The following is a 144,179-nucleotide window of genomic DNA, read 5'->3' as shown; positions in this document are numbered from 1 at the left end:
TTTAAATACCGTTTACAGTGTTAGGTGTTCTGAAATATGTTCCATTGTCTCACTTGTGAAATGTTGCACTTGTACACAAGCATTTGCTGCCAGCCAGAGTGCTGACTACTTTCCAGCTAGCTACTTGTAATGGCTTTTACAATACGCAACATTATCCTAAATCAAGCTGCAAGTGCTGCGTCAGGCAGGCCTGCCGATCTTCACGGTCTTTCAGTGCAGGAGAAAAGAGCTCCTGTTACACATCACCTAGTCTCGCATTGCCAGACCTTCCTCCACAGCGCTGTGGCGGATGGTCTGGCTAGTCCACACAGCATTCCGGGATGGGAGAAAAACGTGCTCGGGTTTACAGTATTGGCATTTCTTTAAACCAATCACAATCGTCATGAGCAGCGCTAAGCTCTGCACGGAGCCGCTGCAAAATAGCCTCGGGAAGGAACTTGTTTTGGTGGAACGTGTACGTTCAAAAGTTGTTTGTCGTGCGAGAGAAAACTCAGATTGGACAGATAGTCTAGCTAGCTGTCTGGATTTACCCTGCAGAGATCTGAGGAGCAGTTAAACATAGTCCTCATAAAATCGACCAGTTTAACCCTTGTGTTGTCCTTTGGGTCCCCGTACAGTTTGACGTTTTTGCATTGGCCTGGCGTTGAGCTTCGGGTCCCCCGATGACCCTCACGTACTATGTTATGTCATTTCACGTGAACTGGCACGGGGAGGCCCGTGCTGCGATCAAACACGTTTGGACAGGCTAATACAAAATGTAAATAAACTAACTAAGTCCCCATGACACGAAGGACAATACATGGGTTAAAACTCCAAAACAAAGAAAGCGGAAGGTAACAGACATCCGGCCGTTAAGAGGTGCATCCGGCGGAATTTCCGGCAATCCCGGAAGCGAACATTGTGGATATAGACTACACATCACCCAAACCAACCTCATGATTCTGCAATGCAATTAAATTGATTGTCGACTCGCATGGATTTTAATTTTGAGTTGTCACTGAATCATACATTTATGCCATGGTCCACCAACATTTTTAAAACAAACATACCTGTAGGTGGTAGTTCATCCCAGACCCCACAAACTCTCTGAAGGCATCATATGTCCTCTTTCTGACCCAGCTGTCAATGGTCATACGCTCTGTCCCAAAGCGAATGGTCTCTGACTGGAAGTCAGCCTCCTGGAAGAATATAGTTGAAGATAGGAGGTGAGAAAAACTAACCATTGCCAGAAACAGATTCTTAAATTGACAGCCACAAATCCACCTATAGCCTGTCACTTTATGCGACGCAGGATAAGGAGGAGGAGGAAGCATCTAAAAAGTCAATCAAAACCTAGCAAATCAAGGTGCTGTCAACTGACACTGAACACCCACCTCAACAGCCTTGAGTACGTCTCTAAACACCGACCGCTGCTTCCTCTTGTCGGTCTTGGCTCTGTGCTTGTTACAGTCTGTGGCCAACGCGTTCAGTTTGTCACACAGTTCATCCCAGTCATCAAACTCAAACTCCTGAAAAGGACACAGAAAGAAATGCTGCATTCATGACCAATGAAAAAGTAAAAAAGAGGGATAGATAGAAATAGTCAGGTTATTATGCAATTTTGAGCAAAATAAACATAATACAGTCCCTTTTGCATCCAACATCAGTAATTTAGTCTCAATTTTAGTCCCAATACACTGCACTACAGGAATGACAATGAACTTACAGAGTCCATGTCTCTGGCCAACTCAAAGAGCAGGGCAATGGTCTCTCCTGCAGCAATTCTCATGTTGACATCCTCACTTTCCAGCAATCTTGGTAGTTTAGGCAGGTGTCTGGACAACAAAACACGTACATTGAAAAAATAAAAATAAAAATGTCGTACCTATCTGGGTGGCAGTAAAATAAAATGGTGTGGTTAAGGAAAACTTAAACTTTAAGTAAAGGTGGACAAGAGTTGCTTACTTGCACATGATGTCTTTGAGCTGGCTGGCAGTGCAGATGGTGAGCAGCAGTGCCCAGGACAGCAGGGCGTTGGTGTGGAGCTGGCTTGTCTGGGGATTGATCAAAGGACAAGTACCATCCTTCCTCGTATAGGACCGGGTGAACAGATTCTCAAAGCACTCCATGGTAGAATGCACGTCCTAGAACAGGAAACAGCAGGGATCATATGAAGACTGGGGTTTGCAATGCAAGAATTAAAATGCTGGAAGTGTTCAAAAACACTTCAGAAAAATATACAGTACATCAGTCATTACAAATAACGTGAATGACTTAACTAATTACATGAGGCATGCACAATATCAGCCTCCAGTACGGTTGACATCACGAATGTTAAGACTGAATAAGGCACAATGTCACAGCTGATAATAGAGTACAAATTAACAACTGACAAAACGTTGTAGAGGAAACATAATGGCAGCTTGCCCTCAAGCCCAGAGTTGTCAAGCCACAGAAAAGACACCAAAGGTGATCAAGAACTTACCAAAATGTCATCTTCTGCCACTAAAGTACAGAGGCCCAGACTTGTCGCAACCTATTAGAGAAGCAGAGATGTGTTCAGTCAACTTCACTCCAGTGTATACACTGATTTCCGACAAAAAAATAAAAAAATCACATAATAGCAGCTACAGTGTGGCTGCTGTTCCTCAACCTGTCAACAGTGCATTCTTCCAATGTCATAAAAATACATTGCTCTGCCACCGACAATATTAGGCACTCACAGCCTGTCTGGCTTGTAGGTTGGCTGATCCATCTGCCAGGATGTTTTTGAAGATGGGTTTCAGCGTCTTGAACACCTCCTCGCTCTCGATGCCAGAGCCCAGCTGGATACACAGCAGGCAGGCTAAAGAAGCTGCTGCCCGCTGCTCCTCGCCTTTGCCTGACAGTGAGAGGGGTGGGCATTAACGTGTTCCTCAAATTCAGGGGACATTTGTCATGAGTGAATTTATAATATATAATAACAGATCTTATTAAATTAACCTACATGTACAACTATTACATTTTTTGTTTATTTAAACACAGCATTTCACCACTTTCAGAACCACTGGCGTGATAGAGAGAGATCTATCTATCTATAAAAAGGCAACCCATCTGCTGCACCATTAGAAAACAGGACCAGACTGTTGAAAACATATTTTTATGATCTTTTCTGGTACCTTTCTTGAGGCAGCGTTCAATGCTGTCTGTGATAGTCATCCTTCTCTCTGAGATGAACTCACACAGGATCCGTGTGGCCATTGCCGTCTTAAGCCCATCCAGTGCCCCTTGTCTGGTCTTAGCACTGAGAAAACAGGTACACAAACATTCATTTTGCCATTATACAAATCATTATCTCTCTCCTTTAATATTGACCTGGCTGAAGAGTGATGCATGACAGTGAAATTCTTCATAGAAAAAAAAAAAGTTAGCCAATGTAAGGAGCATGTGCTAAACACCCACTGCTTTGGAAAATAGCTTGGACTAGAGCCCTATGAGTTAAATGATTGAACAACACTTAGCAATTAGATCAATTTCAAATTAATAAGTTTCTATACATATTGTTTTGTGAGCCAATATGTTCATGAATCTCATGTTAAAGTGAAACTCTACACAGACATGTTACCGTCTGCATGCGAAGCTCAGATAACATGTGTATGCACGCTGCTTACCTCTTATCAACCGTGCTGTCTATGAACCCCTTCAGCTTGTACTGGAAATCCTCCTGGGCTGTGTCCTCACTGGCCTCTCCACCTGGCAACACCACAAGATGTAGAAACTTGCCTGATATGCTTCACAGTATCGATACGAGTTACTGGACACAAAACATAGGATGAACTGCACTTTTCATGGTAGGGTTCTGTAACGTTTAGGGGGTCCTTGATTTCAAATAAAACAAAATAACAGTTTCTCATACATTTGCCAAATAAGAAACTTTATGGCAAAATTTAAACGAAGAGGTAAGCTAGGCATCTAGTACATGCCTTTTGATAAGTGCACACTAACTGCAAACACTACACTACAAAGCCAGCATACATACTCAAGTTGAAACGAAGACTGAAGCACATATAAAACCCATAATTGCATACCCAGATGTACACACAAACCTACCTTCATCAGCGACACTGGCAGTGTCACTGAAGCTGCTGCAATGACTGAGGGTCTCAATGGAGGCATCCTCGTCACTGAAAGGCTGCACATTTCCATGCTGCCCCCCTGAAAAAAAGACAGATGTAAGCACAGAAATTGTTATTTAGCCTAATCAAATGCATTAGTACAGTAGGTCTGGTTTAGCCAGTTATGTAAGCCCAGCTGCACACCGGTACTGTAGCAAATACTGCAGTTATCTAATCTGTCCTTTGCACGCCTTATCCTGCTGTACCTTGTATTTTATATGACGATGCAACATGTTGGCAGGGTCAAGGGCAACCCACACTTGTGTTGACGGTTTAAACACAACATTATGTTCAGGTTTGAGGGACATGGGTCAACACAACTGAACTTCTGTGACCACATGACAGAACCTCTGACAATCTGCCACAGTGATCGATTTCAGCTGCAAAACTACTGTTCAGAATAGAAGCATTCAGTTTTGGTACAGTCCAAAAACACAAGAGCAAGCAACTGTGTGTCATGGAGGGCAAGGAGGAAGCAAGTTTTTAATCCAGTGATTATCAGTCCAAAGGGTAACATTCCAAATACTGTTAATTGGAGAGAGAAAAACTGCAGACAACAGGCACCTTAAAACACACAATACTTAAATGGTTGCCAGAGTCTACTCGATAACAAGACGAGTGTCGGAGAGTTGTGAAAATTCACAGCTAAAAAGGTGTAAAAATCATCAGTGTTCATTTTTTTAAAAACTAAAATGATTTGGTTGTATTAGCCTTATTATTAAAACACATACTATGTAGGAAAATTGCTTCCTCGATGTTTGTGAACCGCAACCAGACTCAACAGGCATATTTGGCCTGGATTTACCTCTGGAAGACATGCTACAGAAGCTTATCACTGAAAACACGTTTTAGGAGTCATAATCAAGAAGGAATATGTCAAGCCATGATACATGCTATAGGCAGCACTGTCAGCTGATTTTGAAAGGCCACTTTATCCACCTAACAAGAGGATAGGTCTGTGTTGACGTGGCCTCTTCTCTGTCCCCCACGACAGCTGATTTCTGAGAACCGGGCGCCGCCTCTATTCCACCCCGCTCTCTGGAGTCCAAAATGTCCACCTTCTGTCGCTAGACAATAACCTATTACTAACTAATATACAAAACGGTTATCTGCCATACATGGTTGTGTAGTCAGCCAACGTTAGTCGGAATTAATACTAGTAACGTTAGCCACAAACTCGGCTAAAGATTAATTGAAGTTCATCTTAACACAAGACGATCTCACTTTACAGAGTTCAAGCTGGCTAGCAATAACGTCATGTCTTTGGTTTGCAGACCTACAACAATGTTCATTTCATAGAAATAAAATGGATTTTTATTTCTATGGTTAATGTATTCTTCTACCGAGTCAAGTTGTCACAGCAGTAACGTTATGTTTATTTAAATTAACTTGACCTAGCAACCAAAGCTGCATCTTGCTAGTGGGGAGTTGACAGTAACGTTAGTTAGCTAGCTAGCTGACGTTAGCTTGTAACGTTTAAGTTAATTGAGGGCTCTTGTGAAGTATACATTAGTTTGTGACCATTAAACGAGTGTGTCAATAAATATGAAGCAAACGTATATTGTCGTATGGTGGGACGTTTTTGTAAAAGTAGCTAGCTAATGCTTTGTGTGACCACGGCTAGTTAGCTTTGTGTTTTGACGTAGGCCCGAACTCTGACGTTTGTAGTCCTTACTATAAACACGTCCAACTCCACTCAATGGACTGACAACACGAAAAGAACTACAACTACCGCCAGCATAGAGAAGCCAAATAAGCAAGGCCAGAGCAATGCGGCTGGGTCGCTTACTTACCCCTGCCATTCTTTTTCTTGGTCCTCGGCATTTTCGTGCAGATAAATGTATAATTTGATCCAAAATCAGCCAATACACGACCAGCTTTTATTATATTGTCTCGTAAAATGAAAATATTCCCGTGGCACAGCGGATAAAAAGGAATTGAAGGCGATCTGGGGGATACACTGTTGACCGAGACGATACATTTTCCCTCATAAAACAGGGCTGCGTAAAAAGAAGGCTGCTCCGAGTATTTATACCAGCTAACATGTCAGGAGAATGTTTCCCGGCACCGCCGACCAATCCGGGAATAGGAACAAGCGTCGCGTGTGTTTGCGCGTGATGCAGTGGACAAAAACGTGGGCACAAAAAAAAGCCAAATGGTTATTTTTGGTAAACAGTCTATGGTTTGTTTATGGTCATTACAATTTGAGACGTAGTATAAATCAAAGGAAAAATTAAACTTCTGATAAAGCAACAAAAAACAATTGACAAAAACAGGTGCAAAAAACACAAATTGTAGCATTGTATTTAAAACAGACAGTGGTTGGGGTGGGATGTAAATCTTAATACACTGATGATAGGAATGTATGGTGAAATATAAACAGCGAATGCCTGTGTGATCAGTGGTGGAAACTTAGTAACAATAGTGTTACTTTCTACTTCACTGCATTTCTGAGGCAAATTGGCTATTGTAGATAATACTCCACTACTATGTGAGAGATATGTAACTTTGCAGACTCAGATAAAATATGATGCATTGTTATAGATTGTACAAAAAAAACATTAGGCCTAATTGTAAAGATAAGCTCCAAATGTATCAGCTACATTAAAATGCTGCTTACACATTAGATTAAAACATCATTAACATCAATACTTATGTAAATATTGTAGGCCTATAATGATATAGCATCTCTAAAAAAGACCATTCTGTATAATGAGTAGGCAACTTCTACTTTTGATACTTATACATTTAGCTCATAACACTGATACAACTGTACTTCTACCTATGTAAAAATGCAGTACATTTACAAACCATACTATTTATACTTTGGTATTGCAACTTTTACTTAAGCAAAGGCTCTGAGTACATCTTCTAACTATCTGTAATGTAATTTGCATCTTTATGGAGTAGATGGCATTACAGGGCTCTCTGCCATGATGCTGTGATTGTAATTATGTACCTCTGTCAGTCAATTGACACTGATGACAGGGATCTGTGATGCAGTTGATGCTGTCATTTTATGCATCTGTCATACAATTGATGCTATGATTAGAGGACTGTAATGCAACAGATAGGGCTCTGCTGCAGTTATGTTATTATCTAATGCTTTAGAAACTATGAATACAACCTACTTTGATGACAGTCATCTGAGAAACAATACATAATGTGGATTAATAATAATAATGCATTGTATTATTTATGTTATTAATCCACATTATGCATTGTTTTCTCCGAAACATTAATTTGCCATGCAGAATATGTACACTATAGTCATGCTAAATTAGACAAAATAACTGAAACACATTACAAACAACACCTAGGCCACTCAGCAAATATTATTTTGGTGAAATTCTTAGACAGTTGGAGGTGCACTTAAAGCCCATTTTTAGTCAATTTCCTAATAGTGTTGTTTCTAAAATATGGACATTTAAATATCTTTTTTTAAGTCTTTGCTGGGGTCAGCTTGTGGACACGGTTCCTGTGTGCCTTTTTTGGCAACGAAATCTGTACTTAAGCAGTTACATAAATTTGATAAAATAGCAGTATACAGGGGATGTACACAGTGTCCAATATAATGCAATCCAACGTGAAAACACTTCAGTGCTCATACTCACGGCCCCGAATAAGATGGATTTGAGCTCTGTCCTTCCGGAGAAGAGCAATTGATAGGAACTGTCCATAAATGCTACAAAGTTAAAGTCTGCTTGAAGTTTTCTTATTTTGGCGGGCTGTGAATAAAGGTCAATGCAACCATTAACATGTGTTCATAAGTACAATAGTGTGAAACCGAGTAATTCATATTGATTTATTTCAGAGAAAAGTAATATAAAATATAGTTTTTCACAAACCCAGCACTGCTTTAGTCTTGTTGCGTTATTTACAGAAGTACAAGGAGTGTGGATATTTCCCAGATTAATGTTCCGAAAGAGAATCAATTCCAGCTAGACAACAGTTTCACACACCTACTGCAGTTAGTGGCAATTGCAGTAAACATGAGATCTCAGGAATGAGCTCTAGGACTGAGTTATAGCGTTTACAGATAATGTTAATGTTCAATTGGATTCCCTTAGTCTAAAGTTGAAATGTTATTTCTGCCAATCAGAATCATTCCTGGGCTCCAAAGTAGTTTCACCAACTTGCAGAGTCACTTGTGTCTTGTTCTGTAGGAAGCTTGATTTATTTCACTTCAGTTTTGAAGAGAGATGCCTGCTTATATTAGAATACAATCCTATTTGTATGACTGACTGGAGAAAATATACATAATTGTTCATTTTACATCTTTGCCAGTTCTCTTTAGTGTGCCACTGAAAATAAGGCCAGTTAGTGCCATTGATAATAATTACTGGCGCATTGTAATTCAGCCAGATGGGAAATGGTACATTTCCTCAACTATGTTGGACAATGTGTATCAGTGACACATAAGCTTCCTAGACAGTAAAAGGCAGACACATGTCCAATATCTGTACTCCAGCAGTCGTGTTGGAGTTTCCTGGATTTGAGTCTTTTTGGCATTGTTTTGGAAATTGTTCATGAGATACTGTATTGTAAGGTGGAGCCATTATTCTTTCCACCCCCTATAGGTATATATGTAAATTTAAATTTCACATACATAACTAAAGCGAACTTATACATACAAATTATACATTCTTTGATGCATGTCATCCCCCATCTCTCTCCCACTTTCATGTCTATCCACTGTCTCTTGTAATAAAGGGAAAAAGCCCCAAAAAAAATCTTTAAAAAAAAAATTAAAATCTTGTGTTTGTAGTTCCATCTCTCTACGGTGTAAAGGTAAAATACAGGACAGCAGCTGACAACCACAGTTTTCACTAAATTGTCCTGCTGCCTTATATCCTAATGAACGTTTATCAAATCTTAGCCTAAAAAAAGAGATGAGATTTGATAAACGTTAATGATCTTTTCTGGCTTTTCTTATTTCCGTCACTCTGCATTTTTGCTTGACAGAACAGAAATAGTTCATTCTTTGTTACACAAGTGGAAAATCTCACAGATGCAGTTTCCATGCTGCCGTTCCCACGGCCCAACTGTCAACAGTGTTCTTGCCAGCTCAGACCTGACAAACATCAGAATATAGGCTTGCAGAAATCAAAGCTGACCTTCACTTTTAATGCACCTGGCATTCAACTATTGGGAGGTTTCCAGAGCTGCCTGAACAGTGTTCAGTGAACACACACGTGCACCTACACCCTGATCGGTTTAGATGTTCTTTGGAGAAGCAAGTGCATTGATCCAAGACGGGGGTGGACTCAAAAACACATTCAGCAATTTTTTTTCTGTCTTCACTTCACCAAATGCAAAAGTAGATTTTCCTCGGACATCCTGCCAAGACAGTAACATCAGACAAACATGAATGTTCAACAAGAACAACATATTACCATGTATAAAAATACACATAGAAAGAGCGAATAGTATCTGCTTAATCACTTTAGCAGGCAGTGGCCAATGGCAGCAGGATGTAGCAGTTGAAATCTAAATAAAGCACAGACAGCTCCTTAGTTAGTCCCCCACAAAATCCTTCATTATGGGGTAAAATACAGATAGGAAGATTTTGCGTTCCATAAAACCAGTTTCATGAACTTGAGAACAAGTGCTCAGTAATTGCAAAGGTGAAAGGGTTTGCACAACAATCTCCTCTCCTCTGCAGACAAACCAACTCTGACATCAAATACATAAACAATATAGCAATACTTTATGAGAAGGTTGTTCTTTGTGCCTCACAAGCACTTTTTATTCTCAAGATGGCCTACCGCAAGATTGTACTGCACTCATTTCTAGAAGAACTTAGGGCACAGTGCATGGACAGCACTGCTGCTCTGCTTGCAGCATCAAGCTTAAATAATTCATTGTGTATGAAGCTGGGGTGTTTTAAGTGGACACAGTAACACATAGTGTGAGGTCAAATGGGGAGCATTCCACACAATATAGTATATTTTGTGCTAAATCATTTATATTGTTATATTATAAGATAAATTACTTTATTTTGTAAAGGGGTCTAGTGTACAATTACTCATTGCTGAGTGTTAACAGTTGAGTTTGGGCAATATAGCAAAATCAGAGAGTTGTGAGTTAGTTGGTACAGGTATGGAAAAAGGTTTTGCTTCATTGCATTTGACCATAAAAAAGCTATCAAGTGGTTTTAATGATTAAAATTAGTATCCTGCTATAACATTGCTAGATTCAGACAGACGCACTTACATTGAAAGTTGCCATTTGCTTGATGAGGACTCAACATCCAGACCTTACAACTGTCTTTGCCACTAGGGGGAGCCATTCTGTTTGAAATTCAAAGGACACGCTGCTCTCGCTCCAATATAGCAAGTGGAATTCCAAGAGATGTTTTTTTTGATGCATAATTTATTGAGTCAGTTAACTGTGCTGTGCTGTGTCTTGCTTTAAACTTTTAATGGGCTGGGGCGTGCATTGTATATATCAAATCTCCAAACCCATTAGGACATTTGTAAAAAAGAATTGCATTTCAAAATGTAAACAGAGTAATGAAAAAAGCAGATGTTATTTCGAAGGTAGTGGGAACTGGTTTAGGCAAGCCAAAAGCGATGTGTAGTGGAAAGAGAGAGAAATCACCTGCCAGTAAACCAGTGTAGGAGTAAGGCAAAACAGAACAGCCCAGTGTAACCTCACTCTGCATGCCAGGCACGTTGCATCAGTGGGCACAAGCCCTGACCAACCTAATGCCACAGGAATACAGATCATTACAAAAATAACAGATAGCAGGGAGAGAGAGAGAGAGAGAGAGAGAGAGAGAGAGAGAGAGAGACAGAGAGAGAGAGCTGACAGCAGATAATAGGAAATGTCTGAATATTTATATCATGTGCAATACTACAGTTTTTAAATAATTCATAAATGACATGGCCTGGAGCAATGTGGAGGCTGCATGGGTTAAGCCTGTTGGCAAGGTTGATAGAAACACAACGTCAAAAGCTAAGCAGAGGTTATCTTTCAAAAACCTCCAACACTTTGCTTTGAAATTCAGCAGTGTGCCTTCTCTTCCTTTACTCGTCACTTATTGTAGGCAGGCCTCCATAGACCTCGAGGTGAAGGGGCTCTCACTTGGTACACTTCCTGAACTATCTGGCAAGAGCATTTCAAACAAGCAAGATCTGTATTTAATTTGTAATGTGTTTGTGCAAAGGATTTTTAGGATTCTGACTTTCGTTGCCTTGTCACTATATTTTTCAGAATTCCGTTTCCCTCAGGGATCATGTCATTTTTTATCTTGCCATACCTGCCTTACTGATTTGTGTGAATACCACACTAAACAAACTTGATTTAATGTGACATGTATTAAAACAAATACCACACTGTATTTTTTGGCATCAACTCCTCTTGGGCACCACCTGCCATAATTCCAATTCGTATTATTTACAAAATGTCCAGTTCTGTTCAGGAAAAACAACTGCTGGTTGATAGAGGCATGGTGCTCAAAATTAGAGCATCCAACTCCTAATTACAATCTGTTAGTCACTGGCTGAATCCCATATTCTTTCCCTTCATTTTGTTGTTTTGAGAGGGGTTTAGCAGTTTATCAGACAGCTTAATGTGGCAGTGAGGCTACGCTTCTGTCATTGTGATTACCTCTCCATCCCTGCACACATTTATCTTACTGGCTCATATTTTTCAACTTCAATTGCAATCCATTAACCTCCAGAGAGAGGGAGGCAGAGAGGCCTTTGTTCTGAAGATGGGGTGTGCCGTGCCATTAGGATACCAAACACTGATTTAAATTGATCAAAGATGGTTAAAAAATAAAAAAAATAAAGAGAGAGTTGGAGGAAGGTCGGTCAAAAACACCTCTATTTCCCAACTCTGCTCTGCCTTTTCATCTCAACTTCAAAACTAATCACACTCACAGCAGAAGGTCTGGATAGTCTGGAGGTCAGGATATATTTGAATTTTTAGAGTCAACCACCTTTGACTGGTACTGCTTGTGCTGAGTCCACTGCAATAATAAGTTGCTTCTGTTTACCATAAATGTTATTTTAAGGTGAGCTTTACCTTGTATCTTGCTCAAAACTTGCTATGGAATCTGAATAAGAATCTGCAATGAGAGCATTTTGCACCCCAGATATATTATCTGGGTCCTGGGGAAAATCCATTAAGTCCCACAAGCACATACTCGAGCGAGCACACACACACACACATACACACACACACACACACACACACACACACACACACACACACACACACACACACACACACACACAGATATACATAGACAAAGCTGATAAGATGATGTCATTGTCATCTGGCCATCTGATTAAGTAGATTAAAACACATTTAGTGGCTCGCTGTGGCTCTGATGGCTTTGTGTGGGGCGTAAATGGCACCCTCTGCTCTGTCCTCTGTACCTGCTGCCTTCTCTAGAAGTATGGCCGCCATTTTTCACCTACAGTTGTGCTACAAAACACTGTAGTATGTTGTAAACACTAGCATAACCAAACCAATTACCTAAAGGCCATAACGCCATCACGGGTATCTAGACATATGTTCACCTGTTAGTAAAGTAAAGAATGTTCCTTAAACTTTTTTTTTCTTTGTGTGATATCTCTCATTTGGGCAGGTCCTAGGAACAAACAGAATAGCCACTAGGATGTGAGGTCCATTTTGCAGGTTTTTCAACGAAGAGACAGACCAAGAGCCCTGGGCATTGAATCAATAGAGGGATGAGCTACCAGACAGCTTGTTCAATTCCATTTTCCTCAGAAAAGCCCCTTTCCTATTATAGGAATTTCCTCTGTGTTCTCCCTTCCTCCACTGTGGGAGAGCTTGTGGAAAAGGTTGGAAGGAAAGCACTTAAAAAAGGTTGAGACATAAAGGTTCATGCTCATTTCAAATGAAGTCTTCTTCCCCAGTTTTTAATATTGTACATATTATGTCAGTTTTGTCAGGTTGTCAGCCTCACAGTTCAGTATACAGACAAAAGCAAATAAACAATGCCATAATATACTGTAGGTAATCATGGATGCTGCTGGAGTCTGTGTGTCTGGCCAGGTAGCAGACAATGGAATCCCATCTAAAGAGGACATAATGCCCAAAGGCTATTAAAACAGGCAGACGATCTGTTGGGGAATCTCTAGCGCTTTGGCTCGCCACAGCGGATAACTACACCTCATTGTTATATGCTAGCCTTCTCTTTCCCCCTGTATCTCTCTGCATCTTGTGCATCATTTCTTTTCTTTCTCATGTGCGTGGCGTACTACACACATCTCCCCTACCCAACTCTTCCCTTCTCTTTTTCTCTGCATGTGCATGTGGCACCTATCGAGCCATGTGGTATTATTTGTACCCTCAGAGCTGAAAAAATATCAAACCTCTCTCTGTTTCACCCAGAATAAAAATCCAAGATGAAGATGAAAGGCATATGAGAACAGAAGGCAGGAAGTTTAATCTTTGCAACAAGTCCATGTGTCCCTCCTGTGAAAGTGCCACAGAAGTCCACTCTGCTTACAGTGCGTCATGTAAAATGTTATATAACAAAACATTAATATTTCACAGTCTGCTTCAAGCTAGTATTTAATGTGACATAAGCTTGGCCTGTGTAAATCACTCAGACAGGGTTTGCTGTGTGATTTTGCATCCTTTAAGGGTTGTGAGGGCTGCCTCTGTGTACCATACCACGCAGCGTCAATGCACCTTCACTCGCCATACAGAGGATGTCTAGTGTGAATCCATTTTCGGGCCCATAATAATCCTTTTTAAAGGAAGGATAGTGAATGGATTGTTCAAACATGGAACCCTACAGCCCATCTCAGAGTACAGAAAAGTCATCAGGGTGTAATTACAGTATATCAGTATTGAGATATTTGAAAACTAATCACAGACTGGGTAGTTCATGGCAGTTACAGTCGAAATGGCCAAGCACCACACAGAATTGTATTAAGCTAGGGAAATTATATATTTTGTATCTATTCGTAAGGCACTACATTACTCTGTAAAGGCCAAGATACATCAACATGATTACAAATCACTAAATTGGACTTTGTATTTCAAATCTTTCACAGAAAGCCTGTGGTAGAAACTGGGAGCATGTAGTTTGAAAGACTTTGACATTTACAGGGCATAAAGGGTCTATATATAGACCCTATATATAGACGCTTTATAACTGTTTATAATATAACTGAGTTGTATTATGGGCAATGTACGATCGAGAGTAACTCGGGACTAAAAGTCACGATATGCCAGCCCCTGTTGCTTCGATTTTGACCACTCTTTTTATAAATCTGTCTCTTGTAAGTCCTTGTACTTTATGTGTGTCCATTATTTATGCACAATACTAAATCACATAGAACCTCTTTGACTGACTCACCAAGTTCAGCCTAAGTGCTACTTGATCCTGATGATTCCTTTTTACATTAATCACCAAAGAAAATCTATATTTGTCAAAGTCACGTCTGTCTGACTAAAAGTGACCAGGCACTGGATGGGGAGTCAAAGCTTCCAGCCAATTCTGCACATTCGACAAGATGATGTTGCACATTTGTATCGCTTGTTTCATTTGTTTTGCATTCTTCCTGTCCTGGTGGTTAATTCTATTCTGTTAGCGTCAACAAAATGTTTGGCAGAGGCGAGGAAATGCTACCCCAAAGACGCAAGACTTAAAGAAAACACAAACTTAGACATAGCCTCAATATGGGTCCAAGTTCCTTTGGCCATCTCTGTCCTGGAAGTTAGTTGGGTATCTCCACGCTGTCATCTGGTGTCCAGTGAAGTTTCTGTTCTCTTTTCAGACTTCTCCTTTTGGCAGCATCATTAGTGTGTGTGTGTGTGTGACTGTGAGTGTCGCAAAAGGTTTCAGGGATGTAGCCAGGCAGACGTTCTTGGAGTTGCCTGGCAACCCTGTAGCCACAAAGAGGGGGAAGTGTGAAGCTTGTTATGACGCCTTATATAACTGCAGGGATGAGTTTCAGGACAAAGAATGAGATAATCCATTCCCACAACTTGTTCTTAATATAGTATGGGAAAACAAAATTGAAAGAATGTGTTAAAGATGGCTGGATTAACGCTCTTTTACAAACCTGCCACAAACAACACCAGCATCGCAGAATCAAACATTCACTCAAAGGTCTTATAGATTTTGCTTTATATAAACTCCACAAATGGTTTTATAGTTTCACAATCCAATATAATCAACCTATCCCTCATTCTTGGTGATGTTTTCTTTTCTGTAGGTCAGCACCAACTGTGCGCTGCAGGGTGGCATGCAGTGAAGCCATGAGAACCTCCGGTGAACCTATGGTGAGGTGGGGGGATTATTCTCTCCCCCGCCTGCCAGCCAGGGGAGCCTGGAGCTTGGGATAAACACATCCCTGAGCTAGATTTGCCAGCAGTGTGGAAGTTTATAACACCAGGGTAGAGAGGGAAGAAAAGAGGGGGGGGGGGGAAAGTGGGCAGCAGTGGGAGATGATTACTATTCTCAGGTTGAATCTCTCACCATGCTCCAGTTCCCTCGTTCGATTGTTCACTTGATCACTCATTCACTCACTCACACCTTAACCACTGCAGATGCACATAGCCCTTTCCAAGACACCAAATAAGATATTTATGAAGCAGTGATCAAGTGATACAAACAGCTATCGATAATGTGGAGAGTGAATATTGGACTGAAATGGTGGACACAAAATTACTTTAAAGCTCCATTGTGCAATGTTTTGAGTTGATTCTTAGCAAAACCCCCATTTGTTCTTTCACAAATATGTGCTCATTCATGTGTAATTACTTCCACCAACTAATCAAAGTATTCTCGTACGTGTAGAATCTGCCATTCAGAATCATTCAGAATACATTGGAGCGAGTCGCTCAAATGGCGGCAGCCATGTTGCGCCTCCATCTTTAAAATACATTAGCCAAAAAGGGACATACCTCCGCCTTTTGCGCTTTTAAACTCAGTGCCAGGGATGGGGAGAAGATTACTTGCGACTGCCAGCAGATTTGAAAGCCTGTTGAAAATGGAGGATTGCGCCTATTCTCGAGGATATGTAACAGAGTCGCCAAGGAAGTTAAAAAGAGAATTACAACGATAACGCGACAGGCAAAGCAACAAGACCAAAGTTAATATTGGAGTGGCTTTTCCAAGATGGAAAGAGCTCATAAGGAGCAAGGATTTGAAAAGGGACACCGAAGTTTCCTGCTTTCTTCTCTACAGGTAATTCTGCCTATTTGTGTAAATCCAAAGATTTATAGTTGCTTGGCTAACTATAGCATGGTTGTGCATAACGCTAGAATGACGTCTAGGATACTTTACCTCACATCAATGATGAAAAAGGATTGCCAACCTTGTAACATAAACGTAATCATGTGTCGTAATTTCCCAAGCAGACAACTCACATCATGTACAGTTGTAACACAACTAGCTACAGCTAGAACAGCTGCATGTAAACGATGGAACAGTCCTTCCAGAAAAATGCAGAGTTTTTTTGTGATTGTTGCAGGCAAAAATCCTTGATTATGCGGCACGTTTTCTTAAAAAATATGATGGAATATGCGAGATATTTATGCAATTTTATGCGATGAAATTGCGGGAACGTGCAAAAATTGCGGGAACTTGCAAAAACTGCGGTTTCATCATGGCTTCATCGCGGGGTTTGCAGCTTTTCGATGATGTTCACGTCGCGTAATTACGTCACTTCATAGCGTTCCCATGGCAACAGGGGAAAATGGCTGCTCTTGTGTGAAGTAAACGCAACATTTTTCAACTTTATGCTAAGATGTATGTGACTTTTTTGCAACGAAAATGCGGGGATTATGAAATCATGCAAGCCCCGCATATTTTGCGCAGAAATCTGCAGTTTATGCGACTTTGGCTTTGGCTGATTATGCATTGAATTATGCAATCGCATAATCGCGTTTTTCTGGAGGGACTGGATGGAGATACTAAGAGCTAATTTCAGTTTCATTGACATTGTTCATACTGCTCAGAGAAATATATTAAAAACACAAACCTCTGTTGCTTCTCTCCTACGCTGTAAACATTGCCTTACAATCTCGTACAATATACAGAATAAGGATAGCACTGATACTTTGCTAACATTAGCTTGCATATGTTTGGGAACCTGATAGCTGATGTTAGCAATTTCATAGCAACGTAAAACTATTATTACACTGGAAGGAACACTCACGGAGGAAGTCGTACTTCTTGGAATAATGCGGCCACCGTAGGAGTTAGAACTCGCTCGGAATGGGAGGAGCTAGAAAGTAATATTCAGTTGGTTGTCATATACAATTTCACCGCTAGATGGGAGAAATTCTTACACAATGTAGCTTTAAATGAATGCTAATGATGCTATGTGTCTGCTTGATGTGTAAATAGGCATCTGTTGGCTAACAACACATCAATTTTATAATGTAAAATGTCAATGTTGTGTTTACAGCTTATTTCACTGCCCCCAAGTGATCAAAAATAACATATTGCTTTAATAACCTACAATTGGTGAGAAGTTGTAAGTGAGTTGGTATATATTACTGTCAAAAGTAAATGACAATACTCACAAAATAATTCGGGAAATAAGCAAGCTAAAATGACAGCGTAAAAGTACCAGAGAGTAACATCTTATAAAATAACACTTCTGCAGCTACAGCATAGCATGTGTCAGAAGCATTATTTATTTTAGATTTGCTTCATTCAGCCAGAACAGCATATACACAGAAAGCTATGGATAGAATCTGTGCAGAATATCTCAATATAATATTGTACTGTAGTGACAGATGGTATGAAAACACCTTATAGGTATGAATGAGGAGTGCAAAACTGGACTACATGTGTAGTAGACAGTACATGTCACTCTGCAGGCCTTCATTCGGTATTCAGCCAGTATTTGCATCCATGCATCTTAATGGCATACTCATTTCCTACACTGACACAGGCCTTGCCGTGCTCTTTGTCTGAGTTTCAACATTATTGCCAGGGGCCACAAAGAAAGAGTTTTCTGGCATCCTGGCAACTCACACCCGTGGATTGGGTGAATTGATCAATAGTAAGAATATGAGAGAAGAATATAGGAGAAATGAAAGAAGCTGGGATCGAATAATCATTGGAAAGGTGAAGGAGCGATGCTGTAAATACACAAATGAGAGCTAGCCCAAAAAGAAATAAATGCAGAAGCAGTCATGACCGGAAGCATGGGAGGGTCAAGTGAGAAAGGCAGGGGAGAGATACACATAATGATAGAGACAGAGAAATACAGTAATGGCTGTGGGCAGTATTTAAATGAGTCTGTGTAGCGGTCCAATGCACTGATTGACTGTAAATTATAACCACTGTGTGCTCACTGGAGCTGCTTGCCTACTAGGCCAATGGGCCCTCAGTAATTCAGATAGACAGAAACAAAGAAAGGAGAGCAGGGAATTAGACAACCTTGAAAGATAAGAGTATACTATGTTAAAGTAACAGTTTTCTTAAAGATAACGAATTACTTTGTAACTTGTTACCCCCATGGTGGACTGTCACCAACACTCTCAAATAACAATGAAACCAAACAAAGAGGTCACTAGGAGCTGCAAATGAAGATATGGCAGTTGTGGACCTAAATATGAAATTGTAACAGTTTTACAAAATGCAATAAACTGTCTGTTCTCTTTGGTTTCCTAACCCAGAGAGGGAGAGACACACACACACACACACACAGGGGTAACCATTACGCAACTCTGCCATCCTATTACATTAGAAAAGAAACATTGTGTTTCTTACTGCAACAAACAACATACCTTTTATGGATAGCTTCAAGCATTTTGTATTGCAGCGTTGCCTATGTTATTTGTGTTCCATTGTCCTTCCATTAAAGGCTTGGCAAATTGTGGGGATCAAAATATTAATTCCATTAAATGAATCTATAGAAGCAGATGGAGAGGGATTCAGTTAAGTTGTTTATTACATGTTTTATATTCATCAATCATCTCCATGCACAGCTTCTTTAATTCCACCTATTTAAATTCAACCTTCCCTTTTTCACCACCATGTCATAAAACTGCACTTCCGTAGTCTCTGTATCGTTGTGCAAACCAATGTACTATAGCTAGACTTGGTATTAGTAATAGTATTCATTGTTTATAATGCATCTCAATTTCAAGTCAGTACCATGGAAAAATCCTCCGAAGAGCAGACAGCTTATGTTACTGTTTTCTTTGTGTGTGCAGGCTCTTACTTGTTTTGTGTTTAGGCTGAATAATAGAAGCTGGTTGAGGAGGAAGCTTTGTTTTTTCCCGCCTGGATACTTTGCTAGCTGTCTGGCTGCTAGGAAAAGCCATAATACAGTCAGCATAGCTTCCTTGCAAAAAAGCTTAGTTATGTGTACATCTTTTTTTTCTTTTCTTATCTTTGTCTGTGTCTGCATCTGTGTCTGCCTTTATCTACAGTATGCTTAAATCTATACTGTTTCCTGTCCCGCTCTCACACCACAAGTCTGTTTTCCTTCCTCCACTTATTGATTCTGATTTCGGCACTGACAAAATGTTGAATGGAGTTTTACTTCCAGCTGAGGCAGCTGGGTGTCTGTATGTTTGTCTGCATGTGTTTTACCCTATATGTGTGTGTGGACCCCCCTCTGTCCCTGCAATAGAAAAAAACAAGATATCTCTACTTGTAGCTTGCTGACACTCTTCTGTACTTAATCTTCTTAAACTAAACTAGTATGAGTAGTTCCAAAACATGGCTGGAAAATCTGCCTTTTTAAGCTATACATATTATTCATATATTCATAATTTGTCATACTGTGTCTGTACACTTACAACATATTTCATTACACATAGCACCATGTTGGCATTGACATTGAGGTTTGACTGGAATGATTGATATCCAACTGTTAATATTTTATTTTTTACTGTTAAAATACATCTTTGACAGAAAAATGACCCCCCCCTCCCCCCCACCAACCTGCCTAATAAAGCCCTCAGAGAATTGCCGGAGAATTCATAATTTTCCAGCTTTCTCCTCCTCCAAGGTGCTTTTACCACAAATACACCCTTGTAATGTATGCAGCCAGCACAGAGATCAAAGATTCATAGATCACATTTTGGTGTGTACATTTGAACATGTATGTGAGCTGCTAACAGGCATGCATGCATATCTTCAAAAGCACCATGACTATGCCCTGAGGCAAGTGGGCAAGGAATACGGGTTTTGATGTTGGATACCTCTACAGTATTTGCCGCCTTCATGCAGTCACATTATGTGGCTCCAGCATGAAGGTGAATCACCAAACGTGACACCATAAAGCCTTGCCAATTTCTGAACACTGACCTTAAGTAAATACAATTCTACATCAGCATGTTGTAAGTCCTGCTTACACACAGCTAAGGGCCTCAGGGAGGCAGAGATGAGTGCACGTCTTTATCACATAGGCCTACATGTGTATTTAAAGAAATCCTTTAACATTTTGGAAAATAAGCTTATTCACTTTCTTGCAGAGAGCATGATGAGAAGATACTGCTCTCATGTCTGTACGGTAAATATGAAGCTAAAAAAAAAACTGAAGTGTAAATCAACAATTTGTGGTTTTACAAAGGATCAGGACTATCTTACAGTTTTGTCGTTATTGTCACCAGCAAAGACTTTAGGAAGTCACTGCTACGGGCCAAGAACTAGTTTGGCACATACCCCTTGTGAAACTACAGCTTGTCATCTGTACACGAAATGATGCTTCTTGCTGCACGTAAGGGAACATACATCGGTGTGTGTTTCTTTTATACTTGTACGGATTGGAGATGTAACGTCCACTAGGAAGCAATGTACTGTAACCCACAATACCCCTTTCTGCAGGTAAACCAGATATAAGGTATTTATTAGACAGTGTTGGGCAGATGTTTTACCTTTGGACAAGCTAGCTATTTCCCCAACTTTTAAGCCTACATGATTGCTGTAGCCATATATCTATCAGACAAGTAAAAGAATAGTATCAATCTTCTCATCTAACTCTAAAGAAAAAACATGTATTTTCCAAAATGTCGAACTTTTCCTTAAACACATTGTTTAATATATTATCCAATGATCGTGTAGAAAGATTTCAAAGTATTTACACAAATGCTTGTGTAACTAGGAAGAAAAAAAAAAAGTGCGCAAATTAAACTGTTGCTCTATCTTGTTCCTCACTGCATTACTGTATCACTGTTGGTAGTCTAATACCAGAGACATATTAAGGTGCATTGTACCATTTCCTGGCACTGCACTAATTGTATTGATTTTGTCTTCATTTTAGAGTGCTAGATGTCATGTTCGGTTGATAACAGACTATACTGAGCATTCGGTGAGAAATTGCTGCAATCATGGCAGGTTGCTGTTCAGAAATAGAGCAGACTGATGTAAGAAACCGAGCCTTTAAGGGCTTTTAAAGGTTATGTCATCGCTTGTGACAGTTGGAGGAGAAAAGAATATTGCCAGGACTCAGCTCTGTCTGTCAGGACAGAGATGAAGAGGGAGATAGAGAGACATAGAGAGGAGAAGCAAATGTGTTCGAGGGAAATAAGAAAGTCTAATATAGGCAATGGAAGCAAGAATAAAAGAATTGTAGCTTTTTATCTCCTGGATTAAAGGTTGGACTGTCACCCACAGCCGATTTGCACCAGTGAAGCGGTGTCATTTTGTTTAAGTGGAGAATGGTTTCAATTTCCCTCCAGGGGTCTAAAAAGGTGTTTAATATGAACAACACCAACGCACAGAAATAAACTGAAGCCCTGCTCACTCAACATTGTGGTCAGGCATGTTGGACACAATCTATTTACTTCCCTCGCAAAGGGATTTACGATGGTAAGAACCGAGGGATGATAACTCTGTCTGGATTAAACATACACTACCTGAGGTGATAAATCATAATCATGGGAACACAGCTGCTGTTTCATTCCCGCTGTATATTTCTCCAGGTGCCACTTTGTATGTATTTCTATCACTCACCTAACCTCTCATACATCAGTTCATCCACTGAGGAATGGTCATCTCTGCTATGTCTTTGCCTTGTAGCTGCAGCTGCATCTCTGCTTGCAGAAGACATCTAACAGTCAATGTTTAAGGACAGCAAATCAAACCATGAGGGCCTGACACAGAAGCCCAGGCAGGCCTGTTATCCAGCTGCCCTGACATTTGGAAGAGAAGGCTTTTTGATGTGGAAGGCAGACTGGAGCTGTGTTTTTTCTGTCTCTCTGTTGCTGCAAATCTGTCCAGAGCTGTCTCTCTCTCTCTCTCCGCCTCTCACTGCATGTCTGTCTTGGTGTCCGTTTCATGATGTCACTCCTTTCTTTTTTTCTTGTTTTGCCTATACTCCTATTCTGTGCTTGTATCTGTTATGTTTCTGCATGCTTTAAATAGTGTGTGAGTGTCCGTTGAGGATATCTCTGTATTGCACTCCTATCTGCAGTGAGTAAAGCAGCAGTTCACAGACCCAGCACTGTCAGAGGGTTATCAGAGTAAAGCATGGTGTGTCTCCCACTGAGCCATGAGCCACATATCTTCCCTCCACCAGCTTTCATCTGTGCTTTAATGCACCTGCACTGAAAGCATGCACACACACACACACACACACATATTATTTTTATGCTACTTTGTCACATTCATTTTCAAACCCCTTTTCTCCTACTTGTACCCCGATTTCTAACCATCATTTGGAATCATCTTTGTGTTCTTCCAAGAACATTTGATGCTCAAGAACACACATGTGCAAGACGTATTCTAGCTTTAATGAATGTTGATGTTTCAGTGACAATTATTTGGTATTGAACAGTGTTGATTGGAGTGGTGTTTGTTCACTGATAGTCAATACAGGTCTGGGTTAAGTGTTCTAAATTATCCAAAAAGTGTTCGCTTGACTCTGATGGTGCAGACATTAATGTGCACCGACTAAGTGCTGAATTTACATCCTTAGTTAAATTAGCATTGATTATTGCACTGGGTTAACATGTACACAGAGTAAAATACAGAGTGCTATTGTCAGGGCATTGGGAAACAAAATGCTGAAACATGGGCTTTATTTTGTGTGAAATTTATAAATTCATGATTTCCTCTCACATTATGTTGGTCAATTGTTTATGACAGTGGAGCACAAAGACCTGTAAATGATATATGTATAAAACATGTGAGACAGTATGCCTGATTGAGCTTCCCAAGGCAGTATAACTAAGCAGTTTCATATCCTGCTGTGATTTGTAATTCTGTTGACTTATCTCTCCAGATCAGCCTTTCCTGCTTCTGGTTTTGCTAACAGGGCCAAAGCCACTTCACAGTACTCAACAATGCTCGAACACACACATGCACACATTATAACAGCTTGTGTCATTCTGACCAGTTTGAAGCATGCATGCAGAAGAAAAACAAAAGCAATTAAACTACAAATATGTAAATATTCTTTCTTCAGTAGATGATTTTGAGGCACCGGGGGCTGTCAGACCTTCCCACTAGCATATGAGCTCACCATTATAACAATAACTTAAGATAATCATATAATGTCGGAAATCCCAGATCTTGAGCACCACCAAAATTGAATTAACTGATCCGTTGACCTTGGGTTATCTCTCTGACAAATTTGAGTTAAATAGAATCAAGAACAGCAATGTAAGATTTGTACATTAAAAAAGTAAATAAAAAATATATTTTAGCCAGCAGACACATTCCACGTTCCAACGTTTAGAAGCCCTGATTGCCAATCACACATATTCAGAATATCACATAAATGCCATGCACACATTCACACATTGCCCATGCAAATAAATCATGTTCTCAAACAGCCTTTTCATACACCTCATACTTTACATATTCAGTGGGATCACATACAGGATGGCATAATAATTTGTATAATGTAAGCAGAGCTATATGGAAATTCATGTTTGGCTTATATATTTCTGGGAATCAACTCATTTTCTCCATAGCCATGTTTTTACCAGAGATAACCTAACTAAACTGCTGACTTTCAGGTAAATCTAAGCATTAGCGATTACAGTATGTAATTCCAGCCCCTTGTGCTGATAGCACTGCATGTTGTCACAGGTGTCAAAGGCTACAGTTAAATGTGTCAGCATGTTTTTATCTTATTAGTCCATGTAAACATGCAGCCATGGTAATCACACCCCTCATGACATTTTTATGCACCGAGGGCCTAATGCATCAGAAAAGCAGAAATTATCAGCTCACCCGCAAGTGAATCTTATACACCACCTCTTTATGCGGATTACAGGATGTAGGTGGTGCGGGAACACTCATCGCAGCACAGACTGCTCCTCACACCAACACCCACATACCAACAGAACATCTAAACACCAACCAGAAAAGAGCAAACAGCACTTAACTGAGAGCGAGTTGGGCTATCGCCAGACTGTGGTTTTACAGATATGAGTAAGACAGATGACTAAGCATAGAAACAAAAGATTGCATGTTTGTGCACATGGACTCTTTGTATGTTATTTAATGTGGTGATGAATCTTAGTAACAGTCAAAACAAGTGAATCAAATCATGAAAATGTGTCCAGTTTAATTCCTCTTAATTATTCTCTTTATCTACTTTTTTTTGGATTTTCTGTCAGAAGAGTTTTGGTTCTGTGCTTGTTTTACATAAGTATCCATCTCTACTTCTGTATTCTTAATAATACACTTTTCGCTCATAAAATGTTGTCACTTCCTTTATGGTTGCTAATTTTCATGGGAAAGTCCATTTCTTTTGCTGAAACAACAAATGGTAATGCTTTTATGAACGAGGACTGATTTCACACAGTGGTTGACAAAAGCAGCTTTTCATTCCTAGCCGGTGAATTTTTGATTTGTCAGCTGAAATGACAACTTACTGTCTCTAGCTGATTGATCAGTTGTAGCTAGGTAGCTGATGAAGCATTAGCTTCATTTGTTAGTGTGAAATGTTGTCTCCAGCTGGCTTTTTAATGTTTCAAGCTGACCTGTTATAAATCAGAGACCCTGATAAAATATGCACTTGATGGCTACATACATGATCCCGTGCTACAAGCAAAGAATCAGCTCTTGAATGCCAGTGTAAAACTAGTTAGTCCTAGTATTGATAAGGCAAAATATAAGACCATTTAATTCTAACATAACCCCATAGTGCCACTAATGTTAGCTCACGCTCTGTGGAGAAATCCTACACATTGGATGTGAATGTTTCTGAACGGTAACTGTACTGTGTGTGTGTGTGTGTGTGTGTGTGTGTGTGTGTGTGTGTGTGTGTGTGTGTGTGTGTGTGTGTGTGTGTGTGTGTGTGTGTGTGTGATGAAACATGTAGTCTATGTGGCTCGATGGGTAGGTGTGGGGAGGGCACATATTGCCAAGGATTGCTTTCAACTTGCTAACAGATACAGCCATTTATGACAGCCATCTGTCCAGCAAGTATGTGTGTGTGTGTGTGTGTGTGTGTGTGTGTGTGTGTGTGTGTGTGTGTGTGTGTGTGTGTGTGTGTGTGTGTGTGTGTGTGTGTGTGTGTTTGCATACACTCACAGGCACAATTATTCTTTCGCTGGTGGGAGTCTGAGTCCAGGTGGTTGTATACTGTAATATTACACGCACAGTGTGCAACAGCATGGGGCACGTGGGAGCCCTGCAGAACATGTTAGTCATAAAAACATACTCATAGTTGCCCAATCTGGGACCCACGGCTCAGCCGTTACTATGAACCAAAAACTGTAACCTGAGAACAATGTGGCTTTTTGGGTTACAACTCATCTAGGTAATGTGAGTCAAGAGAAAGCAGTTTAGCTGGCCGCGTCCAATACAGTTTATTTCTATATATTTATATTTCTCTTATGGTAAACAAGAATACAAGATCATCATGGACTACATGACCACAATCATATACTGCGCTGCGGAGGTGTTTCAATGCAAATGTCTTGATTGTTCCCAGAGTGGCATATGACCACGAGTTCTTTTGTGGGTGGCTGAAGAGCTTGTCTGTTCAGAGGCTTGCTGGAGGCAAAGCAGGTGAAAAAGACCACTTCATAGGTTAAAAGAGATAACGGATGAGTTTTGGTATAATGAGGACTGATCTGCTCCTTTTAACTCCACTTGTTGATATCTTGAAAAAAAGATCAGGGTTCAGATCCCATGGACATCAAAGATCTTTGGGATTGTGTTGAAAACTAAAACCCTTTGTGACTGAAGATGCAAAGATTTATTTTCAAATGTATAAAGCAGCTGAAAACAAGCATTAGCTGGATACAAAAAATAATTGCATCTTGCCTGACTGCAGTGACTCATAAATGTGTTGAGAGTAAACGTTTTGTGTGTATCAGAGAAGCGGTTAAACTAGATAAGAGAGAACACGATGCAAAACACTGTACTTTTCACACTTTTGATTCCCACGGTGAACACTTGCAGGTGACAGGATCCATTCCTGTACTGCAAATCATATTTCATAGCTTCTGAGTGCAGTTTTGCATATCAAACCAGTGAAAAATTCTCCATTGGCGCATTCCGTGTTCATACTAAGGAGGGAGATGGAGGAGGTCTATTTTTACATCCAGCCAAAACAAGGTTTGATGTGAAGGCCCAGCAGAGAAGGAAAGAAATTGAGCTGATATGCTGCTCTTATCCACAGTCTCTGCAGATGCTGCTCTATCATTCATGTTGTTAAGATGGAGACAATTAAGAACAATGCTCAGATATCTAGAGGGGTTTTTCTTGTAAGGCACAGCCCATTTTCATGGCTATATTTAGGCCTGTTTCTACTGGAGGTGAGGATATCGCCAGCTGCGTGTGAGCTGAGGGAGGTGTATGCCCCCCCCACCATCCACCCAGCTGACCTACACTTCCTGGTGTGAATTACATCAAAGCTGAGAAGTGCTGAGAAGAGGTTATAGTCAGTGGTCTCTTGAGGGAAGCCAGTGTCATTTTTGCTCCAACCGGCCAGCAAAGTAAACCAGCCTTGTGCGGTCTCACTTTTTGACAAATAAACTGGTTGTAGTTGTAGTGGTTTGACGCCGAAGCGGGAATCATAAGAGGACATGGAAAAGGAACCAGGGATGTCCTTAAAGGGACAGTTCACCAAAATCAAAACTATGGTAGAAAGAAAATAGTGAAAATTGACTGAAACTGAATGAAACTGCTCACAACCAGGTTTGTGGATTATCTTTTGTAACCAGGTCGTGATTGATCGAGACATTGCTGTCGAGTTTAATAATTTAGTCAAATGTAATTTTTTGGGCTTTTCTTTGAGGCTTGTCTTTGAGCGCCACAAGCCGTGTGCCATCTTGTTCCAATATATTGGAGAGAAGGCAGACATCCCTACGGCCGATATCTCCAATACTGGGCAACTAGATTGATAAAGCACTAAGCACTTTTGATTTTAAAGTGAACTGTCCCTTTAAATGAGACCTGAAAGCTCTACCATTGCTTTAAAACACATCACTGATCATGTTATCTTGCATGTCCTTTGTTAGATACAACTTTTATTTTTTGTTTATGTTTCAAAAGCAATGAAGTCCTGACTGATGCTAAAGCAAAGAACAAATCCTCTTCTCTTCATCCCAGACATTTTGATTCATGCGTCACAGATGTTGTGTTTATATATGGCCATGAGCCAGAGATGAAAAGAGGCTGGTGGTTGAGTGCCGGAAATGCTGAGCAATGTTCAGAGCCCATCTGGGCTCGTGGAACTGTCTTCCCTGCATCATCTTCAGTCGTGCTCCTAAATATGACGCCCTGCAGGAACATATGGGACCCCTGATGAAACTCGGAGCAAACATGAAGAAGTGTATGGACACCATGGTGATGCACAAGGGATAAGAGGAAAGGAAAGGGGAGATAAAGAGAGAAATCAAGCCCTAAACAAAATGCTGGGTGACACAACCTGTCATCTGTCCACTATGATAATCCTTTCACAGTGTGGTCATCGTACAGATACTTTACCTCTGATCCCTCTCCTTCCTTTTTTTCCATCTTCAGCCCGTCAGCTGCCACTTCATCATTCTCTGTCAGTCTGAGGTTTACAGTGGCACATAGTTTTACATTCAAACATTGAAAGGACAGTACATTTGTTGCCAAATATATTGAAGATTAGTATTTTAGCCACACTATAGCATGTTTCAAGAGATGACAATGTTGACTGGTCGATTGGTTGGCCTGTTCCTCACTTTTGTCCAACAACTATTGGATGAATTGCCATCAAAATTTTGCATAGACGGTCCCGTCTGTTTGGTGATTCACTGACTTTTCATCAAGCGCCATCATCAAGGAAATTCTGTCTTAATATTATATTGCTTGACAGTATAAAAACTGTTTTAGTGTATTTTAGAGGCACTGATAAAAAACATGAAATCACTGTTCTTTCCAAATATTGCATTCACACTACAAAACACTACATCATTTCAGTCAGGTCACATTTAGCTGTAGGCAGTCACAACCAAACCATGTTATGGCAGCCCAAGTTCACTGATGTAGATCATAGTCTAGTTTCCTCTTTCTAAAAGAGCTGTCTCCAGTCTCCTGTCCTCGCAGGAATAAATCCATTGGGTTTCTGTTTTACTTTGCTCCCCGGCTTATGATTTATTCATATGTGGAGTAGAACATTCCAACAATCCCCCACACCCCACCCTACACCCACAACCCCCCACCTCTCCAATCAGAAATATCGAAGGAGGTTGCATGGGGATGAAGCAGTGCGTCATGGAAACGCACTGTAAAATTAATCCAGTTCTATCTGCTACTCTTTTAATTAAATGTAGTATTTCATGGCATTTAGTATGCTACTATATTGTTGTGTACAGTGATAAAAACAGGGCGGATAAGAAATGGGGATGACATGCGACTCATGATGCCCATAGCACCTGGTATGTACTTTAACCTACCTAGCTAGCAGCGAGCCTCGGGTTGCTTGCTTTTTCATGGCCCATGCATTCATAATTCACCACGTAAACTACAAAGGTGGATGGGTAAGTGGACATGCGAACTAGTAATGAGACAGAGAGAAAAGAGAGGCACATTTGACACTTCAAAGCATTTTAATGCACCATTTGCAGCATGGGAAATGAACATGCATTAGAAGTAGTTTTTTTTTACAAAAAATCCTTTGTACTCAAACACAACCCTAGCTACACTCAGGCAGATGATAAAAGTTAGTAGAGAATGAAAGAAAAGGGGGGGGGGGGGATATGGGGGTTTGGGTGCTATGGATTTATTAAATGGTGAGGACAGCCGGCTCATAAAAAATGTGTGACATTGGGTGTACATGCACTCCCCGCCATGCAACACAGGCATACAAACTCACTCTCTCGTTCACATACGTACACAGAGAGCTGTGTGTTGAACGCTTTCATTTTGGCTGTGGAATTCCCTCCAGTTTTCTGCTTCCTCTCATGCAGTCTCGTGTATTTTTCATGCACCAGTTGTCCCAGTAGAAGGCCTGTGTGTACAAGACAGGACTCTGTATCAACGTCATACCCTAAAATGAGGGGCCTAAAGTCTGATTTTAATATGTGCTTACATGTCTTTTTATATGGGGAATATCAGAGCTTTACAGTAAGTTCATATTTCTTTCTTTCTTTCTTTCTTTCTTTCTTTCTTTCTTTCTATTTTTCTTTATTTCTGATAAGGCAAAAAAAAAAACAGAAGAATATTCTGATGGCTGTAAAGAACTTACAAACATAAGCATTCAATGTATCGTAGAGGTTGATGGCTGTAAGGATGCTAAGGATAATGTGATCTTCATATCCACAATGACGTCAGTAGCTTCTACTACAAGTCCCAGAATGCGTTGCTGTCGCGTCTCGCTGCGCTGGCGATGCCGCTGCATTCAAGTACTCCTCGGGACTTTTTGTCCGATTTTGTAAATCTCAGCAGATGCTTGGAAACTCGACTGGTTATGATATTTAATAATACAAACTCAGGCATTTGGCTTTGGAGTAATTAAATAGTATGTTACTTTGCAGTGTCATGGCAGAATGAAGATGTGTAGCCTAATGTTTCTAAAGTTTTCATCATTATTTTCAGGCTATAGCAAATATGTCACTGTGTGTTTGGTGGATTTGGTCATACCTGTGGTGATGGACACATCAAATATGTTCTGTTAGTAAGCTATGCTACTGTCTATCTCAGTTCCATTGAAAATAAAATGTATGAGTTTGTATAACTTGCAAGGTCCAACTAGCCTATAGTGGGAGCACGTGTTTCATGTAGCCTAGTTTAATAGTCCTGCTGTAACATTTTCAGAAAGAAAAATTGTTTACCCTATAGCCTATATTAAAATAGGCAAATGTTATTCTAGCATGTTAGCCTAACTTACGTGGTGACAGCAATTAAAGCAATTGAAGCAACCTCATTTTGTCCTAAACATATAACAACAGACTAATGCTTGGCAATGTGTTATTGCTTGACCCGTGCAACGATTAGGCTAGCTTAAATGTGTGCTGTCGGAATGGCAAACCACACGCACCAATGAAAACTTTCAGAAATAGGCTATAGAAAAGCTAATGATAGCCTACAAAAATGTCAGCAAGAAAAAGTATCATATTTGGCTAACGTTAGCATAAACCCAATATTTTCAAATAGTTTCAATAGTCTAAAACTTTCCCAGAGCAATGTTTAATTGATTTTGTAATTAAAGGCTGACAACAAAATAAGATAAATGAAGAACAAAAGTATTTAAATACGTCATTTTTTTTATTTAAACTTCAGATACTGGTACAGCTTTGATGGCCTCCGCCCCCTAATGTCATTAAGTTGACAATCTAATTTCGCTGGGCCCTCCAATACGCTGACCGCCAATCGTCACATTTCCGACAGCACTAGAAGGCAGCATGTCTCCGTACCACTACGAACAGCAGCAGCATCAGCGGCGGCGGCAGCAGCAGCAGCAGCAGCAGCGCTTTCTCTCTCTAACCTAAACAATGACTCCTACTACAGACCGGGGGAAAGCACACCAATAGAATGCGTTACACAGCACCGAAACGCTGCATTTCGCTGCTATTCCGACCACTCACTTAAATGTGCTGACCCTAAACATGTGGATACCTACAGAACATGAAAAATACGGCGTCGGTAAGTTTATTGCCTTTATGTTTTTAAAACTGCTGTCCTCTGCGTTCACTCACATTCAGTTGTAGGGCATGTGTGAATGGGTTTCGAGAGGTGAACTGGCTCTACGAATGATTGTTTCCAGCACTGCGAATTGTTTGAACAATGTGATTTATTTTTTTTAGGCTACTGGACGGCAGCACCAGCTTCCTTTCAAACAGCCCATGATGAGAGCTTTGATTTAATTTGACTGCCACATTGCAAAGCATAGGGTTGTCGCTCTGACCCTCCATGGTTTGCTAAATGAACAGCCACATTTAGATATATATATTTTTTTTTCTTTCCTGCTCGTGATTTTCCCTATTTCCCCTTGAGTTGTCTGGGTTTAAAGTAGTGGTCTATCTTGACTCAGGAGCTTTGTATTTGCTCTTGTTGTGCTGTCAGTTTGAATGGGGAAAATCAGCTGCTTACCACAGTCGCTGTATGTCTCTGTATATTTTGCGCAACATCTGCCAATTCTTCGAAAGAAATAGCCTACAAATGTGAGAGAGAAAAAGAGACATTTTCTGTATTTTAGTATAGGCTACCTGGGATTGAGAGTGCTGTGGACCTTGAGAGGTCTGAAATGTGTCTCCCTCAGTGCATTGTTCCAGGCTGTCGGGAGCTCTGGATCAAACACTGAACTGAGACAAACAAGCGACAACAACGCAACCGAAGCCAAATGTAGGAGGGCAAAATCCGACACAGACATTATCCTGTTGTTGTTGTTGTTGGAATTTCTTCTGCTTGTCTTTACCCTAAAAAAACGGACTCATTGAGATGTGGGCGCTTAGAGGCGGCTTAAATGTCTCATAATTAGGCTATATTTCCTAAAGATATTGGTCTGCTCCGTGTGTGGTACTGTGGTCCCTACATGACCCCTCAGCCTCCGTGAAAACCAGCCAATAATCATGTAATCTTTGCAAGGAAAAAAAGTGGCCAGTAAAAACCTCCTAAAACTACTATAGCTGTGATATGATAAGGTATTATACATTTCCTCTCTGTAGCTAATCCGCTTGCATAATAAGGCAGGCTCTTGTAAATGTTGCTAACTGTCCAAAAATGCCACCTTGCCACCACAACCTGAAATCAATGAAGCACATTGAACCAGAGCCTTTGGCCTCTCTCTGTCACACTCTGTGGTCTGGTCACTTGACTGCTAAATTTTCCCCTGGTGTGTATACTTCTTTCCCTTCCCTGTCCATGTCTATGTAAGTGCTAAAGTGCTGATACTCACTGTGCAGTTATATTATACTTAATCCTGTGCAGGGTAAAAGTTCCCTAGAGCCCATAGCTCTTATATTTTGATAGGGCAGAATACATGTATTCCATTTAGCCTCTTAAACCCATCCCCTCCTATCAAAGTTCACTTTGCTGGATAAAAGGAAGACATTTATTTTGAAGGCTAAATACTTGCCATTGTCCCCAAACTGCAAGAGGGCGTCCTGTTAATTGGATTAAGTCTCTTTATCCTATTGTATTTCAATAACAGCAATAAGACCCATTTAATTGGCTGTGATTTATTTTTTAAGACATGTTTTGGCAACGGTGCACTTCTTTATAGTCTGGTCCTTTTTTAGGAAGAAACTAGGGTGTTTTTCTGTTGTGAAATTCAGTTTACATGATACACAAACACATGCACACACATATATGTGAGAGGCTGTTTGGTTAGTTTTAGTTATTATGAGAAGAGCAACTTTAACATTTCAGCTTCAGCACGTTAAGTGTTTTTTAAGTCTGCACCTCAGAAAGGTTAATGTGCTTCTGGTCTTTGATTTTGTTTGTACTGTACATTCTCTATCAGTGTCTAGAGAGGAATTCATTCATTCTGTTTAAGTGTATTTAAGGGGGTATCATATGGGCTGGGCCATGCTACAAAAGAACTAGTTAGTATGATGTGTTGTTTGACCATGTCATAAGGCTAAAGTGTTGATTGCTGTTCCGAACTGCCACACTCGAAGTCTGGCTGTAAAGCCGTTATACAGATGGTCGAGACATGATACAGTGCAGTTTTGTTAGACAGTCTCTCCTGTCTTGGTTGTAAACACGAAAAGTGACAGAAGTAGTTGAATGAAATGAAAAAGATAGTTTGAGAGAGAAGTTCCAATATTGGTTGTCAGCTCTGCAAAGCTGGCCTATCACAGCGTGAAGTGTGTGTGAATTTCAGTTGGTGCTTTCCGAAAGTTAACAGAAATTGTCGAGCAAAGCCGCCTTCTGACGAACGTTACAGTGCCTTAGATATCAATACAAAACTTTCCAAGTAGCCTTGCACAAATAATTCAATATTCATCGGATAACCCAATGAAATGAAAGACTAAATATTCTATTAGCTTTTCTCCAAGTTCACTTATTTTGTAGGGAAAAAAGGATAACCAAATGTTTATCCTTGTGGCAAAATAACCTCACACCAGTGATGACCATTGATCCCCAGATTGAATCTCACTCTAAATTATTCATGCCAGGAGGGACGTTGCCTTTCCACAGGGCTCCACATATTATAGCAAAACACTACCTGAGATGGTACTGAGCTTAATCACACCTCAGCAGAATTAACATTATTGATCCACATCTGTTTTCACTTTCCACTCCTGTTGGGCCTTTCATGAATATCCATGCTGTAGAATTGCTGTGATATCTAAATACTGGTACAAGTAAGTCCCTACCTTAGCCATTTTGAATGGGATCTCCTCCAGGTGCATTCAGTGAACATTTTATGCCCTTTTGACAGGAAAGCTGGGAAACTAAAAGGGCTTGGAAATCCTTGCAGGTACATTTGATCTCGAGCCAAATCAAGATGAGATTAGAAAGTCTCGCTGTGTAATTGTAAGGTTGCAGTGTTTGATCTTGATTCGCCTTACTAGCGCCTTACTAGCGCCTTACTAACGCCCTGGGAGGACGGGGGCCCTGCCATTGATGAAATATGAATGGCATGACTCTTGGCAAGTTGATGTTAAGGCGCCCATTAGCCCACCGTGGAGTGATTACTGGTTTTTAACCCGAAGCAAGAAGGTTGCAAGATTGATGAGACAATGTTAATATCTGATTCCTAAATGGACTTGGGATATGGAGACATTAGATTAAGCCAAAAGGGAGAATATTTTACAGTATATCAAAGTCATGTTTTTGAACACAAAGCTGGGTTAGGTTGCTAGTAAAAATGATGAGATCAAGTGACAGAGGATAAAAGGAGGCATGGAGTTACAGTAGATGGTGAAGAGTTGAGATTGCTGGATGACAGATGTACCCAAGAATGTCTTTCCAGTGCTCCATAAATGCATGATGATGAATATATCACAAATGTCACTGAAGACAAGCGCACTTTGACTTGATCACTGACTACAGTTTCTGTAGTCAGCCTTGAGTATGTTCTGAACATAATGTATGTACAGAACATACTCAAGGCTGCATTGTGTCATGTTTAGAGTAGACGTGGAGTTAATGCTGTAGACAGACAGAGAGTGAGTGAGGCCTTTCTCCTCATTAAGGCCCTTTGATACAAGCAATCAAGCATGTCATTGCTCATCATAATTTAGACACATAATTAAACCGTTTTAACGAGCTGGTTTGCATTCGCGTGCATGCAAGTTGAATTCTCCACCGATGGCTGGAGTAGCTTGATTTAGTGTGCAACCATGTCTCATTCTTTGATTGTCGTGGAAAAAAATAGCAACTAGCAGCATCAGATAAAGACAGAATGGAACAGCGGCCTGATTGAATGTTCCTGCTCGAGGCCTGGCTGCGATGAGGGCCAATGTCGGGCCTGAGGGGTTTTCTGCTCTCCCGTGGCTGACATCGCTGGTTCCTCCCTTGGGGGAATGTCGCTGTGGTAGATGGGGTGTGGAGGAGGTGGGGGGTGATGGGTGGTTGAAGGTGCTGGCGCGTGTCAGGGGTGGACTCATTGTCGGGGTGTCCGCCCAGCCCCGTTACCCCCAAATTCACTCCCCTCCCTTACCCCCCACTCCACAGGGGATTAGCAGGTTGTTTTGGAGGGGGGCCCTGAGGCCCATTCCACCATTATACCCATGATTCCCTAATGCTGCAAGCCCCTGGGCGTGTATGTGAGAGGGTGTGGGGTGGGGGGTGGGGAGGCGTAGTGAGGTGAAGCCTACCAGCTTGTAATTGCTTCCTCGCCCGCTGCCTCGTCTCCATCTGCAGAGGGAGCACCCTTTCTCCTCTGTGTGCACACACATTTGCACAAATACTCGCCCAATGCAATCATTCAACATGGAGGGAGACTGTAGGAGGCTCCCTTGTGAATTAAACGGATGCAGAAAATAAGAATAAGAAAATTAACCGCCCAGCCCACTACAATACACAAGCTGTTCCCTGGTGTGTGCATCATGTATTGTAAGGGTTAAATAAATCTACATGGACATGTGACATATGACAGACTCAGTGAGTGTTTTATTCATTGCTGATTCACCCTGACAATAATAACCACTGTAGCACAAACATGGCCTGAGACGTGAGGACTAAGTTGGAGAAATGCCCCAGCTGGTTCGTTTGTGTTATTCAATTAAATCGTGCTCTATTTATCACGGAGCTCTCAATTATGAAAGAAAAACCTCCAAACCGCACAAACAATGTCTTGTTTGTTTAGATTCAGCAACACTAGACACAGGCAAAAGACACAATTTTGTCAGCTGTTATATTTAGTGAAAATGAAAATATTTTACCTATTTTCTTTTTGACTTCCTTCCAGCTTTTAGTCACCACACACACTGGGGATACCCTTGTGAATACCATTGGAGTTGGCGACACAAACAAACCAACATGCTGTAATCGTCTGTCCACATCCAAGTATAATGTCGAGACAGGCAGCTGGGGGGAGCGTTTATGAATTTCCACTCCAGTGGCGGTCTAGTGTGCTTCTGCTCTGAGATGGCAGAGTGATTTCCAGTTTAACAGAATGCATATGGCTATTTCACATGGGCTTGACGTGAATTATTGGTTTCAAATGCTTGTCTGTCAAGCAATCGCTAATGTCTTTCTTAGAGGAGAGGCTCACTTGTGCACTGGTTTTAGACCAGAAATTGAAAGATTGCAAAGTGAGATACTGAATGAAATTTGTGGTTTTTGCTTCACTGTTATGATATGCTGTACTCTGGGGCCTTTTTAGCAGGTCTGTTGTGGTGTAGTAGGGTTGTGGTTTCCCTTCCTCAATATCAATCCGTGATCCCTGTGTGAGAGAGGTTAATGGGATATGTCCCATTAGGAATTCAGCAGCTTTACTGATCAGTAGCGCTCCTGTGTATATGTGTGTGTGTTTCCGTCATCTGTGTGGACCGGGGGAAAAATGACTGACATGCCATTTTCATAAAGGAAGGGCGTCTGCCGGTGACAATCACTGAGATAGGCGGGTGAGAAGAGCTGTTTATGCGTCGACAGACACTTGTTTTGTTGGTGCTCATTTACAGCGAAAAAAGATTGCCTGCACTAGTCCAGCATCAGTTATCTGTGTTCTGCGGCTGTAATCCATGCTCGCACGTATTGACCATAAAGGAAGTGTAAATTGATTTGTGTGAGCTTTGTGTGCGTGACCCTGTGCATCATAATGACCTCAAGGCTTCCATTTTCCCATAAACCGCGTTTCAGTAATAGCTACCTCTGCTCACCCTCAACTTACTAAAACCAGTGTGCTTGATTCATTATTAACATGCTAATAAAAAAGTAGTTATAGTCTGTTCAGGATCAATCTTATATCATTAATGTATTATTAATGGCTGATAAAGTGTCAAGGGTTGCTTAAAGGACATATGCATAATTTAAGAATGTGAAGAGCTAATGGTAGTGGTTGTCTCTGTCTTCAATTACCCTGTTAATGAATATAGAGTTTGCCTCCAACACTCTCTCATCCACACAGTCACAGTGGGGGATTTGTAACCAGAGGAGACTCATACAGATCGCTTTGGTCCAGTTCTTTGTTTTGCTCTGCAGTGTAATCTATTTCTCTGTGGGATGATTGACCCTCATCAGGCCAAATCTGCATTGGGGGCAGTTTTTCATCCGAGAATCATTTCTCTTCATCCTACCCTTTGTGGTTTTAAGATGACCCAAAGCACATGTCCTCATCAATGCAAACTGAGTTATAGGTTTGTTTTTGATGATTGGACGCTGCTGACATAACCAGTGTAGGAATGTAACGGTATGAAAATTGAACCTCACGGTTATAGTGACTGAAATGATCACGGTTTTCGGGTATTATCGCGGTATTTTTAAAAGTGTGTTCAATATGTTCAGAAAGCACTGATAGGTAGGGTTGGGTACCGTTTGAATTTTTACGATTCCGATGCCGAACCGGTACTTTTAAAACGATTCCGATTCCTAAACCAATTCTTGAAAAACTGAAAAATGACATCAAAGGCTCTTTTTATGGAGTTTTTTTTTTTTTCCATTGAAAATTATTTAAATGTGACAATATATTAACGTTTTAAAGTACTTAAATATATAATAAGTCACCTAACACATAACTACAATAATTTAACAAATAACAGTTACACTATTAATAAATAACAACAAAATAAATGTTGAGTTGGTATGCCAACCAGCTTCAAACTTTAGCAGTTCTTTTGCAAAAAAAATGACCATATTTGCCTTCTCTGGCAAGATACTACACCTCATCTGACTTATAGCATGTCCTGCACAGGAGAAAACTCTCTCAGGTGGTGTCCAAGAGGCCTGGACACACAGGTAGGAGTTTGAAAGGGCAGACAATTTGGGGAGGCTGTCCCGCCTCCCCCACCACCAGGCTACAGGGTCTTGTCCTGAACGATAGACTAGCAGAGCAAGTGTAATATGTTTACTAGAGATCACGTGCAGTGAATGGTTAATATGCCTTTACGTCCGTTTTGGTGAGCCCAGAGGGAAAATATGGCATTTTAAAAGTAGCCTACATTTACGGTAGCTAGCTAACAGTAGACTACAGAGAAAGTGTGATGTTTTTACATCCGTTTCAGAGCGTGTACAAAAAGCCGTCTATGAGCAGTGATTGTAGAGTGCATGTCGGGGGAATAGCGCGGACACGCGCTTTACACCGCGAGCGGGCACGTGCGCCACTCGGCAGAAAAGGGAGAAAGAAAAAAGTCTGCTGCTGTCTGGAGCGACAGAGGGAAACTATTTTTCTAATTCTAATCCACCGTGATAATAATGATATTTTAAATGAAAACTGTAATTGTTATCGTCAACATTTTTTTTATCGTGATTTACCGTTACATCGGTAATCGTTACATCCCTAAACCAGTGACATGCTTAACTGTACTCAGCTCAGTCTTATGGTAATTATCTGTATAAGAATATAGCTCATCACATATATGTGACCGTTAGATACCGATATGTCATCTAATGTTCACACAATGTTCAATGAGAATCTTTATTAATCTAAATTTGTTTTCTAAAGAATTGTGACCAACATATGTACTGAGCGGGACATTATACAGTTGAAATCTAAATTTGTCAGTGCTCTCTGGTTAAGGTCAGGGGTTCATGGTAATAATACATCTAATGGTTGTAGAGATATGCCACCAGCATGGCTAAAAGGAGCATTTAGAAGAGAAAAACATGCTTATACTCTTTAAATTAAGCTATAAAAACGTATTGGCACCAAAACCTCTCACTTCTCCCTGCAAACCATAGGCCTATATTGACACCCGTATTAAACATTTTCAAAACATATTGCCCTATTTCTGAAGGTGTATCCTATGAAAATCATTTTCTAAAAGCTCTGATGCTCCATACACACTACAAGGCATAAACAACATCATTTAAAACCATATATCCACTTTGCAGAGTGTTTTCTAAAAGATCAGATTTAAGTTGTATAAATATCCATCTTAGTGGTGATGTAATGCCACAACGAAGGACTAAATATGCATTTGTGGTGGCCAGTTAGCTCAGTTGGTAGAGCAGGCACACATATATTGAGGTTTATTCCTCGACGCAGAAGGTCCAGGGTTGGAGTCCGACCTGTGACGGTTTCCTGCATGTCTTTCCCCTCTCTCTCTCCCCTTTCATGTCTGAGCTGTCCTATCATTAAAGGTGGAAATGGCCATACAAATAATCTTTAATAAATATGCATTTGTGGACATGACCTAAATTCCTCTAAGTGCCAAGGTACTTTTAACAAAATTGTTTCCCAAAAGGTGCAGCTCAACTCCGCTCAGTTCCTTCAGAAAAGCATCACACTCCAGTATAGGTCACTGTGGTTTATCAGCGCGGCAAAGGTTAGGATTAATGTCAGCGAGAGTGAGAGAGGAAGAGGTTGAAAGGTCTTCAGACAGAAAGCTTGTAGACACCACTGCTCAACGTTGCCTGGCCGTTCACTCACAGTACTGTCCACACCTTGCTGGCCACCTCATCTTTTCCCCCACTCCTCTACTTTTTGTCTTGTAGTGCCTTAATTAAATGGAAATGCTTTTGTATTTCTGTTTAATTGAATTGGTTCCTTTTGCTTCCTGTGTTCCCCTTTTTGTATCTTTTTCTCTCTCCCCCTCCACTCTCCCACTCATTCATACAAAGTGAACTATTTCCACAGACAGCAGGTCACGCTGTGATGACCCTTATCTCACTTTCTGCCTCTTTTTTTCCCCACTCATCTATTGCTCACTTATTCCTTTTCTGTCTGGGTTTTTTTTGTTCTATTCCTTTCTTTCAGTAGCCCACTTCCCTCTATTTGTGCTGCAGTCTGTTCTACCTTTATCTCTCTTCCACATGTGTCTCTTTATCATTTTCCCCCCTCCCCTCCTCTGGATCCACACTCACCTGTCCTAGATATCCCCATATACTGTGTGTGTTTGCCTTTTGTGTATCAAAGATTGTGTATTCAAGGATACATGCATATTTGTGGCTGTGCGTATCTAATGTATATGTCCGTTTTTATGCTCGTGTGCACATGTGTGTTTGCAGCAGCCTCAGTGGACTGGAAGTCTGAAGATGGTAAAGCACTACCGACGCTGCTCAGGCTTTGTAGAGAATTCTTGTAAATCTAACCTTTGTTGCTTGCCTAAGTATGTTTTTCTATAGTAAGTTAAGCATCCAAACAGGGAGATGCTAGAGCTTACATTTTTCCTATCATATTTATAATACTAGAGCTAACCTCAGTCTTTTAGCACAACCATTCAATTCAATTCAGTTGAAAAAAGTCATTTGTTATCTTGTCTCTCCATACATTCATCTTCCTTCTTTTGGTCCTACTTACATTCTCTGCACACATATTTGAATGGAGCAGGTTTCAGTTCAGAATTGACCATGAAAATCTCTGGGGTTACAAACAAAGATGCTTGCACATATACACCACAGGTATGCCATGTAAGTAGTGTATATTGACTGTGGGCTCGAGCTGTTGCAGTGACATTGATCGGTTTACATCCCTCTCTCTCTTCTCTAAGATTGAACTGTTTTCACCTCTGCATCACTCTCTCCGTCTCTGTAAAGATCACATTGGGAGGATCAGCTGCTGCCTGGCCGATTTCTGGGCAGCTCTCTGACCTTGGCTGCTGTTAGCTGTCTTATTACCTGCACAATGTGTATGTCTGTGTGTGTACACCGCTACTGCAGTTGATCTTTGTCCCCATTAGAGGTGCATGCATGTGTGTGCGAGCGGTCTGTTTCCTGCTCTCGCTGTGCCGTCAAGATGATGGCCTGGCTCTTCCCTGCACGTCAACCTGCTGCATGCGAGGTGCTGGCTCACTGCCCGTCCTCCTCACCTCGCCTCTGTCAGCTCCCCTCACTTCCTCTCGCTGCCCACGCACAGAAAAGATAGTTTAATGTCAGGTTGACTTTCAAAAAAGCTTTTCATTGCAGCCCACTGCCTAACTCATTTGTTCCCTTTCGCCACAGCTTTTCTATTTTTCAGCCAATTTGAGACTGAAGTGTTGAGGACATTTGCAATTGATTTTTAGTGCACAATACTGCTCAGCTGAAATAGCTTCATTCTATAGAGGGAAAAGGTATATGTTGTATAGTATTCCGCTTTGGGTTTTTTCTTCATTTAGATTTATGTGGCCGAAAACCAGAGGACTTCCAACTTTTAAATGAGGTTAACTTCAATCTCGGTGACATAGCTCCAAAATATGATTACTTTGAAAATGACTGTTCTCCTCAGCTCAACGATTCTTATGAATTCCTTAAATAATTGTGTGGGTGTTGTAGAGTGTTATTACCTCAGAGAGTCTGTTTAATTCATCAGCTTGACTAAACCTCCAACTGCGACCCAGTTCACTTCTTACGTCTCCTCTTTTCAACCCAACCCGTCTTCGGGGACTGTTCCCATTTGGAATGTTTATCTAGTCAAGAGGAAAGCCTTCAAACCAAACAGAGAGACAGAAACAGATTTATTAGTTAAATACTTGTCTTGAATTAATAAGCCCCCCCCCAAAAAAAACATCTGAGCCGCTGGATTTTTTGAAGTTTTGTTTGTCTAAGGGGAGAAGATCAAGTGTCTTCCCACTTCCTGCCTCTCATCGTTGATTGAATGGGGCCTGTTCAGCCTTTTTCTAGCAACCCCAAAGGTTGGCATCGCAGTGCATTGTAGTGTTGATTTGCTTTGTTTGTGCTCTGTTTCTGGAAGGAAGGGAGGATTACTTCTGTTGATTCAGTAGGGTTATGTCTGTACGCAGGAACCAGCAGATGGTTAGCTTAGCTTAGCATAAAGACTGAAACTAGGGAAAAACGGCTAGCATGGCTCCGTCCAAGCTGACAAATTAAAACACGTATCTTGTTTGTTTAATCTGTATAAAAAAGGGTTTAACAAACATTACAGGATAGTTGTTTCCCTTCTATTTCCAGTCTTTATGCTAAGCTAGCCAGCTGCTGGCTGTAGCTTCCTATTCCCTGCACAAATTTAAGAGTGGCATCAATCTTCTTATCTAACTCAGCTTGAAAGTAAATACATTTCAAAGATATGCATTGATGTTTCACACAGCACTAAAGGTCCAGGCACTGGTATCAGGTTCTTTTCCTCCTGCCAGGTGTTACCAAAAAACACAACATCGAAGTGGCCCTGTTTGCCACAAGCCTAAACTCTTTCCAAGCATCCACCTGGTGCCTTTATTCACACCAGTCGCACCCTCAGGGGAGGGAGTTTGAAGAACTAAAAGCGGAAAGTGGCGCTGCTAAAAATGGTTGAAATGGATCCCCTTTGTGTGGGGGCGAGAGGGAAAATGCAAAGGAAAACCCCCACTGTGGGAGCCTTTGTGCGGAGAGTAAAAGCACTTGGTCTGGGCAATGCCGGCGGATGGACACCTCAGGCCGTTGGTTCAGTTCAGCAGAGGAGATGACAGGAGAGAAGAGTTATTGTTTGTATGTATGCTGGCTATGTACACAACATATGCACAAAACATGATCCTATAGCAGCTTTCCTCCCAGTGGATGGTTCTCATACCTTGTGAGGCCCCTGGCTATTCTTGCTAACAAGCAATTTGTGCTGAACTTTGAGCTGGCCGCAGATAAAATATACAGACGTTGGCATGGAAATAGTACAGAAGCTTTGATGCCACTGTGAAAATGCCCACTTTTACTGGTAAAGATCCTTTTTGACAGCAGATGGTTTTGTTGGTCAAAGTAATAAAATACATTGCGATTGTGGTGGTTTCTGTTTCATCCACAAGGGCTTCTCAATTTTAAAAATAGCATCAGAGCCCAACTAGAAGTATTTCCCAGAGAGTAATCTCAACTGTTCATGGATCAATAATGGAAATGTCTTGGATAAAGTATCCCCTTACCTATTTATCTACAGCCTAATGACCTGTCATTGTGGTTCTATCTTCACCTTGATGGTCATTACAAAGCCCAGTATCATATTTCAGTCTTTGAGCACTTTGAGCTTTTTTTTTAAGAAAGATGCTTTCATGTTGTTTCAATAGTTAAACTCCAAAGAATAGTGGGGTGGATAGCTTAAAATCTGTGATTTACGTCTCTTGTCTTGAATCCCATCCTCTTGGCTTTGTTTGCGCAGCACCTCTAAAGCTTGCTGGTACGCAGTGAAACGAGGCATATTTGTTTCCATCCCCCTCAAAAATAAACTTAATTGGAGTAGTGAAGAGCAAAACACATTTTTCACAGCCAAGATGCATGTGAGTGGCTCGCATGCCATAACAGATGCCTGAGTTGAAGCGGAACCTTGCATTGTCTTCCTTCCTGCACATCTCCACTCACTTAGACCAGCTTGGGCCTTCTGCTGTGCCGTGCTGACATAATGAGTATAGGGATGCTAAAAATACTGATGCGCAAATGGAGCATGCTGCACTGCACGCACGTTTATGACAAATGTTTTAGCATGGCCACTGATGCTGCTGTTTTTTCCCCTGAGCAGAAAAGAAAAAACTTAATGGTTGTGTTCCTGATCAAAAGAGCAGCAGCCGTTTTCTTTTTGAATCAGCTTTTGATCAGTGGACAGTAACCTGGACGACGCATATTATGATTCCTAGTTCATTTAAAATTTAGTTTAGTTCAGATCCAGCTTTTTAGATTACAGCATACAGGATGCACCCAATTTGACATTTCTTAACATTCTGCGGCTGCATTTTATTGAGTTCAAAGGTTAGTGTGGCAATGGTAGCAATTGAATGGCCGCTTGAAACCAGACCATTGATTTGTAGGGGAATGTTTCCAGGCATCATCAGTTGTGATGCGTCACGCGTAAACTCCCCCCGGACCCTCATCTGGACTACAGCCATAATCCTCTTTAATCCACCACCCAGGAGACTTGATGACACCGGCTGGCTGTGACTGTGCTTGTTTGGCATATAGCTGTGAAAATGGGCACACTTGTACACCAACATGCAGTCAGGCATACAAGTCCAGGCCAGTCTCCAATATTACTCCACCTAAATAAAGATGCTAACATCAATATCAATTTTTTTAATTGTGAGAACAAATGCATCACCCTGTCAGTCTGTGTACAAGGATTTGCATCATATATCCCCTAATCTAATCTTCAAACCATATATAAATTAAACCTAAACATAATCAGTTGATTGGTGGAGCTGATGTGATGGTTGACGGTCAGTTCCACATGGAGTTCCTCCTCACAGTTAAGCTGCCAAGGCTGGCAGAGCACCGTGCCAGTGTGTCTCTATCTGGCCGTTTGTGTTTCAGGAACTCTCTCTATATAGCTCATTAGAATCTTTATACTTTCTTTCCCCCAGGGAGCACCAGGCGCTGAACAGGCACACAAATGAGGCTACCTTTCTACTTTGTATAATGGTGTTCACTCGCAACTGTGGGAGGAGAAAAACAAAGATGAAATTAATCACTCTAGCCTTGTCCCTCCCACTTATCTCATCCCTCTTCCCCCTTCAAGTACACAGCTCCTGCAGACTTTTTAACTAGTTTTATTTAATTACAGACAGCATGAGGGTGCACACAACTGCCGTTGACCTAAATCAGGAAACTGGGGCGCCCCCCCTCTGTAACTTCTTACTCCACTCTATTGATTTTGACTGTATGGACCCGAGCATGAGCAAATTAGCTGAGCACGGCCATCTGTTTGACACTCGCTCTCAGCCTGCCTCTGTTTTGCTGCTGAAATAGCTCAGTTTAGCCTAGCCACTGCTCCCTCTCCTCCCAATATGATCTGGGGGATGTATGTACGGGAGTTGGGAATGATCCAAAAGGGGTCCCTGAGAGAACGAGAGCTGTTATAAAACAAACTGGAGGGTAGTCTCTTTGTTCACACTGATGTCTTTGCAATAATGGACAAGATTAAGGCAAAGTGTGAAGCAGCTTCTCTTGCTAAAGCACAATTCAAAGCAGGCACTAGGGATTTTCTTGTCTGACAGTTGAGTATCGGTTAATTATGTTTATGGTTCGAGATGGCTCGAGTGGCTACTCTCTCTCTCCCTTTGCGTCTCTCGCTCAGTGTAGCTCTTGGCTGTGTGATTTTGTACGTGGTTTGCTTTGACAAACACAGCCGAGATTGATTCCTGGAAGAGAGCGTTCCAAACCATGGTGCTTCTCTCTCTCTTATTCTCTTTTTTTTTTTCCATCTCTCCAAGCCCAAAGTTCTCCGACCCCAGGAATAATCCTCCTTGATCCACCAATGGCATGCAGTGCACAGGAAAATAGCCCAGATGACAGCTGAACCCCTTAGCCCTGCAGGAATGTTTTTGCCATGTGGACACACACACACACACACACACACACACACACAGGCCATACATTCAAAAGCACAGTGCAGAACAGAGCGCCTCATTCTAAGGATGGCTGTTTTGGAATCAGTTGCAACCAGCCATACGCCCTTGTTTGCATTAGCCATTTCGCTCTATGTCGACTCTGGATGAACATGAAAGCAAATTTGGGGAACGAGTCACCTCTTGATTTTTTTACATTTTGCCTACATTTCCTGATAGCAAGCCCCATGCAATGAGACTGAAGCACGTAGAAGGAAGGAAATCCATTTCCTACAGAAAGCCATTAGACATTGTTATACAAATGATTTCCCTGATATCATTGTACGTGAGAGAATACTTGTTTGACAGCTTTCTTTGTAGGTTCCAGTAAATCAGTGTTTTCTGATCTGCCTCATTACTTACCCATATTTCATAGTGTGTGTTTGTGTGTGTGTTTATGTGTGTGAGACATCCATTATTGATCTGTCTTAAGTTATAGCAGATGTCAGAAGGACTGGCATGCAAACAGGCTGTCGGAATCCAACCCTCATTTTTCAGTTTTCAGTGTGTGAGGCTCTCTTTATAGGAAAGAATGAGAATCAGTGCCAATATAGACATGGACACACACACACACACACACACACACACACACACACACACATACACATTCATTCTCCATATCTTGTGGCTTATGGAAAGTGGGAAGCATGTCACATGAAAACATTTTATTTTTATTCTGAGGCTTGGGCTAGATGACAGATTTTGTACTGTCATATTTCTTGGTTCAGTCGCCCCTTATCGCTGTCGCTATCTTGTCATTGTTAGTGCAGCTCTATTGTAGTCTCTGTGTTAAATGGCCTTCTCTGCTCTTTCTACTCTGCTGAGCTTGGAAGGACTTGTGGCAGAGCTTACAAACGTTTGCTGTTGCTTAGCATTGCCTGATACCCAGTGGTACACCCTGTACTTGGATATGCTTCTGCCTCTTTGTTTAGAGGCCCGTAGGACACTAAATTGTATTGGTGCCAGATTTGCAGGTTGCATTCGAAATCAGACTGCAAACTATGGACTAGTAAAGCAATAGTCATTCACTTTTGGCAACAAATACTTCATTCAGAGTCAGAAACACCGGAGTAAATTTAGTTTAGGGACTTATTGATGCTTGTGATTATTATGGACTTCCCTCTTATCCCTCACATTTCCCTCTGTATTAAAAATGTGGGATACTATGTGTTATATATCAACATCAATCAATCTATCTATCCATCTATCTATAACCTCTATATAAACCTTTAGATAAATCTATAACATTTATTTATATATCACTTTACAGCAACCAGCAGGTATCCAAAGTGCTTTACATCAGGAACCAAGAATAAAACAACATATCATACAATAAAAAGAATGAAACCTAGAAAACAGTAAAATCAGAAAAGGTTACATAGAAACAGGAGGTGAGGGAAATTGTCACACCACTACTACGTATTAAAAGCCATTCTAAACAAATAGGTTTTGAGTTTAGATCTAAAAAGAGCTAAATCTGTAGTAATATATACATGCTCCTCTCTAGTATAAACCAGAATTGGCTGTGTTTTGCACTGTGGGTTGTGTTGCTGTGTTGATGCGAGTTCATTGGGTTTCGTGTTTGTTAATTTAATTTCTGCCTCAATTGCTCTTCCTCTTCTTTACTCTTTCACCTCTCTTCAGCAATAGATTGAATGGGAAACACTGTGTACAGTGTTCAGTTAACACATGTATTAGGTTTGGGTGGCAATATTTTGTTTTATATTAATGTAATATTTATCCGTCCTGAAAATATGGGATTTAGGTTATATTTAGGTTTTATAGATGATTCCTCTTGTGATACGGTGTATTTTTAAAGCTGGATTGGTGGAAATTATTAAATGGCAAAATGTACACACATGCACACAAACATACACTGTTAAGTGTCTAGCCTATCTCTTTATCATTAAACAAATCATCCATCCGTCATATATCCCTCCAGTCAAGTGTCCATTTGATTTGCTGAACATGCTATGCTTCACGGGTTTCCCTTTTAAGTTGTTAGTTTAGGTGCTTTATTCCAATGTTAAGGGAAGCAGTGACCAGCTAGCTAATAAATTAGGCTCCAGTGGCTTGTATTTGTCCAGCACCTGCCATCTGTGTGTCCTTGAGTGGAGCGTGTGTTTTTAAAGTTACTCCAAGCTGCTCTCTTCTGGGAAGTGGCTCTCTTCAATGGCCGTGTGTGTGTGTGTGTGTGTGTGTGTGTGTGTGTGTGTGTGTGTGTGTGTGTGTGTGTGTGTGTGTGTGTGTGTGTGTGTGTGTGTGTGTGTGTGTGTGTGTGTGTGTGTGTGTGTGTGTGTGTGTGTGTGTGTGTGTGTGTGTGTGTGTGTGTGTGTGTGTGTGTGTGTGCAAGGCATATTCACACATACACATGTCCTGTTCATGTAACCATGGCCTATGTCTTGACCCCACACAGTGAATCTGTCCCAACCTGCACCCAGCAGCCCTTCAGCTCAGCGCAGATGACCCGCACTGTGGTCATTTCATTCACTCTTTTGCTCTTTGCTTTTGCGTACACTCCCCAGTGACTCGAATCACTTACTGATGCTTCAGCACTCTCTTCTCTTATACAGTGTCTCGGTCTCTACTTGTCACTGAGCTCTTTGTTTTATCTCCTTTAGGAGAGCAGAATGAAGGCTACTAGGCCAAGATGTGAAGTTGACATATATTCTAATGACTACACAGTATTTGGGATACTAGTCCAATGGGATTTTCTCTCTCTCATCTGTTTATGATGCTTCTTTTATTCTCCCTTTTTTATGTTTTATCTTGTTTGCAAAAAACTAGGCTAAATTACGTTTGTAGACTCTTGGTTGTTGGCAGCAGGATTGCCAACTTTGAGCAGACATGGAAACAAGAAATATAATGGCTTTAATTGTTTTCAACTCTATAATTAGCTTCAGCCCTATCATCAGCATTGTAACTTTTCCCTCCTCCCCACTTTCTTTGTTTTTGTCTCTTTTTCTTTGCACTCTAGTTACGGCATCTTCTGGGAGGCTTAGCATTTAGCGGTAGCAGCATGGGGTCATTTCTCCTTGACTAGCTGATATTGTGCTTCAAAGGCACATGCACGGTCAGCCTCATCACTAATGGAAGACTTATGATCTGAGGGGATATTAGATGAAATTGGCTTATGAGGTTGAAGTCAATATTAAGCCCATGGTCCACTGATGACATTTATCTTCAGGATCCCTTTTCTAGCCCTTGGTCTTCTCTTTTAAAAAATTTTTTACGGACTTATTTCTCTCTCTCTCTTTTTTTTTTTAACCAATGTTGCCATCTTCCAAAGTTTAATTTGACCCTTTTCACATTTTTATCACTTCTCTTATTCTATCACGTTCTAGTCACTTCATTTTCATTAGTTCATCGACCCAACTCTTTTTCACTCTCAGGCTAACCTTTCCCCTCATCCTTCGTGTGTGTGTGTGTGTGTGTGTGTGTGTCTTGATGGTTGCTAATCAGATGAGGCAGAAGCCCGCCTGCCTACATCCGCACACACAAGTGCACTTTAACACACACATACAAATACATATTGTATTGCCACATAGATACCAAGGTATGTGTGGGTTATATCAAGAGGCCAGTCTGTGGTTTTTCAAAGAAATTAAGCTGTAAAGTCTTTCTTTTCATTTAATCTCTGCCCTCGGCACCATAGCCCTTTACCCTAGAGAGCTAAAGAGTATTATTGCCCTTTGATTACCACGCATGTATGATAGATTAACCGTTTAGGTACATTTATGTGTTTATCTGCTCCCATTTAGCAACAGGAAAGATGGATGGATCTCATTCTGCAGAAAGGAATGATGAACAATAGTTTTAATTTAAGTGCAGAAGAAGTGTTTGTGTGCTGAAAGTTCATTCTTTAGTGTCACGGCTCGCACCCTACAATTTATAGTGCAGCGGTGATGTTGTCGCGGCATGTTGCCGTAACAACAAATCAGTGTTCAAAACACCCTGCATCTGTGTGTAATAAAATGCGCAACTTGTTCCCAGGCTACTGTCATGCAGCAATCCAGAGGGTTTAACTAAGAAGAAAGTCTCCATATGGTTGTTCATGGCTCAGTGCAGATTCAGAGATGCCTGGCTACCCCCCCCCACCCCCCCCATGCATGTGGGTGTGTTTGTGTGTGTATCGTGTGCCTCCGCAGACCTATTACTGCAATCTCATGCAAGTGTGCATGCTGAGATACTGTATGTGTGCAGTACAACATGCTTTTCATCAGAGCGGGGTGGGGAAATATTTTTTAATGAGGTGATAAGCACCAGCTGTCCAGTATGATACGACAGAATCAAATGGTATGATAGCAGCACATTAACACAGTAACACACGCTGAGTGTACAAATGAGAACCATCCTTCAAACACCAAGCTGCACAGCTCATGCGTAATCTCGAAACACCCCACTTCAAGATTTAACGTTCAACTTATTCATTTAAGAAAGCATTACAATTACAGTTCACCTGCACTTATCAACCAACTCAGATTTAAAAAAGATGTAATTTTTTTTTTAAACACACTATACTTTGAATGAATGTTAAAATATAAATACACAGAGGATAAGAAAAATAGAACGTAAACCTGGCATCAAGAGGTCTATTTCAGAGAGAATGTCAGCATCTTATTTATTTCTTCTAGGACATACGGATGTATAACATTATCCAAAGGTCCACTGGTCCATACATTCTGCATCTAGAGGAAAACGTTTTACATAATCCCACAGAACATTTCGTAAAACTGCTCATAGACTGACTGACTACGCGTGGATTCAGACCAAAAACAGCTGTTGATAGAACAACGCATGCAGGGGCTGTGTTGGTGGAGACGTATTGTTCACGGTACCATTGAGACAATGGAATACAATCCAGTAAGGTGACCGATTAATGCTTTCAAATAAACTCTAAAAGAGCTTTAGTTTTCAAATGGATTTACATCATACAGTCCAAGTAGACAGAGACGTGTGACAAATGAAAGTATTAAAAAACACCATGAAGTGTCCTAAGAAAGGTGTTGGGTGACTATGAGCCTCCATCACAGCTTCAAAGGTCCCTGCCTTAGACTTGCCAAGTCCATTAACTCTACTGGAGGGATGAACACCATCTTTCAAAAGTTAAGTCATTTGGTGTTTAATTGTTCGTGGTGTCTCACCTGGTGGTCCCAAGTCTCCTATAGTGTTTCAGTTGGGTTGAGATCTGGTGACTGCGTAGTTTATAGGATATTTTAACATCACTTTCATCATTATCAAACTACTCCAGCACTGGGGGTGTGAATCACCAGAGGCCTCACGATACGATATCATCACGATACTTATATACGATATTTTAAACATATTGCAATATTCTGCGATATATTGCAATTTATTACCTTTTTTCTTCAACTTCAAATTTTTCCCAATTTTAAATGATGTCCCCAAAAGGAAACTTTGTCAACATCTGTTTTCTCTAAAAATATACATTTCTCTGTTTGTTCATCTCACTTGAATTGTATTGCTGCAAAATGGGATTGTCAAGCAGACAAACTGACCAGCACATATATAATAATAGATTGATACTTGGCGTCTGTGTATCGATACAGTATTGCCACGGAAAATATCGCGATACTATGCTGTATCGATTATTTTTTTTCTTCCCACCCCTATCAGGCACCCTCCACGGCCTGCAGGAAGCATCTGCATTTGTTATGTTTCTCCACTAATTTATTCAAGTTGTTCCTTTTAATTTCTCAGCCGTCTGTATGTCTTGGCAATTATACATTGCTTAACTTTGAGAAACCTGCTGTTTCCCTGACACTGTTTCTCTCTCTCTCTCTCTCTCTCTCTCTCACATATATAACTGTTCTTTTGCAGTTATCTAACAAGTGGGAGCTTTGCTATTTTCTGATCTGTTCCCCGCCTTAATGTCAGTCTTTGTTTGACAGAGAACTATAGTTAAGTTCCAGGCTTTTATCAAGCAACAAGTTAGCTCTTGGTAACCATATCTTAAACAGTACTTTTGTACATTCTATACCTGAAGCTGTCATTACAGGAAAAAGCCCCATCTTTTGGGGGCATTTTAGGCCTTTATTTTTATAGGACAGCTGAAGAAAAGGGGAGAGAGAGGGGGAATGACATGCAGCAAAGGGCTGCAGGTCAGAGTCGAGCCCGCGGCTGCTGCGTTGAGGAGTAAACCTCTATATATGTTTGCGTGCTCTTCCAGGTGAGCTACCCAGGTGCCCACTTTCTACCGCTTAATTCACCAAGTTTATGGATAGCATTATTATCAGATATCTTCTCCTCTTTCTTCCTCATGATTGATTTGACTGTTGTATGTTTGTTTAGCTCCCTGTTCCTTCCTTCACACCTTTCTCCCCTGGCCCTGCCATTGGTGTGTACATTGGTGTGGTGTGTATGTTTTGAGAGCCGGGGAGCCTCTCTCTTCCCCTCAAGCTGCCATACAGTACAGGGGCAAACAAAGTGACGTGAGATACACAAGAGCTGACAGCTACTTATCTCTCCTGCCTCTCTCTCTTTGATTCCCTCTCCCTCACTCTTTCTGTTTCAGCCTCTCATCCTGTCTCTGTTTTTATCTATTGTCTCTCCACCGCATTGTTTGTCAGTCTCACTGTTCTGCTGTCTTTATCTGTCCTTCACCTTCTCTCTCTTTCTCTCTCTCGGTCTCCCTCTACCCAGACTCACTCCTATTGCTCCCCAGTCAGCACAAATCCCACTAGTGTCTGTACATCTTACATGCTTGAAGCTGTGGCTGTAGGCTACACTGCACTGTCTTTCCCATTTTAAAGGTCCTGACAGATGCATAACAAATAAAAATCTAAACTAAGCCATTGTAGTGGTTTTACCTGCTCTGCTTAAAAATCCCATTGATTTAGCTTCACCTTGGGGCAGCATTTCTTTTTTGTCCTTTTTATAAAGGCCACTTCTTCAGTGTTTGAACTGGAGCTGTGAGATAAAACCAAAGATGTTGTTTTTTGGTGGATTTAGTTTCATCACTTTTTCATCATCACCTGACTCTGACTGTACCTATGTATTTGTATGCACTCAGAAAGGTCACTCACTCACAGGTATGCACGTGTTCTATTCAGGCCGCACACTCGCACGTGTTCACTCTGTTGATTTCCTGTCAGCGTTGGGTGTGTGAGTGTGTTTACATCTGCATGTGGTACCGCAGCGCAAGTGCATAATTAGTTGTAATTTGATTCTAGAGAGCTTGAAGTGCAGATAGAGGTCAGTTGCACCTCCTTTTCCCTGAAAGAGAGCGTTTGAGCGATGGTAGAGATAGAATAGGAAGTGAGTCAGAATGAGAGAGAGAAACAGATTGATGCAGTAGGTTTCATTTGACACTCCCACTTTTAACTGCTATACCTGAAGGAAGAAAAACAGATGTTTGCCGCTTAGTCTTTCTTGTTTTTCTGCTCCATCTGTCAGTGGGAGATGCAGCCTACTCTCTCCACTTATCTCTGTCCCTTCGATTCTCCCTCCACCACTCTCGACAATCTCTCTCTGTCTCCCGAAATGTTTTTTCCTGTGTTGCTTTAACATCAACCACACCCTTCATTTTCCCTCCTCTCCCTCTGTATATTTTAGCCTTTCTTCCTCCACTCTCAATCTTTCTCTCTGCAGGGTGGGAGGATGTGTAGGCACCAGTGTCAGTGTGACTTCAGCTGCTGCTGAAAATCAGCACTCTTTAAAGCTGCAGCGCCCAGCATTTGCATCTAGAGTGTTAAGAGCATGGGAGAGACAGTGAGAATATTACATTTTTGAATGTGGTCTCATGTGGTAACCACAGTATAATTTAAAGAATAATTCTGGCTTATCACAACTTGGGTCATATTTTCATAGTTTTGGCCACCATTCTGTGGTAACGTATGTCTGCAGGCAGCTGTTTTCAGCGAAAAAGCTCCGACAAACCCACGGTACACTGTCTGCTGCTACCAAACAGCAGACAGACAATGTTAGCGACTAGCTGATAAACATAGTGTAGCTTATAGTAGCTAAATAGCCAGATATGTAACCCAGGAGTTGATGGAGAACAAAACAGAGCTACAAGGAGAGTAAATATTGGGCTCAATATTTGCCTTGTGGACAGAAATATAACTCCACATGAATGCGAATGTTGCTCTGTATCTTCTGGATGTCTAAATAGGCAACACATTGGCCATATCAGCCTTATAAGATATACCATTGTTGTGTTTATAATTTGTTGCTGGTGAAGATGATGAATTATCCTTCACACTTGACTTGTTTGGTTCAGTTTGTTTATTTACAGACATAAAAACACTGGAGTTGAATTCTGGTGGAACCTCAACAGGCTTCCTCTTGTCCTCCAGGGAGAGCTGGCGTCAAATCGCTTCCCAATGAAATATGAGCTGGTTTGTTTTTGGCAAGAATGCCATTCAACCCAGTCACAGGAAGTGTCCCTTATGCCATTCAGTGTCCCTACCTCACTGGCTGTGATTAGCTATCCCCGGGTAAACAAGAGATGGACTACAGGAAAGTGACAGGGGATTAGAAAGGAGGATTGGGATAAAGATGGCCACAGTCTGTTTTAGTTGCTTAAGAAATTGTACAAACCACTTCAAAATAGTCATTGCTTGATACAGAAGAGGGAGAAAATGACAAATTTATGCAGGTGACAAAAAACACCCTCAAGAGGATTATAATAATCATGTCATCTCAACTTCATCAGTGGGCTATCTAATGCATGCACGTAACTTACCCTAACACACACACACACACACACACACACACACACACACACACACAGTGCGTTTCACTATCTTTGTGGGGACCCGTCATTGACATAATGCATTCCCTACCCCCTTACCCTAACCTTAACCATCACAACTAAATGCCTAACCTTAACCCTTACCCTTACCCTCACCATAACCTAATTCTAACCCTAATCCTAAAACCAAGTCTTAACCCTCAAACAGCCCTTTAAAGTTGTGGGGTCCAGCATTTTGGCTCCACAAAGCTGTCCGGACCCCACAAGTATACTGTATTCCTGGTTTTTGGACCCCACGAATATAGTTAAACAAGAATACACACACACACACACACACACACACACACACACACACACACACACTCAGATTAATGCCTGGGAATGAGGTGAGGTTTAGCGCACTGACCTATATTTCTATTTAATCTGAGTCATTTATGATTTCTCCTGCTCAGGCCAGTAGGACAGACTGACTTTTGCTTTTGTTGCTCTCTGTTATCCTGCACTTTATGACTGCAGCAAAAGCTGGTGTTACTTTAGCGGGTAATAATGCTAAGGAAAAAGCTAATAAAAGTGTTAATTTTTTCCATGTTGAATGTGTTCCGCTCTTTATTTAGAAAGTGTAATTGACAAACTCAGTGTGTGTAATACCTGGCTGTGTGTGTCAACTGCACAACTTGTATTTATTTTTTGAGTTCTTCATGCATCAGATACAGTTCTGTAGGTATAAAAATGTCACATCTTTGATTCAGAGGCAATGCTTGAGAATGAGCCCTGAGCTGCACTTTTTTTTAAATTTTTTATCATGCAGCCATTTCAAAAAAGTAATAACATTCTTCAGAAAAACTCTGCTTTCAGAACTTCTGCTCCAGCAGCATGATTTGAGCGAAGGGTTATTGTTGCCAGTGAGCGGTTATGTGACGGCTGGTAGGTTGCTATCTCAACACACACAAAGGCCACGAAAGGAACCTGGCGGCCGGCAATGGAGAAAGCAAAATGAAAGCCGTTCCTCCTGGGTGATTCCGTGGGCCATGGCTTTTGTCTGCACTGGCTATCAGACCTCTGTGTGTGTGTGTGTGTGTGTGTGTGTGTGTGTGTGTGTGTGTGTGTGTGTGTGTTAGTCTTTCGGCACCAACTTCAAGGCCTTCTCAGCGCCGCTACTTTCAACTGTCTGCTTACTCTCTTCTCCCGCTGCCGACCCCTGTTGATTCCCCTGCTTTAAAATGCATGATGCCACTTCCCAGCATTCCAAGCTCAACCAGAGAAATAACCTTTTGCAGATGCACACGAGTGCACAAACACACACTGGCTTAATCTGTCTCCAGTTCACACTAAAGCTGTCAGATACCTCTCCTGCTCTGTCACACTCAAGTGATTTTGTGTGTTTTTGTGCCTGCAAGCGTGCCTCATATATGCATAAACACGTCTTTGTGGTTTTCTTACTGTACCGGATCCCTAAAAAAGTCCTTGTGTGCTATTAACCACATTTACAGACTCACGGCCTTGAATCCATGAGGCGGTGGGACGCTTACAGTATTTTGGCATGACGTGGAGGCATTTCAGCCCCTTTTGACCTCACCACATAGAAAGATAAATGCCTGAATCCTTTGGTTAGGAACAGAGTGCACATGAAGTTGGCTAAGACAAAACATAGCTGGGCTGGTTTTGGTCTGAGTAGGAATGTTTTAGTCACATTGCTGGAATAAAGAGCACTTTTGGTTTGGCAAATGCTGTTCTGACAGTGTTATGCTTTTTGATGGTGGACGTGCAGAACTCAGAATGTGCAGCATGAGGAAGTAAAGAGGTTTATTGGTGTAGGTAACTTTCAGTTCGGTGCGTTAGTTGCTCTTTAGAGTGTTTACCTTGTAAATGTGTAAGAAACAGGATGAAAACGAGCATTGCTTCCCCATTCTGGATATCGCTCTTCTTTGGAATCAACTCATAAAGCGTTTTATTTTTTTTAATCTTGCAAATCTGTGTTTGCATGTGTGTCTGAACATGTTTCATAATGCTCACACGTATATTCCCACGCACAAATTAGATATTCATGATCCTTACTTTTGGCAGCAATGGAGGCCAGTGCAGCACCATCAGTTGCTGTGTTGTCTAATTAGCATATTAACAAAATAAATGCTATCTAATTAACATGTGGGAGGGGATTATGCACGTGAATCATTGTCGGATCAGTTGGAGAGAAGAGAGGATCAAACTAATGAAGTTAAAAAGCACATTAACGAGCGCTTTGAATGAAATTTGCCATGTTGTTTTGTACAAAAAAGCTGTGTTGTCTTCATGCGTCTTTTAATGTTTTTTTTTACCTTTTTATGTAAAAAATTTGAGTCCAACAGCAACATAATATTAAGCTTTGATCACCAGCAGTATACCTACCTCATTCAGTCGTCTCTTCTTTTGAAGGAGGGGTAGTGTTTTGCGTACTGCTCTTCTAAAGGGCTTAGACAGAGTGACGAGCAAACGAAATGTAACGAGGTTTGACAGGCCTTGACTCCAAGTGGCAGCCAAAAACACATGCAAGCCTAATCCAAGGCAGTAGGCTTTCTAGGGATCTCGACTTGCTGAGCAGAATGCACTTGCAAACTACCAAAACACACAAAGTCCTCATGGATTAAGGTGAGTTGGAAGTGAATTAAAGGGATCGAAATGCAACCTCTGACTTCAAGATCTTCAAGATGTGGACACAGTCGCTGTCAGTTAAACCCCTGGTGTTGATGATGTCGTATACGACACCAGATTACATGTTTTATGTCATATTCAATATCTCCAGATCAGTATAGTAAAGATTTACTTTTTTTATTAGAAGAGAAATTTAAAGAGGTCTTCTATGCGATCGTAGTTCTTTTTTAGAGGTTTCTTAATCCAGCCTGGAATTACAGTGTCTTTGTACAATAAATCCATTTTGATGAATCCATAAATCGCGTTACGTAATCTCCGATATCTCCGCATCGCTTCAAGATAGCGTCGTTTTGATTGTTTAGTATGGATGCTAACATCTGGGCCTTTGCAAAGAGGGCTTCTGAGAGAAAACTAGACTTCTACATCTCCTCCTGGCTCTTGTTTTTAGGGTTTAGAAAATCGAGCCTGTGACGGGAGACATTGGCCAATCACATGCTATTTCAGAGAGAGAGCGTTCCAATTGGCTGTTCTGCGCATGCATATGTCCATGCGACAGAGTGAAGAGGGAGAGCTGCAGGAGGAGGTCCTACTCTGGCGTTTCCTTACTTTCTTCCCACTGCAGCTTTAATTAACTTTTTCACTGTTGTGATCAAAGTCGAATTGTATATTCATTAAGTCAATGTTATTTAAAAATGGGGTGAGTACTTGACAAAGAATGATTTTAACGGCACTATTATACGCTACGCTATTGTTAGTGAATATAATGTTGAGCTTTTCACCTTCCGTCCAAAGAGACGTTGTGATGGAGATGGGTGCTGCCATGTTAGCCCCATGAAGACCCAGTGACACACTGCATCAGTGTTAAACCACCAGCTCTCCACCAGAGACCCTCTGAATTGGGTTCTCGACTCTATATTTTGCTCTCTGTTCCACTGTTGATGTGTTTGTCAGTTTCAATTCCCTCGCTTCTCTTGTTTTCTCTTGAGAAGCTTGACTATATAGTATGTAGTTTTTCCCTGCATCAGTCTGTGTCACTCACTGTTGTTGTGTTTCTTTTTGTTTAACCATGTGTACATGGTTCTTCCAGATTGCCGTCTTTGTGTAATGTCTAGTTTGGAATGATGGCCTGCTCAAGAATAGCAGCGTCCTCGCCATGACCCAGTTAGCCGGTGTCACATAGAAACAGTGTTGGTGTGTCAGAAAGGATCAGAGTTTGCCTTTTGGTGGCTGAAATGCTGATCATTGGACGCCATCTGGAAACTGGGTCTAACAAGTTCAATAGACAGGAAATGTTTGTCTGTGTTCATGTCATCTGAGCATCAGCACGTCTGCTTTTGATTTGCTTATGCAATTGGATATTCATGCACCAGTGGCATCCACTTAAGCATGCTATGTTTGTGTGTGCGGTATGTGTATGCGTTGGTCCGTTTATAGGATTTCTGGGGCAGCTGTATGGCATCTTTCTCTCCATGTTTACTTGCTGTTCTCGTTTTCGGGCATAATAGTACACATCCCACAATTTCCAGCAAATGTGACAACGCAACAACAAATCAATTGCCTCAAGTGTAAGCACCTTTCCTGTGTCCCCAGTTCATCATTTGGCGGTTAGCCAGCCCAAGAGTTGACAGACAGATCGCCTGAGGCAGACGGATGACAGGCAGTTAGAGACAGACGGACAGACAGCAGCTGGCTTTTGGATTGACAGGCAGGAAGCTTTCATTTCACAGCAGAAAAAAAGGCGACTCGAATGACTTGAACTGAATAATTTAGTTGACTGCAGCTGGAAGAGTCACTTGGATAATTCATGCATTGGGCACACTTTGTGAGTGTGTTTGCTGTGATTGCCTCTGTGTGTGTGTGTGTGTGTGTGTGAGTGATTGGGCTTTGAAAGTACAAAAAGTAGGAAAGTTTCGCATTTCTGTGTGTGTGTGTGTGTGTGTGTGTGTGTGTGTGCAACAAGCGGTTGGTCTTTGAATGAATTACAAAGTCAGATGTGCACTTGTGACAAATCCCTTGTAAAGATAGTGTGTCTGCAGCTCGAGGGATAACAAGGAGTTGGCGAAGCTTCAGCATAAAATGCAGAAAGACACAGACTAACACACACACACACACACACACACACACACACACACACACACACACAGGGAGTTACAGACATCACAGAGTGTTTAGCTGCTGTTTGATTTCATCAGCAGACTTGATTTCAATGTCAACATGAGAGAGTGGGTGGAAAGGTAATTCAACTTAATCCTCTATTGGGTAGTGGGCTACTCTGCCAATGTGTATGCCAATTTTCATTAAAAAAACACCCACATTTTTTAGAAGGTGGAGCTATTAAAATAGATTTTTAAACTTTAATTCCCAGCACATCAAAAAGTTGTATTACTGTTGCGAGATGCCGCTACAGTAAATGAGCTCCGTGTTCAGAAAATGGTTGTGCTATAGAAAGTAAATGAAAAATACGAAAGAAAATGATGATGTGCACCAGAATCCCTCTATATTTAATAATATTTGCACTTCAAAGTGTATTTTCAAATAGATCTTTGTGACTTTTTGGATTCACTGAACGTTAAATGAGTGTGTCCTCACGTTCAGCGCCCATATGTGTTCAGCAGTCCATGAGCCATTATACCTGTGTGTCCACAATGTTTGTGCTCGGGGTGAAACTCGCTGTGTCTCTTAAATTGGCCTGGATTAAATATAATCCCTGCGTTCAGGGACACTGGACGAGCCCCAGAAGGCAGAATCAAATGAAATTCACTCTAAACACTATTTGTAGCGGGATCCCTCTCAGTTCTGCATGGCAGGGAGTGGACTCTTGTTATACGTTTCCATTCCATGTCCCAGTGAAGCTGTCTTTTTCCTCTGCGTGTGTGTGTGTGTGTGTCCATGTGTGAATGCATGTCTGTGTTTGCTTGCATACATCGCAGTTTGAATGGGCTACTTGTGTGAATTTGCTGCCTGTGTAAGAGTATGAGAAGACATTTCTACAGTTTGTGTGTGTGGATGGATCTGTCAGCGTTTGCGTTTCTGTTTATATATGAACATCCGTGTGTAGTGGTTGACATGTGTGTGCAGTACATACAGGTTTAAGAGTGTGTGTGTTGTGTGGGTGTGTGTCAGGCTTCTGCAGTGAGCGAGTCAGCGGGACACAGCTCTGTTTTTAAAGAACTGGTTGAAGAGCTGTCAACTGACACTCACTTCTGATGGCTATTACACTCTCAAAGCGCAAAGTACCGCTCACTGCTAATGGACCATCAGCATCTTCAGTAAGTAAGAAGGTAGTCCTTACTTATTCTACTTTTATATTTCAGGCTTTGCCTCAATATTGTTTCAAAACATGTACAAACTAAAATCTTAACAGTATCCAAACTCACATTATATCATGCAATTATTTATCTATGGTATAACAGTATTTTAAGCTCTGTGCTTGCTTTGCTTGAATTTAAACTTGGCCCTTTTTACACACCTCGATCTGTTACATGCATATATACAATACATAATTTTTCTCTCTCTGCTTCCTTACTTTTCCTTAAAAGGATACTCTCTCAGCGATTTTAGTATTGCACTTTTATGGGAAACAGATTACGAAAATAAATGGAATGGAAGAATGGTGTTGAGAATGGTGTTGCAGAAATATCCTGTCTTTTAGTTCCTAGTGTGGGTCAAGCTTTAAAAACCCTGCATTCTACACTTCCCCAAATGGCTCCATTAGTTCCCTTTATCAGATCCACCAAGTCTGGTAAATAGCCATGTCTTGCAACCTCACTCCCACAGTTTGTATCACAGGCTTTCTGTTATAAATGATTTAGTCTTCAAGCCCAAACCGAGACAACCCACATCAGAGGTTATTTTTTCAGACTTTAAAAACATGCCCCTTTAAGTCCATCCCTATATCTGCTCCCTTATCTATTTTGATTTGATTTGGAAAATGTGTAAAAACTTGACATGTCTGTATATTTGACTCCTGGAGCATAACCTGGGTCAACTCTCATAGCTTTCATCATATAAACATGGTTTCAGTAATTGGCCGTTTCAGGTCTGTAGAACGTGGTAGAGATGTTATTTTACCACCTGTGCGTCTCTCAGTAGTGAAAGAATCACTACAGTAGTCCAAGGTGAATCAAAAACAGGCAGGTCCTTCTATCGCTGCATCACAGCAAATGATTTATGACCCCTGAGTGTTCAGGACTGAGTGGGTGGTGTTACTGAACATGTGCCCATGGTCAGATTGCTGTAACAGTCTTTCCAGACCTTCCAAAAGTCAGTGTTTTCAGTCTTTCTCTTTATGGTTGCACTTGTTTGAAAGGTTCGGTCTTCAAATGATAGTTTTTGAATACAAATTCAACTTCATATATTCTGTATGGCACAAAATATATTTATGTAAGTTTGTTTGGTGTATGAGTTTATGCAGAAACACAACAGAGATATCTTATTATTTATATAAGCTTTGATTTTATTTCACCTACACAGATTATTGATTGCACCTCCTCTCTCTGTGTTATTTTCCAGAAAGGTTTTGTTTTGAATCGCTCTGCTTATGTCTTCGGACCTTTTCCTCAATCTGCATAACTAAACTCAAATGTTAAAATAACTCACGTGGGTGTTTTGTGCCTCTTTTTCTTGCAGTGCTGGTCAGTTTCCGAGGGACTGTCCAGCATGGCCTCCCGCTGGAAATCGGAGACACGGTGCAGATCCTGGAGAAATGTGAAGGTACAGTACAGTGCACACGGTACACACTTAGTATGTATGTGTATATTACTTTAAAATGAGATGCTTTCTGTGAGAAACAAAAATAGTAAAATGAAACCGAATAGTACATGTAAGGAAAGCAATTGCTTTGCATTGGCATGAGTAGTGAAGTGAACACATGCACTTACAAACTTCCAAATATATTAGGGAACACATCCTTTTTTTATTAAATATAGGCCTACAGATCAAGGGAATCCACGTGAAAGCTGTTACACTCTTGGTTTTACCCTATTAAATCTATCACAATAATTGGTAAAGGCATGCACACACTGACTGAGCTGCGTGTGTACATGCACACACACTCTCATTGATCCACAGATTTATGCAGGCAACCAGAAACAGACCCATTACTTGGTAATGACTTGCACAGACAAACACACGCTTAGATATGTGTTTGTTGATCAAATACAAAAAGTTAACCTTGGGTATATGACACTTCTCTTATATCTTTTTAAGTGATATTGTGGTGCAGTGTGCACACCAAATGAGTAGCATCATGTCTGTGATGATGAATGCCTGTGGACATTCATGTTTGCTACTGTTTCCTGCACCACAGAACTGGCTGCATTTCCCGCCTTCCTGCCCACGCTGAGTCTGTTTTTCTCATCTACTTTCTTTCTCTTCTACGCTTTCTCTTTTGCTGTCTGTTATGTATCCATCTTTTGCTCTGTATTCTCTTTCCTTCTTTGTTTGGCCTTTCTTTTTTAATTTCCAGAATGATATGTAATCGCCTAACCACAGCAAAGCCACATTCTCATGCACACCCAAGCACAAATAAGCAGCCATGCACAAACACATACACACCTCACTCTTCCAGAGCTCTTGACACCCTTCTGTCTCACTTCCTGTTGGGAGACACACTCACACCGAGAGAGTCAGCCAGTCAGCTAGTCGAGCAGTCAGTCGTGCAGCCAGCCAGTCAGAGGGTTGTGACATAGCGGTAAAAGGCCCAGAGGAAGTAGACAAAAGCACAGCCAGCGGAATGCTTGGCCCAGAAGGGAGGAACGAAATCAAAATCCTGCCAGCAAGCAGGGGCTGAGAGACGGGCTGCTGACAGCAGAGGAGACAGACTAATGGGTCTGCCTCATGTTGATACTGTTGACACTTCAAAACACAGGAGCTTATCATGTGAAAGTGTCTTTGCTGACATGTGGCTCCTGTGTGTTAAGGCTCTTTCTTGAACTTTTGTTAAGTTCCTGACAGCATGTAATACATTTGAGTGCACAGTCAAGTGTGATGTAAAACAGGGGTTTCAAACCTGTTTTATCTAATGAACCCCCACAGCCCAATCAGATGAGCACAAGTACCCCTCCATAGATGCCATCTAATGTTTCATGTTCCAAATGTGTTAATTTCAAAGGATTTTAAAAGTAGATGTTAGTTTGTTCATTTATTTGCTCGCTTGTTAAGGTTTTTTGCTTTCTAAATCACAACATGAGGGGTTCAGGTGTCACAACTGTTTCAGGCTGGTTGAGGTGTGTACAGTCAGCCTATTGTAGCAGGGAGCTTACTTGTTGTCCATTTTCAAAAGATCAGCATCATATTTTTTCAAATTAGCTGAGCTACTTCAATCTATACATACTCCCTGGCAAATGCACAAGTATCCTTGGTTGGGAATCACTGATTGAGAACATTGATCAGTTATCACATCCTTACAGATGTCTTGCTGCCCTTCACTGGTATATAACTTTGCAGAAATATATCACCGTACTTGACCTCAGCTACTGGAAAAATGACTCATCTGGCAAGTACTGAGCATGTGTTCCACAGTGCGGACCAAGACAAATTATTTAACACTATTCTGACCATACATGCCTGAAACAAATCAGGGAGAAACTACTACCTAAGTCACAGATGTTCTAGCGACACCCAACAGTGATTATAATAATCTAATGCATTTACATTTGAGCTATTTAGCTAATGCTCTTATCTAGAGGGATTTACAATGACTGCAACATTGGGATGAGCTTAAACCGTCAGTCTGGAAAAGAGCATCAGCTCAAAGCCTCCCATATAAATGTATTAGATTGTTTCTATCAGTGCTGGAATTTGCAAAATCAAGCACATTCTCAATTTGGCTTGAGCCCAGATTGAAGTGTTTAATGGTGTGAGAAGAGTGCGAATGTATGCAAGCCACAGCTTCTTCACCTCTTTTTTTTCTGTCCCTGCTTTTTTTTCACACTTACGTTAACAGGGTCTTTAGTGGCTTTGTTTCTTCACTCTGCTGTGCATTAGCCTGTGGTCAGTGCAAACACAGTTTGCTAAAAACAACAAACAACAAGTTACCGCAGTGCACTTGAGTGCTTATATGACATATGAAAAAAATCTAAATTGGCGGTGGTGGAAATTTTTATTGACAGTGGAAAGTTGTTTAGTTGGGGGTGAGATACCCAGTCAGCAATTAATTTATGTCTCCGGAATAAAAGTAAATGTCTAGTACTTGTTAGGCTTATATGTACATACAGCTGTCAGAATGATTTGATCATTGTCATTGAATCACACACACAACCTCTCTCTCACACACACACACACACACACACACACACACACACACACACACACACACACACACACACCCTTTCACACACCTTCTCCTATTAAAATTATAGTATCCCACATATCTCCACCTTCTCTCCTTGTGTGCCCAGCAGTCCAAGCCAGATATAACGATTTTAAGGTGTATTATTCATAGTGATGTGCTGGAAATGAACATGGTGCTTTGTCTCTGCAGGCTGGTTCCGAGGATTCATCCTGAAGAATCCAAATATCAAGGTGAGCGTGTGGGTGTGTATGTTTTGCTCGTCTTCACGTTGCCTATAACTCATTTGTACCCTCATTCAAATGTTAAAAGTGTCCCCCAGGCTTATCATTGTTAGCCTCAACTAGCACTTTCACCAGCTGAGATGACAACTCTCAGTGGCAGATTAACTCTTGTGTGATAAAGGTGCTCAGCATGTTGGTAACATAAGCCACATGTGTTAGGCTGCTGTCCCTGTATCCATTAAGTGTTAAAGGCCCTACACACCTATGGTCCACACATGTGTTTTGAATTGTTTTACCCGATTAGAGCGGAACTGTGTGGGGATGTGCGGACGGCCCTCTCACTCCTTTATTCATTCATTCCTTTTAGTTTTGTTGCAGCTGTTAGAGTGGGACCTCTTTATGACAGATATCATGACATGCCATAGCAGGAAATGGAATAATGGCTGCCTTCCACTAGCACTGGCGTGGCTTATTCGGACAGTTAAATAGAATGGAACCATCGTTTGTGCTTTTATTTACCAGCTATGGCAATTCCAAATGTCAGCAATGAAAAAGGTCTATTTGTAGGCCTATGTGGAGTTAAGTGACATCACGTAATGTACTGCAGAGTTCTGTTTAACTTCAACCTCAACATAAGTCTAATGGAAACTAGGCTCACAAAAGCAACTCTGATAATAAGCTATTGTTCACAGAAGACATAAGTTTATAAACAAATCAATTATATACAGTTTTAATAATATTTTCTTAATTATTTTCTTTTAATTAATTCTGGTTTAATGTAATTCTATTGGTGCTGCATATAGTTAGCGTCCTATAAATGATAGCTAAAGTTTAAACTCACATTATGATTGGTGACAGTAGTATTGTGATACAAATAGTTGGACAAAGAAAATGCAAAAAGTCAAGTTGATGACAGCTCTTATATCTAAAATACAACACCATTTGACACTATTAAGTCTTTGTCTGCTTATAGTTTGAAAATAAAACCCCAAACTGACATTAATAGATGTGCCTTTTAAAAGCTCTTGTGCAGGAGAACGTGTGATAACATAAACCAAGTTGGGAGTAAAGTGTTAGGTGTGTGTTCAGAGTCTCTGTCTGTGCGAGTGTGTTTCATTTATCCTCAGATACTTAAACACAAGTTCTGCTTTGATCTCCCCAAGTCAATAGGGAGCAACTTGCGGTTTGTTAGCGTCAAACACACATACACACACGTTTCATCTCTTTTTGTCTCTTAAATCCCAATGCTACTTGCTTTAATCTCTTTGTCTACTACTCTCTCCCTCCACTCTACTTCTTTTAACCCATAAATACACTTAGCACTGTATTGTTATGTGCATCATATTAGCCACATGCTAACAGAATGACTTGCTGAGCATTTTTAGGGACTTCTCATTAACCGGTTTATCTTTTGCTCAAAGGGGATCTTCCCATCCAGCTACATCCACTTGAAGAATGCCCACGTTAAGAATAAAGGGTAAGTATTTGTTCCCTCCCCTCCCATCCCTGTGTGTCGTGGTAGAGGTTTGAACTCTATTTGTGTATGTTTGTAGGCAATTTGAGACAGTCATCCCTGTTGAAGACTCCGTCATCACAGAGATGACATCGACGTTGCGAGACTGGGGTGCCATGTGGAAACAACTCTATGTGGTAAGTATACACACACACACACACACACACACACACACACACACACACACACACACACAGACACACACACTTGCATTGATTTTGAATAGCACTACTGCGAAGCTGCCTTCTTTAGGTTTCTCACGAAGGGAATTTATTTGGCCCTGGGTAATTCATAAGCCGCAAACAGTCAAAGCTTTTTCATACACATTCATTAGTTGGATTGATTGTGTTTGTGGCCTATTAAGCTATCTGGGGTGCTGATTAAATTGAGCTGATGAATACTTGCAGATCAAAGTGCATACATTTGCGGCAAAAAAGCAGCAGGACACTGGAGCTAATTTGCACAAATCCATTTAAGTCCCTCTGTCTGCTTCTCTCTGTGGGTTGCTCTGTTGCTCTCAGTGGCTCGCTAATGTGTATTCTGTCACTTTGTTTCCACTTATGTTTTTGGGTGGCTCGAAGCAACTGTATATTTTCATCTTCTTATCTGTGTCTTTCCCTCTGTCTGTCACCCTCATTTCACGTTTCCTTGTGGCAAATTTCCCTTTCAATCACCGCCTTTGACTGACTCACTGTGCTTCTCCACTCGTTCTTTCCTTCTCCGTTCCTCCTACCGTTTCCTATTTCTGCAGAAGAATGAAGGGGATTTGTTCCACCGACTTTGGCACGTGATGAATGAAATCCTGGACCTGAGGAGGCAGGTGCTGGTGGGCCATCTCACCCATGACCGCATGAGGGACGTCAAGCAGCACATCACAGCCAGATTGGACTGGGGCAACGAGTGAGTTTATTTTTTTCCATCTCAAAGGACCACATCTATGTTTTTATGTTTGTTTTTCTATGTTTTAGGTCATACATCATTCATCAGTTAAACTTTAGTACTAGTTTTTATTTATTTTCTGCCCTCTGCATTCTTTCAGCCATCAGTTTCCATTCACTTTATAGTATTGTATGAAAGTCAAATACCAGTAACTAGAGGCTTACTTGAGAGCAGCAATCCATCACAGGGAATGTGTGTTTTATTGCATGGTAATACAGTTGTGAACCAGAACCATTTTAAGTCTTGCTTTTTGGTGCATTCAATAAAAACATCTGACATCAGGGATTTGAAAGTTGGTTTCTGAACTGCAGTTTTTAATGCAAAGCACTACCATAACCATGTCGATTCTTTTTTGCATCCTTTTATCATCCGCCCGTATCCATGGCAGGAATTTCTCAAGGAACCCAGGAACCACTTTAATAACTCAGGAAACCACCTGTGAGACTGGAGAAACCAAGGACCAAAACTTTAGTTTTAATGCCATAGTTCCTGGAACCAAAAAAGTCCCTATCTGGGATGAATAGCAGAAACTCTGAATTTTACAATAACATTGACAAAGTTGTTGTTTAATGTAGACCAGTCATGCCATGGCCAATATTTGATCCTCTTCATAAGGTCAGTATAAGGATCTGGTGTATTGGAACAGTTGATTGCTAGTTCCTGGGGCTCCTTAGTACTACCTGTATTACAGTATTAGGTGAAAAAAGGCTAGAGGTGTGATTTTCTAACATCTGACTCTAAAATCTTGAGTGCCTGAGTTTCTTTGAATGCACCACCGATGACTCACTCCCAGTCCCTGCTCACATATTACCCTGTATCCTCTACTACATGAATAAAATAAATAAAACTTTATGTTCACTGTGAGGGATAACCTGCAGAGAGTTAAAAGTCAGAAAATGAATCAGAAAACCTAGCCTAAAGTTGGGAAATGGTTATCAATCAGCCCAGTGTGGTCTAATAACAAGTTGGTTCATCGAACATTATTTAAAATTACACTTGAAGAAAAAGAAAAGATTAGAATGGAAAATGAATCTCACATTTCTTCATATTTTCAGACAGATAGGAAATTGGTCACAATACAGAATATCTGATTCAGTTACTTGTTTATTCTGTCTTCCAAGCTAGAGCCTCCTGCAACTCTCTTAACTCGTCTTGCCTTCTTTTGCAGACTCTATCTCTCTCTGACTCTTTCTTCTGTCCTTGCTCCTCTGTCTTTTGTTGTCACCTACCATCCCTGCAGGCACACACTCCCCACTCAATCAAGTCTCTTTCCCCCTCACACAGACAGCGCTCTCTCCATCCTCCCTCTCTCTTTCTTCTCTCTTTCCTCTCCATGCCATGGGGGTAAAATAAAAATAAAAATCTCCCAACTTCTGTCATTCTCTCTTTATGTCTGTCCTTATCCTTCACTCTCCTTCATTCCTCTGCTGTGGGCCGTCCTCAAACACACACACACACACACACACACACACACACACACACGCGCGCGTCCTTAGTGAGGAGATGGATGGACAGTCCCTCGCTGTGGGCTGTTGTATGGTTGACCAAGCCTGTCTCTTTTATTGCTGACAAGGAGACACACTCTAGTGTGCTGCTTTGGTCCACTGAAAAAGGCCAGCCTAGAGGAGGGTAGGAAGAAGAAAAGGAGAGAGAAAGTGAGAGGTAGAATTATTTGTTGAAACCATGAAGTAACATAGAGGGTTATAGGATGGAGAGAGAGAGAGATAGAGGGGAGCAGTTGGAGGAAGAAGGATAAGAGATAAGAGATGAGAGATAAGAGGACAGCGGGCATAGTAGGGGCCTAAAGGGAGAGGACATTTTTGCTTCATATGTTCCTTAGAGAAGAGGACGATCTGTCAAGTTTATTTAAATGACTGACACGGGTGATCTGACAGCACTGGTGTGTGTCTGTGCACTTGTGGGTCTTTATGCTGTGCGGTTGTTCACTTTGTTGTTGATGCTCAATTTAGTCAACCTTGTCTGTTTTGCCCGTCACAGACTAGGATGTGAATGAACTATCATTGTAATATGTGTCTGATCTGTATGTAATTCACTTCCTCATTGCATGTACACTGTATGAATCTTTGTGTTACAGACAACTCTGCCTGGACCTGGTCCCGAGGCGAGAGTTCAGCATGGTGGACCCTGATGAAATCAGCGTCACAGAGCTTTACAGACTGGTGAGTGGTCTTCCAACCCTCCACGCAATATTGAACTGCTTTGTTCTCAAACTTACACCTCATTAAGCGCAGGTGATTAGAAGAACAAGTATCTGCTCTTCAGTGATATTCCAGGTTTGGTCCATGGCTGTAGATTGGACTATGCTATACATCTGTGTGTGTGTGTGTGTGTGTGTGTGTGTGTGTGTGTGTGTGTGCGTGTATGTGGGATTTGCATTTTTCACAGTATTATTAATACTCAACAAACTCAGTTTTAGTGTAAGCCACTGAGTGGGCTACTGGCATCAGGGCATGTAGAAATATAGTAATAAAGTATAGTCAAAATTCAGAATCTCTCCCTCTTCCAACTGTTTCCATGCCTCTCTCTTCCTCATACTCTCCTTCCTTTTCCGACTGTTCGCTCCCTGCTTCCCCTTCCCATTTTCTCCAAGCCCCAACCGCTGTTACCGTGGCAACCACTCCTCTGCCCTGATACAGTGCAGGGAGAATTGTATCAAACACACACACTGTGACGGCTTTCCCTTCACAGTGGTAATCGAAGCTCTTAATCCATCTGTTTCTTTTTTATTCGTCAAAACAAAAGCAGGCATAGCAGGATGAAAGCTTAATGCACCTCCATTAAATGGCGTACAAAATGAGCAAACACTACTACTATACTGAGACAAGATAAAGGGACTGCAGTTCACTGCCGCCATCCACATACAAAAACACACACAAACACTCGCGAACACCACCAAGGCACAACACACCATCACAATGAACTCAAATTACATCAATACGTTTCAGTGAGATCTTTGTTTATGAGAACAGCTTCTTTGTTTTGGTCTTGCGCTGTGCTGCTGTGGTGTGGCTTAATTAAATTGAGATGGGGATTACCTTGTGTGTGTGTGTGTGTGTGTGTGTGTGTGTGTGTGTGTGTGTGTGTGTGTGTGTGTGTGTGTGTGTGTGTGTGTGTGTGTGTGTGTGTGTGTGTGTGTGTGTGTGTGTGTGTGTGTGTGTGTGTGTGTGTGTGTGTGTGTGTGTGTGTGTGTGTGTGAAGATGTAGCCTGACTGCTACATTGTGTCATGGAATTATGTGGTATTTGCCCAGTGAGAAATAAACAGGATAATGAGAAGGATAAATGAAAGACATTTAGTGCATTGATACAGTATATATTTTATAAAGGACATGCCATAGACTATATATGATTAGTTTGATTCCATGAAATATATACTATTTTATTAAAAAAAAGAATATATAAATTTGTCTCATTAAGATTTTTTGTGATATTACTGCCCAAAATGATACTTTTCCAAAAGACCTGTGCCAAGATTTGTGGCCATTTTAAAATTGTTTTGTGATTTATTATGATAATAATATTTAAAGTTGCAATAATCAATAATTATATTGACAGTAGATCAAGTGGTTATGTGTATTGTGAAAGGCATGACTTACAGTGACAAACGCACAGTGAATTTTTACCCATTTGTAGATCATCTGAGCTCTACTTAGCATTTTAGCATCTTTTAGCTCATTGTTTATGTTATATGGCCCGCAACTTTACTACTTTGGTTCACTGTCACCGCTCACATCAACCTTGTTTCCAGCCGAAGCTAAATGCTAATGTTGCTCCGTGTCTGCTGGATGTATAAATAGGTAATAGGTAACTTTTCCCCTCTGAATTCTACAAGATAAATATGGTACTTCCTACCATGCTGTGTTGCACTGCCAACAAGCTTCATAAGCCAAATGGCTAGCTTTAGGTATTATAATTTGTTCGGTGTTAACTTTAAAAATGCTCAGTTGGTCAAAGCAATACATAACCTAAAGGGTCAGTGCTTAGAGGACGTATCCTAGTGATATCATTCCTTTTTCATTGTAGGAAGTTTGAGGAGATTGGAGGCCTGATTTTGAGTCGACTTATTTGACTTGACACCCTTTGAAGCGTTTTATTTGTTAGTAGCTTTATAGTGAGAAAAGCTTCATTGAATCCCTAATTGGCTCCCCAGTCTCATACTAAGTCTGTTTAGTTGCTAAAGCTGTCTCTTTTTCCCTGGAGTGTGGGTCCGGTACAGAGCGTGAGCGGAGCAGACCAGAGTTTAGATCCCAGAGCGATGTATTCATTAACTGTAGCAGATCAGACAGCAGTGATGGATAGCTCAGGCCTGGCCCTGGACATGTGGTAGTAAAATTTCCACTGTGGCTTCAGTTATCACTAAAGTCATACGCGCCTTAAGGTTACACTCGTATCTCTTGCTTCCTGCTTGTGTCACACAGATCTCCCTCCCAGAAGCGTAGGAGGCTTAAATAGTGATGTAGAAGTGAGTGATGAAAGGCAGCTCTGATGGAGGGATGTAGAAAGGCTAGAAGTTTTTCATCACCTCTGTTTGACCCCCCTCTCTTTTTTAGAAGCATCCTGACGTTCGACAGTCCCTCCTCTGGTGATGCTTCATGCTGTTTAGAAAAACATTACCGAGTGAACAATAATGAGACGGTTGGGAAAGCACAGACAAAGTCATGCTCTCTCTGTTCAGCGATATCTCTCTGGTCCTTGTTTACCACAGCATTTTATGTTGCCAGCAGGGCTGCCAGGCTGTCATGTCTATCCTTTGTGTCTAGTCATGCTGAAGCTGTCATATAACCACACTCTGCTCCGGTCGGGCAGCTTAAATTACACACTGAAAATAACCTCGTAATAAAATCTCACAGCATAAATTACGCCTTCCCACACCTAGTCATTCTGCGTCAAAAAGAAGCTCTGCCCTGTTGTGTACAGAATAAGTGATCTGTTAAAAAGCTGCGTTCGTGCCTTGTTGTTAGATCGTTCTCCACCGTGTTTTCTTCTGGGATCTCAGATAGGGCACAACAGTCAAGACGAAACAAAACATATTCATCATTTTGACAGATAATACACTTGTAAAACGATTTGTGGTGTCATTTTTAAGCATGTTTAAGTCTTAGAGGACCATGTTAGTGTATATTTAGAGTACAGCCAACTGTTTTCCAAAGCATATCATACATTTTAGATTGATTTCTTACCCTCTAGGCAGTCACTGTTCACTCACATTTCACTTTGGCATAAACATTTCAGCATTCAGAGACTTAATCCTTCTCTGAGGTAGCATTTTGTTGCCTTTAGTTTTTGTCAAAGCAATATCATCATGCACTCATGTTGCAAACAGAACAGCATATTTGTAAGGTAGTGAAGAACTACTTCAAACTGTATTTTTCATTTTTCATCCATGTTTGCGTAGTACAGGTTTTACTTTATTCTTTCCAGAAATTCGGGATCATGTGATTCCAGTAATATATTTACCGGTAATAATTTCTGAAAAAGAAAAGGCCAAATTGAAAGAAAGTTTGCCCATGTTTTCAATCACTGCAATTTACTATATTGAATAATCAAATTCAGAATCAGGAATATGAGCACGTCAAGTCAAAATCAATCAATCCCCAACCCCAATCAGCTTCTTTGCAGAGCCGTTTTTCTATTTTATTATCCTCTAGGACTTTCTTACTCCCTTAAGTTGTTTTTTAAGGCAATGCTAATTCCCAGTTTATGTATTTAACCCACCAAGCTACACTAAAAGATCTAAAAATCTCTCTCCACGACTTTGCGTTTTTAAACATATGGCAGGTTATCAAGAAAAAGCATCACACCTTCACAGAAAAGCTGTTTAGGTATTTGTATGGATTAAACAAACAAGATGTAACGTGTTAATTAATGAGCTTTAGAGGTGCTGGTAGGTGGATTTTGTTTCATTGGAAAGAGCCAGGCTAGCTTTGTCGCCCTAGTCTCTATCCACGACGTTCCACTGCCGGGATTGCTCCTTTGCCGACGGAAATTCTGCCGGATTTCACTCATTTAGGCCAGATATCCGTTGCCTTGGGCTTCTGTTGTATTGGCATTCTAAACTCCGGTGGATTTATGAGGACTATGGTTAATTGCTCCTCAGATCTCTGCAGGGTAAATCCAGACAGCTAGCTAGACTGTCTGTCCAATCTGAGTTTTCTGTTACATGACTAAAACAACTTTTGAACGTACACGTTCCACCGAAACAAGTTCCTTCCCGAGGCTATTTTGCAGTGGCTCCATGTGGCACTTAGTGCCGTCCATGACAATTGTGATTGGTTTAAAGAAATGCCAATACTGTAAACCGGAGCATGTTTTTCTCCCATCCCGGAAGTCTGTGTAGACTAGCCAGACCCTCCTCTTCCGCAGCGCCGTGGTGGAAGGTCTGGCAAAGCGAGACTAGTGTCGTCCTGTTTCCAGTCTTTATGCTAAGCTAAGCTTGAGAGGAGAGAGTGAAATCGATCTTCTCTTGTAACTCTTGGCAATAAAGAAAATAAGCGTATTTTCCGATTTTTATTTTTTATTTTTTTATTATTACATAGAATCTCCTCTATTAATATACTGTTGGAAGTGATTGGTATCAATTCCTCCTTGGTGTGTTTGACTCTTGATTCTCAGTGATGCTTATCTGTGGCTGTTACTGCACTTTGCCCTTGCAGTTTCTTTATTCTTTAACTTTTCATTTTCTTCTCTTCTCATCCTTGTCTTGCCCTCTTCCTCATCTCTTTACATCCTACTACAGAAGTGAATGTGGAGCACAATTTGGCAGTGGCTCGACTGGCCATCTGGTGCTCTGTGTGCGCATGTGTGTGTTTGTCCTTGTATTTTTGGATGTTGACAGCAGATTTAGATGAACCTCTAATAAACAGAGCTGCAATGTGCGTGTTGATCTGGATGGTATTTACAACGCTGCTCCATGCTTTCTGAAGCTCTATTGATCTTTTTCCGATATAGATTGACTTAATATAGCATGTAATATCAGACAATGCCGATGCACTACCAGGCACCGAGATGCGACTTTGTACTGCATTGTTTGACTGTCTCTTTGCTTGCAGTGTGAATTTTAGTGCTTTGTATTCTGTTTCTCTAAGATTAAGCAACTAGTTGAAAGGGAGGCAAATGACAACACAATTATTTCTTTGTGTCAAGAAAATAATTAACATACTTTAACGATAAATGCTTGAGGTAAATAAGTAAGAGAGTATAGTAAGCGTCTTGGTGCTTTTATATGATACATATGTTGTGTGTTTGAGTGGCTGTAATATATTTCTGTGAAAGCCCTTGTCTTGTAAAGTATAAATATGTGCAGATCTGTATGTACAGTATCATGTGCTTCCTGTGTCCCATTTGTTTCTTTGGCACCAATGTTACAACAAGTGAAACCATCAATACCAATACAATATCAATACAATACCAATACCAATACAGCTCAAACTCTCACATCTTAGCCCCGGTGCTGCCAGTCTGTTATATTAACTCAATCCGTATCAACAAAATCTATATTTTAGCCTCAGTCTTCAAATATATATGCAAATCTGCAGCAAAGCTCCTCCCAACTGTGAGGCGTCTCAGAGGGATATCATTTATCTTTGACTCGGAAACTCAACACTAAATACAGCAGCTCTTGAATGTGATTGGCCAGTATTAAAAGAGATGTATCCACATGTTGTTTTTTCCCTGGTATTAACTGTATTTGATAAGCTCTGATCCTGCGTTTGAGGATCTTTCAGGATTTAGAGCTCATGGATTTTAACGTTTTTTTTTTATTTATTTTTTTATAACCTTTCCAAATCCATCTCTTCAATCCTATATCAGAACAGCATAATATTTATTGTTTAAATCAATTGTATATAGTTAATTTATTTAGCGGTTCTGTTTGGATGCAGATTAAGTCCAATATATAAAAATGTCCCTGCTCAGAATACCATTAGGAAATCGATTTGTGCTGACACTGATCACCTCTCTTCTGCAGATGGAACATCGGCATCGTAAGAAGGAGACCTCTGCACCCGCTAGCACCCATCACTTGTTCGTCCACGTGAAGAGTCTAATGAGCACCAACCTGGGGGAGGAGCTAGAAGTCTTCTTCCACATTTATGATGGACGGGAGAACCGTCCTCTCAGGTAGACACTTCAGAGAAAACAATCCCCCATACTCTTATGAGGTAGTGATGGACAATGCATCAGCTTTGTATACTAATAACGATAATTGCTTCATTATACCTAGCAGTGGTGGAATGTAATTAAGTACATTTACTCAAGTACTGTACTTAAGTACAAATTTGAGGTACTTTTACTTTACTTGAGTCTTTTCTTTTCATGCCACTTTCTACTTCTACTCCCCCACATTTCATAGGGAAATATTGTACTTTTTACTACACTACATTAATCTGACGGCTTTAGTTACTTTACAAATTAATATTTTTTTTGCACACAAAACGCATGTAGTCTATAAGATGCGTTTTATTATAAATTAAACTACCTAACAATATACAGGCCGACAGTTTGCTGCAGCTGACATGATTCACTGATTTAACACACTGCGTTGAGTATTTTTACTTTTAATACTTTAAGTACATTTTCCTGATGATACTTACATACTTCTACTTAAGTAACTTTTTTTAATGCAGGACTTTTACTTGTAACAGAATATTTTTTACAGTGTGGTATTAGAACTTTTACTTAAGCAAAGGATCTGAATACTTCTTCCACCACTAATACCTAGGTTATACACAAAATTTGTGTAACCTTTATTTATCCAGGTAAGTTGATTGAGAACGATTTCTCATTTGCAACGACGACCTGTCACATTCACACAGTTACACATTCATACCTGGAAGCTGCTCAGTACAACCACAGTCTGATCTGCTGGCCACTGAGCAGCTCCACTGGAGCGGTTGGGGGTTAAGGGTCTTGCTCAAGGGCACCTCAGTGGTGGTAATGAGGGAGGGACAAGCTCTGCTCTTTCACTTTCCCCACCCAGATTTTATCTTGCCGGTCTGGGGATTGAACCGGCGACCTCCCAAGCTTGCTTCTCTAACCTCTAGGCCACCATTGCCTGCCTGACTGTCACTGCCTGACAACATGTAGTGAGGTTCAACTGTGATTTCTGTGGCTCTATACTGTAAATGTTTTGACCACGCGCCAAAATGTTAAAATAGTTCTTATGTTTGTTCATCTGTTTTGGATGCACAGTCCATAGCAATGTAAGTGAGGTGGATTGATGATTGCAGGGCGACATTTCAAATGGCTCCCCTTCTGATGTCAGGAAGACTGCTCTAATTATATTCATTAGGATTGATTAAATGAAGCAGGTTGTTAAAGTGCACTTGGACAAATACAAGTGGGCATAAAAAAGTGCCATGCTGTCCACATAAAAGAGCCTATCACCCTGGGAGTCTGCACACATCCCTTGCATGCATGCACACACACACACACACACACACACACACACACACACACACACACACACACACACACACACACACACACACACACACACACACACACACACACACGCCCACATACTCCTGATGGGGCGTCGGCCAAATACAAGACGTGTTTAAACTCCCTGGTTTCATAGTTCAAAGCCAAGAAATTCCATTTCATGTCACAAACAAGTGGATTCGTCAGGCAAGGAAAATGAGTGGGTTGAAAAATGAGCATGGCAACACTGAAACTTCTTTTGATAAGTCATGCTTGCGTTTGACACTTTCGCTCTCCGCCCCACAGGGTCACATCAGAAGAACAAGGGTGACATTGATGGGATTTGTTGTTTCATTATTTAGTTTCAGCATACAGTAGCTCCACTTCTGTTTCGATTGAGAGTCTGGGGCTACCTCTATGATATGAATACTAGCACACGCTAAAAAAGAGGTTCTATTTTTATAAAAAAGCATGCAAGGCCTTTTTTGTTTCAATGGTGTGGTCTATTTGAGAGAAAGATAAGTTTCTGAACAAGTACGATCCACATATGTACACACAAGCACAAACACAATGTATCAGTGGATCAGATGCCCTTTTATATTGGTAAGGTATATTTAAATGTTTTCTCTTGTCTCCTTTTAGCTCATACTTTCACATTCTTGATGTACAGTAAAAGGTTTGACGATAATGAAGTTTAATGTTTTTGCGACTATTCACAACCTGCACTTAGACTTGAAATGGGTAATTAGAGTCCAGTGGTGTGATATGAAGTTCCACTTAAAGCATATACTGTCATGTAGAGCTGGGCAATATATCGATATTATATCGATATCGTGATATGAGACTAGATATCGTCTTAGATTTTGGATATCGTAATATGGCATAAGTGTTGTCTTTTCCTGGTTTTAAAGGCTGCATTACAGTAAAGTGATGTCATTTTCTGAACTTACCAGACTGTTGTAACTGTTCTATTATTTGCCTTTTCCCACTTAGCCACTATATCCACATTACTGATGATTATTTTCAAAAATCTCATTATGTAACTATTTAGTGAAAGCACCAATAGTCAACCCTACAATATCGTTGCGGTATCGATATAGAGGTATTTGGTCAAAAATATCGTGATATTTGATTTTCTCCATATCGCCCAGCCCTACTGTCATGCGTTTGAAGTCGGCTTTAGTTGTTGCTAAAACATCTGCCACAAATGTTGTATACTGTAAAGATCTCAAACAGCAGCTTCACCAAGTCAGCATACAATACAAATTGTATGCGCTTTTATCCAGACTGAATACAAATTATAATAGATGATATAATAACAAATTATATAATTTCTCACAGTTTATCTTGTTTCCTAAATCAGCTGATTAAAATTTTTCGGTCAGGTTTGGGGGATAGAGGCAGTCGGAGGCCTTAACCATTGTGTCTTAGTGGTTCTGTCTTCGAGGAAAATCTCACAATGGCAGCTTGCCAACGTTGTCTCTCACTGTCTGGTCACACACATAAACAGAGACACACACACTCATTTGTGCTAGATGCCTGGCATGGAGCCATTTTGACACTTCCCTCTGTGCTGGCGGTTTCTGTGTGTGTATGTGTGTGTGTTTGTTTGTGTGTGTTAATATGTGTCTGTGTGTGTGTCTGTATGTCTGTGTGTCAGAGACCAGATGGGGGTCCGACCCGTTGTCTCAGTACCATGCCAACACCAGCAGCCCCTTTGCACCATGGTAGCTTCTTTGTGTTCAATACAGGCTCCTTCTCTGGCCTTCCAGCAGGACACACACTGTAGCATACTGTACCATGCTCACACATGATCCTGTTGCTCTTTTTGCTATGTACACTTGGTGCTTTTTCAGATCAAACACACACACTTCATACTGCCTTAGTCTGTCTCTCAATACATACTCACACTTCCCTTCTCATTCTAGTCGTAACCTCCACTCAACTCTAACAAGGTCACCCATGGATAACTGGACATGTGTGTCTATGTGTGTGTTTTCTGTTCATTTTGTGTGAACTGCAGAGGTCCAGTGAGTGTTTTTGACAAAGGGATAGATGTAGTTGGTAGGTTTGGCCTTGTGTGCTCTCTTACTGTTCACCTCACTGTCTTGTCTTGTCATTTCCACGTGGCCTCTGGGGTAGATTTAGGTTTTTCTGCTAGGGGAGGGAGGCAACAGTGGCAGTTAATTTAGCTAGTATTTTACACGGCAGTCGCTCACTATCCCAACCTCCTAATGCAATCATCAATATCAGGAGAGGGAATAGCGAGCGCCGTGTGGGCCCAGAGGGGAGGGAAATCGGCCATTCATGTTATGTTAATGCAAGCGGTGATAGAGGGAGATAAGGTCCCGCTTGGGGACACTAGTCCTCTTAGCTCGGGTGATCAACACGCTGCAGCTGTGAAGGAGGGAGAGTTGGTGGCAGGGGAGGCTGTGCAAGAGACTCATGCATGTGTGTCTGTGTTTTTCAGGAGTGGCTGTTAATTGGCAGTTGGGGTTTCAACAATAGAGCACTAATTAGGGTTCCCGAAAACGTGCGCAAGTCTCGTGTCTAATGCATAGGAATCCGTCTCCATATGACTGGATAAATGGCGTGGAAAGTTACAGAGAGCACCTAATGAGGAACAACCGCATCTAAATCAAATTGGCTCTCAGCTGGTTCATTCCAATACGGACTATGGAAGGAAAACTTTGCCGAAGGAATACATGTATGAAAAATCATAAGCATTTGTATAATTAATTATCAGGATCCTAATTAATTCAAACATGGGCGCCCACTGCCCTACATACACAAAACACTGAATTACAGTGCAAAAATCTGCCTGCCATTATTTACATCATGGAGAAGACATGGCAACTCTCAAGCTCTTGTAATAAAAGGCTTTTAATAGCTCAGACTATTATAAAACTTCCTAATCCATTGTAGCCGTATGCAGCATGAAGTCAAGTTATATAGGCTCTGTTGGGCTAAATTCTGCTCTTGTGTGACTGGGCCTACTGTAGCTTATGACTGCTAACGGTGCCAGAGACTTGGCTCATTGTCAGGCGCTGGTGCATTACAAGGTTTTCTTTCTGCTTATCGGTGGACTGTGAAAGTCACCTAACTGGATTAGCCCTCAGCTCGCCAGCCAGGATGAGATGGGCCCAGCAGGATGCCTCTGCTGCCTCTCTTTGAGCGTGTATGCGAGATAGAGAGAGAGGACGGAGTACAAAGAGAATGAAAAGGCGATCTGTGTCCGTCCTTTCTGTTTTTGCCCGACATGCACTTAATTTCCCGTCTGCACGAAGGCGGGGTGCGGGGCATTTGAGGCCAAAGTTGTCGAGTCAGTTCATTCTGCTCTGTGAAGCTCTTGAATTTCATTTTCTAAAATTCAACTGCAGAGTATATGCAAACTATCCAATGTATGATTCAGTGTTGTTTAGACAGAAAGCCAGACAATTTACTTAACCAATTGTCTTAGTGTAGCTGCTTACAGTTTTATTTTTAGCCGTGCTAGCATCATAGCTCTGTGGATGGCAAGGTTTGTCGGTCTGTCGGTTGGTCGTTCCGTCACTTTGGTCCTGACTGAAATATCTCAACAACTATTGGATAGTTTGCCATCAAATTTTGTACAGACATTCATGGTCCTAAGATGATAAATCCTGTTGAATGTGGTGATCCCCTGACGTTTCCTCCAGTGCCACCAGAGGGTTCACATTTGTGGCCTTGAGTAAAGTGTCTCAACAACTATTGGATGGATTGTCATATTTGGTACAGACCCTTAGGATCAATTGAAATAACTTAGTTGATCCTGACTTTCCTTTTAGCTTAATTTTACTCAATTTAATTTGTCCAATAATTTGGTTTCTGACCAAATACCTGTAAAACATTCCCATCAGCCTCAGCTGTACTTTTTGTTTAGTGCTTATTAGCAAATCCGCATGTTAGCATGCTGACATTAGCATTTATCCCAAAGCACCACTGTGCCTAATTACAGCCTCACAAAACTGCTAGCATGGCTGTAGACTCATAGTTGTTAGGTATACATTATCTTCCTGTCTGTCTGTCGTGTCTGTGCTGTATCTGTTTTTCAAGTTTCTAGCTCAACACTTTGCTTTAGTGAAATTTCCATAGCTGTTAGCCTGGTAGTTGACTTGTTTTCATGCGCTTGCATTAGCATGGCAGTTATGCCAAATAATGTCAGACCAAACAACTGCTTAGTCACTAAACTGTTCCTTACATGTACAAAGAAATGCAACAGTTTCTATATTTCTATTTAAATTACACATGCATTAAAGTACCTTTGACATTTACCAGCACTTAGCATGTTAATTTTCTCATTTTCTCTCTGTATTCACCTTGCTAATAATGGTCTTCTTAGTCTAGCCCTGTCACAACCAGAAGATTTATGACAACCAGTTTGGCAGTGAAGACTGAGGTTGCACATTTTTTGTTGTAACCCGTCACAAAACTTGTCAGAGAGAATCCACGATATGCAACAACACACTGAATATTTTAGTCAGCTGCGGAGGAGCCACGTGTGCATGTACTTGCTGTCAGATATGTTACAGACATTCTGTGTTGGGGATTTGGCTCAGTTATTCAAGCTTTGTATATATTTTTCTCTCCCTCTATCTCTCTGCCTCTTCTCCTTCTCTGCCTGTCTTTCTCCTGCCTCATATTCTGTTCCAGACAGCTTTGGTTTGAAGCTTAACTTTGAAGTGTTTTCTCCAATGGCCCACTATTCAGAGCTTGACATTTTTGACATTGTTTCTAATCCTTATTCTGTTCCTGTTAGCAGTGGCTTGGATGTTTGTGACTCCCAGCCATCACTCCTGACCCCATTCATCTAAATGTGTGTCCCCTTCCTCTGCCTCTCCTCTTGTACAGTGAAAGGTTTTTTGTCAAGCTGAATAAAAGCGGGTTGCCCAAGTCGCCAGAGAAGACAGAAAGACAATGCACACTATTTGTGGTGAGTAGCGAACATGACTTTACATTTACAAAGATTGATTGGGAGCAATTTAAAGCTATGTACAGTAAAGTCATGCTCCATTACCCTGAAAACTAAGAGCTAAGTCTGTGCTCTGGAGCTTGTTTACAATGATTGAATCTGATGCTGAAGTATGTTTCACTGTTTTTCAGGATTTGGGAAGCAGTGATCTACGAAAAGATGTCTACATCGTTGTGCACATCATAAGAATAGGTTGGAGTTACGATGCTGCTTCTTTATTCTACTGAGCGCTACATGTCTTTTAAATCTCTTGGGCTTTTATAGCAGAACTGTTATGACTGTGTGTGTGTGTGTGTGTGTGCGTAGGGAGAATGGGAGCAGGGGAGAAGAAGAATCTGTGTAGCGTACAGTACAGGAGGCCGTTCGGCTGTGCTGTCGTCAGCATCGCTGATCTTCTCACTGCTGACTCCAAGGATGACCACCTGCTCAAGGTTTATGCGTAAGTCATTTTAAACAACCAGTATTTTAATACTAAGTCCTGTCTTCTAAATGTAGAGACATGCCATACTTACAGGGCTTTCTTTATGCTAAGCTAACCTAACCTAACCATATTTATCAATATGTCAAACAATTCCTTGTAAGAGTCACTGATCTTTAAAATTATGTTTTTATTCTAAACACCAACCAAATATCTTGCAAAACAGATATTTGTCTTAAAAAACCCAATTCCAGAATTCCCCTTTTTGAGAAGCTGCAAAACAATTCAAGTTAAGTCATCTTAATACCGAGCTTATTAGAGCAGTATTAAAAGAGACATTTCACACGAAAAAATGCACCTTTTCCTGTTGCACTTCAGAGGCCTTGTGCCTTTTTTCACCAACAGTGGCAGTGAAATGACTTTGTAGTCCGATGCCCTGAGGGACAGAAAATGCTACCGATGACACAGTAGTTTGGCCTAAATTATAGCTGGATCAGACTGGCCAAATACACTTAGCTAAGAAGAAAAAAGAACCACTTTCTCCATACCTGCAGTCTCACCAAAGAGCTTGTATTTGGATTAGCATTAAAGTTCTGAGCTGAATGTTTTCAGAATTAGGTCCAGGCAGGACGTCATCGTAAATACTGTAAGAATTTGTTTACTTGACCTGGCCTAGTTACATTTTAAAACTGACAATAAATAATAGGTCTTGTTTGGAGACACAGTCAAACCCCTTACTTTTTACTTTGTCAAGTCTGGAAAATAAACCCTGATGATGTCATTGGAGTTATCTCAGTTTGGGGCTGGAGATGACATATTTTTAACAGAAAGCCTGCATTACAAACTGGAGCTGCTTTCATTCTGCTAATGAAAATATGCTTTTGTCACATTAGGGGAAATATAGGATGCAGCATATTCAGAGCTTGATCCACAGCTTTTGGCCATTATTTTAGTAATATGTTTCTATACTTTATGTAAGTGAAATGCAGTACTTATCGTACTATAAAAAATGTCTCATCTGTTTTCAGGTGTAACACAGAGAGTGAGTGGTACCAGATCCATGAGAACATCATCAAAAAGGCGAATTCTAGGTACAACCTGTCAGGCTCCAACACCGGTAAGAACCCTGTCTGTTTTATTCTTTTTGCTTTCTGACATCCACTTATCGTTTTAAGTGAATGTACTTGTTCACTTTTTGTTTTGTTTCATGTTTTTATTTAAGGGAAAACCTTTCAAAGCTGTTAATTCAATAGTCTGGTGGTAATCAGGCTTATTTCTTTCACAAAACCTTTATTGTGCTGCAATGACAAACAGCAGCTCGGTTGCATCACCAGTCTCTTAGTCAGCTTCTGGTCTGTCTGAGTAATGTTCATCTGAGAGTGAAGTTCCTCTTTAGGGAAGCAGATCAGTCTTCCTATGGCAGTGTCTGCAGGAAGCCTGCTGTTGCAAATACATTCAGATGATTTTTTGTTATTTATAAATAGCTGCATTGACACCATACTGAATAACAGCGTCAGCAGTTTCCCATAGCAACAGGTTGGTGGAGAATCAGAACATCCAGTCTTCAAACCAAAACAACAAACAAACCAAACAAATCAAAAGAAATGTTGTGCAACATATGAAGAGCTTTGTTCCTCATTGAGATTCGTACTTCCTTTCAGACTCTCATAAATGCAGCTGTTAGAGGAATCATATTACTTACATTTTTGTCTACACAAAATTATAGCCCAAGATGAGCTTCTGATTACGACTTCGAAAAATAATCTACAGTGACAGAAGCTCGAATGGGGTACAGGGCATGAAGTGAGAAGACATTGTTTTGTTGGCTAGCTTGCAGCTGTTTGCATCAAGGGGCAAATGTACAGCCAACAGTAAGCAATCAGCAAAAGTGCATCAGAAGTTTTTCTTAAAGCTGATTTACATAATGTTTTTGTGAAATGTTGCTGCAAACTTGCTGCGGGCTGCTATTTTCATGAAGTAATTTGTCATTGTGTGTGTTAACCGAGTTCATTGTCTTACATCTCCCTTATGTATTCTTCACAACACCATAGCCTGCTCCATAGAAAAGGTTGATACTTTGTTGAGGGAGAAGAGATTATAGAAATGTCAAGAATCTGTGAGACTGATCTACTGACTCAGTTCCTCTTTTCACCTCCCCTCAGAAGACCAATAATTATTTGAGAAGAAGTCATACAACTCCGGGGCTTGAAATTTTCATGAATAATCTTGCATGAAAGAGTGCAGTAATTAAACTGAATGACACAAAGCCATTTAACACCGTCGGCTTTATCCAAGCAGCATCTTTACACTACATTGGTTTATAACAAAACTGCAGCATTCAGCTAAAGATCTATATGACGGTGCTGCTGTTGAATAGATGGAGACGTGATGGGGCCTAGCTGAGCTGATTAGTGCAAGAAAAGTCCAAATTAATTTAGGATAAAACCTAAAGCAGAGGAATGACATTAAAATAGGAACATTACACAACCACTTACTTTGCTCGATGGTGTTTTAAGCCCCCAGCGTCTCCTTCCAGGCAGCGCTGCGACCGTTGACTTCAAGGCACCTAACCCTAACCCTAACCTTAACCCTAACCATAACCATAACCCTAATCATTGCCTAATCGACTTCAAAACAGCGCCGCGACCGTTGACTTCAAGGCACCTAACCCTAACCATAACCATCGCCTAATCCTAGTGCTTTCCAGGCAGCGCTGCCTGAAAGGAGACATTGGGGGCTTAAAACACTCATAAACACTTACTTTACTGTTTCCTTATCTCATATTGAACTCCAACCAAATCTTAATCAAGTTCTTACACAGCTTTATTTGCTACTTAAACTGTTGACTGGCTGTATTATCACAGCAATGCACGTGTTATCAGATTTAATTACAGATAAAGCAGACCGATAATGTTGATGTTAAACTTCCACCTTCTGCAGATGGCACTGCAGACATGGGGCTTACTCAGTGTTTCACACCTGATGGACGACAGTGACATTTTCAAGCTTTAAGATAAGCATCCTTTAATCAAAAACAATTAATTGCACTGATTAGAAAAATAACATTAGTGGCAGGAGACAGCATGTTGCCCTAGTTCAGAGTAATTTTTCAAAATGCATCCAACATGTAAGTGTTTGCTTCAGGCTTTCATTTGACAGCATTATGCACACTATCATAAACACATGTAAGTGAATTATTTCCAAGAGTTACGCCCGTGTTTGGCTGCTGCGTGCAGTTTACCACAAACACTTGGCTGCTAGCTTTTGAGTAGCACTCAGCTAAAGACATTGATCCAGCTGATTAGTCTCAGTGATTTCTCTTTCAAAGTTCATTAGAGCAGAGCTGCGCTTCTTGTGTCACAATACACTGGCGTGCATAATTCAAGCGAGTTTGTTTCAAAAATTACATTTCCACCACTTAACTGAATTTGACATTGATCGTAAAAAAATAAATAGCAAAAAATGCTTTAATCACAAAAGTGGTAATGGTTTCAATTTTTAAGATAACGAGCACTGGATGTTAAGTTTCATGAATGGACTATGAGTACCATTCACCAGTCTAGACCAATTTTTTTTGGAATACTTTATTTTCATTTTCCAGTTTACAAGAACAAGAACAAACACAAACAAATACCCCCCCATCCCCCCTCCCCAAAAGGATGCTCCAATATTTTAAAGTAGGCATACAATGTTTCGAGGTCAGTCACATTCCAACAACACATTATTCACATAATCTAGATAGGGCTGCCAAATTTTAATAAAGGTGTTGTATCCCTTTCTAAGATTATGTTATTTTTTCTAAAGGCACACAGTTATTCATTTCTAAATACCATTTAGTCATGGATAGAGGGGAATCAGACTTCCATGTTACGGCAATACATTTCCTGGCCACTGCCAGGGCTATTTCCAAAAACTTTTATTTGAAATTTGTTAAGTGGTTTATCAATTTTCATAAAGTTCCCCAGCAAGCAAAATTCTGGGTCAACAGGTAATGAAATCTGATTAATCTTAGACACAACGTCACAAAAGTCAATCCAGAAATATCTCACCTTCACACACAACCACATACAGTGTAGGAAGGAGCACACATCTGCAGCACATCGGAAACATGTATCAGATAGATCAGGCTTAGATTTGTGAATCTTCTCTGGGGTCAAATACAGCTGATGAAGGAAATTATAGTGGACAAGCCTGTACCGTGCATTAATTGTGGCAGATAAACGGTCTTGACACAACTCTGACCAACGTTGGTCTTCAGTCTAGACCAAATGAATTCCTTATCATTTTATTAGCTTTGACAGTTTGGAATGTGATTTTAATGCCTCTTTTTAACTTCTTTTATCTCTTTAATTACATGTCTCTCTCTCTCTCTCTCTCTCTCTCTCTCTCTCTCTCTCTCTCTCTCTCTCTCTCTCTCTCTCTCTCTCTCTCTCTCTCTCTCTCTCACACACACACACACACACACAAACACAAACAAACAAACACACACATCTTTGCTTCACTATCTTTGTGGGGACCCGTCATTGACATAATGCATTCCCTAGCCCCCTTACCCTAACCTTAACCATCACAACTAAATGCCTAACCTTAACCCTTACCCTCACCATAACCTAATTCTAACCCTAATCCTAAAACCAAGTCTTAACCCTCAAACAGCCCTTTAACCTTGTGGGGTCCAGCATTTTGGGCCCCACAAGGCTGTGCAGACCCCACAAGTATACTGTATTCCCCGGTTTCTGGACCCCACGAATATAGTAAAACAAGCACACACACACACACACACACACACACACACACACACCTGCTCCTACTCTAGTTGCCCTGATGAAACCACTGACACAAGTTGCAACAGCCTGATATCATGTCCACATTTATGAAGATGCACACTGTATTCAACAAAGTTTTATGTCAACCCAAAAAAACTCACGAAACATCACCAGTTCAAACTCTCAGATTGCCTCTTTTTTCAGATCTTAAATCCCTCTACCTTAACTGTGCTCACTCTACATTCAGCACAGCTATGCACAACATCACTTGCAGCACATTTTTACTGGGTACATCCTTATCTGAAAAGTCAATTTCTCCCAAAGGGCAATATTTCCACCGCAGAGAAACATTACAGCATAAGATAACACTTGAGTCGCTTGTCTGGCCTTGACACAGAATGTGCAAACTTGAGAAAATATTTAATCTTTAGCAAACAGGTCAGTGTCTCCTCTCCACTTTGTCCCCTGTGAAAACGTCCATGCAGGAGTTATGGAACACCATGCATAATTTAAGGACCGCAGTTTATTACACTTAGTGTCAGGAGAGCAATTAAAACAAGTGTGCAGTGGAGTGAGATAACGCAATGTGTATGTGTGTGTATATGTGTACTTGTTTATATATGTGTGCACTAGGCCATCGTTGTAAGAGTGTGTGCATCCTGTGAGAAGTTGACTCGCTTTGTGGTTCTGTTTTTAAATGGACCTGGCAGTGTGCCAGAAGTCTCTTATTAGCAGCCAATTAGCAGAGGAGAGATGAATGCACTACCACTGCCTGGGTAATAAAGAGCCAGAGAGACAGCCTATGTGGAGAGACAGTTATTTTGTTCACATGTAGCCTAATGACTATCTCATTTTTCTTTACCCATGTGTTTCAGGGTCATGGGGACTTTTTGGGTAATCGAATACAAAAGACGAGAGAGGGAGCTGATGCGAGTAGATGGTGATTTTGTTTCCACATACCCCAGTAATCCATTAAAGGGATTTCATAAGAATCAAGCTCTGCATGAGTCAGGTCAGGTAGATAATTCAGCTCCCACCTCCATGTGAGCGTAGGCAGTGACAGAAGAGGCTGTGACAACTCCACTGTTTTTGAGTTTTTATTTTCATCTGTTTGTTTTGTTTTGTTTTTAGTTTGTGAAGAGGCAGGGCGGGTGGGCTGAGGGCAGCAAAGGTTGAGGGTGTTTTTGTCAGCGTCAGCTACATCTACCAGGCAGAATAGCAATGAAGCTGGTTTGTCTAATTGTAGTCCTGCAGTAGCTTTTAGAGCGTGTGTGTGTGTGTGTGTGTGTGTGTGTGTGTGTGTGTGTGTGTGTGTGTGTGTGTGTGTGTGTGTGTGTGTGTGTGTGTGTGTGTAAATGCTAAAGGCTTGATCCACATTAAGGGGCAGGCAGATTAGGCCTGTGTAGAAAGAAATCTCCCCTGTACCTAATGGGATATCATTTCCCACCAGGTGTTATTATTTAGATCAGAGGACTGTTATGTATCTGTAGTGTCTCTGCCACCCTTCGTGCTCTCTGTGTATATATTTTTTGAGTTTGTCTCAGAGATGTCATCCTGGCCTCGTAGTGCGGAGCTGTGTCCTGCCCTACAAAGCCAAAACGGTGTTACTACATATTTAGTCAAAATTCATACGAGTATCTTTAAAAAACAAATGCATTTCACTTTCGAAAATTTGTTTTACAACATTAAAATTATGCCTTAGAAATGTGTAATTTATGAAAAAAGGACCAAAACCAAGCCAACCTGCAGAAACTAAACTCTGATTTGGTAATATGTGACCTCCGGTAAAGCAAGAGCGCGGTGAGTGAAAGCTAGCTAAGAGGTAGCCACAGCCATCGTTAGCTAAACCTAAAACATCAATGTACATTTTTATGATTCCCTAGCTGTTATCTGTAAATAAAAGGTATCCACTTTGATTAAATGACAGCTTGGTAGTTCAGTTTGTTATTCCGCATAACTAAATAAGGCAGCAGCTCAATCAATTCAGCTAAAAGTTCTGCTAAAGATAACTAGCTCAACTTTAGCAGAGTAGCAGTAGCCACTGCTTTTGACTTTTGACTCTAGTAGAATTCGTGTGATTTGGATACACTACCTTTCACACACATTCAATGTGTTAGTTGTAAGTTTATTTTATTGATTTCAATATAAATATTGATGGTGGACAGACAGATGCCAGAGATATATTTAATCCCTATGAACTATGAGATGTACATAATGAAAATAGGTTTATTTTCTTAACCAAAGAATTTTAGTATTTTAGCATTTTGTCTATAAATTATGCATTTTCCATTGTATTGCATTTAAAAAAAAAAAAATTTTTTTTATGCAGGTTCTGTGACAGTTATTTTTTGGGGTAAAATAATCAGCCTATAAAGGCTCAAAATTAAGGTATTACAACATTTCTGTCTGATAAACAATTAGTTTGCAAGCCTAACAACTTTAAACCCTTTTAAACTTTTTTTCTCAACACCACAGCCTTTTCCTGCTCTATGCCTTTTAAATACTGTGAATTTTGGCATATTACTAACAGGTTTGCAAACAGGTCACGTTGCCTTGCTGACTCTCAGTGACTGAAACTGCTAGCAGCTTATGAACCGTTTCACCACTGCCTCCCAACTTTCCTGAAAACATTACCAACAATAATAATCATCATCTTCTTGTCTCTTACACACTCTCTTGCTGTCAGTACTTTAATTTAGCTGCGCTGACATTTGGAGTTATTGCATAAGGATAATAATTTGAGACAGAACAGTCTTCATGTAGGATTTCCTCTTAATAAAAAAGAGCAGGGGATGACTCACTGGCTGTTTGCATTTTTGGTTTATGTATGTGGGGGTGTCTGCTACCTTCCATACCCAAGCGTTGCTGTTGGCAGGTATAACTGTAGTTGTCTGGTTCACAATGTGGCTGTCATTAAAAAAATATGCCCTTGTGAATACTTTTTTTTCTGAGCTTACCAATACAAGTTTGTTGTGTTGGGAATAGGGTTGTGATATATTTTGAGTTTTTTATTGAGTGGTTATGGTAAGGGAGGGAAGATGAAGGCTGTAATTTATGAATATGATATTTCAGATTTTGAATTGTGTTATTATTTCTTTGTTAGGTCTGGCAGTGGCTCTCCAGCTCCTCCACGGAGACATAGAGCAGCTAAGACGAGAGTACATGGTCCTCTTCACTCGGGGTGTGTCCATCACCAGGAAACTGGGCTTCTCTGATGTCATCATGCCAGGTAAGACACCACAAACAAGCTCATTTGCACAAGTAATACAGTGCCAAGTTGATTTTCAGATATTTCCTTCCTTCAGTATATTTCTTTAATAACTTCCCTAGCCTTGTGGGTTTGTGATCATCATGGATGCCATCTGTCTTTCCTATTGCTCAACATAGACAACTTCTCTTTAGGTCAGAAGGTGCATTAGAATTATGTTCCTGCACATTGCTCATTTAAGAAGCCCGCTTTACAGCTAGCTTTCGACTTAATTGCATTCTCTAGATGTTTTTGAATAGAAGATATAAAAGAAGATCAAGACCATCGTGAGTTACTGTAGCTGCATAAAATTATTAGGACCCTATGAAGCGGGAACATTCATTTCCTGGAAAACAGTTTCTTCCTTGAAACCAGAATATCTTGATTGATGATCTTATTGTGCAGCAGGAACACAACTGTCTAGCCAATGCCAACCAACCAAAATCATCACTTATCCTATCTACCACACGGCTAATTTGCATATAGAGTGACAAACTAATTCACACTCACATTCACAATTCTGGACAATTTAGTTTCCAATTCACCTAACCTGCGTATATTTGGACTTTGAGAGAAAATGGGACCAACTACAGGAAAAACAAACCTGGACAGAACATGTTGGCTCCACAGAGAAAGGCCCTACCTGCAATATTTAAACCACTGAGCCACTGTGCTGCCCTTACCTAGTTATTTGATATATTCCCTATAAAGTGCTCTGTTACTGCTCTTGGAGACATAAAACACACCATTTCCCATGCATTAGGTGGGTATACCTTGAAAAGACTTACCAGGCAGCAGGTGTGAAGACATGGTCATAAACTGGGGATTCAGACTTTGGTGTAACATCAGTCAGTTAGAGTAATAAAACATTGATTTCTATGTAAAATGGCAATTCATGAAATAATATTGTAGCTGACCCCTTTTGAGGCTATAAACTTAATAATTTATTTTCAAGTGTTTGCATGGTATTGTATGTATACATTGACCTGCCTTATTACATCTACTGTACTGTAGTTGCCTTGGTAACGCTTGACATCCCTACCTATTGAGTGAGAGTGATATTTGAATTCCACCTAAGGGTGCCCCCAGAAAGATTTCATATTCAAGTTGTTTAAAGTAGATAGGCATCATTTAGATAGCTTATTCTCTAAATGACACAGATCCTTACAGAGACCCTCAGGCTCAGCTGGATGGAGTCTTGTTGCCGTGGTAACAAATGTACAACCACTTGAATGTAAGATGAAACAAGGGACTCAAAATGTGTATGTTTATATTTGCATATACTGTGAAAAAAGAAAAGAAGGGAAAGTACTGTTTGAGTTAGCTTTCTGACTCATTCATTTCTGAGAGCTGGACATCAGGGGATGTTTTTTTCCACAAAAGAGCTAAATTAGTGAGGTGTGCTGTCTGGTCATACAGATAAAGAGGAACCACAGACTATGGGTCCCCCAGCGCCTCACTAACACAGATTTATGTTCACTGTCTCTTTCTTGAGTACTCTCACCCTTTCTGCCTGTGTAAGTCTGCCCTTGGGCTAAGGAAACAGTCTCTCCCTCCTTTTCTGTCTCTCTTCTCTGGATTTGTATCTCACTGCATGTTTCTCCTCATTATCTTTCTTCAGCTGCTCTAGCCCCACCCTCTCCACTTCCCTTTTTCCTATTGTACATTAAGAAACTGCCCCTGTGTGTGTGTGTGTGTGTGTGTGTGTGTGTGTGGCAAGCGTACAGTAGGGGTGTATGTATAAATGCCCCATGTTGCCATGGTTACTGTTGTTAAGAGCAGAAAATCAATGTTGACCCAAGAGATAGAGATATGATGAGAGAGCACACACACACACACACACACACACACACACACACACACACACACACACACACACACACACTCACACTCACAGAGGTTATATAGGGAACCTATTTTAGAATGTGTCTGACTGCAGCTTGGCTGCAGAGGAAACGGGCCTATTCTCTTTCTTACACAGAGCGCTTTGTACCATTTTGACTTCCCCTACAGAAGGAAATAAATGTGCGCCTAACCCAGGGATTGTACATTCAGCTGCAGTTATAACAACAAGATGTAAAATATTACTTCCTGGAATTGATTTCCCTAAGTGATTTACAGCTTACAGCACAAGCCTTAAGAAAAGGTTTATTGGTCAGATTTTAGTTTTTATGAATCCCAGACACTGAGTTCATTGTTTACGCACTTAAATTCACTAGGTTATAATAAAATGTACGTGCAGGAAGGGACTCTAATTTATTTGTTTTTTAGGATGCATGGTTGTTGATAGTTATTTTTGGCTTGCTGAGGATCGAACTGGAAACCTTGTGGCGACAGGATGAACTCTGACACCTTGCTATCTCAAGCACATTTTGCTTCATTGTGTACATTATGTTATCTTCTTATATGTTTATATATAGACCAGATATGCACTACATCTGCATGTAGGAATGAAAATCAGTGTGTTAAATGGGAACTTCACCGATTTTTATTTTAAAAATCTGTTTACAGATCTTGGGGAAGTACTACTGCATGTGTGAAAAAGTAATATGAAGCCTGATATATCTAGTTCTTCTGCATTGATTTATTTTGACAAAGTTATATGAGTGCAATGGTTAATAGAGTAGTATGGCCTCTTGTTACTCTGCTGTAATCAAAGAATATGGATTTTAGCAACCCAGCCTACTTATAAGCAGGTTTTAAATCTTGTATTCTCCAGTGGTGGAAGGTCATAGCTCAGGCTTTAGATTTCAGGTCAGCAGAATATATGTCATTAAATGCCACTAATCTGAAAGCTGTCCACCCCTGTCATGAAGCATTATGCAAAACAAATTGCTGTCAAGCTGCTGAGAGATCATTATGCTTGCTCTTATGCATAATCAATGCCTTGTTGCCTCTTTTACCTTCCTGTTCCTGCAGGAGAGATGAGGAATGACCTTTACATCACACTGGAGAAAGGCGAGTTTGAGAAGGGTGGGAAAAGCGTTGCCAGGAACGTAGAGATCACTGTGTATGTGCTGGATATCGATGGACAGATCCTCAAGGTAAAAACAATTTTTTTCTGTATTCAGCAACTGTATGTCACAGTTTTTTGTTTTTTTTTCTTAATAGCGAGTGCCTTATTTTGGAGAAAAACTCTTCATTTAAATATTGCTGACCCAGATGAGAGCTAAGTGTCTCTCCAGTGTGTTGCCCATTTCTGGTGCAGCGCTGTGACAGTCTCCTTCTGTGGTTTCCTGCGCTGCCTTGGCCTTGAACAGAAAATAGACTCAAATATAACCCTGCTGCCACCGCATGGCATGCAACCCTCTGACACACATAAACACACACATGTAAACCATATCATTTTCACTTTATTGGCATTTGTGGTGTCTGGAGGATTTTTAATGCACTCATATCTTTTCATGTGTGACTCATTTATTCATTGTGTTCTTTAGATGTGCCCCTTACCTCATCCTTGAGTCTGGCCTCTCATTTCCTCTCTTCACTTCCTGTTTTTTCTTCTCATTGTTCCCTTCCACCTCTGTCTTTATTCACTCTCTTCTTTCTCTCTTTCAGAGTCACGTGGCTGCCGGCTCTGGTGAACCAGGTGGGGATGAGTACCACTCCTTGGTGCTGTACCACAACAACAGCCCCCGCTGGGCGGAGCAGATCAAGCTGCCTATCCCGGTCGACATGTTTCGCGGGTCGCACGTCCGGTTTGAGTTCCGACACTGCTCCAGTAAGTAGGAACAGGATTGTTATCTAGGAACGGTTAAGTGAACACATTTTTCCACATTTTCAGACATTAGGTGCTCAGGTGTGAATGCCTGAGGTGCTGCTTTCTTTTCATTTTATTATCCAGGGGAGTTGGAGGTAAAGAGGCATTGTTGTGGAGGGAGAAGAGCACAATAAGTTTTCACTTTCCCGCCAGCTTGAATCAGCCAACCCTCCAGCCTCAAGCTCAGAGGCTGCTGCTACCCCAAAATAGATTATGTCCAAGTGTAAAAGTGTTTTTATATATATTTGTAATAATGAGACTACTTTGTCCAACTTCTCACCTCCTAATGAGACAAAACTTTAATTATTACCAAAATACTGCTCTCACTCTGTCTTTGGGCTGCAGGGAGAGGGCAGAGTCTCTTCTCTCATAACAAGCTGATATTATTATGCTGTTTGCAGCCAAGCTGGGAGGCTGTGTGGCTGTGTGTAGTAGATATAGTAGCCTTATTACTGCTTGCAGTGCTAGCATTGCTACCCAAGGGCTGACCATTAACAGCCCAATTTAAGCCTGTGGTGACACCAAACTGAGGAGACTATATTACATGTACTATTAGGGCTCCCAAACTCTGGGACAACCTGTCTTTTGAAATATGATTGGTAGACACTCTCATTTTCAATTAAGGCAAAACATAACGTAATTTTTTTATGAATATGCTTTTAAATTCCATCTAGCAGTAGCGGTAATTGTTAATTTGTTTGTGGGGAGTCCAGTGTTGTTTCGAAATGGTGCTAAAGGGGACTGTAAGGAGGAGGCTTGTTTGTTGATAGGTTCTGTAATATTTCAAACAAATGAAACCATTTGCAGAAGAAGGCACACTTTATTGTTCGTAGGAGCAACTGTTTTCTCTCTCACTAGACCGTTTAAAGATACAAAGTCTTTCCTTGTTTACAATTTAAAACCCTAAATCCCTGACAATAAAAGTATATATAATAGCATTGTGTATTTGGTAGAGTGGTTTCAAGATATTTCATCCATCAATCTCAGCTAAACCTGAGTTTCTCACAGTACCACTTAATCTTTCCTAATCTCCTCACGCCCAAGGCGATGAGGGTTTATAGATTAGGGAAACCTGTCCGAAAAGAACCACACACAACAAAAAGCAAAGGTTTACAGTCTTGAGTCGTGTAAGCAATAACCTTCCTGGTGTAAAAACGTAATCACAGAAAAGCAAGACAGAAATCTGTTTTATAAGGTTAATACAGTACAACTTGTGCTTCTCCAGGGAGGGTGAACACACACACACACACACGCACGCACGCACGCACACACACACACACACACACACACACACGGTAGACATTGCTTCAATAAATCTCTGGTGTTGCAATGAAAGGAAATAGAAAGCTTCCCAGCACTACAATTTTCACTTCCCGCTGTGCGCACATTAGCACTTTATTGCTAAAGCAGCAAATAAATCAGATTACATGTGTTCATAATGCAAATTATGCCAGAGCTTTCAAAAAGTTCCCTAAAAAACACAGCAGCCCGCATTATTCAGGCCCTCGAAGAGTAACTAAACAGCATTTAAAATGATTGTTTTTGCTTCTTTTATTTTTTTAAAAACCTGAATTGTTGCATTCATGTTTGCTAGCTAGTGGTCTTCTTCTCTGCCTCTTGCTGATGCATTGCTGCATTTCATGGCGCTCTTCCATTGTCAATCAGTGGAATAATGTAAAACCAGCGACCGGAATGTGTATCACCTGCGTGCTTGTGTTTACATTATCAACGATGCTTTACAGCTTGGTGTTTTTAAGTAGAATTAACACACGGAAGGCAGAGCATCAGATTCACTTTTTCAATGTATTCCTTTGTATTGCATAATCTGAAAATAACCGGTTTCATAACATTAGTTTTGGTTTTGTTTATTTTCATGCAGTCTGTGTTGTGTATTTTTGACTCAATGCCATGCCCATGTGTTGTTGTTTGACAGCTAAAGACAAGGGAGAGAAGAAACTGTTTGGCTACTCCTTTGTTCCTCTGATGCAGGAGGATGGCAGGACTCTGCCAGATGGCACCCATGAGCTCATTATCCATAAGGTAAAACCTTCATACCCTCACCACAAAGATTCTGACACAACAACATGGAAGCAAATTGACTATGTGCTTTGCAGGATATTTGTTTTTGGCACGCGTACAGCGCTTATACATTGTACTGCAGAAATCAATTATTCAATCAATTATTTTGAAGCAATATAATGCGATGATTTCACTGTTTTCAATGCATTTTCTTGGTTGAAGTGTTATCATCTAAATAACAGGGGAGTGGTCTGCTTTTTTGTGATTATCAATTTTGAGTGGTCTGTTTTTTGTATGATAATTCAAGCTACTTGGCCTTTATCAGTATGCCATCCTGTCCACTCTCAAGTTCTTGCATGGCACATTTGACATGGTATTTAACAGGACAAGTGCAATTTCAAAAGAAAAGATTTCAGTGGACAGAAAGAAACAAAATCAATGGCCATTCTGGTCATTGGTAAATCACAGCTCAGACATTCTCTTAAGTGTACCCACTGACTGTTTTGCATCACGCAGGTGTCCCCAAGGTTACTTCGGATGGGATTACATGCTGTATACTGTATGATTATGTGAATCATTTGCTCTAAATGGCAAAATGCGGTCATTCTGTTATCTCACTGTTTGGTACCACAGGCTGACAAACGGCTCACAATGCTCTATTACAGACCGACTGGCTCATGAGTCACGTCCACTTACATAACATTTTTAAGCTGTTGAGTTGAACAAGTGAGCGATAATGTATATGTGTTTCCATGCATGTGCAAGAAACAGTTGAATTGCATCAATTGGATGCATACACATTTCATTTAAAGGAAGTCTATCTCTGTGTTTAGCATGACCTTCTATCCATTTTTTGAATTTTACAGACCGTAAGACGCTCACACTCGTCTTTTCACACATTTTGGTTTAGAAACATCAAAAGACTAAAACAAATAAAATGGCCAACATCCCCCAGTTAAAAGCCACTGCAAGACTGTCTTGGGTGTAATTCAGAATAATTGCAGACTACATGATTTTCCTCAGCTGCAGGAAAAGGGTGTGTGCATAAACCTCAGGCTTTGCGGAGGACAGAAAAGCATGGAGTGCATTCATACATTTTATTGGCAGTGAGGCAGAACAGTTACCAAAAGTCTGATTTATTTATGTTGCTGTTTATTTATGTTGCTGTAAGCTGAAGTATTCTCAACAGTCTTTAAAAACAAAACCCCCTCTTTTTACGGTCTTCTTTTCCATTTCGGGTGGCCAGATTAGATCCTACCAAACCCGCTAACCTGCCAGTTTTAGAGGACAACTCTGGTAGCCCTGTGTGTTCCCACTTTCGAGAGAGGGGGGAAAGGCCTGTTCTAATGCCAGATGGAAGTTGTTGGAAAGCTCAATGAAACTGGCATGGCCTAGTTTCTCCTCAGAACCAAAATAGACACAGAAGAATCAGTCCAAACTGTGTGGTAACTTTGGAGCTCAAACAGCCTCAGCTGTACGCATTGAGGCAGCATATTAAATCCCAGAAATAACAATAGTGTTCAGTGATTGATTATATGCAATGGCTTCAATGTCTCAATCATGATTGAAATACAATGCATGCAATCCCACACCTCTGATATAATATAGAAACCTATGACTATTATTGTACAATCATAAACATCACCCACAGATTATCCAGTGATTTTGAAAAAATTGCCATTAAAACAGGGAATGTATCACATCCTTCTGCTCCTTTCCTATAAATCTTCTGTGCCAGTTTACAAAATGTGTTCTTTTCTTTCTTGCGATCTCAGTGTGAGGAGAATACCAGCTTGGCAGACTGTTCGCGCTACCTGAAGCAGCCATTCTCCAAGGCCAACCTCCCATCCAACAACCAGACTCTGAAAGGCACCAAGGAGTCTTTCTGGATCACCAGCTTTCTCTGCTCCACCAAGCTCACGCAAAATGGTAAACTAAACTCAGGGATTGACTTTTTTGGCCACGTGCCTAGTGGGGTGTTTTGGCTTCTATGCTCAAACTCTTGTCACATTTTTAAATTGGAGTTAGCTTGTGACACTAGCTGGTCCCATGCTCCTGTGCAGCTCTGTGAGTAGTGTATAGAGCTATTACTGCCACAGATAGTGACCATCACTTCACAAAAGGCAAACAAAATGGTAAAATGCCATATGTTTAAAAAACTAATAGGAGTGAGTGACAACTTGTGTGCAGGTGAGAACGTTTCCATCCAAACCATCTAAAAAAAACTTATGCAGGGTGGTGGGTATAGCTTCCAGTTTGCATTGCTCAGTAATGAACCTATAAATCCTTGCTTACAAAAATCTGCTTGCCCAGTGGGAATTGTAGTCTTATTTCAGCAGGACTAGCTTGTCACTGATATGTTTGCCCTTATTTATACTGTAGTGAACAATAGCCAACAATAATCATAAATTGGTGCGTTCTAAAACTCACTGGACACTGTCACTCTTGTACCAGACAACAGGATTTTCTGACTGCAAAAAAACGGTAAATGATAAATATTTCTTTTAAACCTCATTAATTACATGGTAGAATTTATAAACAGACAGGCACACTTATTCTTGCAAAAGGCTGTTCATTTCCTGAATACATTTGATTTAGTATAAGCATTGCAGTCTTTGATGGCAAAATCTATTTGACAGATGGATAAAAACAAATGCAGTCATGCACACAAACAAACACACATAGACACAGATTCACTCACAAAGTTGCAAGAAGACACACTTCAGGTTGAACAGAATCCTAAGAGACGGCTAAAAGACTTTCTTCTTGAGACTTATGTTTTATTCATGCGTGTGTCTGGGGACCCTGGCTCAGGAAAATGACTTTTTATTTCCTTTATCCCACTACACTTGAAAATGTCATCATTTGTTTGCATTCTGAGAAGGTTTTCGGGCTATAATTGAAGGGTGTGGTGATGCTTTGTGATCTGAGGTGCACGTTGCTCTCATAACCCTGCGTTTCTTTACAGGCAAACACAAGATGTGTCTTGATCTCCTGGTTGTCACTTCTGTTTTTCTTTCTGTTATCTCCTTCATTTACTATGATAGCTCTCTATATTTCCCTCTTTTTTTGTCTTGCTTCAGGAGATATGCTGGACCTGTTGAAGTGGCGAGCCCACCCCGAACGGATCAACGACAGCCTCTCTAAGCTGAAGGAGATCGATGGCTCGGAGATTGTCAAAGTAGGTCCACAATGAGTTTCTCAGTACTGAATTGCTCCCGCTCTCCTGGCATTTATAGTATTGATTGTGTTGAAGAAGTTGATGAAGGCGAGAAGATCAAAACGGAAAAGTCAAGTTTAATTTGATTCTGCAGCTCACGCATACAAACTCCCTTTTGTACAGTTTCTACAGGACACTCTGGACACTCTCTTTGGTATTCTGGACGAAAGCTCTCAGAGATATGGGCTCAAGGTGTTTGATTCACTGGTAAGTGAGTTCTAAATATTTTTTTTGAATCTTCTGTTTCCTCCTTTCTTTCATATATCAAGCACAATCTCATAGTGTTTGAGTCAAACACAGAAAACACAAACACAAACTTATTGGCGGAGAAAGATCTAGTGATGTCCACAGAGCTCGCTGAACCAATCTCACCCTGGTCATGCTGCACTGCGCTGATAGAGCGAGCCCATGATCGATCGATCTCTCTCTCTCTCTCTCTCTCTCTCTCTCTCTCTCTCTCTCTCTCTCTCTCTCTCTCTCTCTACATCAGTCTCACACTGACACATGGACACACTTTCTCCTCTCAGCATGGCGTTATCAGTGATGAAAAGGTCCAGCGAGTGCAGTCATCAAGTTTCTGTTTTGTGGTTTCGAGATCAATCCAACAAGTCTGACATGTGGACTTATCTTCTGCTGTCAGACAAAGTCAGTGTATTTCTCAACAACCTGCACAAAGGGGAAACATTGAGTAATTCGTGCAGCCACTGTCAAAAGGGTTTTAGCTTGGTTGTTTTGTTATATTTGTTGACATCTATACATGTTTTTATTCATTATAAATAAAATAAAATGAATACATTGTTTTCCTCATATCTTATCAATTTGATACATTTCATCTCTATTTTTTTAATGGACACTTTTCGGGAATAAAGTCAACTCAGTAACAATGTTAGTAACGTTATATTATTTCATAACATTTTATTTTCTCACCATGGACGTCCCAGAGTTCAAGGTTTAATATCAAGGCAAAGGTTCATATAATGATGACAATCTGAAAAATGACCCACTATTATTCCTTTTTATCAGCTATCTTTAGCACTTTGCTAACAAAACAGCATCACCTAAAATTATGTTTTTTGTCAGCTTAGCTTTTATTTATTTATTATACACATTACATTTAGAATATTTCCATTTCATAGTATGGTGAAAACATGCAGTCTCGAGTTTGAATATTTCACTCATCATATAGCTTAATGAAAGGACAAACTGACCTTTTTTTTCATAACAAACTGACACAGAATAAATATGATATGATATGAAATGAATAAAAGCTCCTCAAGGGGGAAAAAAAAGAGTTGCATAAAAACTAATCTTCAGTGTTAAGGAATACATTTTCATAATATGTTTTTTCTGTTTATTTCCAGGTCCATATCATCAACCTCCTGCAGGACAGCAAATTCCAGCACTTCAAACCAGTTATGGACACCTACATCGAGAGCCACTTTGCCGGAGCCTTGTCCTACAGGTATATATGACATTTCAGCCTCCATTTCTTAAGATGTGGCTGTTAAGGGCTACAGCAGCACCTTGAGTGTTCAGCAATCCAGCCTCCTTGTATTGTATTCTAATGACATACTGAATCACATGGGCAGGCAGTCAGACAGGCCAACTTACGTCAGTGACTGAGAGGCAGCTTTGTGCTGTCAACACAAGTGTGAATGAAATGCTTATGGTGCCCCCTGGCTGATGATAAGTGAAATTGGAAATTGTGCTCAATTTTGCTTGCTACCTCCTAATTTCTTCTCCTTCTCTGCCACACACGCACACGCACATGCATACGCACATTCACATTCACATTCACACGTGTTCACAACCTGCTGTTCTCACCAGCTGTCTTATTCACACTCTCTATACCTGCTAAGATTTCGTGCTGGCGCTGTTTTTTTTTGTCTTTGCATGCACCCACACAGAAAGCTGTTTGTTTCATTCAAAGTGTCACACTTTAATAATTAACACAGTTATTATACTTGTCTTAAGTCATTAATGGGGAACAATATGTCATCCAGTCCTGATTAGAAAGAGAAAATCCTCTCATTCAGTAATCACTGTCAGCCTTCTTTGTCACCAGCTTACTGTTGCAAATATTGTTGAAATATCGCCTCGATTTGAAGAGTTTTATTCTAAACTGGTACCAACAACAAAATATTTTTTATTGAATTTGTCTGTCATCCTGAGATCAACTGTAACATTTGAATCAGCTGTATTTATGAAGAACTAGTGAATCTCTGAAATTGATTTAAACAATGTGTGATGAAGTGTTTATTTAAAAAAAAACAAAAAAAAAACACTGCATTGCCTCATCTTCATTTGCTCAATCCAGTGAGAGAAGCTCAGAAGTGTAGCTTGGGGTGAGTAGTGATACTGTGTGTTTTCTCTAGGGACCTGATCAAAGTGCTGAAGTGGTATGTGGACCGCATTGTTGACGCAGAACATCAGGATCACATACAGCAGGTGCTCAAGGTGAGGCATTTGCTGGAGAGCACACACATGCACAGATAGGGCAAACACAGCCTGACATTTTCAAAAGATACACAATCATGCATATATATACACACACACACACACACACACATACACAATTACACCATCAACACAGATGCATCCAGAAATACAAACAAACAAACTTGCACCCTCTTGCTGCCACTCCTTCTAATTTATCCCCCCACCATCAGCAGCGAATACATTGCGTCACCATTCATTATTCCCCTCCACAATCCATTACGCTGCATGCAATTTTAATCAGCAGAAATGCAGTGCCTCTGGTGTTGGTAATCCACATCACATTATTTTAATGACTCATGCAGATGCGGCGTCAGAGAAGCACATTGCTGCTTCTGTACTGTGGTTTCCCATTTATCATTCACGGAATACATTCTGCACCAGAAGTAAATGTTACTCTGTCATGCAGTAAATAATAAATGAGTGATACACCGCAGATGTGTTTGCAGGGTTTCCTTGTACAGTATGAGCGATCTATAAAATGTTAGGTTTTTTAGAGCACCTCCTTTAGACAGGTTTCATTTTGGAGCAACAATGTGAATCGGGTTATCTTTAGACAACTTTGTAATACTTTTCTAATAAAGAAAAAAAGCAGGTCACTTTCAAAGTACTGTGATACACTAGATAAACCCCACAATATTTAAGTCAAATTGATCACTTTCAGGTTAATATGTGGTTTATTGTATCTATTTAATTAAAACACTGTCTACACTAGGGCTACAACTAATTATGTCTTTCATTGTAAGTCAATCTGACGATTATTCTTTTAATTACTATTGTCTATAAAATGTAAGAAACATCCTGAAAACTGCCTATCACAAGCTCCAAGAGACCAAGATGAGGTGCTCAGACTCCTTATGTCCACTGTTTACAAATTAAATATATTCATATATATATATATAATATACATACATACACACACACACACACAGAGAGGGGAGGGGGGGTGGTAAGCACTGAACATAGAAACAATCAAACATACATTTAAATGCCCTCTGTAAATAGACCGTATTACATGGCTATGCTGCCCTGCTGTTAGCGGCAGTTTTTTACAACTTGACCTACTTTCGGCAGTAAAGTCAATCGGATGTCCGTGATCTGCGAAACGACAGTACAGTGGGACGTTTGCCTTCAACAGAGCGACAGTAATAACCTAATATACCATCATTACTGAGATTTAACTACATTCTCGGTTATGTTTGCACTGAATAACGCATTCAATAAACAGAAACAACTCTTGCAGCGCACATGAACAGATGCTCAATATTAGCTCACACATAAAATATATATATATATATATATATATTCAAGGAGACATAAAACAGAGAAAAGCTGCAAATCCTTACATTTGAGAGGCCGCAGCAAACAATTATTAGGCATTTTTGCTTCATAAATGACTTTATCAAAGTTGTTGGCAAACTGTTCTGTCATTTCAACACAAGTGCACACCACTTTTGCTTAAAGATCAATGTAGAAGTGTGTGTGGAAATGCATCAGGGTCAAAATTAAATGTCACATCATTCTTTAACCATTTCCGTCAGAAGGGAAGTCTGACTTGCTGGGCTTTTCTTATCACCAAACAGCTGCTAAACGACGATTGTTCTTTCTATCCTCCAGGCCAGCGAGTACATCTTCAAGTACATTATCCAGTCCCGCCGGCTCTTCTCATTGGCCACAGGAGGCCAGAATGAGGAGGAGTTCCGTGTCTGCATCCACGAGCTCTTCATGTCCATCCGCTTCTTCCTCTCGCAGGAAAACAAAAGCACCAGTCCAGTCGCACAAACACAGGTGTGTGTGTGTGTGTGTGTGTGTGTGTGTGTGTGTGTGTGTGTGTGTGTGTGTGTGTGTGTGTGTGTGTGTGTGTGTGTGTGTGTGTGTGTGTGTGTGTGTGTGCTGGACCCCACAAGGTTAAAGGGCTGTTTGAGGGTTAAGACTTGGTTTTAGGATTAGGGTTAGAATTAGGTTATGATTATGGTGAGGGTAAGGGTTAAGGTTAAGCATTTAGTTGTGATGGTTAGGGTAAGGGGCTAGGGAATGCATTATGTCAATGACGGGTCCCCACAAAGATAGTGAAACAAACGTATGTGTGTGTGTTTTCAGAAGTCTGTGACATGCATCTACATGTCTCAAAACCTCTCATGAGGGTGCATCTTTGTGCAAATATGTGAATTTGTAAATATCAAATGTCTATACAGTACTTGCACCACGTTCTGTTTTCTTTCTCAAAGACTCCTGTTAATGCAGTTGTGATAGGTGAGAAATTGTCTGTAATTGAATTTCACGCTGCCAGAGGGTCTGGACTCGGAATAGAAATTTTCTGCGGCAGCTTTTCCATTTCAGCTGGGAGGTCTGCACAGCAGGGCAGCCACCGTCACTGATTTCGAACAAGCAACCAAAACAAACAGGCTAAAGACACCAAAGATAATCCTAATTATACACCAGAAACAGAAGCTTGTGTGGTTTTGTGCATATTTGTGCACACTTGTGGGGACATACCGGCATTTCTGCCTCGCCAGAACCAATCTGCTTCCATCTCTTCTTTTTCTTCTGCCTTCTCCATTTCCTTTTGTCTTTTGTTTGGCTGTTTTGTATTCTCACTTGCCTCTTTTTTCCAATTACTTCTCTTTTAGTCCATTAGAGTCATGTACTCTTTTTATCGACCAGGACGCTCTCAGCACTCAGGTCACACAAAACCTGCATATAAGATTTTATGTGTTCATTCAAGTATGTTAATCTTTTTTTTTCATTTTTTGCTTCACCCTGAACATCTAGCAAGGAAACATAGTTCCCATCTTTTCAATTTTTTCAATTACTCCATCAGGTATTCTTTTCATAGCTCATTTGAACAATTCTAACAATTGACTCAAGAGACTGACTATCTTGTTTTAAACCCTCCGGTCTCTTTGTAATTATTTCACCTCACTTTGAGGCCCCAAGAATAAATGTAACATTAGCTATTCCTGTTGTGGCTTCTCCATGCCGTCTGCAAAGCTCCACTTCACCCCTCCACTGACTCCTGATCTTCACTAATCTGTATACTCAACACAACAGTAGCCGTGGGAAGATGAAGGCCAGGCTAATGCTAATCCAAATTAATCTGTGACATGTGGGCACAAACACACATGCTGGCCCAACACACACATACATAAACCATGTGCATAATCTATCACCTGTAACCTGATATGTGTTGTAGTTTTCATCACAGGAAGACATCCAATGTAAAGCACTGAATACGCAGAGTGATGTTGTTTTATCAATACTACTGTACCGTATCTTGCCTGAATATTATTTGATTTATGAAGTAATTGTCATTATGTTTTTCTGCACAGATGGAATTTGCCTTGGGGAACAATTGCGTAATTCGTAGTTCCTCTAAACGTCTGTTTCTGAACAGTGACCCAGTTATTATGTTCCAAATATGTCATGCACAGAGCAATTAAACAGATTACAAGAAAATAATGTAATTAGAAGTCTCTTTTAATATTCAATGTATTTATGGTAATTCAAAACAAAAATAGGAGTTGTGTGTATCATATTTTTTTTGTTACTCCTGTCTGAGTCTAGACCCCATGTTAGCAGAGAAACCCTCTGATTTATAATATAATAGGCAGCAGTACTTTGGAACTCTTTTTTTGCTCCATCTAAACTGCTCTTTTGTCAAAATTACACCTGTGACGGTGAAAAGAAGTCTTGCTGAAAAATGGCTTCTATCCTTCCAACCTCTCTAGATTTTTCTAATCTTCATTTTTCAATTGTGCAGCGAGAATCTGACAGATCTTGACAGGAAGAAAGAGCATCAGACTGAGAGCTACGAACAAGCAACAGACAGCAATCCCACTGGAGTAGCCCTTAAATTGAGTCCAAATAATCCTGAGTGACTGCTACCAACCAAATCCAGTCTAGGCCAGTGATTCATAGCACATTAGTTGCTATTTAGCTTTGTTTTCCCAACAAAAGAGCACTCTGTTAACACAGGCGTATATGAATATAAAACAAGTATTGTGTTATGGTTGCCTTTTGTGCAATTAACTCTTTAACACAATGCCCCTGAGGGACTGAACACAATTTGTTATTGCTTTTCCCATTGAGCTTCACAGGACCTCCACATCACCATGAGAATGGAGGCCCTTATTAGATTAATATACATTATACAGTATAATGCTGATTTAGTTGGAAAAAAAACACTATATAAAACATATATATATATATATATATATATATATATATATATATATATCTTGAAATTCTCTTTTAAGTATAAATTGCAATTTGAATGCATTTGGTTGTTAACTTTCGACAAAGTGATTCCTGTCAGATAATGGATTCATAGTGCCTGTTCGATTTAACCTCCAAATGATTGAACATTGCCCCATTCTGTCTAGGCGGTGTTCCTGCGGACGTTTCCAGCAGTTTATGGCGAGCTTTTGAAGATCTTCACCGTGCGTGAGGTGGCCGGCTTCGTCAGGGAGACGCTGGGCACCCTGCCCACCGCTGTCCACGCTGACTGCCTGGAGGCTGTCAAACTGCAGTGCATTGCCAAGACGGTGGAAAGCCAGCTTTACATTAACCCAGGTAAAGACTTGTTTACACAAACCGATACACAGCTTGATATGCACACATAATTCAAGCTTGTAAACACACTGAAAACCCAGCACGGAAACATTTGTGATCAAATAACAGAAAAACAAAAACCCTTGCATACAGATTATGAACAAACAAGGAAAATAAACAGCACAGAGGGAAACAAACAGATTTGAACGCAAAATGTAGACAATCAGTGATACTATGTTTGTCTTGCATCATGTACAAACGGGCTATTATTCCATATTATACTGAGCAGTTGTGCACTCCCGCAGTGCAGTCATTTGAGGACACACCTTGACTAATTGTTACCCTACAGTGCACCTAACTACATGTCATTAAGTTGTTCTTAATAAAGGCTGTACATTCTAGCAAATTACTGTCATTTGTTTTATTTCCAGCATGCTCCCAAAAGGCTACGTGTGGCAAGAAAAACATCCCTCATGCTAATCATATTAATGTTACACAAAGACTTACATTGAGATATTTTTAATAATAATAATAGCAAAACAAAAACTAATACAGCCACAGATGATTGGTGTGTTTTCCCTGTTGGTCTCTGTTGTGTTCACTCTTTATATATCATTATGTCTTTGATGTGTGACAATTGACTGTGTGTGTTTGTGTTGCAGAGTCACGGTGCATCCTGTTGCCGGTGGTGCTCCGTATCCTCCAGGCACACATGCAGGAGCAGAGAGATCTGGTCATGTGCGCCCGCATCCTCACCAGCATGCTCTCCCTCATCAAGAAGGAGGAGAATGGCACTGCGGTAAGTATTACAGTGGTAATTGGTTTGTCATTATACAAGCCCCCCACATCAATTCAGCTTCAGCAAATCAGCATATTGTTGCATAAAACTACTTTACAAGTTTAAAAAAGGGGCAGTGTTGAGGTAATCTTTTGAAAAGATTTCCAGGGTAAAGTAGGTGGTTTGTACATTTTATTATGGATGAAGTGACTTTATACTTAGGCATTATCTTGTACAATTAGAATGAATTCCCTTTGCTATTATTATTGTACAGTGTGACTGTAGAGGGGAAATTACTACCATAATAACTGAAACATAACTTTAAAGGAATTAGTCTTGCAGCAATGTCCTCTCACAATACATTGCAATAGCAGATGGCTTTGTTGTGTATATGGTCAATTAGTCTTTGTAACAAGGACATTGGCAGCCGTGCAGTTCAGTAATGAACCATCAATTTAGCAATGGCATTGTTGAAATGGCAGTCACTTCGATTTATGTGTGTGTGTAGCAGCTCGGATTGCCTGACTTGCACTGTTAGCTGCCAGAAGGGCAGCTAGTGTTAAAGGCGCCCAGTAGGACACACACTAGCACGCACACACACACACACACACACACACACACACACACACACACACACACACACTCCAGTTTATCCTCCACTCTCTTTGAGTTTCTTTTAATCTTGAACTGTCTCCCTCTCCTTTGTATTGCATCTTCTTTTATTCTTTTTCTTTTTTCTCTGTGAATTTAAAGTTTGGAAATGTTGCTCTTTGCCTTGAAAATACTTAGAAGGGCCCAAACCTACTAGTTCAAGACTCATTAAAACTGCGATGAAAGTAGGATTATAGGGTTAAGAGTGAAGGCTTTGGATCTGAGGCAGAATGACGTCAGTTGATAGTCAGAAAAACGCAAGTAGAATGCAAATTAGTTAACTTTATTTTAAGGGAACATTCAGGTAACTTTGAGAGATAAAATGGAGTCATTGTTAGAATTTCACGAACTTTATGTTGATAAAGTAAAAGTAAAGTGTTCCCTTTACCTGTAACTCATATGCAAGTATTTTGTCCTTTGTGTAGGAGCCGGTGGTCTCAGAAGAGGTGGAGCTAATTGTAGAGAGCCTGCTGGGAGTTTTACTGAGAACCATCCTGGAAATTAGCAACCGGCCCCAGCCTGCAGGACCTGCCATGAGACTACAGTTCCAGGATGTCACTGTATGTGTGATTTACCGTGTACAGTACAGTACAGTACTCTGTGTGTGTGTGTGTGTGTGTGTGTGCACAACTGTAAATTGTTTTGGGACTTAACAAAATGTGCAGGAGTAATTATAGATTTGAAATTGAGTTGCTGCTGTGGCGCTTATAATTCTGCTAATATTATTAACATTATATATATATAATTAAGATTTAATACAACAGCACGAAAGGGGAGCGGTGAAGCGGATAATAATGAGATCATTATTATCATCATTGTGTAATGATTGAGACTTAAGGAGAGGTTGTTCCACTTGTGATAGAGCTTTTCTCCTATTCTTACTGGATGCCAATAGAGGTTAATAAATGGCATTTGATATAACAAAGTGCTTTCTTTCCTATTTCCTGTAGCAAAAAATATAAAAGGCATTCCTTTGCAAAAGCGCCATGGTTCAGTGTTGTTGTTGCCATGCCTCCTACATGACTACTTTCTATTTACATGTTTTAAACCACAGTAGCATCATTCATTTAGTAATTTAGAGCTGCCCTGAAGATAATCCTGGTTATACCACAACATTAAAACCTCTCTCTCTCTCTCTCTCTCTCTCTCTCTCTCTCTCTCTCTCTCTCTCTCTCTCTCTCTCTCTCTCTCTCTCTCTCTCTCTCTGTTCTATCCTGTCAGGGGGAGTTTGTGGCTTGTTTGTTGGCCCTTCTGCGACAGATGAGTGACAGACACTATGAGCAGCTGCTGCAGGCATTCAACAGCAAAGACAACCTGAGGGTAAGACCACCATATCCCTCTCTCTCTCTCTCTCTCTCTCTCTCTCTCTCTCTCTCTCTCTCTCTCTCTACCCCTCTCTCCATCTGTCTGTCTGTGACAATGCTTCTCTTCCTCTTTACCACTTTTACTGAGACCATACCAGGCATATTAATAATTGGTAAAGTGGGAGAGAAGAATTGAGATATATATATATATTCTTTATTGGATTTGACTTTTTAGTCTGTTTGTCTGCACAACATTTGTTTTTCTCCCTGCTATCTTTGAAACATCGCTCTAGCTCTCTGCCTCTCTTTCTCTCTTTCCCTCTTTCTAAAAGTTTTCATAAACTTCCCACTCTCCCACAAGTGACTCACCCACTGCACTTGCAGACATTTCTGAAATGTTTGTACACCTATACACACTTATGTTTATATTCTTTATTTGTATACTTACTTGTTTACTTTTACAAATGTGTGCATGCAATGGGGGTTGAACTGTAATGTCAGCAGTAGCAGGTGACAAACTGAAGAAGTGCAGAGAGACGGAAAACCCAAAAAAGGGGAGACTGAGAAAGTTAATGGGGCTCCAGTTCATCCAAGTGAGAAATGTAAATTCCCTTAATGTCAGAAAAAGTAGAGAGGTAATATGCTCACGTTTGCTTGAGAGCACACTTTCCATGCTTTATTTTGAGCATTTTTATTACAAGTATCCAAAAGTAATTGTCTGGAAAAGATTGAGCAACCACTGTACTTGGAAAAAAGAATTGAGATGTGACGATAAATAAAATAGATTTAAACTGAGAGACACTGTATTTCATTGTTTTAGCACCATGAACACAGACATACAGTGACTGCATTTGATTTCATGTTACACACAAATCCTTAGATTTAAGTATGCAGTGTTTCACATATACATTTATGCAGAAACAAATCTGTTTCTCCTTAAATTTGCTTTCAGCGGATTTAGTATTCCATAGAAAGTCCCACAATGCTATTATTCACCTCTCCCCCTGTGACCACAAACATGTAAATTACAGGTATGCGTGTAATGTAATACGTGTCTTAAATCCTAATAGAGTGAAGAAGGGAGTGATATGCACAGAGCTTGATTTTCAATGTTTCCACACCATAGAGAGATATTCAGAAAAAGACTGTTTTGAAATACTGCACAAGCTTGGAATTTAGGACCAAGCCTGACCCAATTGGTTCGACTTCCCAATGATAACATGTCTGCTGCATTTGTTTGTGTGTTCCAGGACTTTCTTCTTCAGATCTTCACGGTCTTCAGGATCCTAATCCGACCAGAAATGTTTCCCAAAGACTGGACCGTCATGCGGTTGGTCACCAACAAGTAAGACCCTCCCCCCTACACACACACACACACACACACACACACACACACACACACACACACACGGATGTGCACACATAGAGGCAGCTTTCATCTGCTGAAAGTGTATGTAGAGCCTCGTCTCTCTTCATGGACAGTGTGTTCCACCTTTCTCTTTTAAAAGGTCAACTTTATTACATGATTTCAGCAGGAAGGTTGAAGTACAAAGAGAAGAATAAAATATTGAATTGTCGACATCCAAAAAAATATTATTAAGTTATTATCTGCTGAAAATGTAGGGGAATTCTGATAGTAGCAGTGCTCTCAGATGAAATGAGAGTGAATCCAAGGCTAATGCTCTGTGTCATTCGAGGACATTATCAAATGCATTGCATTGATCTGATACATAAAGGTCAATGACATGCTTGTATCTACTACAGACTCTAACTCACAAATATTTCTTTAAATTCACAAGACTGGAACTCCACAACTTCAGGTCATAGAGAGACGAGAGTGCCACTTTGCTCGTTTTTGTGTTTCCCTTGGGTTTTTATATTTGGCCCTCATCATTATGGGATGTAATTGCAAATGTGTCTTCAGTTCACCTCTGTACTATCACTCTACAAACGGGCCATTTGAATAGTCTATCAGTAGTTCATGGTGATGCATTTTCCTGCAAGCTAACACAATAACCCTCTCCACCTCCTCTTCTCTTTCTCTGTTCTTTTAGTGTCATCATCACAACTGTCCTCTACCTGTCTGACGCTCTGAGGAAAAACTTCCTCAATGACAAGTTTGACTACAAGGTAGGCGGCTCTGTCAACGGCTCTGTCTGTCTCTCTGTGTGTGTGTGTGTGTGTGTGTGTGTGTGTGTGTGTGTGTGTGTGTGTGTGTGTGTGTGTGAGCAATGCTACAGTGCTACTTGATACTCAAGCTGAATATACTTGAACTTTTTTTTACATCACACAAACAAAAGCCTTCACAGAGACACAAACATAAAACAGAGCTAACCGTTAGCCAAAAGCTTGAGGCAGACAATAGAATTAGTGGAAAATGACGGTGTTTAAAGGAGGGTTATATTTTTTTTGTTACTGAATTTAACAGCTGTTGTTGTACAGTTTGTACCACACCAAACCACTGAAAACTCCATGGATACCTGAGGCATATTATCTAGTAAATTCCCTGAAAGGTCAAGTTGCAGGAGGATGTTTTTGCACAGCATTGACACAATGCTATTTTTTTTGCTGTCATTTTCAGGTGTGGGACTCGTACTTCTATCTGTCTGTAATATTTATCAACCAGCCCTGTCTTCAGCTGGAGTCCTTCTCTCCCTCCAAGAGGAAGAAGATACTAGAAAAGTAAGTTCTGTTTGCAAATGCGTATAAACACACTCTGCATTCAATGCTGCATGTGTTAGAATGGCCTATAATAATCCATGTGCTTTCTCAAAAGGCCATCCTGTCCTGCTCCCATTCTCTGGCACACACTCAAAGTATACTGTAGGCCACATACAGTATAATGACTACTTAACGGGCTGTTCTCACTGCTTCTCTCTGTATTTACCTGCAGCAGGCACACATTTCTAACCATTATATTTTTTCATGCAGATATGGCGACATGAGGGTGATGATGGGCTGTGAGATCTTCAGCATGTGGCAGAATTTAGGTAAGATGATAAAAGTAATTTTAATGCACATGGTTCACATGGACTGCTTTATTCCTAAATGTACTCCTACATCCAATGAGAGTCTTTTTTAGAAAAGACTTATAGTAATATTTAACCAATTCCGAGCGGTGCTGCAAATAAAGTGCTGTCGAGGTCTTTCATTCCAGCAGTAGGTATCTTTTACAGGCATATATATATATATAACAACACGCCTGTAATAATTCTCTATATTTATTCCTCTTCTGATGCAAAAGTAGTGTTCTTGAGGTCTGTGTGACGCACTAACATCAGAGAACGTAAAGACAAATGCATTCTGTATTATTCGCCTTTTGTTGACTGATTAAACAAAACTGTCGGCCTTTTTTTCTTTGTGCCGACAACTATCTGTCACCATGGCAACCAGCTGGGTGCTCTCAACCCTTTGTTCTGTTCTGAGTCTGGTATGAATCTGTGCAATTTTGTGTTTTCATAATGAGTTATAGTGTTATGTGTATTCAAGTGTGTTTTTGCCCAATTTGAAATACATTTTGCAGTCACTTTATTTTTGTTTTATTTGATGTCAATATAATGGAAGTCATTCCACTAACATTAATACATTTTAAGTAACACAGGCACTGTGATTATTATTAAAATACTGCATCAATTTGGTTAGAGTGCAGTGCACTTAAACCAAATTATCAGAGCAGCCTGTGGTAGTTTGCGTTCCAGAGTTGGCCAAATTGCCTCTGAAATCAACAATACGCTGTGTTCAGGGATAAAGTGAGAGCCTAACCTCTACTGTATGTTGACCTCTGTTTCGCCTCCAGGAGAACACAAGTTGAACTTCATCCCAGCGATGATTGGTCCATTCCTGGAAGTGACGCTGGTGCCTCAGCCTGATCTGAGGAATGTCATGATTCCCATCTTCCATGACATGATGGACTGGGAGCAGAGACGCAGTGGCAATTTCAAACAAGTAAACAGCTGTTAAAAATAGAAGCTGGAAACTCATATTTAATTGCAAGTTTAACCCTTACACGCACAGGTCATTGGGACCTTCACTCTAGTGGGTCAAAAGTCACCAGAATTAGAATCTCACAATGTTTTTGTTATTAGCAAATATATATGCTTTCCTCATAATTTGGCTCACAATAAATATTATTTGAACTTGTAATGTTTATTTGACATTTACATCATTAATTTCTCATAATTGCAAACATTGAAATCTATCTTTTTAAGTTAGGATATGCTACAGTGTAGCTAAGTTACCAAGCTACCTAGTTAGGGCAACAATTCAACCATAGTAATGTTAGCTGCTAAGCTTTTAGGTCATTTTGATTATAATAGCAGATGCTCTTTCACATAATTGTTATTGTAAATGTCATAAAACAGCTTTAGTAATTATTTTGCAGGGTAAAATAATGTAGGTGAGGTGATGCGAATGACAGCTGAGATGTGGTGACAAAAGTAACTGATAAGGATGAAAAGATTCCTAACAATATCCAAAGGTCATTTTTTTCCCCCACCATCTTGCACTCTGGTGTTGGCGATGCACTTTTTTTATGATATGATATAAGTCATAAACTATAAAAACATGTCAGAGGCACTTGCCTTTACTTTTCCGCGTGACTGACTTTGACATGACATCACATGACGTGAAGTGATTTGATCCCCCACACTGTTCAGTTTTAATCTCTAAACCACCCCTGCTGTCATTTTATCAATATCGTTTGAACCGGGAGCCCCTTTGAGATTGAACTGCTTTTTCTTTCTCACAGGTGGAGGCTAAGCTGATCGACAAGCTGGATAGCCTGATGTCTGAGGGCAAGGGAGATGAGACGTACAGGGAGCTCTTCAACAGCATGTGAGTTAGAGAACAGCAATAGAAACAGAAAATATGGGGACGAGGGGCGCTTGGGTGCACACTTACTTACATTTGTCTAATTACCTTGGATTTTAAAGGAAAAGGGATTGAATGAGGTGGCCAGTGTGTTAATATAATGTGTCCCATGGAGCCACTCAAGAATGAGCTTAACAGTAAAGTCACTGTAAAGGCCGCAATAAAGAAGCCAGTTCAGGATACAGGGATAACTACAACTTCCACTAACAGACAAAATAGCTGTTCATTGATGACCTAAATGATGCGGCCCACAGAAGGCTTCATCAGCCAGGCTCCATCTCGCAGCTTGTTTGCCTCAGTAAAAAGGGCCGCTTTATCTGTAAGTAAATTTAGATATGTCTAAGTATTCCTCATTGAAAAAGAGCTTTTAACCTTGTCAGCCAAAGAGCACAGATAACAACATTCATGCTCAGGGAATGCTCTTTTACCTGAATAGAAAAAAAGATTGATTACAGAACATGCTTCTAATAAAGAGTTTATTTTTTTAAATTGAAACTTTCACTCATTTCACAAATCATTAGTCTTTAAGAAAAATGCAGTGGGTAGTTCTTTAGTTAGATTGGGTCCATTGCTAACATAATAATGAGAGGTAAGTGATCAGTATTCACCTTCATCTTCACTCTCACCTCCTCTGTGGCCTGTCCTTGTCCACACTGTCCTTGTGTCACCAGGTTTGTGCCCCTGCATGCTTAGGGTATGTGCTCACGCGATGTGTGTGTGTGTGTGTGTGTGTGTCCGTGTCCGTGTCCGTGCTTCTTTTTGTGCCTGTTCATATTTTTATGTCAACCTTCACAAAGGACTACTATATTTGGACTCAGCCCTACATTACAACTTAGCTTCCAAAAACATTATTGCATTAAATGAAGCCATACTGTATGTCTCTTTTACTATCACATAGATGTGAATCAAAGCATTTTATCAATATACATCTACTGTAATTGTCCCTTTTGTCTTTCATAGTCAATCATTCTCTTTCCCACCATTCTTTACATGTGAAACATTACAGAAAACATTGTAATATCACTGAATATTATTAAAACTACATATCTATACTTACCATATATTGTGCAATATAATATGATTATGCATTATGAATCATTATTAAATATTATTAAATTGCCAGTATCTAATTCAGCCTGAATGCAGATCACAAGTTAGTTTTAATCCTTATGTTTATGATTTTAGCCTACTTTTATCTTTTCTTGCCTATTTGATTTATTGATTCTATTTAGTTTCTTAATTTATTTTCCTCCTACTAACTCCACTAACCCCGTAACTAACGTGTGTGAGTGTGTGCTGATATTAATCATATTAATATTAATTTATTCCGCCTATGCTTCCCGCCTGGAGTAGAATTCCTCTGTTTGGTCCGTACCCTAGGTAAGACGCTCTCCTCTTTGTTCTCTCTGTGTCTGTGTGAGGGGGAACAGCGGGAAGGGTCAGCCAAAAGCTACTTTGGCAGTACTTTGGCTGTAATGTGTTTGTCCAGTTGAGATAACCAATCAATTCTAAAAATCTATTGAGGTGGCAAAACAGTATATTAGCTATTGTGATTTATTTATTTAGCCACTTTGGGTATTTTATTTTAACTCCCGCAGGCAGGCCAACAAGCATAGGTGACACTGGTATGACTGGGATTGATTTCATCTTTGCTTTGCCTCTTTTGCTTTTGTAGTAATTTCTTCTCCCAACCTCCCCATATCACCTTTCCTTTCCCATTCGCTCTATTTTATCTCTTTTGATCTGTACATATCTCCATCTTGTCCTCCAGCCTGCTGAAGAAGATTGAGAGAGAGACCTGGAGGGAGAGTGGAATCTCTCTGATCGCTACCGTCACTCGCTTAATGGAGAGATTGCTGGACTATAGGTGAGAGTGCAATCATACATTCTCAGAAACATGCATACATGCTTTATCAATTTGGATTTGCTTTGTGAATTTTTTCTTCTTCGTCGCCACTTAAGTCATAGCTTTGCATGTCTTATAATGTTTCTGTCACAGAGACTGTATGAAGCTGGGAGAAGTGGATGGAAAAAAGATTGGATGTACTGTCAGCTTACTGGTGAGTAGCAGTTACTCCATGAGTCTGATTGGTTGTCTAAAACTGCATACGGTTTTAGTGTTACTAGTGACTCATTTCTGACTTGTTTCTGGCAGTTACAAAATCACATCTTCAACAAAATGATTGTTTTAATGCATCTTCTTGAGAGCCAGCCTAGCTGTTTCCCTCTGCTTCCACTTTTCCAAAACTCTGTTCTTTCTATTGTCAGGCCCTCCTGCCTACTAGTTCTTAGTCCTTATGTAAGTGCAACCATCTGGATGAGCACCTGGGTGTGTAGGCAGATGGATCAGAAGTCACTGCTGATCAGAAGGCTGAAATATATTAGTACACATCTAACATCGAACGATCATCACAACAAAATGTGTCCTCATTTGCATCTCCAACTCTCTATCTCTTAACCCCCCCCCCTTCTCCTCTCTCTCCTGTGATTCTTTTGTCCTCAATCATCACCGAACCACCCACTGCTCCGGTCAGAACTTCTACAAAACTGAGCTAAACAAAGAGGAGATGTACATCCGCTACATTCACAAACTGTACGACCTGCACTTGAAAGCACAAAACTACACAGGTGCGTCAAAAGGAATGACTGTAACATACAGTATTTGTGAGCGTAGGTGTTAGCATGAGTGGGAGATACGTTATTGCTGTCTTACTAGGGCTGCTCAATTATGGAGGAAAAAAATATTCACGATTATTTTGGTCAATTTTGAAATCATGATTATTAACACGATTACTCGACTTTTGGAAAGATGTTGCAATTATTGAATAAAAAAAAACAACAACACTCAAACCCATAAACAAATCAACAGTGAAAACACCTTGAACTGTGACATTTCCCTTTTTACGGGAATACTTTTCCCGTTTGAACTTTTTGACTGCCCCTACAAAACATAAGACAAAATAAATGTTTACTTGCAAAATATAATGTGCAAAATAGCATCGTTTTTGTGATCGTTAGGAGCCAAAATCGTGATCGCGATTACAAATTTGATTAATTGCACAGCCCTAGGTCTTACTGTATGTGGTAATATGTGTACACCTACTGTCCTTTCATCTTGTTATCCTTGTATGTCCAAATGTATTCTTCTGAACTGCTTCCATAATATGCATATCATCTCCTGACTGTTTGTCCTGTGTCTGTGTGTTTCTCAGAGGCATCATACACTCTGCTTCTGTACGATGAGTTACTGGAATGGTCAGACAGGCCGCTCAGAGAGTTCCTGAACTACCCCATGCAGAGCGAGTGGCAAAGAAAAGAGTATCTGCACCTCACAATCGTCCAGAACTTTGACAGGGGGAAGGTGAGCTTGAACACAAACAGTTGACTGTTAGACAGAAACAAGACAATTCCTTCAGCGCTTTTGTAGCACACTGTAGAACAACTTTTTCCATGGGTATATAAAGACAATTGCATGCAGCTCTAAGACATGTTGGTATCAAAAGGCTATTATCCTCCATCGCCTTTATGTAAAGAAACATCATGACAAAATGTAAAGCTACTGCTTCCTCGATTGGGTTTCGTATGGAAAAAATAAATCATATAAGCTCTGTTTTTACTAGGTACTAACTTAGTGAAACACTGTACATACAAGCTGCAAAACAAGCAGGACAAGTGGCTTCTAAACATTGGCACATGTCAGCTTCTCATGCAAATTGTAAAATGGGACTCTCATTCATACCTGGCACAGCCATTTCAATAGTGCTTTGTTTAGAATAAATACATACCAGCCATGAATACATGAATTTGAACCTCATAAGCTTTAACAATTCATGAAACATTAATACTCATGAATGGAAGATGAGAGAACTGGAATTCCCTGCTTGTTTAGTGGAGACGTGACGTCATTCACATGAAATGAAATCCCTTCATAAGAGAGTAGAGCAGAGCTGTAAGCTGTATGGAGCAATATAAATATGTGTCACCTGCGGTCAGAGTCAGACATTTCATTTCTACCTGTAGTGAACTGTGACAACGGCTCGAGGCATCCACACCTCCTCGCTTTAATCGGATGAATCGCTGGTGGCTGTAATTAAAGCAAGATCCGTATGGTCCCACAATTTCTGATATCGTTCCTTTTAAGAAATATTATGGGACATGATGACGGCAAGACTGACGGGCGAAGCGTGATTTGCATTGGTGTGTTGGTTTTAGGCAGCAGCTAAGAATGAACCGTGAGATTGGCAGCTTAAATGGAGCTCTGCTGAGTCGGGATGCAGCAGCATTCACAGGCTAGTTCACAGACTTTGCTTTCCTTCTGTTACTCAGGAAGTCTTCCTCCCCCTACTCCTCTTTTTATCCTAACTACCTTTGCCACTGTTCTGCACTCTCAGGGAAAAGTGGCATTATGGAAACCCTCCAAAATTCAGCATCTCTGATGAAATAACATTGTTCTGCGGAATCATTAAAACTGCTCCCCTCGTTACTCATAGTCCAATTTCCCTTCACATTCACGAGCTATGCCATCTGCTGGTGCTGCCGCACAGGGATCAGAATGCGGCAGGAAAGGAACGCTTTTCATTTAATTAGCAAGATGGCTGGGTGCTGCGTGTACCTGCATGAAGAGGTTAGATCAGATTTTTGATGTTGTTGACTCACCAGTGCCATCCAGTGGGGGAAATACAGCTTAGCAGCACCACTGCAGAGTGAGTTTTTATTAAGCCTTCTGTGCATATTATACTAGTTAATGAGGTTCCTTGATTTTTGTTATATTTGCTTTCTTTTGAGACAGGACACAGTGAGCGTGCGGATGAATAAGTGTGTGAGTTTTTATGTCTTCAGTGTTGGGAGAATGGCATCATCCTGTGCAGAGAACTGGCAGACCAATATGAGTCTTACTACGACTACAGGAACTTAAGCAAGATGAGGGTGAGTTGTCCACAATAAGCAAGCTTAAGAAGCATTGTTAGTTAAAGTCTTACCATGTGATGATGGGGTCATTAAGGAAAACTAAAAAGAAATGTAGTTTTATTCATATTTTACATACAGATTAATTAATGCAATTAATCTGCTTTAAAATAACTATGCTTTTGTCAACGCACCAATTCCCTTATAGGTTGCATGCTGTTGGTTTATATTCAATACTGTCCTTTTATTTTCATTGCCAGATGATGGAAGCCTCTCTCTATGACAAGATCATGGACCAGCAAAGACTAGAGCCTGAATTCTTCAGAGTGGGTTTCTATGGAAAGAAGTTTCCTTTCTTCTTACGGGTAAAGAAATCTCCATATTGCCTTTTTGTCTTATTCCTCTTCGTCAATAGCAAGTTGAATAGAGTCATTATTTTTTTTCATTATTCAAAGAAGAAATAGACCTGCAGGAAGAATGAACTTTTCTTATATAAGACTCCTCCAGTGTGACATTCAGCAACTCTTATTCAATACCATTTAATGATGTAACAGGCCATGTCCTTGGTGGAGTTTGCAGTTGGAAGCTGCAGTTGCGATGTGCGACCACTAGATGTCAAGCTAACTCCACACTGTCCTCTGCTCCCCACCCCCCACCCCCGCCCTCTGCAGAATAAGGAGTTTGTGTGCCGTGGCCATGACTATGAGAGGCTGGAGGCTTTTCAGCAACGGATGCTCAACGAGTTCCCCCATGCCATCGCCATGCAGCACGTCAACCAGCCAGACCAGACCATATACCAGGCAGACGCACAGTGTATCCTTGCTATAGAAAGAGGCACATACAACATGAATTCACAAGCGTGGGCCGTGTTGAGCAGTCAAATGTGCGGCACTGCATAAGAAATGACAACAGCGCAGTATAGAGGCACAGAGGCTTACAGACGGCATGCTTTGTGTTTGCATCCATGCAATTACCTGTAACGAGGCACACGCTATCACACGCCATGCCTCCTTCCATCTCTCGCAATCTTTTCTTTTCTTTTCATTATCAAAGGCTCATTCACAGAAACACACACACACACACACACACACACACACACACACACACACACACACACACACACTGCTCTGCATACCACATGCTGCATTCAGAATCTCATACAAGAAAACACTATCAAACACAATGTGATCATACAGATGTAGAGGCAGTATTTTCACTAGGGCTTCAATTAGGGCTCTAATTTAGATCAGAGAAGCTCTAAAATGATTTTTTTTTAAAAGTAATATTACAGTCATCTGGGTTGCCTTGAGTGCTTCAAGGACATTTTTACCCATGGTTTTGTCTGTCAGGCTACATACTGTCTGCCCTACCATCTGATTTGTGGCAGTTTTTTTAACATAAAGAATACTACTAAGATCTGCAGTTACTTTGATATTCTCCTAAAAAGATGCTGGAATCAAACAACAATCAAATATATGCTCTTTTTTAACAGGCCAATCTGACATTGTATATCTTCTGATACTAAATATGACTTTAGGTAGGGTTATAATGACATTAATAATACAATGCTTTACTTCACCTTTCTCATTTTTTTTAACCACCATTATTATGAAAACCACAATAACAAATTTGATAGACATGTCTTTAAATTAAGTTCAGCCAAGACTGTCAAATCAACCATTTATTGCAACAGTACACATTTTAGTTTGGTGTTGTGGCTCTGCTCATGTGGTGCTCTGGAACAAATCTGAGCAATTTTGACACAGACTGCTCCTGAGCTCACAAACCCCGCTGGTATCCGCAACATTTAAACATTTGAACATGGACACATATTATAGAAACATAAAAAATACCCAGACCGACCTTAGCACTGTTGTGTGAAGACTGAAAGAGTATCAAATGTTTATACGTGGACATAGACGATTGGAGGGTGTATGAAACAATTACTTTTGTGCCTGTCAATAGTACTGTGAGGCTCTCCGACTTTTGTTTAGTATTTGACTTCATTTTGTGCCCCCACTTCTGAAACCAACCCGTCACCGACTCACATTGAGAGTTAAAGTCTTCATTTTCATGCAGCGTGTTCAAATTGAGCTGTACAATATGGAAGCCTTTTTAATTATTCACACTAATGTGTGGGACAACTGTTATAGAGGGAGAGGCAGGGGAAAGCAAAGACTTTGTGGCATAGCGACACATTGACTCTAGCGCTAAAAGAAAGCCAGATGGAGGACCGAAAGACATGATGAAAATGCTCTGCTTTTTATTGTTATGTATTTATGGGACATGTTTGCTTGTTTGAGCTTCCCCTACTGAAAAAAAGACTGGGATCGTTTGAATGAATTATGTAATCAATAGAATCTCTCTCAGGTTGCTCACCCACCTGTATGGCCTTGTTGCAAACACTCATGCATATAAATGAATGTACAGTAGCTGTCCTAACTGCTATTTCCCTGGTCAAGTCCCTCCTGATTGAAGGAGTTGCTCATGATGAGGAGGGTGAGCCTGAACACCGCATCACTTCCTGCTCCTCTATCCTCTTCAAAATTACGAGTCGAGTGTGTCTGTCATTTGCCTTGACTTTATTTCTTTTGCATTTTTGTTTCTCTGTTTAGTTCTTCTGTTTGTGTTCTTCTTTTGTGCACTGATTGTGTACCAGCATGACATGTGTGGTTGCGTATGCATTCTTTTGGAGTGTGGCAGGAGTAGTAAAAGGCCCCTATTACAGTCGTATACCCTTGGCAGGGTTTCTATGTGGATGTAAATAAAAGTGTGTGTGACTAATGAAACAAGATTGTGTCCCTTGTCCTCTGTGTGAGCGTATCTGCGATTTCTCATGTTCTTTCAGGTCAATGAAGAATTCTTGTCAGTTTTAGTGCTTTACCTTGTCACTCTCTTGTACTTTCCCTTAACGTCCGGTGCCTTCAGACCTGCAGATCTATGCTGTAACCCCCATCCCAGAGAGTCAAGATGTGCTGCAGAGAGATGGAGTGCCTGACAACATCAAAAGCTTCTACAAGTTCAATCACATCTGGAGGTTCAGATATGACCGGCCCTTTCACAAGGGCACCAAAGACAAGGAGAATGAGTTCAAGGTACGGGGGGGGGGAAGCAAGATGATGATGAAGATAGACAGCTGCTGACACGCAAAGCACAGAAACTAGACACATAGTATATAAAGGGCAGTGTGACACAGACATTTCTCTGCTTTTGTGTATTTTCATCTCTTCTTCACTCTATGAATTTGTCAATTTTGTGGAGATGAGCTTTTAGATAATGAACTTTGAGCCTTTTACAGCTTGTGGAGAAGCTGCTAAATGTCATGCTCTGAAAAATCTTTTTTTTATATTTCAGAATTTAAAATGATACATTTAGGATCATTAGCATTTTTTCACTGCAGACCGATGTGAAATGGCTCAATTTCCTTCCTTCTCTACCTTGTTCATCGATCATAGGCTTTTGTAGGTAATGATAGTTTTGAACCTGCGCCCAGGTATTAGTTTGTGTGTAGCGCATGTTTTATTCATCGTGACTCGGGTATCACTAATTATACTTGGGTACCATTCAAAACTGTGCAATTGCAGTCTTTACAGCTTGATTCAGTTACACACATGCAAACCCACACAGCTGCATGCACTCTAAACACACACACACACACACACACACTCCATGCAGTCATTTCATCTCCGTTCCATCAAAGCTCTTTGGCCAAATTTAATCACGATATCACATTTCCATCAGGGCTGGATATCTCTGGCCCTCAGGTGGGAATAATATGTATGATAAACTTGTGCATGGTGACAAGAGTGTGCAGCAGCCAGGATATGGTGTGATCAGTCATTATAAAGTAGAAAAGAAAGCAGTTTACAAAATTCAACCAAGAAGTTTCTATCTGCAGAAAAAAATTGTTTACAAAGGTCAAGACTTTTATTTTTATTTTTTCAGCTTTTCCTTTTGACTTCCCGCTCTTAAACTATAATACATATTTTTGTTCAGGTGGGTTTTTTGCCTTTAAAAAGCAGAAAATCTATAAAGGGCAGCAGGGTTGTAGTGAGTCGGAAGACCCTTCTTCACCCTGAGGACACTGGATCGATGCTGCATGTCAGCACTCATCTGCTCTGCTAAAGTGTCTGGGTTCTAAACTAAGCTTCAACTAAGTTAAGTTAATGTGAATTAAAGCATGCTAACATCCTAAACTAACATGTGAACATGACAAACACACCTGCTTAATATCAGCATGTTAGCATTGTCACTGTGAGCATGTTAGCATGCTGGTATTAGCATTTAGTTCAAAGCACCGCCGTGTCAAAATACAGCCTCATAGAGACTCTTACTCTTTTGTTGAGATTAAAAGTTAAGGATAATTCTTAACCTTATAAAAAGTATCTTAACAAAATAAAGCTCCAGATAAAGCTAGTAAGTGGTGGCCTGACAAGCCAGACCCACATCAAGATGTTGGGTCTGGGAACTCACCATGGGCAGGGCTCAATCCGAGGGGCGGGATAAACTGCACTCATAGCCAACAAGAGCAACACTAGTTGATAGATTAAACCTTTGCTGTATCCAGTCGGCAAAACTCCGTACACATCTTCCTTTTTGAAGAATGACTTAAGTGCTTAACTCCAAGTCTTCCAGAGTCGCGGCCAAAGCCGATTCGAAAGACTGCTGTTCGCCAGCAGCAGCAGCCATCTTCTTTGTTTTCAAGTAGCAGGGAATTCACGCGGAACCGTCGCAACTCTGCCGTCCTTATGTTAAGCCCACCCACCAACTCTATACACGATGTGATTGGCCTGACCAGAATTTGGTTTTTCCAGCTCACAAGCCAACGGAGAGTTGCTAGACTGACCCTGGCTGCAAATTACATTTGCTGCCGCTAGGGTGCGTCTAGATTTCTCGGCTAAGTGGACCTTGAGTTAAGATTCTTTTTCAAACAGTTTTTTTTAGATAAATTGATGGATGAGTTAATCTATAAAATGTCAGTAAATAGAATACACAAATTACAATTATTGTAACTACTCTATATTCTTCGCGTCTCAAGATGTTTTTACAACAAACATAGTGTGAACGTTACCGTAGGTGCTTCACTTTAGTGTAAATCTATTGTGTTAATAACCTGCAGTGAATGCTAGAGTTTCCACAGTTTGCGTGCTGTCAGAATAACCTTGTGGGATGTTGGCACATTGACAAGCAATGCTGGCTGACAGGTTAAGTGGTGGAACATGAATGATGATACAAGATATAAGACATGACATCCGAACCACACCTTCAAGTGGGTGTTTGGTGGTACGTGTGCTCTACATGTTTTCTCCAACTATGTATCAGTAATTAAATAGTGTGATGTTTGCTAGAAATAAAGTGCATGTGTGCATCAGGCACATCAGGCATAAATAGCATAAATAGCTGTTTTTGTTTTTAAAATATGTTTAGCAATCAGCTAATACTGTGTGTTGTGTGTTAATGCAGAGCCTGTGGGTGGAGAGGACAACCCTGACTCTGGTCCAGAGTCTCCCAGGCATCTCCCGCTGGTTTGAAGTAGAGAAGAGAGAGCTGGTGAGTGTGACCACCTCTGATGAAATAACCATGACGACGTAACTGCAACACACACTCATCTCACGCAAGGGACACCGTAATATACTTTTAGTTTGCAGGTTGCAATTTATGTAGAGTACTGCCAGTCAATACCCAAGTATTGATCCAAGTCTTTATATTGAACAACAATAATGACCTAGGTCATGAGTTTGGGGCTATTGGACACATTTCATTTCCTCCATTGGACGGATTAGTCCATATGTCATGCTAAAGACTGAATTGCTTTGCATTGATTGCCAACGTCCAATTTGTTTTTAATTGATCTTTGTATTGGGACATTTTTACCAATACCTATTCCATGTTTTTAGGCTGTCACTATCATTGCTACACACGTAAATTCTCTTCAAAAGCTTCCCGTCTTGGGTCTTCTCATTCAGATCTCTGAGGAGTGGGAGGATTTTAAGTGCTGTTTTGTCTAGCGTATGAAAAATAACTAGGGCTGTCAATCGATTAAAAAATGTAATCTAATTAATTACATACTCTGTGATTAATTAATCGAAATTAATCGCATACATAATTAACGGTGCCTGAACCGATACTTTTTAAGAAAGTAAAAAAAGAAAAGAAAAAAGAAGGGTACTAAACAACAGTCGGTGACATTAAAGAACGGCTTGTTTATTGCTAAGGCCATATGGTCAAAATTAAATGATTTAATAATAATAATAATAATGTATAACAATAACTTATTTCACTAGTAAATTGCTGTTGAACGACAAAAACAACCACCAGATGGGAAAAGGACATTTACAATAACTTCAAATGCACCACGCGGCTGTAGTTTACCAGTTTAATTCAACGCACCGTCTGTGTTGTTTTTCCGACGGCAGCTGCAGATTGTTACATCCCGGTGTTGAATCCTCTACAGTAAAACACAGTCACACTTTACACCGTTTAGCGTTAGCTGTCAGCATTTTAACCGTGTTTAATCCAGCTACTAGCTAGCGGTAGGCTAACGTTAGCTGCTGTCGAGTATAGTGTTAACTAGCGTCACGTGCAGCGATGTTTGTGTTGTCTGTATCGTCTTCAGAGCATCAGAGAGAAGTGCAGACATATCAGTGGCACCAGATTTCGGTAGCCATGGTTGGCAGGAAGAAGATTTTTACAAGTAAATGTTCCAATTAATAATCCAGGCAGCACATTCTCGTCTCCCTCCTTCATTTTACAGTCGAATGGTGGCCAGAATGGTTCCGGGTCAAACGTCAATATGGAATGGATTAATCTGCGTTATTTTGACAGCCCTAAAAATAACACAATGTCTCTGTTGGTCTTAGCACATATTCTTTAGCGCATAGCTGCTGAACGTGGTGTGAAATTGAGAATTGTGAACCCAGTGTTATTTTATGATGGTTATGCAGTAAGTATCAGTGTTTACAATAATATAGTGTGCACCTTATATACTTAAAGCTGCTTTAATCATTATGTTTCTATCAACAACGCCTTGATTGCTACGTGTATGTGAAAGGTGTCGCAAGTAGTGATAAAACCGTAAGTAATTATTATGACCAACTACGCATTTCCTACTAGCTCTGTCACGCTTTTCTGTTTTGGTTCAGTCTGACTAGGCAGCACTTTTTAGTGAAAAGGCTAAAAAAAAATATCCACTTCATGGCTAATTTAAGACAACTAGCTGGTGAACATAGTGGAGCATTTAGCAGTTAAAGAGCTGATATTTGAGATATTTCCCTCTGGAGTTGGTGGAGACAAAACAAATTAAAATTAAGAGTGAATATTGGATTTAGATTTATCATGTGGTTGAAACACGACTCCAAAGGACTGTGAATGTTGCCCCATATCTGCTGGATGTGTATATAAGCCACTGTTGGCTATCAGGTTCACCACTTAAAACTGAAAAGATTATATGTCAGTATTGTGTTTACAGCTTGTTTTTCCACTGGCCCCCAAGTGCCCATTATTTTGTTAATATATGTTTACAAATTTTTTTTCATAAGATATCCACCAAAACAATTTCAGTCAGATATTAAGGTAGAACTGTGTAAATGTTGCCAGAAATGTGGACAGAGTTTTAGGTGTAGTTTTTGAAACCTTTTTCATGCAAATGTGCAAAATTGTTGAGCAATGTAGACATAAGAAAGCTCCCTTTAGAGCTACAGAAGAAGTGGTCCCTTAAAACTCTTGCATTTTTCTGCAACCTCCCCCTTGGCAGGTGGAGGTAAGCCCGTTGGAGAATGCCATCGAGGTGATCGAGAACAAAAACTTACAACTGCGCACATTGATCACCCAGTGTCAGAGCCGGCAGATGCAGAACATCAACCCCCTCACCATGTGCCTCAACGGGGTCATCGACGCCGCTGTCAACGGGGGGCTGGCCCGCTACCAAGAGGTATGGATGGATAGATGGATGGAGGAGAAGGTTGGAGGGTTTTAGAGACCGTGGCATGAGTGAGGAGCCATGACATATGGATTGCCTAATGATGCTTGAAGGTGGGTTTTAGCGGAGAGACGTATGGACAGAGAATCGTTTTGCCGAGTGAGGAGCGAATGAACAGATGGATGGATGGATGCATGAATTGCTGGGTGAAGGTTTGAATGATATGGATGGACAGAATGGATAGATGAGTGGAGAGCAGGAAGGGGGTGGAATTGGAGAAATGAGATGGATCGGTGGTTGCGTTAATGGATGGAAGGATGGATGTGGGGAGAGACAGGGCTCAGGTCAGAATGTTGCAGAATGAGGAGTGGGAAGAAGGATATATGTAGAGAGATGGATGGCTTGTAATGGCGGAATGAATGAGATGGGAGTGTTTATACAGCTACTTTATGGTTTACTGAAGTGGTAACAGAGAGACACACAGATTGGTAGAGAAAAACTTGAATGTGGTCAATCCCGCTGACAAACATTTGCATCTACTGCTTCTCCAAAAGCTCCTTGTCAGTAGACAATTGTGGGATAACAGTAAAGTGCAATTTCTTAACCAGTAGGAGATCAATTGAAGAAAAAGGCATCTAAAATTTTTTACCCTCAACACACTGAGTGGACTCAGCGACTTGCTTGTGTCGCATAGCAACCACCCTTTTCCACCGGGAGCCGAGTGTGGGTTCGTTTGTATGTGTGTGTGCATGTGTTTTGGCATATACTGTATGCGTTTGTGAGAGTATATTGGGTTTGTGCAGAAGAGCGTGCCTCTGTGTAGAAGTGGCCTATTAAGGTTTGTAAGATACTTGATGGAGCCACAAAGGTGAGGGTCGCTGAAGTGCTTTCCACCTTTACTGCCATTATTTTGTTAGAAAAATATGGAATAATTTTCAGCTTCCAATATACTTACAGAGCAGTTTTTTTCTCACTTTCATACACTGCAGGCATCATAATGTATATATTTCTACATATAAAATTGTATAAATGGCATTTCCCTGGGTAAAAATTGACCACCAACTTCATTCAACTATTTCATACACAATATAAAGTGACGAATTGCAATTGTTTGGCATGAGATGGACACAGCTGGGGCTGTTTCTGCAGAAAACGCACTGCTACCGATACCAACACTCATTTTCCTTTACAGAATATCGCATGCAGTACTCAACGGAATGTGCCATCAATCTGTTAATTTCCCCGCGTAATGCCGATTGACAGCTGTGGAGGTTTGCTCGCCCCCCCCCCCTCAGCGTTCCATCTCTAATTGGACCTTTCTAATGATTAACTGAGCTACTCCATGGCGAGGACTCAATCCCTGCAGCCCAACGAAAACATTTCCATCAATCGTAGAAGATTATTGATTCTTTTCGCTGCCTTTTTCTGGTGGTCTCTCTTTTGGAATTATTGCATATATACTTTTTAGTACATCGCTTATAAACGGTGTAATAACGTTTATGCAATAAAATATTTTTATCATCTCTTATCCATCTGTGTTGCATGGTTTAATAAGAGAGGAACGTGATATCATGTACAGTGTACACAAATAGATTCTATCTTGATAATAACATGCCTTGTTTTATTGAGGATTCATAGTCGAGAAGCCGTAGTTTCATGCATTTATTGTGTGTGTGTGTGACATGTTTGAAGCAGCATCTGTCATCTGCCTCTGTCTCTTTGGAGATATACAGCTGTCCTTGGGAGAGGAACCATGCTGATATTTTTGGTGAACCTTTCAGTCCCTTATTTTTATGTGCGTTTCTCTCCGTGGCAGATTTGAAAGCAGATTGTGAGCCAGGCCTTTCATTGGCTCGTCGTCTTTCCTCTTTGAGCACTCTAAAGCAGATACAAAAGGATTTACCATAATCTAAAGCCACATTACAAGTGTTGATGGCATGTCAGCAGGGAACTTGGCGTTAAATATATGGATGACACACACACACACACACACACACACACACACACACACACAGTTTTTCATCATTCAAAGCAGATCAGGCCATTTCTCATCTTATCGGTTGCCTTTTTGAAGGACATGTCTGAAAATGTGAATAGAAAGCACAGTCTGAAACCCATAATCAATAAGTTTGATGTTTCTGAAGAAACATGATCTGTAACAGGACAAATTGGCCACTAAATCACAGTAAAAAATAATCCTTTGATCGCACCATTTGACAGTGTTTTTCTTTTTTGCTGGTCCCTGAACTTGATATAAATGTCACAGCACAAAGACCCAGACAGGAGCATTACACCCCATTTGAGCTGGATGTTAGTTTACTCTGTGTGGTTATTTACTCAGTTTGTTCGTGAACATTTTTTTAAGGATTCAACCAAAAAGTGTGGACACTGATCCACTGTCAGCCCAGCGGGGATTCAGGTAGCACTGCTGTGCAGAAAGCCTACAGCTTCAGCTCCCGGTGTATGAATAACAGATGTTCTGCATTTTGTCTCCACGCAGGCCTTCTTCGTGAAGGACTACATTATGAATCACCCTGAGGATGGCGAGAAGATCGGCCGACTGAGAGAACTCATGTTTGAACAGGTCTGTAATAAGAGATGTATACATTTCAGTGTAATGTATGCTCATAAATGTGTTTTAAATCCAGAGGAAATATCAAAAAACATGATGATCAGGAATAGACCACCATATATGTAACAGCATGTTTATCCTCTATCATGGAAGCTGAACTTGAGCGTGCCAGTTCATTCCTGACCTTGGAGAAAGTGTGTGACAAAACACTCTCAACTCAAGGTCCCCTTACTTCTCCTAGAACTTTCTCAGTCTGCAGATGAAGATTTTATAATGCTGTCGAAAGCACCAGAACAAGTGTAGAAGTGGACCTTGAGTTGCCAGATAGATACCGGATTTTTAAAAGGAGCAGGCCTGTGTCTGAGAGTTAAAAAAAAAAAAAAAAAACCTTCACCTAAACATGTATTATAAACAAGCATTTTTGATGAGGATCCCTTAATCTGTTTTTCAAATAATTGTGACCAAGATAAGTGACATTTTTCTGGCGGAGAATTATATAAACGCACTTTTATCGCATAGGTTAGGTATTTCTGTACTGCAATTTATTGGTCCAGTTTTAGTACCCCTGTCAGGTGAGATTAGCCTTGTTTTGTTTATGAAACCCAAATTAACTGCATCTCATTGTGTTCACAAATTGTTCTTAATTGTTCTCTGTAGTGGGAATTGTTTCACTGAATTTGTCAACTTGCAGACTCATTTTAACCAAGCACGCCCGGAACAAATTACGATTTACACAGATGAAGTAGGAGGAATAAAAGCTCTTGTCATGTTCACATTGGTTGTTTGTGATATCCCGAGATGTTAACCAGCTTTTGTTTTGCAGGCACACATTCTGGAGTACGGCCTCGCTGTGCACGAGAAGTTTGTTCCCCAGGACATGAGACCTCTCCACAAGAAGTTAGTGGACCAGTTTCATCTGATGAAATCCAGTCTTGGTATACAGGTAGGCCAGAAGCTGACACATGGTGATATAAAAATATATTTCAGATGATTTCAGATTTAATGAACCAATGAGGGATTCAAATATCAGGTTAAACAGAAGTTAAATCAGTTAATGGCGGATCAATTATGTACTAGGAAGATTGAAATATTCCCACTTAATGATTTTCCTCACATTATTTATTTAAGTGCATGCTGTTTGTGACAACAAAAGCCGACTGCTGTGTTTTGACTTCTGAGTGAATAACCTCAGAGAAGAAAGCCCACCCCTCATTAAACACACTTCCTTTACCTGCATTTGTGTGTATTTTATTTACATATGTTATGCTGGCATGAATAAGCATTTAATCATGTGCACTGCCTCTTCTCCATTTTAAAACCCCAGGAGTTTCCTGCTTATGTGCGAGCAAGCCCAGTGCACTTCACCAACGGGAGCCCACGGACATGCAGGAACTCTGTGCCAAACATCATCAGCCCAGACGGTGGCAGAGGGGTTGCCAGGCGGAGGTGATGACCTCCTTTGTCTAATGATGTTATGTCTTTCTTATATATTCCTATACTTCAGCGTTGAAGTACTCATATTGTGCATTTTGGCTTTTTCCCTTTCCTTTATTGTGTTATATATCTTTTTTTGCGCATGTAATCGGTTTACAAAGTGAAAAAGTCCATCCCAAAAGGACTTACCATCTTCAACAGAAAACACTGTTCACAAACTGCTCCAAACAGCTCTATTGTAGTCCAGCCTTTACTTCCGTGACGAACGTGCATCACTTTGTAACACACGTTATAATGCTCGCCTAGCTGCTAGCATGGCACTCCCTCATACTCTGCTTCTGACTGGCTAGTAGTCCTTACCTAGCTACTGCGCATGTGCGCCTCCCAACAAAGATGGAACAGAAGTGAGATGCCTCACTCTGTAGCTAAAACAGAGAGCTCAACACACAGGGTGAAAAGAGGAGCTGCAGTAATATACAGTACAACAAAAATATGGTGTTTTTTGAAAATGAAACCATGTAAAAATAATATGAGCAGAAATTCCTCCTTCATATCTTCTCACCTTTTTGCTTTCTCTTGATGTGCTGCCTTTTTTGTATACCCACCTCACCTTAAACACCATGCTCTGTGCCTTTGCTCTCTTCTTCCTTCCGTTCTTTACCGGTGTGGCTCCATCTGGGGATACAGTAGGTGTGTGCGTCTGGCTGGCACCCACAGGGATATTTCTGTGTGGCTGCTGCCAAGCCAGCAGGCAGACTGTGTGCACACGCGTCTGTGTGTGTGTGTTTTTTGATGTGTTCAGTGACCCTGCCACTCTGTCTACCTGCGACATTCTGTCTCCGTAGTCTGATCCCAGGGGGCAAAGCCACACATCCAGACACACACACATTACCTCAGTCTCCCAGTGACATTTCACATTTTTACATACTGAGTTTTGATTTCTTTTTGTTCTCTGTTTGGTAACGAAAAACGAGTTACATCTTTTCTTTAAAAATCATTTTTGGTGAAGGCTTGCGCTTTCCTTGAAAAACCCTGTTGTGTTTGTTCTCTAGCCTTTCTTTTACACTTTTGCCTTTCAAGTGCTTGATGAAATGCTGTGATTGCTGCATCGATTATCTTTTTATAATCTTGACATTTTCTGTCCCTGTTTGTCTTTTTCCCTGCCTGCCTGCCTTTTTGTTTGGCTTTTCATGCTGACTTTTCGGTGAGTGAAACCTCTGAAAGCTAATGAAACAAAATGCCATAACCTATCTCCCTTTACCGAAAGCCACCATGACCCTCTATCTCCGTGTCTTACTCTCAGTCTCCCTAGCTACCCTGCGGTGAACCGCTACTCCTCGTCCTCTCTGTCGTCTCAGGCCTCCAATGAAGTCAGCAACATCACAGGGCAGTCGGAGAGTTCGGATGAAGTCTTCAACATGCAGGTAATCTCCCTCTCTCTCTCATAGACGCATACATGCAATCTTATGCCTTCCCACACAGCCAAACAAAGGCTTTCAAGGTAAGTAGATTGAGTCCACATCCCAACATGTGCCCTCCTGCTCCCTACAGATTTCACATGCAATATTTTTTAATCCTCCTCGCTCCGTTCCACTCTCATCTCTCTTCTCCTCTGTCCCTTTCTTTCCAACCGTCCTCTGCGCTGGTTTCATAATTGTTGTGATTATATCAAATAAGGACAAAGTGCTTTGTGTGGTTCGTCCAAGCAGCTTCCTGGAGTTGGGCAGTAATCTAAACTGGATTTGGCCAATTCAGAAAGCTGTCGACAACTCCTGGCAAGCTGTCTGGCGCACCTGCTGGCAAGCCTGGAATAACAGGAAGCAAAGAAAAACACAAGAGGAAAAAAAGGCCGTTGTCAGGGATCTGACTGAACCGATATCAATATTATTTTTGAACATCATAGCTTTTATTTTTTGGGCAAGTACAAATCATCACGTTTCAGAACATTTCAGTCACAAATTGCATTAAGCCTTTAACCCCCACTGTCCTGGAGATATAAGGTTTCAGTTGCAGACTCTGCAGTGGATTGAACATGGATTCCTTTTACTGACTGTCTAATCTGGTCTCATCTGTTGTTGATAATATACATACCACTTTCATATAACCACCCGTAAAAACATGACATGTTGTTTTTATACAGATTAGCACAAGATATAAGGTGTTAATTATTAAGCTACTGTATTTATTTTATATATATAAAAGATAATTGTATAATGTTCTGGTTCATGTTAGTAATGTTGTTGTTGTTGTCGTCATACCACCTACAGCCCAGTCCGTCTACCTCAAGCCTCAGCTCCAACCATTCTGCCTCGCCCAATGTCACCAGCTCAGCCCCCTCCAGTGCCAGAGGTGAGACAGGCACTCTTACAGATAGCACAATTTTTAATTTTTTTTTTTAACAATGGTATACACTGTAGACTTTTAGCTGATAATTCACTTCAGAGTGACTTACACAGAGGACGAAGACAGAGGTTCAGCTGGACACACTGAACATGGGGACTGAACCTTTGACCTTTCAGTGACACAATGTTCTCTCAAACCACTGCAGCGTCCTGTCTGGTGAGGCCAGCGAGGTTAGACGACTAGCTGGGGAACACGAACAGGAGAGGTTGATGGGGTCAAAAAAAGAGAACAATGAGGAGAGAGGGTTGAATTGAAAGTTAGAGACTGAAAAATAGAGGGAATACAAAAGGAGCTGAGATGGAAATGAAATGTGCTGAGACGTGGAGACAAATGCTGTTGAAAGAAACATGGAGCGAGAGAAAGTAAGAGATGATTACAGCTCTGTGGAGTATCCCTTTTGGACCTCAATACAATCTCCAGTCCATCCCGGGCCACCCAAGCCTCCTCTACAGTGTCGAATATGTAAATTTCGAATGCCTTCTCTGTCTGTCCTCTTATCTCGCCATGTTCAAATGTGCAAACGTGATCCTGCCTGATCCACATCATAAAAAGTAAGGATATATGAAGACGTTTATGGAAGCTTATACACTCCCCTTTGGCAAGCTGCTGGCAGCGGGCGGCGCCCTTATAAAAGTGGCCTCTGTCTACCCATAAAGCCTATAGAGAATTATTGCTTGTGTGGTCTTATCTGAATGAGAGCCAGAGATGGGTATCTCATACTCATATGATAGCCTTCCAAGTGCTATTACATTCGCTAATGGATCGAAATCTATACAGTGGCTAACAACAGATGAGGGGAAGTGCTGTAAAAATGATGCAAGCCAGTATTTTGTGTGTGTGTGTGTGTGTGTGTGTGTGTGTGTGTGTGTGTTTGTTTTTATGTCTCTCTCGGAGTGTGTCTAGGTTTAGCATGTGTCTCTCTCTGTTGTTATTGTGAGTGAAGAGGGGGTGTGTGTGTGGAGGGGGGGCAGGTCATTTATCATGTCGTAGAGCTAGTGAGGCTGAAAGAATGGTAGAAAGGCTTGGAGGGAGAACGAGAGAGATTGGCCTTTCCTGATTGCCAGTATTTGTGGGTAATAGTCTAACACCTTGCTGCTATTTGGTCCCTTATGTGTTGCACATGCTCCTGCGTGTGTATGTGTGTTACCGGCCTAACATCTCATACTGTCCATTTCAGGTTCACCACAGATGGCAGAGAAACACAAGCATTCCAGAGAAAATGCCTGCCTGTCTCCACGAGAGCGACCGGTCAGCGCCATCTTCCCCAACCCTCTGGACCCTGCACAGGTTAACACACACACACACACACACACACAGCATGTGTGGGTGGGTGGTATATCCAGAAGGAATGGCACAATATAGCCATTTATCGGATCCGGCTATAACTTGTGCAACTGTCACCCCCTTAGGTTAAAACAAATAGATATTTGCATGCAAAGAAAAAGTGGATAAAAAATAGATCCAGACAAATTAGTTTTTGGCCTTTTTGTGACCGAACAATGAGGAAATACGTCTGCTAGTACGAGGAAAGCATGTTTTAAAGAAAATGAAGACATTGTTTCTTGAGGCACTGATTATTCACTCTGCTAATGCAAAGCCAGCAATAGAAGCACACAAACTAACCGTGCATCTAAACCGTTTTGTGAAATGGGATACTAAAAAAAAAAAAAAAATCTAATTTGCCAACTAAAATTAAAATGTTATCGTTCCATGTGTGGCGTCATGTAGGCCTTTAACATAAGCACACCCAAAAAATCACAACAGAGTTACGGATCGGGACGAGCTATTTCAGGCACCACTGGTTGTTGTTCCAGGTCATTTTCTCCAGACAATGTAAGGTGACTCCCAGGTGAAATGAGCATGTACCTCAGTTGAATCATCAGTACATACTGTAAGATGCACAATGGGGTCATAAAATATCATTGATAAACAATTGAAAGTGCAAAACTGTACATAAAAGCATAAATGGTGAAGTTAACCATGACTCCCAAGGTGCATCCTAAAATTCTGTTATGTGCACCGTTGACAGTGGAAAACTGATAATACATTAAGCAACTATGTTGTTGTGTTTTGTTCCCAACTGCAACAACATAGTATTTTGAATTCACTACAGCTCTTTTTCTCCATAGCAACGGTGGCCAAGGCCCATGGGTTTTGTAGCATTGAGAGCCGTCTCTGTATCTATATTAAGTAACATTTAGGATATAATAAAAGTTAATGAATACAGAGTGGGAAAAACACTTTTCTATACTATAAGCCAATGAACATATCCACCCTGGGTGTGCTATTTTTAGTAAAGTAACACTTTTTTTTTTTTTCTCTGACTTGCAGCTCTTACAGATGGTTGCATTCTCTTCAGTCGTGTTTACTTGGCTCCACCTGTCTTCCGAATGTGTGATTTTGACAAAATTTGTTTTGACACTTTGCTCATTATAGCCATGTTTGCATGACATGCAGCTGCCCATGATGTGCATGCTGAGGCAGAAATCAAGGTCACTTATGTATTATATACCATATCTTAATGGGCAAAAATTGACTCCTAGACGAGGGCACATGCCATGAGGTCTTTTGTAGCTGAGAACAGGAGCAGCAGTTGAGCTTTGCCTCATTTTCAGTTAAAGCCGTTCTAGTACAGCAAGAACAAGAGCCTACAAAAACATGATATTGCAGTGTAGCTGAAGGGCAGTATGTAACGCAATCACACACTCCAGCCTCAGTGACAAAGTTACTGGAACAGTAAAAGGCCTTTTTTTACCTATGTTCTCTCAAATACACTGGCTCACGCTGTTCATATTTGACATTGTCATTTGGACTATTTCTTTTTTTGTGCAGAGAGCTCCTTCTCATCAGATAGGCGATACCACTTTACCAAGGAGTGACCCCAACCTCTCAGCACCAGACAAAGGTAAAACGCTATGTTTAGCATATTCGTTTACAGCCTTCTCTTCCATGCACTCATGACTTTCCACATTCAGAAACCCTCGAAATACACTCTCACCTTCCAGGGCATCCCCTCCAGCAGAATAATAATGCCAAAGTATAGTGTGCATTTTTTTTTTTTTTTTTTTATATATTATTTTTAGTTCTCCTTACTGTTAGCGCAGTAATGCAGAGTTGCTGCAGCAGTAACTGGCATCTTCTCTATTACTCATTGACACTTACACCACCGTCCAGGGTGGCGTATCTGTCCAGACATGCAGTGTGTGTGACAGTTTGACCGCAGAGTGACTGGAGGCATCTGTCTTCATACAGCTGCATCAGGGAGCTCCTCAGGACACACACAAACAAACACATTTACTCACACACACACACACACACACGCTGGGCTCCATTTTTCTCCGACTTCTACGCCTTGGTGTGTCAGGGCCTTACACACTGTCTAGATTACAGTTTTCCATCTTCCGTTATCCTAAAAGAGTTATAAAAATGGCGGGTACTATTCCTGCAATGCTGATAGACGTGTGTGACATTCATATGTATGAATTCATATCTATTAGGTAAGCCCTTTGGTTGTAATTTCGCTCAGCATAGTCAAGGAGAGATGTATATTTCTCACATTTGTCTCGTCTGGGAAAAAAAAATATGCCTGAATTGATTGCTTTTCTGTAAAATGCACTCGTGGAATGTATTTCCATCAATCAGTGCTGCTCACGAACACTTTGTGAAATAATTAGGGAGGATTGCGGAAGAGACACCTTTAAAATAAAGAGTGAAGAGCGTGGATGTGATAGCTTCCTCGTGACTCACACACACAAAATCACACCTTTCCATGTGAGTCGAGTGTGATCTGTAAATAATACAGTGAGAGATAGATGAACTGCCACAGTATGGTGACATGACACCTTTATGCATATGACAATGACGAAAGGTGCTATAATTGACACAAAACCTGTGATTGTAAAAAAGTGTTGTTTGCCACATCTTCTGCCTTGAACTTTAAATTATAACTCCAAATAATGAATGTAGAGTTGTTGTGCCTAGACTCTAGTTTGTTTAAATGAAACCTGTTCTGTAACAGGGTCCAGAGGCATCAGACTACCACAACTTCATTAACTCTGACCTTACCAATCACCCTGACTGGGATTTCAATAGTGTCTGATTACATTTTATTTTTATAGAATAGTCTGCACTCAAAGTAGCTCCTAGACTTGAAGTGGCTACTTAAGAGATTTTAAGTTTGATTGAATGTGACCTTTAAACCTGAAAAACAGTCTGAGATTTCTACCAGATGTAGTGTTGGATTGATGGTGCATTTGTATTGTCTAGATTTTATGGAATTGTGGCATTGCACAGAACAACAAAATTATTTTTCTCTTTTCTATTTGACTATTTATGCGACAAAACAAAGCACTCTGATAAAATTCTTTTTGAAATATTGCCAGCGAATAAAAACTAAACAATAATGGAAATATGAACTACTTACTTATTTATACAAAGTGTCATGATAAAAATAAATAAACACATTTATGGACTAAAATCATCTCCTGTCCCTCTAAGAAAAACACACAAAAGGCAGGACAAAAAGAAAGGGGGGGGGGAAGCAAGAACAAACAGCTGGAACACGTCAATGATTGAGACACGCCTCAGAATTCCGGGAAGATGTAATCATTAAAAATGCATTACAAAAAATGAGACTAAATTGTCACTGACTAATACACACTTTTGTCAGATGAATGTCCACTGAACTGTGCTCTCGTGGGCTGCAGAGTGAGCCATAGCAGCGAGCACTGTTCATATTCCTTTTAAGTTCATTTTAGTGTAACCCCAAATGCGCTGACCTCCACAATGCGCGTCCAGTAGAATTCTAACAATGTCAGGAGGCAGAAATTATTGTTTTATTGTATTATTGTTTTACTCAATAGGACAAAAAAAAGAGTCCCTTTTGTGCATCTCTGAGCTCCTGAGTCATGTTACTCTCAGGTCTTACTGGTCCTACTTTTAGATAAAAATCTCAAGCATGGCATAATATATAAGCGCAAAAGAGGATACCAGGCTAGAAAATTAATATCACTGCTATGTAGAATAGGTTATGCTTAAAGCTCCTGAAAACTTGGCTTCATCAGATTCTGCTTCAAATATTGCTTGATTGTGATTGGTGCACGCAAGTACGGGACATCACCTTTTTTGAGCCCTGCCCACTTTAAAATTAAGAAAATGAGTAGAACACCGAGAAGGGGAAACGCAGATATCCGTCATGTGAAATACCTAAAACTGTTTGGGAGAAGATAGAATGTTCATGCTGGATCCCATCGCTCATCGTAACAAGCTGAAGTTTTAGGGCTCTTTTAACATAATGCACTTCATCCTACACTCTATTTCTGGAAATGTGTGCGCTGTCGCACGTTTGGTGTGTCACTGCAGTTTGTGTTTTTAATACATTACAACCAACTGATCATTCTTAATTTGTTTCCAGTTATCAGACCATCCATCTGAAATGTGTTTTTCCATGTTGTCTTGTGTAATCCCATAACGTGTTGAGTGACTTGTGATGTTTCTGTGTACTGTAAGTGAGACCCACACCCAGTAGCTGGAGCCTAGACAGTGTCAAAGAGGGCCCTCCATCCTTCTCTGACTCTTTTGGCAAATTGCTATGCCCTCCTGTACCTCCTAGGCCACCATACTCAGGTAAAGTGGCAGATTGTGGTCAATTCTCCGATGAAGAATGATACTAATTTTCCACTCCAACTCTTGACACCTGGTGCTTCCTCCACCACCTCCACCTACTTTGACATTTCCCCATCTGAGGCTCTCAGCTACTGTTTTCTGGCTTACTGCTACCAAATTCCTCCACATACATGATGGCAACTGCTGTTTATTCACTAACTGGCTTGAAATGCTGATATTTGCTAGTATGAGATGTGTAATTTGAGCTGAGAACAAGTCTGAAAATCTCTGTGGACTTTCAGGGGGCCGAAGTCGATCCCAATTGAAATTTCATCAATTCCTGGATTTGTGTTTTATTTGACCCTTTCAGCCCCCTGAGAAATGCTTGTCATTACATTTCAACAACAGTTTTTCCACCATCAACTCAAACTGTATTTTAGTTGTTTACTTATTTACAGATGCAACAGACTTGACTTATTCCCCAGTGCTTTCTGATATATTGTACTGCCCAGCAGCGAAATAAGTAGATGGAGTGTTTTTCCTTCTGCCCTCATTGCATAGAGTAGTAACAGCTGTTGGATGTGGAAACGGCTTAAGGCAGCCGAAAGGACCTGCAGAACATTAGCGCGTATTTGATTCATTGATGCTTTAAGCCACTGGCTACAAACACCGCTACATGTGTGTATGTTTGCATGACTCGGGCTGTGTCAGCATGGTGAACGGAAGAAAACAGTCCTCTAATTAATTAAAATAATCTCTCTCTCTCTCTCTCATCTGGTTGTCAGCAGGCTCCTCTGCTAAAAACATGAGGTCGCAGTCTCCTGTCACGTCTAGATCGCCACAAAAGGTTGGTTCTGTTTTTGTCATTCACTTCTTCTGTCCGTTTGAGTTTTGGGCTTTTTTTTTTGTTTCTCTTTCTTTCCCTGAGGCAGCCTGACCTTGCTTAGTGACATCCTTGGGGCCTTTATCCTACACTGCTTATGTTTTACTGGCCAGCTCCAGGGTCTTTATCCTACTCTGTGTCAACCCGAGGCCGGGGAGCTTTGCACTGCTGCTCACTGAAGCTGCTAACTGCTCCAGTGCTGCTGATTTTGTAGTTTTTATGACACGGCTGTCCCAAAGAGGACCCAAAACGGGACTGGCTGGAGGGCACTCATCGTATTAGCTAAATGTACACCTGGCAGGTGCTAACTGTCCACTGTGTTTAATTCAAGCTCTGAGAGGATGTCACCTGGCCTGCTTGCCAGAAATATGCAAAACCAGATGGATTTTTTCCACTTTACTACATGTACTTGTCAGTAAATTTAAATTTCAAAGACTGTTTTCAAGACTACTTTTTATGTTTATCTGTAGGTAAACTGATGCGCTTTGTCTCCGAGCTCTGATTTGTTGTTAATGAGCCTCTTAGTAGTTAATACCAGTCTGCAAAAGCAGGAGATGTCCAGTAGAGTTTAACTAAGCGCTGAGAGAGCTTTTAATGAGGGGTAAAAAGTTGTTTTGAAACTCTGGTGAACCAAAGTCTGTCTGCTGTTAACTGTTATCTTCTTTGCGGGCTTGTTACGAGCAACAGTGCTAAGCTCCCAGCCTGGTTGCGGGTGTGATGTCTTCTTACATGTGACAACTACCAAGAATGCGGTTGTTTGTGTGGTCTGTGAGGCAGAAATAGAGAGAGAGAGAGAACATCTCTGGAAACCAAAGTGTGAGTGACAGCTTGGCACTCAGCATGCTCTGTCAATCAGATTTGTGTGTGTGTGCGTGTGCGTGTGCGTGTGTGTGTGTGTGTGTGTGTGTCTTCTGTGGCAATAGAAGAGGCTTGGAGCGAAGTACCAAGCTGCCCAGCACAGCCAGAGTTGGGTCCTCTGTGGACCTCCAGCAGGCCCCATTATCTGGCACATACGTCGAACACACACATCAGTCAGTGCAGCCGGGGGCCCATTACCAGAGCACAAACCCCAGGACAGTAGTGAACCTGCAGAAAACACATGGGGCCAGTCTGACAGCGCTGCACTTACTCATCTGCAGTGGTAGAAATGATATTTAGTGGAAGCCTCCCTCTGGAGAAACTGGGTCAGGAGTGTAAATGGTGTGTGAGCACTATATATTTTATTTTATAATGATTTTTTACCATTACATTTGAAATTAAACCAAAATGTGCCCTTTATATTGTCAGAGATGACATTTTAAATATTAATAAATAAATAAAAAACAATATCCATGCTCACATAACCTTGCATTGCCGAATACTGTCACCCTAAATCATGCTTCTGTATTCCTTTACCACACAATCAAAACCTACCACCTTGTCCTCCATCCTCCCAAAAAAAAGGGGGATTCAATAGGTTTACATCCCATGTGTGCCAGTAGTTCACCTAGGGGCTAGAGGGATTATTCCAATCCAAAGCATATCTCCCCTTTCTTCCAGTGTGATGGGGGTAGATACATTAAGAAGGTGATGTGGGGTAGATACATTAAGAAGGCTGACCATGTTCTCTCAAACAAACTCAGCACTATATTATATACAAAGACTTTCATTGTGCTCGCCCCAGATGTGAAAAGGTTTGTCCAGTCGTGCATGCCAAATGGATACCTCTCTTAGTGTGTGCCTGGTGTAGCATGAACAATACAACCTTTACTGATCAATTACTGCACTAGATCCAATCAAGTTTTAGCAGAAATAATGGCAGCATGGTGTAATTGCTTAGAAAAACATTTTTGATGAGTGATCAGATTTTTGAGGGGGAAAGTGTGGCATATTGTGTTTTTTACGTCTCGGCGCACAGGGCTGGTTGATGCAGTGTAAAAACCTGGCCCTCTCAATCTGTTCACTAAATCCTTTTTCTTTTTTTTTAAGTATTTATCGTTGCTGTAAGGCTGTGTCAGCACACACATTACAGCCAGAATATCAATATGGTTGGGTGCTTTCCATAATTGTTTATGTACATTGTTTTCAAAACGTTACGTTTTTGCCTCTTTCTCTCACTTTCTTGTGAAATGCTAGGTACTTTCACTTCAAGCCACTAAAACTCCTTTAAATGAACAATCTGAGAAGGAAAAGCACTTTTTAATAGAACTTAGGGGTCACGAGTATAAACTGCTCCAGGGCTACGACTAATCATTATTTTCATTATTAATAAATCTACCAATTGTTTTTTCCTTTAATTGAATATCTTCAGCTGCTTAATTTAAAAAGGGCAAAAGCCAAAAAAGGTTGTGGTAGACTACTGCTCTATACAATAAAAAGCTTATTAGATTTTCCACATGAAAAAAAAATGAAAAAACATGATTTTCTTTTCATTCTTTCTCTTCTTTTAGACTACAGTGCCACCTTTCACCCCTTCGCCCACCGAGTGCCAGTCCACCAGCCTGGTCTCCAACTCCCCCGTCCTCTCCGGCAGCTACAGCAGTGGCATCTCCTCCCTCAGTCGATGCAGCGTGTCGGAAGCTTCTGGCACCGAGCTGCCTGCAGGGGACCACCCGTCCCACCCGCTGCCTCCTTCCACCACCTTGCCAAACTCTGTCTCTAGCAGCTCAGACGAGCCGATCCGCAGAGAGAACAAGACACCTCCCCCCTACAGCGTGTACGAGAGGAACAACCCCCGCAGGCCTGTGCCGCTGCCCCACAGTCTCTCCATCCCCCCACAGACGGACCCCCCGGCCCTGCCACCCAAGCCTCACCAGCTCCGCACAGGCAGCATGAAGCTGGACGGAACCTCCGACCCTCGAGTCCCCAGACCAAGGCCTCTGCCCAGGAAGGTGTCCCAGCTATAGGTGCTAGTTCAGGTCCAGGTCTGGAGAAGAAACACACTGGCGTATTTTGCACTTTTCTACTGGGCACTCACTTGTTTTTGTGATCTTCAGTTTAGCATTCCTGACCTACACTCCATCAAAAGACACAGGCCTATAGATTAACAGGCAGTCAAAAAAAAAAACTGAAGAAACTGTCAAATAATGAAAGTTTCTTTTTGTATTTACTAGAGGGCATTGCATTGCCTTTGACTTGGTCATTCCGCACTTTTAGCTCTAGTATGTATAATAGGTCACCACGGTCAGTCGCAACATATGTTTACCAGAACACTCTAGAATAACACAGTTTTGATAGATGTAATAATCTCAAATATATGTATATTGGTATATATGAGAATTGTTTTTGCCTTAAGTATTGGAAACAGAGTCTTTTATCTGTCAGTCTTGCACGTTTTTTTTTTTTAAACGACTCCGTACATTTGTATACTGTGTGGCTAAAAAGGTGCTAGAGGCCTCGAGTATGCATTTCAGTGAAGGGTAGTAGAAACGGGTGTGTTCCCATAGTCATATCCACACAAGCAATGGTACAAAAAAGTTAAACATGCTAAAAAAAAAAGTGTTATGATTAAATGAAAACATTTTGTAATACCTGCCAGCTTTAAAATTCTGACGGAAATTACATTTTAATGCAGTGAAACAAAGTTTGGTTATATGTAAATCTAGAAAAGTTTTTAGTGGGATTTTCTAACAACCCACTCTACTGCCGTTTTCTCTTACCAAAAATTGCCCCCATTAACAATGAAATCACGAGCCTGGACCAAACACACGGGAAAACGCTGGTGCAATTGCATGTTTAGAAGCTGGACTTTGCCTTTGACCATTGCCATTTATGTGAACACACCCTATCCCTCCTGCATGATGTACATGACAACAGATCTTTAGGCGGGGGTTACCAAGTATTGTGCCAAAGCAAAATGGACAATGTGCTGTAAAGAAACCTTTTTGAACTAGGACCTGGAATCAAGAAGCTCGGAAACGCTCAACTAAAAAGACATTTTTAAGAAAGAATTTTTAATGTGATTTTACCCAAAAATCCTAATTAAACTGTAATCTACAGATCAGATGTGACTCAAGACAAGCACAAACCAGACTTAATATATAATCTGTATAACGACCAGTACTGTTATTATGAACTCTGTTTGACAAAGCAGTAATTGGAGTTTCACTGTCAGCAGTCACCTTAAAACACATGAGGACTGACACTCTGTTGAAGAAATATTTACAAACTAATCATTGTCAAATATTTGTACAGTTGAGATGTACTTTGTGTTTAATTAAAAAGATGGACGTGAGTTGGCTGCACTATAAATAGTTCCTCAGTTCAACCACATTGCATTGCTGCAGTGAAGTAAGTGTTCTGTGGCAGGCACATTTCACATTGTTTTGTAAAAAAGAGACATAAAATATTCATCAATCTTAAATTCCGTGCACCATTTTCTTTTTGGGGAGGGTTAGCTTTAGTATTGTTTGTATTTTTCATTTTTTGTATGGTTAATTTACTTTTTGATTTGTTGTGAATTTTTTAGATTAAATATTCACATTAATCAGTACTTGAGAACCTGTAAATTATGAGATTAATGTAAGAATACCAAATATACAATTTGTGTATTGCAATTAATGTAAATATTGTGTTTTTAACAAAATGTAGCTATAACATTTTACAGCTTTGAATGTAATGTTGAAGCAGCAAATTATTATAAATGTTCAAACTTTTATGGTTTTGTGAGTGTAGAAAAACTAAGGTTATAATGACACCTAACACATTTACAAGTTCAATAAACTGCTACCTATGTAATACAAATGGATTTATTGACAGATTTCTATGACAGTTTGGAGATTTGTGGCTTAGAAGTTGTCTTCTTTTATGTGGTATTGAAGTTTCAGATACGCAAAACACTCTCTCAGCGCTGAAAAGATCATAAGAGATGAGACCTAATGCACCCCCAGGGATTAACTGGCTCACTTCCTACTCTCCCCGGAACGCGTAGCTCCTATGGCGCCATTTTGATGCTACCAAGCCATCACCTCCCGTTAGCATTCCATTGACTGCCATTCATTTTGGCGCCACTTTGACAGTGAATAACTTTACATCTGAATCGTTTAAAGACTTTATTTGTCCATTGTCGTGTTTCTTTAGAAATAAACAATGTATAAAAGGCTCCATTACCTTGTATCTCACGTTATGGCTCCGTAGCAGACGTTTTTGTAAAATAGGCTAACGATTGTGTCATAACCACGCGACTTACTGTCGCATAGTAGAGGAATTACCGTAAAGTACAGGAGAAGCGCGCAGGCAGTTTCGTTTCACATTAGCTGTTAAAGTGTAATTACTAATGGTAACTAGCATTTTAGTTAGCAATAATTACCCTGTGCCTATGTTATCTCCTTACATATACCTACGCTCTCCGTCTCTGCAATATT

General features: G+C 40.6%; 2 protein-coding genes across 4 annotated transcripts in view; one reads left to right on the top strand and one right to left on the bottom strand.

Annotated features, from left to right (window-relative positions):
* The window catches only part of ifrd1 (interferon-related developmental regulator 1), a 6,988-nt gene extending 836 nt beyond the window's left edge, over positions 1–6,152 (bottom strand). The window contains exons 1-10 of the mRNA XM_078242747.1: positions 5,927–6,152; positions 4,069–4,173; positions 3,630–3,711; positions 3,138–3,262; positions 2,703–2,860; positions 2,465–2,515; positions 1,945–2,123; positions 1,706–1,814; positions 1,374–1,508; positions 1,050–1,178 (exon numbers count right to left, since the gene is read on the bottom strand). Coding sequence (XP_078098873.1) covers positions 1,050–1,178; positions 1,374–1,508; positions 1,706–1,814; positions 1,945–2,123; positions 2,465–2,515; positions 2,703–2,860; positions 3,138–3,262; positions 3,630–3,711; positions 4,069–4,173; positions 5,927–5,957 — 1,104 coding nt within the window. The 5' untranslated portion in view covers positions 5,958–6,152. The remainder of the gene's footprint in view (positions 1–1,049; positions 1,179–1,373; positions 1,509–1,705; positions 1,815–1,944; positions 2,124–2,464; positions 2,516–2,702; positions 2,861–3,137; positions 3,263–3,629; positions 3,712–4,068; positions 4,174–5,926) is intronic.
* A 24,738-nt stretch (positions 6,153–30,890) lies between these two features.
* dock4b (dedicator of cytokinesis 4b) lies at positions 30,891–143,050 on the top strand. Of its 3 annotated transcripts, none has more exons than XM_078281352.1 (52): positions 30,891–31,119; positions 61,273–61,356; positions 64,127–64,167; positions 65,580–65,635; positions 65,712–65,808; positions 66,423–66,571; positions 68,706–68,790; positions 74,596–74,747; positions 80,919–81,000; positions 81,171–81,231; positions 81,346–81,478; positions 82,486–82,574; positions 89,327–89,452; positions 92,390–92,514; positions 93,029–93,191; positions 95,164–95,270; positions 97,025–97,178; positions 98,333–98,430; positions 98,593–98,676; positions 99,831–99,931; positions 100,845–100,926; positions 102,583–102,753; positions 105,348–105,537; positions 106,179–106,315; positions 107,371–107,505; positions 108,167–108,265; positions 109,500–109,594; positions 110,304–110,379; positions 110,831–110,931; positions 111,181–111,239; positions 112,046–112,194; positions 112,997–113,082; positions 114,890–114,985; positions 115,118–115,178; positions 115,653–115,746; positions 116,331–116,479; positions 117,958–118,044; positions 118,284–118,388; positions 118,695–118,836; positions 120,952–121,118; positions 123,487–123,573; positions 125,777–125,953; positions 128,442–128,525; positions 129,337–129,456; positions 129,838–129,959; positions 131,260–131,371; positions 132,215–132,296; positions 133,528–133,637; positions 135,183–135,255; positions 137,859–137,975; positions 138,740–138,801; positions 141,267–143,050. In XM_078281352.1, exons 1-52 carry the CDS (start codon positions 31,083–31,085, stop codon positions 141,720–141,722), a joined length of 5,907 nt encoding a protein of 1,968 aa, XP_078137478.1. In that variant the 5' UTR covers positions 30,891–31,082; the 3' UTR covers positions 141,723–143,050. The 3 variants fall into 3 exon arrangements, with proteins under 3 accessions (XP_078137478.1, XP_078137475.1, XP_078137476.1); XM_078281349.1 differs by having other exon boundaries at positions 131,251–131,371; XM_078281350.1 differs by having other exon boundaries at positions 30,892–31,119; positions 131,251–131,371; positions 138,743–138,801.
* Positions 143,051–144,179: the final 1,129 nt, after the last annotated feature.

This window comes from Sander vitreus, chromosome 23 (assembly GCF_031162955.1).
Source record: "Sander vitreus isolate 19-12246 chromosome 23, sanVit1, whole genome shotgun sequence".
In the NCBI taxonomy this organism is placed as follows: domain Eukaryota; kingdom Metazoa; phylum Chordata; class Actinopteri; order Perciformes; family Percidae; genus Sander; species Sander vitreus.
The sequence above is the reverse complement of the archived record's forward strand: the minus strand, read 5'-3'. Positions and strand labels throughout refer to the sequence as shown.

Excerpts from the sequence above, each read along its gene's own strand:
- dock4b (XM_078281349.1), top strand. The coding sequence starts at position 31,083 with ATGTGGATACCTACAGAACATGAAAAATACGGCGTCG. Across the intron at positions 65,809-66,422 it reads TGTGGAAACAACTCTATGTG|AAGAATGAAGGGGATTTGTT; the intron begins GTAAGTATACAC and ends CTATTTCTGCAG. Across the intron at positions 135,256-137,858 it reads CCTCTCAGCACCAGACAAAG|TGAGACCCACACCCAGTAGC; the intron begins GTAAAACGCTAT and ends GTGTACTGTAAG.